Source organism: Manis pentadactyla, chromosome 3 (assembly GCF_030020395.1).
Source record: "Manis pentadactyla isolate mManPen7 chromosome 3, mManPen7.hap1, whole genome shotgun sequence".
Lineage (NCBI taxonomy): Eukaryota > Metazoa > Chordata > Mammalia > Pholidota > Manidae > Manis > Manis pentadactyla.
The window spans coordinates 127,475,862-127,619,595 of NC_080021.1; the positions used below are offsets into that span (position 1 = coordinate 127,475,862).

The following is a 143,734-nucleotide window of genomic DNA, read 5'->3' on the forward strand; positions in this document are numbered from 1 at the left end:
GCCCAGCTCTTGGTGTGTCATGAGTTGGGCCACCTGTCTGTGTGGCTTTTGCAGTGGTCTAAGCCTGGGCAGGCAGTCTGCTTTGGCTGCTCCTTTGTGATCAGCTCAGGAGTCTCTGTGGAGCTTGCTGTGGGAGGGGCCGCCCTCTGCCTGGCCTGCAGCAACAGCGCGGCTGCAGGGTTATGGGCTGGAAAGGCTGATGTGCTGCCCCAGCCTGATGCAGAGCACCAGGTAGGGACACCCACGGGGAGGAAGAAGCACTTGGGGCTGGCTCCCACAGGCACCTCCCTGGTTGGGCTGAAATGTATCCAGGCAAATTGGGAGAGTCTCCCTCTGCCTGCCAGGCAGCAAAGTCTGATGCTGCCACTGGGCCACGTGGGTTGGCTCCCAGTAGTGCATTCAGGTAGGAGCCTCAAGGCGAGGGGGATGGAGCGTCTAGTGCTCCTGAGATTTCCCGATCTATTGGGCCAAGAAGGGCTGGGGAGATATGGTCTACCTGCCCTTTCTCCTGAGGAGAGAGCTCCGTCCAAACCTCGCCCCTCTGGCACCCCTCCCACTGCTAGCAAGTCCTTCAAACTGCCGTCTCTGCTCTGGCTCTCGGAACTGGCAGCGTGTGCCTGTGCTCCACACCGGCTGGAGCCTCAGCCTCCCAGAGCGTGCTGCCTGTCCCTGGTGTCCACCCCGCTACTCACCAGAAACCAATATAATGCGGGCCCGTGATCCCAGGAAGATCCCCAGGACCAGGTGTGCAGCGCTCCCGGGCTCCTGCTCCCTCCCCGCTGCGTTTCTCTTTCTCCTCCTGGTAGTTTGCGGTCGGGGAGGGCTCGGGTCCCGCCCAATCTCGGCTTTGTCATCTCACCCTTTTCTGTGTGGTCTTCTCTTCTTCCTCAGGTGCAGGGGGTCTGTTCTTTAGTCTTCAGGTTATCAGGTTTAGTTGCATTTGCTGTATTTTCTTCTTTTATGTGTTTTTGAGAGGAGGTTTCTGCTTTGCCTTCCTATTCCACCATCTTTAATCCTTGAGCTGTATAACTTACTCAGATTTTTTCTTCTTTTTTTCCTAAAGTTTTACACTTAGAGGTTTTATATTTGGGACTATGATCCATTCTGACTTGATTTTCACATAATAGTAAAGTATGAATCAGAGTTTATGTTTTACACAACTGACCCAGCAGCATTTGGTGATAAGTGATCCTTTCCACACAGAATTGCCTTTTGCTTTTGTTGAAATCAGGTGTTCATGTATATGTAGGTCTGTTTCTGAATTCCTTACTCTTTTCCCTTGGTTTATTAATCTGTCTTGGTGCCATTAGCCCACAACTGTGATCACTATAGTTCCACAATATGATTTAAAATCAGGTAGTGTTAGTCCTATGGCTTCACTCTTTTTCAAAGTTACTTTGGGTGTTCTAGGTCTTTTGTGTTCCCACATGAATTTTAGAATCAGCTTGTCAATTTCCACAAAACATACCAGCTCAGAGTTAGGCTGGCATTGCACTGAATCTTTGATCAATTTGGAAAACTGACATTTTTAACTTTAAACCATCGAACTCAGCATATTTCCCCATTTATTGGAGTCTCTGCTTTTTCTCAGCTTCATATAGGTGCTATAGGTCTCTCACAGCTTTGGTCAGATTTATCTCTAAGTATTGCATAGTTTTTGGCATTATTATATTAGTGTTAATGTTATACTGATTAATTTTTGAAAGTTGAACTATTCATGAATTCCTGGGACAAATTCTACTTAGTCATATATTGCTGCATTCAATTGGTTAATATTATGTTGAGAATTTTGGTAGGATATTGTTCTGTCAGTTTTGTGGGGGAGGCATGTTCTTTTGTCATAGAATGAGAGCAGAATTATCTAGAAGAGTTGGTGTAGAATTGGCATTTTTTCTATCTTAAATATACGTAAGAGTTCATCAATGACACCATCTGTGCCTGGAGTTTTTTTGTGTGTGTGGGGTTGGGGGGGAGTTTATTAACTACAAATTTATGTCAAAGATATAGGGCTATTCAGGTTATCTGTCTTCTTAAGTAAGCATTGGGGATTTGTGTCTTTCAAGTAATTTGCTTATTTCATCTAAATTGTCAAATTAATTTGCATAAAAATGTCCATAAAAACCTTTATAATCCTTTTAATACTATGGAATAAAGCTTTGTCCCCTCTTATTTGTGATATTGGCAATGGTGTCTTCTTTTCTTGATCAGTCTAGCTAGTGAGTTTTCAGTTCTATTGGCTGTCTCATGTATCAGCTTTTGGTTACTTGATATTCTCGATTTTCCTGTTTTCTATTTTGTTGATTTTCATTACTCAATTTCTTAATGCTTACTTTGGACTTTATTTCTTCTTTTGCTGGTTTGCTAAGGTGGGAGATGAGGCTCTGATGCGATCTTCTTCCCCAGTGTAGGCTGGGTCCTGTCGGTTTCCTCCTGAGTGATGCTCACACAGTATGCCTCCAGTTTTGCCATGTTGTGCTTGCATTTTTATTGTTTATGTTTTTCTAATTTCTCCTCTGATTTCCTCTTCAATACATGGACTATTTAGAAGTGTGTTATCTCACTCCCAGATATTTGGCTGTTTTCCAGAGATCTGTTCTTGAGTTACAACTTAAATCCATTTCAGCCAGAGAACCCCATTTGTATGACTTGAATCTTTTATTGTCACTTGTTTTTATAGCCAGAATGTGGCCTACTTTGGTACATGGACTATGTACACATAAAAAGAATATGTGTTCTGCCATGGGTGGGCCATTTTAGAAATGTCAGCAGGCCATGCCTGTTGAGCATGGTGCTCGTCTTCTGTCCTTAGTGATTATTGGGGTCACTGCAGAAATAGGAGGGATCTCCACCCAAAAATTGGTTCAGATATTGAGACTGATGATGCTCATACACACACACACACAAGTTGAAAAGGTTTGCACTCACACAACGGGGCTTTCGGATCCAAAATGGATTGAGGGAGCAGGGGAGGGAGCCTGGCTTGGGGTTTTGATGGTGATTGGGAGTAGTGTCAGGACGAAGCTTCCACTTACGGCGTGGGTTTCCCACAGGCCAAGGAGCCAAGAGCTTCTTAGCGTGCCCAGGTAAGGACAGAGGGGATGAGGGGTAGGGAGGCTTCTGTAGCAGTCAGTCAATAGTCAGACACCAAAAACGGAATCAGATTCTATTATGGCAGTTTCTGGTCCACTTGTCCTGTCAGTCATTGAAGTACCCATCAAACATCCAAATATCCAACTACAGTTGTGAACTGGCCTGCTTCTCTTTGCTTTCTGGGTGCACTCTGAAGCTCTGTTACTGTGAGTGTTTAGAATTGTATATTCTCCTGATAGGTGGGCCTCTTTCCATTACGTATGCTCGTATGCTCGCCTGTGCCTCACAGTCAGCCTCACTCTGGAATCTGCATTGAGATCGAGAGTCATTCTGGCCCCCTTCCGATGCTCAGAGGGCTCACCTGCCCACCCTGGCTCTGTGTGTCTTCACATGTAAAATTTGACTGTATGCATCACTGGGTCTGTCCTCGCATCCCATCTATTTATTTTACCCAAAGTGGTCAGACCTCCTGAACTATTACAAAATGTGTCTATGGATATGAAGTCTATCACCTGACAATTTGGTTTTTGTCTGTTTCCCTTTCTCTCTTTTTTCTGTCTGTGCACACTTGAGTTCTGAGCCAAGCACTCTGCATCCATGCACTGACCAGCACAACACAGCTAGCCCGGCATGTTCACTCCTGGCCACCACCTGCAGGGCATGATGCTCATGCTTTAGGGTGGGAAGGGGGGCTCAGCGCATCCCCCGTGAGCTCATGTGGGGCCCAGCCAAGAGAGCAAAGGGTAATTCCTTTCAGTTTTCTGCCACAAGTTTGTCTCGACCCTTGCCCATTCCTCCTTCTCTTTCTTTGTATCTATATATTTGGTACTCAATATTTTAGTTTTAAAATATGTGTGTGCAAGTAGACACAAGTATAGATAATTTTTACCTTACAAATGGATGGTGTACCCAAATTATTTAATAAGTCCTGTGATATGGATCAAATGTTTGTGCTTCCCCCAAATTTATATACTGAAGCCCTAATCCCCAGTATCTGGTGATAGGGCCTTTAAGGAGGCAATTAAAGGCAAATGCAGTCGTAGGGGTGGGGCCCTGATCTGATAGGATTAGTGTCCTCATGAGAGGAAGAGAGCAGAGCCCACCCACTCTCCACATACACATGAATGCCATGTGACCACACAGCAAGCTGGTGGCCATGGGAAGGGGCCTCAAAATGAAGCCCATTTACTGGCCCCTTGCTCCTGGACCCCCAGTCTCCAGAGCTCTGAGAACAAATGTGTATTGCTGAGCTGCCTGGTCTGTGGTATTCTGTTACAGAGGCCACAAATGACGTGTGTTTGAGTTTCCCAAAGAAACAACAGAGTGATCAAGGCTGGGCTCCCTGACTAGATACACTCAGTGACATGGAAGTGTGGAGCTAGACTGGCAGGAGCAGGTATGTGGAGCCCTGGGCAGATTTGCTGTTGTTTCCAGGTTTCTCCAGTCACAGAGAGTCAGCCACCTCTTTACTAGGACACACAGGTCAGGGTTGCTGCTGTTCAACCAGAGCAGCTGGGGGGGCTGAGCGCCTGGAATGAGAGCCAGAGGAATGGGCGCATCTGGTGAAGCTGCCCTCCTGCCCCGGGGATACCAGGCAGAAGCTGCTGTGGCGAAGGAACCTGGCACAGGTGTGCCCTTCCCACCCCACCAGCAGCAGGGAGAGCTGCCCAGGCTCCCAAAGGGAGCTTGTCTGCCGTGGCTCATCCTGCAGCAGCTGAGCAAGGTGACCACTGTCCTTGAAGGTGTGGGATTCAAAAGATGCCCTTAAGTTCTGCCTTTGGGAGGTTGAAAACCAAGTGTGATACTCTTGTGCACAAGCGAGTCCCCTGGGGGTCTGGTGAGAGGTTCCCACAGACCCTGCCACAGAACTCAGCAGAGAGGACATTCAAGGAAGCTGGGAGGGCCAGGGGGCAGGGGAACAGCAGCACAGAGGTAAGGGGCCAGTCGTGGACATATCTGCCAGGGAGGCTGGCCACAAAGAGCCTTGGACTCTAAGATGGGGATAGGGGCTTGTCCTGGGGGCTCGAGACAGCCACTGGGCATTTCTGAGTAGGAATGAGGCTGGGTGTGCAGGACGCCTCACCCCAACCTCACGGTGGCTTCACCGTCACCGTCAATGGATACTCCCCCACTGTGCTGATCAGCACACCAGTCCAGATCTGCTCCCAGACAGCATCCCCTTCAAGAAGGACCTGGCAGCACCCCGAGTGGGGGCAGACTCTATTTGGGGTCCTGGGAGGTATGGGGTGCTGACTGGCTCCCACTCTGGAACATGTTGAGGAAATGGTAAGCTTCATCCCAACTCCCCCTTCCCCTGCAAACCTACCCCTAGGAAAGAATCTTGGTGCTGCCTACACAGAAATTTGGAGGAGCCCCTGGCCCTGGGCCCTCGTGACCAGAGGCTGCCAGGACCGCCTGTGTGCACACTGGGCTTTCAGACTTCGGCATCTGTCCTTGTCACGCTCACCGTGGCTCGTGCACTATTTTTACCATCTTACTGCAGGTCACAACTACCTTACCACCAAGTTTTCACCGTTAGCACCTGCACTGTTGCTTAATTGGATGGGGTGAATAAATTTGCTCTCTGAAAAGGTGCATTACCACTGCCAACAGTGTCAGCTGCAGGAGCACAAACAAGACGGAAACACAGGCTGTCCTTGTGCCCAGTGCACGCTTGACTGCCTCCCCCACATCACAGGAGAGTGGGGCCTCGGCCCAGGCACACGAGGGCTCTGTCCCCCAAGGGCTGTGGCACCAAGAGCTGGTGAGCGGGGTGGGCACCCCAAGGAAGTGGGGTAGGGCACACCCTAACTGTGCCTGCATGCCCCCAGGAAGCCCCATTGCTGGTCTTCTGTCAGCCAGGTGGACAGGACTTAATCTTCAGGGCTGGTAGTTTGCTGGGATGAACACAAATGACATCTGGGGACCGCTGGGGCAATGGCAGTCACACGCAGCACTGGGGGCTTCAGCAGCAGCCCTGCCCCACACTCGTCACCAGACGTAATGCCAAATTGCACTCAGAGGTTAAGGAAAACAAAGATGCAATTTCCCACCTGACATGAGCCCTGAGCTCTACCCAACCCCACTGGCCAGGCCATGTGGCACCCCTGGGAGGCCCCAGCAGGTCCTCCTTCTCCCATTCTGCACCATAGCGTGCAGTCTTGCCAGGGCCTGCGGCCTGTCCCACCAAGGCCAGAGGTCTCAGACCCTGGGAGGGCCCCTCTGGGTGGTGCACATCGACTCTGGAAGCCAGGCGGTTTCTGGCTGCTGTGGGAGCCACCTTGTGCCTGGGGCTGGGGTAACAGAGCAGGGGAGCCCAAGGGCTGGCATAATGAATGGCAGAGTCTATGCAGGTTGGGGTCAGCAGCCTAGACAGACACCACCACTTGGCCTCCCGAGACCAAGGCCACAGGGACCCACAGAGAACAGGGCCTGATGCGGCATGATGGGCGACCACCTGAGAACAGCCAGGCACCCACAACCAACAGCTTCGACTGCTTCCATGCAATGGGGGACCTCATGGCCCGGCCACCCTGTCTGGCTGCCGTCCTGCCCAAGGACCTGGGCTTACAGGTGCTGTAAAGCCCTGTATACACACACACAACCATCCCCACAGCAGGAGCCCCTCGCCAGGGCACCCCCACCCCTCACTTGCTCACCACTGTCCCAGGCCACTGGAAAGAAGAATTTGAAACACCAAAGTCCTTTTTCCCCCAAAATATTTTTTATTCTTGCATTACATTTGTTTCCAGTTGTGAATAAAAAATGCTTAGAAAGTGGTTACAAAACAGCATGAACTGGACACGGGGTGCAGCTCTCCCTCTCCTTGCATGAGGACATAGGGCCTGGAGTGGGGTGGCCGCCTGTGGGGTTCAGTCGAACTTCTCACTCTCAGAATCTAGAAAACAAAACCACCACAACTCATTACTGGCCTAGCGTGGCCATACCAGGCCCTGGGCAGCAGATTGGCGCTGCCCAAGCTGCCGCGCCCCTCGGGGGGCCATGCAGGCCCCATGCCCACACTGTGTGGACCCCAACAGCCACTGCCGCCTGGCCCCCTTCAGCACTGAGCAGCTGCCCAGCCAGACAGGGCCTCTCAGCACCTGCACGCCCACGGCACCAGGCTCTGGGCTCTTCCAGGGAAGCAGCCGCCAGAGGGCACTGGCCCCTGCCCAGGGCCAGCGCAGGATGAGCACCAAACTGGCTGGTGACCCCTCCTTCAGGGCAGGAGGCCAATGAGGGCAGGCTGCACAGCACTAGCTGAGCCCACGGGGCCCCTCCCTAAGGCTCTGTGCCTACAGGTCAGCAGAGCCCCTCACGTGACCCTGGCCAAGTGCCCTTCACAGGTCTGTGAGCCCAAAGATGACCCAGGGAAGGAGCTCTGCTGCCCCAGCTCTGTCCCCAGTGAGTCATGCACACTGGCTTTCTGCAGTCAGCCAGTGTGGACAGGGCTCCATTGACCACAAGATGCATGCCCTCCCACCCTCCCCAGGGCAGATGCATGCCTAAACGCAGCTCGATCTCAGAGTGGTTGGAAGCCAGTGAACAGGCTGACCAGGACCAGAGCCAGAGAGCCTGGAGTCCTTGGGTCCCAGACCACACCTGGAGGGCACCATGCGCAGAAGACAGGGTCCTACCTGCCACTCCACAGTCATCCCCCAAGCTGGGTGAGCTCAGTGCCAGCACACCTGGCTCCTGCCCGCCCAAAATTCCACCCCAGGCCTCTCATAGCTGCCCACCGCTAGGCAAGTATCCACAGGGGCGCCGAACTGGGCACCAAGCCCACCCACCTGGCTGCCTGCTCCTGTCCCCACATTCAGCCAGTCCGCTGTTTTCACATGGACAGAGGGTAACAAAAGATCTTGTCCCACACCGTTTTCAAGCAAAGATGTTTATTTTTCTCCTTAACATATACAATTTCTTGGGGATGCTGTGCACTGACTGCCCAGATACAAGGCCAGGACTCCCACCTCACATCCGGGACAGTGGGGCAAGCCTGAGGGGTTGGCTTCCTCCGCCCTCAGGAACCAGGCACATGAGATTCCCAACCAAGGGGTCTGGGGTCATGCCAAAGAGAGCAGAAATTTCTCACTACAGCATCATGTCCCACTGAGACTCTGCAGTCACCTAGAAGATTTAATTCTAAAAGAATTGATGGAATACTATATTTAGACCAAAATGACTTGGCCAGTCCTAGTGAAGCCCCAAGTACAGTACAGCTGTACAACTCCAGGGGCCAGCTGCCTCAGCAGGAAGCGGGCGTCTGAGCCGGGGAGGAGCAGGCCTTCACCTCCCACCGGGCGCTGCGTGGCACCTGGCTGGGGTGCATCTGTCTGAAATCTCCAGGAGAGGAATACCACCACCCAGAGGGGCAGCCTTGGTGCCTGGAGAGCAGCCTGGGCACCAGCGCACAGCAGAGCCCAGGATGGGCAAGGGAGGAAGGCCGCAGGAGGGTGGGTCTCTGCTGTGCTCCCAACCCTCCCACACACCCACCCCCATTCTCACAGCAGCCCCACCTGCGATGGGGCAGGTGGTGTGTTTGGTGACCACTCCCATCCCCTACTCAGCTCACCTAGCATTTTCTGCAGGCTCCACAGAGCCAAACACGGGTGCTGGCTGTTACTACTCTGACTTTTTTTTTTAAGGCATTTACAACAGAAAATTAAATGTCAGACTTTAGCTTCCGATTTGTAAACCACTCATATCTCTGCAACTTAAAATGGGGAATAAAGAACATCAACACCAAAAGGAAGTACACCTTTTACAGTGTGATTTTTTACATCTTCCATCATAGAAAGAAAAGCAGGAATTCAAGGCACTCTGCTTTGCAGATACTACAATACTCTAACCATCAATCCAAAGACAGGAGAGGGTGCAAGGCTGCGGGAACACCACAGGAACCTAAAAGGGAGCAGGTCTGCAGCAATAAAGGAAGCAACGATTGCACGTCACTGGGCACTCACAGCAGGTGAGGCAGGACCAGGAGGCCAAAGCGTGACCCCGCTCCTCCAGGCTGTTCAGTCCAGCACGTTCCATCGGCAAGTGTTAGGACAGAAAGCTACATGATTCGCAGCCTAGGGCTAGGCGAGCTGGCTGCAGGTGGCCGCAAGAACACAGGGAGCGCAGGCGTGCCCACTGAGCCCAAGTCTGGCCCCAGGACAGGGCTCCAGCCATCCACCTGGGCTGCCCAGGGCTCCCAGGACACTGGAGCTTGGAGCAGGCTTCTGTACTGGCCCAGAGGCAGTGCACAGGGCGGGGCTAGGAGGCCAGAGAGGGCAGTACCTGGTAAGGGCCCGAGCAAGGCCGGGGCAGCTCCAGGAATGGCCGAGGTGTGGGGAGGACCAGGCACTGGGACCAGACACGACATCCCCACTGTTGTTCGAGGCACATTCATCTACAACATAGAAAAGGAAAGCACACTGGCTGCAATCAACTGGCCTCCCCCAGTGGCTCCAGGGCCACCATAGTCTCTCCATGCTCAGGAGACTGTGGTCCCAGGGCCTGCCATGGAGTGTCTTCTAACAGCTGACAACAGTGACAGTGTGGGGCAGGGGAGCATCCACCTGCTCTCCTTCACTCCCCAGAGCTGCACTCCAGCCACTTCTAGGGCTACACACCCAGGTGTCCATGGGCCAGGGTGGGCTTTAGAGCAGATCCTGCGGGCCTGGCTCCCAAGGGCAGTAACCTCACACCCCACCCAAAGGCCGGCTACCTGACTGGTCAGGGTCATTACAGAAGGACTGGAGCAGCTGAGAGGTGCAAGGGCGTGTGTCCAAAGCCTGGGTATCTGTGGCAGGGCAGGCCCTGCTCTCCACACCAGAAGAGGGGCACTACAAAGACAGGGGTGTGAATGGTGATGCTTCTGAGAAGAGGACGACCATGATGTGGAAGCCTGCTGAGGCCATGTCAGGACAGGACCACAGACCTCAACCCTAGACACCAATGTCAGCAGACCTAGACCAACAATTACAAAAAGACAGCACATCATGCCAAGGAGTGTTGACCCCAGGAAGGCGAGGCTGCTGTCCCTGGGGAAACAGCTGCCCCTCGGCTCAGTCACACCGGAGGGGGAGAACCAGGTGGTGCTCTCCACAGGGGGAGGACAGTGTCTGGGGAGCCCCACAGTCTTGCATGGGAAGCACAGCATTGAAACAAAGCTCGTATTACTCAAATTAGGTTGTTGGAAGTTTAGGGTGTTACTTATAATCCCCAAGGTAACTCATAATAAAATAACTAAAATACACAGCAAAGAGGAAGGGAATCAGAAGTGTACACTATAAAAAAACAACTAAACTTTTTTAACAGCAATAATGGAGGAATAATAACTTTTAAGACATACAGAAATCAAATAGTTGAATGTCAGAACTTGTTCCCTATCCATAATTACTTTAAATATAAATGGACTACACTCTCCAATTAATAGGCAGAGATTGGCAGCACAGATAATAAAACATGGCTGCTATACATGCTATCCATGAGAGACTCACTTCAGATTCAGAGACACAGAGGTTGAAAGTAAATGGAGGGAAAAAAGAGAGCTGGGGTGGCTATTTTATCGTAAGACAAAATAGATTTTAAGTCAAAAATGTTTACATTAGACAAAAAAGGATTTTATATACCAATAAAAGTTTTGGTCCATCAAGATATAACAATTATAAACATCTATGAACCTAACAACAAAGGCCCACATTGAACACTGCAAACCAAAAACTGACGGGATAGCCAGTTCTATACCAATTCTATACCAATAATTGTAGACTTCAATATTTTGTTTTTATAAAGCAATAGAACAACCAGACAAATAAAAGCGAGAACACCAGAACATCACCTTAAGCCCATTGCCCCTCCCCCTCACTCAGGGACAGAATACACATTCTTCTCAAGTGCACACTGAACAGGCAGCCAGCCCTCTTGAGTAGGCCACATTAGCCCATAAAACAAGTCTTAATAAATCTCAAAAGATTGTCATAATAAAAAGTATCTTTTCAAACACAACAAATGAAATTAGAAATCAATGACAAAAAGAAAACTAGAAAACTGACTCATACACATAGAAATTAAACAACATACTCTTAAACAACCAAAGGATCAAATAAATAATCACAAGGGAAATTAGAAAATACCTGGGGAAAAATGAAAAGGAAAACACATCAAAATCTATCAACTTTTATCAAAGAAAAGAAGAGTTAGAGTGAAACTTGTAGTTGCAAATCCTTATATTAAACAAGATCTTAAATCAACAACCTAACTATACAGCATAATAAACAAAATAGAGAACAGAAAAACAATAAAGAGAAATCAATGAATCCAAAAGTTGTTTCTTTGAAAAGATGACCAAATAGAAAAAGATTTAGTTACCAAACAGATAACTTACACGTAACTGAAGAATTCCTAGAAACACACCAATTACCAAAACTGGCTCAAGAAGAAACAGAAAATCAGAATAACTAGCAATGAGACTGAATTAGTAAGCAAAAACCTCTCAACAAAGAAAAGGCTAGGACCAGATGGCATCCCTGGTGAATTATACCAAACAAATAAGAATTAAAATTGATCTTTTCAAACTCTTCCAAAAAGCTAAAAAGGTGGGAACACTTCCTTAGCCCATTCTATATGGCCAGCACTATCCTGGTACCAAAGCCAGATAAATACAATGCAAGAAAAGAAAATTACAGACTAAAACCTCTGCTGAATACTAATGTAAAAATCCCCAATAAAATATTAGCAAACTGAATTCAGTAGCATATTAAAATCAGTATACACCATGCCAGGTGGGATTTATCCCAGGCATGCAGGGGTGGTTTAACATAGGAAAATCAATATAATGCACCATTAATAAGATGAGAGAAAAAATACATGATCATCTCAACTGCGAAAAGGAATGTGACAAAATCCAACACTCTTTCATAATAAAAGTACTCAACAAACTAGAAACAGAATGTAACTAGCTCAATATGATAGAGGCCATATATGAAAAAAAACAGAGCTAACATCATATCTATGGTAAACTTTTCCTCTAAGATCAGGAGCAAGAAAACAATGCCTGCTTTTGCCACTTCTATTCAATATAATATTAGAAGTTCTGGCCAGAGAAATTAGGCAAGAAAAAAAAAAGAGCATCCAAATTGGAAAGGAAGACAGACATGTTTAGAGATGACATGATCTTATGTACATACCCTAAAGAATACACACACACACATGTGCACACACACACACACTCTTACAGCTAATTCACAAGTTCAGCAAAGTTGCGGGGTACAAAACCAACACACCAAAATCAGTTCATATTCTATTTCTACAAACAATGAAAAATTTGAAAAGGAGATTAAGAAAACAGTTACATTTTACAACATTAAAAAGAATAAAATACTTAGGAATAAATTGAAGGAGTTGAAAGACTTATACATTGAAAACTACAAGAAGTTGCCAAAAGAAAGTAAGAGGTAAATAAGTGGAAAGACACTCTGTGTTCAGGGACTGGAAGACTTAATATTGCTACTGTGTCAATACTACCCAAGGTGATACATATTCAATGCAATCACTATTAAGTCTCAATGGCATTTTTTCAAAACAGGGAAAAACACATCCTAAAATTCAAACAAGTTCTCAAGTGACCCCCAATAACCAAAACAATCTTGAAAACAAAGTTGGAGGAGTCACAATTTCTGATTTCAAAACTCACTGCAGAGCTATAGAAATCACAACAATGTGGCACTGGCACAAGGACAAATGTATAGACCAATGGATCAATAGAGGCCAGAATAGACATTTGTATATATGGTCAATTGATTTTCTACAATGGTGCCAAGACCATTCAGTGAGGAAAAGACAGTCTTTACTCCTTTTTAATCGATACAGTTGATAAACAATTGGTTTCAGGTGTACAACACAGTCATTCAACAACTACCTTACTAAATGCTCACCATAAGTGTAGTTCCATCTGTCACCATACAAATATATTATGACATTATTGACTATATTCCCTATGCTGTGCTTTCATCTCCGTGACTAATTTATAATTGGAGCTTGTATCTCTTTATCCCCTTCACCCATTTCATCCAATCCCCATCTCTATATCAACCACCAGTTTGTTCTCTGTATCTAAGAGTATATGTCTGTTTTGTTTCATTATTTTTTTATACTCCACATACAAATGAAATGATGTTGAATTTGTTTTTCTCTGACTTGCTTCATGTAATACCCTCTAGGTCAATCCATGTTTTGCAAATGGTAAGATTTCACTCTTTTTCAAGGCTGAATAATATTCCACTGCATACATGTACCACATCTTTATCCATACATCTAGCAATAATCATTTGGTTTTCTTCCATATCTTGGCTATTGTAAATAATGCTGCAATAAACAGAGTACATATATCTTCAAATTGGTGATTTTGTTTTCTTTAGGTAAACACCCAGAAGTGGAGTTACCAGATCATATGTATTTCTATTTATAATTTTTTGAGAAACCTCCATACTACTTTCCACGATGGCTGCACCATTTTACATCCCCACCAACTGTACACAAGGGTGCCCTTTTCTCCACATCCTCACCAACACTCATTATTCCTTGTTTTGTTTTATTTTCCTACTAGCCATTCTGACTGGTGTGAGGTGGAATTTCACTGTGGCTTTTGATTTGCATTTTCTTGGTGATTAGTGATTTTGAGCATCTTTTCATGTGTTTGGTGGCCACCTTTATCTTCTTTGGGAAAAAAATCTAGGTAGGTACTTTGCCTATTTTTTAATCAGATTGTTTTCTGGTGCTATGCGAGTACTTTACATATTTTGGGTATTAACCTCTTCATTTGCAAATACATTCTCCCATTCAGTAAAGCTGCCTTTTCATTTGTTGGTTTCCTGCTGAAGCTTTTTTAGTTTGATATTGTTCCACTTATTTTTTACTTTGTTTCCTTTGTTTGGGGAAATATATCCAGAAGAAAATTACTAATGCCAGTGTTTGTTTACTGTCTGTTTCATGGTTTCAGTTCTTATATTTAGAACTTTAATCCATTTTGAGTTTTTGTGTATGGCATGACAGGAATCCAGTTTCATTCTTTTGCATGTGCTGTCCAGTTTTCCCAATACCATATATTGAAGATAAGGTCTCTTCCCTATTCTATATTCTTTCTTCCTATGTAATATAGTAATTGACCATATAAGTGTGGGTTTATTTCTGGGCTCTTTATTCTGTTCTATATAACTATTTCAAGCTAATTTGAAACCAGGAAGCATGTTACCCCCAGATTTGTTCTTTCTCAAGATTGCTTTGGCTATTCTGGATATTTTGTAGTTCCATACAAATTTTAAGATTAATCACTCTAGTTCTGTGAAATATGCCATTGGCATTTTGATGCAGATTGAATCAAGTCTGTAGATTACTTTGGGCAGTATGGCCATTTTAAACAATATTAATTCTTCCTATCCATGAGCATGGAGTATCTTTCCATTTATTTGTGTTGTTTTCAGTTTCTTTCATCAATGTCTTAGGCTTTCAGACTACAAGTATTTCACCTCCTTGGTTAGATTTATTCCTAATTAATTTTTTTTCATGGAATTTTAAATGAGATTGTTTTCTTAATTTCTCTACCAATTCATTATTTGCATATAGAAACACAGTCTGTTTATGTATATTGATTTTGTATCCTGCAACTTTACTGAATTCATTTATTAATTCTAATATTTTTTTGGTGGAGTCTTTAAGGTTTTCTACATATAGCATCAGGTCATCTGCAAGTAGTGACAATTTTACATCTTCCTTACTAATTTGGATGCCTTTTATTTCTTGTCTGGTTGTTCTTTGTTGACTATGCTGACTTCTCACCATTGAGTATTATGTTGAGGGTGGGTTTGTCATATATGACCTTTATCATGTTGATATATATTCCTTCTATATAAACTTTGTTGGGTTTTTATTATGAATAGATGTTGAATTTTGTCAAATGTTTTTTCAGCATCTATTGAGATGATCATATGATTTTATCCTTCTTTTGTTGATATGGTATATCACATTGATTGATTTGCAGATATTGAACATCCTTGTATCCCTGGAATAAAATCCACTTGGTTAACAATCCTTTCAGTGTATTTTTTGAGTTTGGTTGGCTAACATACTGTTGAGGATTTCTTCATCTATGTTCTTCAAGGATATTGGTTTGTAATTTCCTTTTCTGGAGCATTTTTGTATTGTTTTGGTAGTTTTGATATTAAGGTGATTTTGGCCTTGTAAAATGGATTTGGATGTTTTCCTTCCTCTTCAATTTTGTGGAACAGTTTGAGAAACCTTGGTATTAAAGATGGTCCTGGATTTTTGTTTATTGGCAGTTTTTTGATTCTTGATTCAGTCTTATTACTCATAATCAGTCTGTTCAGATTTTCTATTTCTTCCTGGTTCAATCTTGGGAGATAGCATGTTTCTAGGAATTCACCCATTTTTTCCAAGTAGTCCAATTTGGTGGCATGTAATTTTTCATAGTAATCTCTTATAATCCCTTTGTATTTCAGTGGTGCCAGTTGTAAGTTCTCCTCCAGTTCTGATTTTATGAGTCCTCTCCTTTTTTCTTAATGAGTTTAGCTACAAGTTTAGTAATTTTATCTTTTCAAGGAACTAGTTTTTAGTTTCATTGATTTTCTTTTTTTGGTCTCTATGTCATTTCTGCTCTGATCTTTAGTATTTCCATCCTACCAACTTTAGGTTTTGTTTGTTCTTTTTCTGTTTCCTGTAGGTGTAGAGTTAGACTGTTTATTTATTTCCTATTTCTTCAGATAGGCCTGAATCACTACAAGCTTCCTTCTTAGAACTGATTCTGCTGTGTCCCAAAGATTGTGAACTGCTGTTTTTATTTTTATTATTAGCCAAGTACTTTTTTATTTCCTCTTTGATTTCTTATCTCTTATAATAGCTTTGGTTTTAAAGTTCATTTTGTATGATACAAGTTCTGCTACTGCAGATCTTCCTTCTGTTCAGTTTCAGTCTGTGTATGTCTTTAGGTCTGAAAGAGTCTCTTGCAGATGTGTATAGATGAACCTTGTTTTTTACCCATTCAGTACCCCTATGTCTTTTGATTGGAGAATTTAGTCCATTCACGTTTAAAGCAATCACTGATAGTTATACTTATAACCATTTTAAAAAATTGCTGGGGAGCCAAGATGGCGGCATGAGTAGAGGAGCGGAAATCTCCTCCCAAAAAATACATATATTTTTGAAAATACAACTATTCCTATAAGAGAGACCAGAAGACACAGGACAACAGCCAGACTACATCTACACCTGAGAGAACCCAGCGCATCACGAAGGGGGTAAGATACAAGCCGCAGCCCGGCGGGACCCGAGCGCCCCTCACCCCAGCTCCCAGCGGGAGGAGAGGAGTCGGAGCGGGGAGGGAGAGGGAGCCCAGGACTGCTAAACACACAGCCCTAGCCATCTGCACCAGAGCGCAGACACAGTGCATGCGTGGGGTGCTGGATACTAGGGAAATGGGACAGTAAGACCTGTGAGCGGGTCCCTGCAGCCGGCGCCCCTGGGACAAAGAAAAACGAGTGCTTTTTGAAAGTCTTAAAGGGACAGGGACACCACAGCTGGACGGAAGCGTCCCAGGACACTTAGCACAGCAGCTGGGAATCCCAGGGAACTACAGGTACCCTAACCCCCTGGGCAGCAGCGCAGCTCGGAGGCCCCTCAGGGAGATGAACAGCCTCCCGTGGGTTTCCCCTCAGATACCGCTCTGCCATGGCAGCAGAGGCAACAACCAAAGTAACTGGGCAAAGCTTCTTCCACAGCGGCCGGGCAAGAATTAGAAACTCCTTCTGTGTGCAGCTGCCCAGCACAAGTTTCCAGGGGTCACCATTCTCCCAGGAGAGGAAGGCCACAAACCAGTAAGAAGGGACATTCTCCCAGCCAACAGACGTGCCAACTACGTGCCAACTCCCCACAACTACCTCTATCGCCATGAAAAGGCAGATGAATTTGATACAGACCAGACTAACCCAGATATCTTCCCCTGACAAGGAATCTTGGGAGATAGACCTAACCAATCTCCCTGAAAAAGAATTCAAAACAAAGGTCATAACCATGCAGATGGAGCTGCAGAGAAATATGCAAGAGCTAAGGGATGACGTATGGAAGGAGATTACAGAAATGAAACAATCTCTGGAAGGATTTATAAGCAGAATGGATAAGATGCAAGAGGCCATTGATGGAATACAAAACAAAGAACAGGAACGCATTGAAGCTGACGAAGAGAGGGATAAAAAGATCTCCAGGAATGAAACAATATTAAGAGAACTGTGTGACCAATCCAAAGGGAACAATATCCGCAGTATAGGGGTACCAGAAGAAGAAGAGAGAGGAAAAGGGATAGAAAGTGTATTTGAAGAAATAATTGCTGAAAACATTCCCCAACTGGGGGAGAAAATAATTGTTCAGACCACGGAAGTGCACAGAACTCCCAACAGAAGGGACCCAAGGAGGACAACACCAACACACATAATAATTAAAATGGCAAAGATCAAGGACAAGGACAGAGTTTTAAAGGCAGCTAGAGAGAGGAAAAAGGTCACCTACAAAGGAAACCCATCAGGCTATCATCAGACTTCTCAACAGAAATCTTATAGGCCAGAAGAGAATGGCGTGATATATTTAATGCAATGAAACAGAAGGGCCTTGAACCAAGAATACTGTATCCAGCACGATTATCATTTAAATATGAAGGAGGGATTACACAATTCTCAGAGAAGCAAAAGTTGAGGGAATTTGCCTCCCACAAACCACCTCTACAGGCTATTTTAGAGGGACTGCTCTAGATGGGAGCACTCCTAAGGCTAAACAGATGTCACCAGAGAAAATAAAATCACAGAAAAGAAAGCAGACCAACCAAATACTAACTAAAGACAAAAAATAAAATCAACTACCCACAAAAGCAGTTAAAGGAAACACAAAAGAGCACAGAATAAAACACCCAACATATAAAGAATGGAGGAGGAGGAATAAGAAGGGAGAGAAATAAAGAATCACCAGACAGTGTCTATAATAGCTCAATAAGCGAGTTAAGTTAGGCAGTAAGATAATAAAGAAGCTAACCTTGAACCTTTGGTAACCACAAATCTAAAGCCTGCAAAGGCAATAAGTACATATCTTTCAATAATCACCCTAAGTGTAAACGGAATGAATGCACCAATCAAAAGACACAGAGTAAAAGAATGGATAAAAAAGCAAGACCCATCTATATGCTGCTTACAAGAGACCCACCTCAAACCCAAAGACATGCACAGACTAAAAGTCAAGGGATGGAAAAAGATATTCCATGCAAACAACAGGGAGAAAAAAGCAAGTGTTGCAGTACTAGTATCAGACAAAACAGACTTCAAAACAAAGAAAGTAGCAAGAGATATAGAAGGACATTACATAATGATAAACAGGGCAGTCCAACAAGAGGATATAACCATTATAAATATATATGCACCCAACACAGGAGCACCAGCATATGTGAAACAAATACTAACAGAACTAAAGGAGGAAATAGAAGGCAATGCATTCATTTTAGGAGACTTCAACACACCATTCACTCCAAAGGAAAGATCCACCAGACAGAAAATAAGTAAGGACACAGAGGCACCGAACAACACACTAGAACAGATGGACCTAATAGACATCTATAGAACTCTACACCCAAAAGCAACAGGATACACATTCTTCTCAAGTGCACATGGAACACTCTCCAGAATAGACCACATACTAGGCTACAGAAAGAGCCTCAGTAAATTCAAAAGGATTGAAATTCTACCAACCAACTTTTCAGACCACAAAGGAATACAACTAGAACTAAATTTTACAAGAAAGCAAAAAGGCCCACAAACACATGGACGCTTAACAACATGCTCCTAAATAATGGATCAACGACCAAATTAAAATGGAGATCAAGCAATATATGGAAACAAATGACAACAACAACACAAAGCCCCAACTTCTGTGGGACGCAGCAAAAGCAGTCTTAAAGAGGAAAGTATATAGCAATCCAGGCATATTTAAAGAAGGAAGAACAATCCCAAATGAATAGCCTAATGTCACAATTATCAAAATTGGAAAAAGAACAAATGAGGCCTAAAGTCAGCAGAAGGAGGGACATAATAAAGATCAGAGAAGAAATAAACAAAATTGAGAAGAACAAAACAATAGAAAAAAATCAATGAAACCAAGAGCTGGTTCTTCGAGAAAATAAACAAAATAGATAAGCCTCTAGCCAGACTTATTAAGAGAAAAAGAGAGTCAACACACATCAACATAATTAGAAACAAGAAAGGAAACATCACGACGGACCCAACAGAAATACAAAGAATTATTAGAGACTACTATGAAAACCTATATGCTAAAAAGCTGGAAAACCTAGAAGAAATGGACAACTTCCTAGAAAAATACAACCTTCCAAGAATGACCAAGGAAGAAACACAACATCTAAACAAACCAATTACCATCAAAGATATTGAAGTGGTTATCAAAAAACTACCCAGGAACAAAACCCCCGGGCCAGATGGATTTACCTCGGAATTTTATCACACATACAGAGAAGACATAATACCCATTCTCCTTAAAGTTTTCCAAAAATAGAAGAGGAGGGAATACTCCCAAACTCATTCTATGAAGCCAACATCACCTAATACCAAAACCAGGCAAAGACCCCACCAAAAAAGAAAATTACAGACCAATATCCCTGATGAACATAGATGCAAAAATACTCAACACAATATTAGCAAACCAAATTCAAAAATACATCAAAAGGATCATACACCATGACCAAGTGGGATTCATCCCAGGGATGCAAGATGGTACAACATTCGAAAATCCATCAATATCATCCACCACATAAACAAAAAGAAAGACAAAAACCACATGATCATCTCAATAAACGCTGAAAAAGCATTCAACAAAATTCAACATCCATTCATTATAAAAACTCTCAGCAAAATGGGTATACATGGCAAGTACCTCAACATAATAAAGGCCATATATGATAAGCCCACAGCCAACATCATACTGAACAGCGAGAAGCTGAAAGCTTTTCCTCTAAGATCGGGAACAAGACAGGGATGCCCACTCTCCCCACCGTTATTCAACATAGTACTGGAGGTCCTAGCCACGGCAATCAGACAAAACAAAGAAATACAAGGAATCCAGACTGGTAAAGAAGAAGTTAAACTGTCACTATTTGCAGATGACATGATATTGTACATAAAAAACCCTAAAGATTCCACTCCAAAACTATTAGAACTGATATCAGAATACAGCAAAGTTGCAGGATACAAAATTAACACACAGAAATCTGTGGCTTTCCTATACACTAACAATATACCAATAGAAAGAGAAATCAGGAAAACAATTCCATTCACAATTGCATCAAAAAGAATAAAATACCTAGGAATAAACCTAACCAAAGAAGTGAAAGACCTATACCCTGAAAACTACAAGACACTCTTAAGAGAAATTAAAGAGGACACAAGCAAATGGAAACTCATCCCATGCTCTTGGCTAGCAAGAATTAATATCGTCAAAATGGCCATCCTGCCCAAAGCAATATACAGATTTGATGTAATCCCTATCAAATTACCAAGAACATTCTTCAACGAACTGGAACAAATAGTTCAAAAATTCATATGGAAACACCAAAGACCCCAAATAGCCAAAGCAATCCTGAGAAGGAAGAATAAAGTGGGGGGGATTTTGCTCCCCAACTTCAAGCTCTACTACAAAGCAACAGTAATCAAGACAATTTGGTACTGGCACAAGAACAGAGCCACAGACTAGTGGAACAGATTAGAGACTCTAGACATTAACCCAAACATATATGGTCACTTAATATTCGATAAAGGAGCCATGGACATACAATGGGGAAATATCAGCCTCTTCAACAGCTGGTGTTGGCAAAACTGGACAGCTACATGTAAGAGAATGAAACTGGATCACTGTCTAACCCCATACACAAAAGTAAATTCAAAATGGATCAAAGACCTGAATGTAAGTCATGAAACCATAAAACTCTTAGAAAAAAAATAGGCAAAAATCTCTTGGACATAAACATGAGTGACTTCTTCATGAACATATCTCCCCAGGCAAGGGAAACAAAAGCAAAAATGAACAAGTGGGACTGTATCAAGCTGAAAAGCTTCTGTACAGCAAAGGACCCATCAACAGAACAAAAAGGCATCCTACAGTATGGGAGAATATATTAATAAATGACAGATCTGATAAAGGGTTGACATCCAAAATATATAGAGAGCTCATGCACCTCAACAAACAAAAAGCAAATAATCCAATTAAAAATGGGCAGAGGAGCTGAACAGACAGTTCTCCAAAGAAGAAATTCAGATGGCCAACAGACACATGAAAAGATGCTCCACATCACTAATCATCAGGGAAATGCAAATTAAAACCACAATGAGATATCACCTCATACCAGTAAGGATTGCCATCATGGAGAAGGCAAACAACAACAAATGTTGGCGAGGTTGTGGAGAAAGGGGAACCCTCCTACACTGCTGGTGGGAATGTAAATTAGTTCAACCACTATGGAAAGCAGTACGGAGGTTCCTCAAAAAGCTCAAAATAGACATACCATTTGACCCAGGAATTTCACTCCTAGGAATTTACCCTAAGAATGCAGCAGCCCAGTTTGAAAAAGACAGATGCACCCCAATGTTTAATGCAGCACTATTCACAATAGCCAAGAAATGGAAGCAACCTAAGTGTCCATAAGTATATGAATGGATAAAGAAGATGTGGTACATATACACAATGGAATATTATTCAGCCATAAGAAGAAAACAAATCCTACCATTTGCAACAACATGGATGCAGGTAGAGGGTATTATGCTCGGTGCAATAAGCCAGGTGGAGAAAGACAAGTATCAAATTATTTCACTCATATGTGGAGTATAAGAACAAAGAAAAACTGAAGGAACAAAACAGCAGCAGAATCACAGAACCCAAGAATGGACTAACAGTTACCAAAGGAAAGGGACTGGGGAGGATGGGTGGGAAGAGAGGGATAAGGGTGCGGAAAAAGAAAGGGGGCATTATGATTAGCATGTATAATGTAAGGGGGGCATGGGGAGGGCTGTGCAACACAGTGAAGAGAAATAGTGATACTACAGCATCTTACTATGCTGATGCAACTGTAACGGGGTGTGGGGGGGACTTGGAAAAGGGGGGAACCTTTTCTAAGTAAACATGTTCTTCATGTAATTGTAGATTTATGATAACAAAGTAAAAAAATTGCTTACCTGTTTCTGTGATTCTTTCTTCTTCTCTTGCTTCCTTCCCTGTGCATGATGACTTTTAGTGTATAGGTTAGGTTCCTTTCTCTTTATTTTTCATGTATCTATTGCAGGTGTTTGGTCTGTGGTTACATGGGGTTCATGTATCACATCCTACATACATATAGCAGTCTGTTAAGTTGCTGATCCCTTAAGTTCAAATGCATTCTAACAGCACTACATTACTCCCCTCATTTTATGTATATGTATACATTATGTATATGATGTCATACCTTTTCATATAATGATTCTCTTAATTTTTAGATGTAATTGATTTTACTACTTTTGTCCTTTAACCTTCATACTGGCTTTTAGGTGGTTGATCTACTGCCTTTATTATATGTTTGCTTTTAACTATTTATATATTTTTTCCTTTCATAAATTTTGTTGCTTCTAGTTATGATCTCTTCCTCTTTAAGAAGTTCCTTTAACATATCTTGTAAGGTTGGTTTAGTGATGGTGAACTCCTTATGTTTATCTGAGAAACTTTTATCTCTCCTTCCGTTCTGAATGATAACCCTGTTGGGTGGAGAATTCTTGGTTGTAGGTTTTTTGTTTTCAGCACTTTGAATATATCATGTCACTCCCTTATTGCCTATAGCATTTCTCCTGAAAAATCAGCTAATAACCTAACAGGGTTTCCCTTGTACATGACTTGTTTCTTCTCTCTTGCTGCTTTTAAGATTCTCTGTCTTCGATCTTTGATATTTTAATTATTAATGCCTTGGTGTGAACCTCCTTAGGTTCATCTTGTTTGGAGCCCTCTGTACCTTCCCTGGGTCCGGTAGACTGTTTCCTTCCCCAGCTTAGAGAAGTTTTCAGCTATTATTTCTCCACGTAAGTTTTGGCTACTTTCTCTCTTCTCCTTTTGACACTCCTAGGATATGAATGTTAGGATATCGTGATGTTGTCCCAGAGTTCCCTTAACCTACCTATTCCCATTTAAAATTTTTTTTCTTTTTCTACTGTTTAGCTTGAGTGCCTTCTATAACTCTATCTTCCAAATTGCCAATCTATTCTGCATCCTCTAATTTGCTGTTGATTCCCTTTAGTGTATTTTTCATTTTATTGTATTCAACTCTGATTTGTTATTTAAATTTTCTCTTTACTGAAGTCCTCTCTGAGCTCATCCATTCTTCTCTCAAGTCCAAAAAGCCACTTTATAACCATTAGTTTGAACTTTTCATCAGGTAGACTGGTTGTTTCATTTAGTTCTTTTTCAGAAGTTTTGCCTTGTTCTTTGGAGCTTATTCATGTCTCATTTGGTTTAACTTTTTGGTCTTTACTTCTATGAATTATAGGTAAAACAGCTACCTTCCCTAGTCTTGAAAGAGTGGCCTTGTGCAGGAATATCCCCTGGAGAGACTGTGTGTATCTGGAGTTTTGGCTGACTGGCTGGAGCCAGGTGGCCATGGGCCCAGGCTGTCCCAGTGCTGGGACTCCCAGGTGGGTGTCGGGCTGGGGGCGAGTTGGCTGCAGTCTGGGGGACTTCTGGGTGGACCTCAGTAGAACTGCTGGATTTCCAGAAGGTGCATTTAGATGTGGGTGGGGACTGGAAGGCTACCTGGGTTTCATTTGGATCTAATGTGTGTGCCCTGATGGTGCTGCCATCTGGACAATCAATGTGCAGGGGGAATGTAAACAAAGGCACTTGCCAGCACCTCTGACCCTGGAGAGATTTCTACAGTTTAGGTGCTTTAGTTCTGAGAATTAGCTTCCTTCACTTACAGTGTAGTTCCCCTTTAAATGTGTTTTTTTTTTCCTGTGCCCCAAGGAGGCCAGTCTGCCTCCCAACCTCTCAGTGTCCCTCCACTGCAGGACTGTGTTGAAACGGGGTCACCACCATTGCCTGTCTCTGCCTCTCCAGCCATTTTCCATGAGATCTCTGTAGTCTTAGCTGTGCAGAAGGTGTTTGCTCAGGTCTCAGTTATTCCTCAGGATGAACTGCTCTGCATGTAGGTTAGATTTGATGTGTGCATGGGAGGAGGTGGGCTCAGATTCTTTCTACGAGCCATCTTAAGGACAGTTTTTCAATAAACATGGGAAAACTGGATATCCACATGCAAAAGAATAAAGATGAACCCTTACCTAACACCCCATACAAAAATTAATTAAAAATTGATAAAAAGCATAAACATAAGAACTAAAAGTATTAATCTCTTAGAAGGATACATGAGGAAAAAACTTTGACATTGGATTTGGCAATTTCTAGGTAAATGAACACAAAGACATACAAAGGAAAAAACACATTGGTCTCCATGAAAAGTAAAAACTTTTGTGCATCAAAGGACACTACCCACAGAGTGAAAAAGCAACCTGCAGAATGGGAGAAAATATCTGCAAATCATATATCTGATAAGGGACTAATATACAGAATATATAAAGAACTCCCACAACTCAACAACATAAAAACCATAAACAACCTAATTCAAAAACAGGCAAAGGACTTGAATTGTTACTTCTCCGAAGAAGATATACAAGTGGCCAAGAAGCTCAAGAAAAGAAGCTTAACATCTCTAATCATTAGGGAAATGCAAATCAGAACTCCAATGAGATACTGCCTCGTACTAATTAGAATGGCTGCTATTAAAAAAATGATAAAGTACTGGAAAGGATGTGGAGAAATTGGAACACTTGTAACTGTTGGTGGGAATGTAAAATGCAGCCACTGTGAAAAGGTTTGGTGAGTCCTCAAAAAGTTAAAATAGATTACCATATGATCCTGTGATTCTACTTCTGGCTATATACCCAAAAGAACTGAAAGCAGATATTTGAACACTCATGTTCATGGCAGCATTCTTTACAAAAGTTAAAAAAGAAGCAACCCAAGTATGCATCAACAGATGGATGGATGAACAAAATGTGGTCCATCCACACAATGGAATATTATTCAGCCTTACCCAGGGAGGAAATGCTGACACCTGCTCCAACTTGGATGAACCTTGAGGATGTTAATGATAAATGTAATAAGGCAGTTATAAAAAGGCAAATACATTCTACCTACAGGAGGCCTCTGGAGTAGTCAAATTCATAGATAGAAAGCAGAACAGTGGATGCCAGGGGTTGGGGAAGTAGGGGGGGAATGTGAGTTATTTTTCAATGAATATGTTTTGGTGTTGCAAAATGAAAATTTCTGGAGATGGATGATGATGATAGTGATAGCTGAACAATATGAATGTATTTAATGCCATTGAACTGGCACTTTAAGATGGTTAAGATGGCAAACTTTATGTTATGTGTGTTTTATCACAATAAAAATAATTGGAAAAATAAAGAATGACATTCTGACACAGGCTACAACATGGATGGACCTCAAAAATATTATGCTCAGTGAAAAAACCCAGAGAGGAAAGGGCAAATGCTGTGTGACTCCACTCATATGAGGGACATAGAGTCGCCAAATTCATAGCAATAGAAAGCAGAATAAAAGTTAAATAACCAGATGTACCACAGGGGACATTGGAGTTATTTCTTAATGAGTAGTTTCTACTTGGAATGATGAAAAAGTTCTACCGTCTGGTAGTTACACAACATGTATGCACTTACTGCTACTGAATTATACACATAAAAACAGTTAGAATAGTAATGTTATATAGATTTACCCTAATAAAAAGAATAGACAAATTAAAAACCTGAGTAAGAATCCCAGCCCTTTGAATCACAGGATACATACTGTTGACTGGCAGAGCAAGGCCCAGCACGGGCTGGCATCTGAGCAGAGCCTGGCCTGCCTGCCCAGAGCCCAGGGTGCATATGCCACAGGGCCTTGGGCTGTGTTAAGGATTCTCAACTTTGCCAAAGGAAAATGGATAATGGATTTGAGGATTTGGGCTGCCTGCAGCATCAGGAGGGTGTAGCAGTCAGAGGGGAAATCTGGGAGGGTCAGACTGAGGGTGTGGATGTGGGAGGGAAAGAATGGGGTGACCTCATCATGGGTGGGGCAGTGAGCAAGACTGACAACCCAGACCAAAAGTCACAGAACTGAAAGCACAGTTTGTTCTCCTACCGTAGTGCAATCAAGCTAAAGTGATGCAATGAAAAGATTGTGAGAAAATTAACAACTATATTACTTCAAGTCACAGTGAAAATTACAAAATATTTTGAACAGAAGTTTAAAGAAAATGCTGCATACCAAGGCCCTTGGACACATGTAGAGAAAATAAAGGTTCCTGTGGCCAGGATTCTCACCTGGCCCCAGCTGGCTTGCTCACTGCACACGAGTGGGCAATATATTGCTATTGACTCTATATAAAGAGCTCCACCCAGTGCTCTGGGCGACATGGTGGCACGGCTGCAGCAAGGCTGGAGGAGAGCAGAGGCTAGAGTGGTGGCAGCGCCTGGGACAGAGCCTGAGACGGCTGCAGGGGCAGAGGGTCCCAGAGGCAGAGCCCGGCTTGCTGCGTGCAGACTCGCTCTAGTGGTCGGGATTCTAGCGCTTGACCTCGCACCGTGGAAACAGAGTATTAAACCCTTTCACCCCAAGAATGTTCCCTTTTTCGGTCTCAGCAAATCAAGAATGAACTTGCCCGGGGCTGAAACCTTCAGGCAAGACAATTGGTGACGTCAGCAGGATTCGCTGTAGACCGAAAGAAGAGGCTGCCCTCATGGGAGAAGTGTATTAGGGGCTGCCCCTGTGGATGGGGAGACTTTCAGTGTCCACCAGTGGGCAGGTGGTCTGAGGTGGCTTGCCTCCTAGAGGGCTGGGGCCCTCCGCTAGGCTGGGGACAGGTGGAGGTGACACTTAAGGCAGTAAAGTTGGCCCGGCCCTCAGCAAAATAGGGAATTCCTTAAAGAAACAGTGCCCATGAGGCTGCAGGAACGGTGGGATGGCTTTTTCTCACAGTGTTAAGAAAGGCAATAAGGGAGAAAGATGTCCTCCTACAGGAAGCACTAGAAGAGGCAGCACCAGAACGTGAGCTGTGAGGTGCCACAGAGGAGGTAAAACATTTGTTGGTGACTGAAATGGCATCACTGCGAGGTGCTGTGGAGATGGTAAAGGATGTCACGGTAGCAGGAGAGAATGCAGCATGAGAATGCGGGCTGCGAGGTGCTGTGGGACAAGTGAAGGGGGTAGGGGAGCTGTCAGCCCCAGAAATGGAGGAGGAGCCGAGGTTTGACGAACAGGTTGGGGGTGGAGGCTGTGCTGGTGCCGGAGGCATCAGCCCCTTCTTTGTTGAAAGCCCGCTGGGTTGAAAACTGTCTGAAAGCCTGCCCAGCGGTAGTAAAGAAAATAAAGACACAGCAACAGTGGGTTCCTCCAGAAGAGGTGCAGCCCCCCTCCCCACTAGATGGCGGAGCGCCTTCCGCCCCTGTACTCAGGCTGAGCTGGTGGATTTGGGCTCCTGCTTTCAGCAGAAGCCCTTGGAGTCAGTATCAGCTTGGCTCCTGCATCTGTGGGACATAGGTGTTGATAGAATTATTCTGTACAGTTTAGAAATGTTTACAAAACTAGCTTCCCTGAAAACTCACCCTGCCCTGAGGCAGAGACTGCAAAATGCACATCAGACACCAGAAAATCACTCTCTCCTCGATTGGATTATGGCCACTCTGGGATGTGTGGCCCAATCAGGATGATTTACCATCCTCCCCTGCTAGATGGCAGATGTATGCTGAGCTCCAACAGGTGTTACAGGACCTAGGCATGAAAAATGCCATTTATACTCCAGAGAATTTTGGCCCAGATGAGATTTTTACTGCAGGGATGAGAAATGTGTGCTTCAAATGGCTCCCCTGTCCCTCTTTGGGCCCCTAGTGGCCAGTTGTGCCCCTCACTTATGACAACCCATAAATGAGGTTACCCATATGGTAGAAGACTTGGGAGAGGCTGAAGCAATGACAGCACGGAAATAAGTATGGTCCACTACTCAGAGGAAGAATTTAAAGGGCCCTGTGAAGGTCAAGAGGACCCAGATGTGGGTTGATTTGATAAAGGCAGGGGCAGAGAGAAACTGGATTGGAAGTCAAACAGATTTGTACTGGAGCTATGGCAACAGCCGAAACCACAGCAGCAGTTCCAGCCATTGAGGACAAAGCAGCAGAGGCCAGAGACAGAGCCACAAGTCTGTCCTGTGTGTCTGTAAGACTTCCTGCTGGAGAGGCTAGAGAAGCCCTCCAGGGCTGGAGAAGGTGGGTTTTGTAGGGCCCACCTGTGGTCCCTTTGGTTAACTCATCTGAGTAGAAATGGTTTGAATACAACTGGGATGACCACTTGGAGGCAATGGATCTCCTCAGGCTTGAGGGTTATTATAATTTGTAATCTGTACCATAATTTTTGTTTTCTGTATATTGTTATAACTTCTGCTCTAACTGTGGAATTTGGTTACAATGTTCCAGCTTTCTCGAATAGGGACAATTATGGAAGATTGAAGGCACATAGATGGAGAGGTGAGAATCCTGGAGGGTTGAAATGTAGAGAAAATGAAAGTTCCTGTGGCCAGGATTCTTACCTGGCCCCAGTTGGCTTGCTCACTGCACACGTGTGGGCAATATGTTGCTATTGACTCTAAGTGCTCTGGGCTGCACAGCTGCAGGAGAGCAGAGGCTGGAGTGATGGCAGTGCCGAGGACAGACTGAGACGGCTGCGGGGGTGGGGAGGCCCAGAGGCAGAGACCGGCTTGCTGCCTGCAGACTCGCTCTGAGGTGTATAGAATTCTAGCACTTGACCTGCCACCGTGGGAGTAAAGTTGGGTATAAACCCTTTCTCCCAAGAACATTCCACTGTCATTTCTCGGTCTCACCAAATCAAGAGTGAACTTGCCCAGAGTTGAAACCTCAGGCAAGACAATGCAGCTAAAATCATTTGTGATTTTTATAGCCAAATGCTGGTATTATAAACAAAGAAAGGGTAGAAACTGACAAACCACACATCTCAAGAAACTTTCTAGAACAAAAAAAGCAACCCAAAGGTAGAAGGGGAGAAATAATAAAAAGAAATTAATGAAACATACAATAAAGAATATCATCATTAAAGCCAAAATGAATTCTTGGAAAAGACTAATAAAATTTGTAAACCCCTAAGGAGACCACATAAGGAGAAAGAAAGAGAGGAGAGAGAGAGAGACACAGGGAGACAGAAAAAACCAGAAAGAAGAAACAGTATTCAAGTGGTCCTGGAATCATAAAAGAAATTATATCCGTAAGGAAAACCTGACCCTCAAGGGATGGGGAGATGTGTGCTAAACACATCAAGGAGTCAGCCCCAGTGTGCGGAGAGGGGCACGTGGAAGCGTGGTGCAGGACCTTCAGCTCTTCCGCATGACTGAAGTTTTTCATGCAACTCTGGGCTCAGATGGCTTCATCAGTGACCTCAGTTAAACTTTTCCAAAAGAGAGAACTCAGTGTGGCCCAAGTTCTTCCAGAGACTGCAAAAGAGATGGTTGGCCCTCCTCCAAGCAGGTGTGAGGCCAGCAGTCTGGCGCAAGGTCGCCATCACACCACAAACCCAGCACCAAACTGGCCAAAGCCCACCAAGGGGTGGCCCCAGTGTGGCATGCAGACCCACCCACTGGGCCAGCCCAGGGTCAGAGGGAGGCCGCAGCACCCGCCAGCTCTGGGCGGGGCTGGTGGCTCTGCTGGGGTCTGGAGCTGCGGCCCTGCCCTGCCACCTCTCCCGCCCCAGGCAAGCCCACACCCTGCACCCCACTTACAGCCTGTGCCTCGCTGGTGGCTGGGGGCCAGCCCGGGGCCCCCACACCATGCTTCAGCTGGTCGAGGGAGGGCTTCAGCTGCGTAGCCACAGCCGTCCTGCAGGCCCAGTCATCCACCAGCTTGTGCAGGTCGTCCGTGAAAGGGCCCCTCTTGTTGTTGCTGTTATTTGCCTGTGCCTGCATGTGCAGGGTGGGCGGGGGACCCGGCTCAGGGCCTGGGGCCAGGCTGCTGGTGGAGGACCCTGGGGAGACACACAGGCCAGGGTTGGTGGACCTGTGGCAGCACCACTAACCAGCTGGCCACTCACACAATGGTGTCGCTTAGGCCAGGCAACACCTTGCTTCAGGAGATGGTCTGCACTCGGGGGCCCACGAGCCAGGGTGGGATGTGGTGGGGCTTCCACAAGTTGTGCTAGGATACCAGGCAAATGCCACCCATCTCTTCAGCTGGGCTGGGGCAGGACCCCAGCAGCCGGCAGCCCTGCCCAGGACCACCAGTCTCCCGTGCAAGGGAGCTCAGAAAACTCCCATCGCAGCAGACAAAGCAGGGCAAGTTCCTTGGGCCTCAGCACTCTGATCACAACATGAGGACTCAGAGGGCATGCCATTGTGCTTTGAGCAGAGTGCTGAGCATCTGCCTCTGTCCTTCCAGCGAAGGCACTCGTGGTGTGGAATTTAAGACAAAGAAATGTGCCTCTACCTACCAGAGCATGGAGGTGCAGGCTCGGCACATGGGCTGATGCCACGGAGGGAAGATGGTGAGGCCAGAGACCAGAAGGCCTGAGGCTGTGGTTCAGGGAGAGCTGGCACACATGGTACCCTAGGCCATGTCACCGGAAGATTTAAGTAACCAAAATGGGACTTTCAGAAGTTTTTTTAATTATGTCCCCTTCATCCCTCCCAACACATAATTTCTGCTTGACCCCTTTCAATTTAGAATAAGCCATTTCTAAATTCAAATTCTCTGCATTAAAAAGATAACCTAATGACCATCTCTTCAAGCAATCTGTTGCAAAATGTAGTTTACTTTAGTGGCTAGCAATGAAGCACAGACACAGTTAAACATTAGTGATGAGATTTTATATACATGGAGCTACTTCTACATGAACATTTCAGCCAGAAAAGAAAAAATGAAAAAAAGGAGAGGCAAGAGATGCAAGCAGCAGCCCAAGCGAACTGATGCCCGTTTCGTCCCAGCATCTCCCCTCTGGGGGCACTCATCTTTAGCACCTCAGGGAAATACTCATTCCTACGGTTTTTGAAAAGGAGCCAATTAATGATTGGTACTGGGGGCGCTCCAGAGGAGAGCCTGAACTGGCAAGGAGGCACAAATTCTAGGAACCAGGAGACGCCAGATGGAGGCGAAGGGGCGCTCCCGGAGGGTGGGTGCAGAGTAGGCCCACACCGCCCATCTGCCAACCCCTCGGCTCTGGCTTGGCCACAGAAACCCTGACGTGCACCAGCCACAGTGAAGCCCATGCAGTGAAGAGCAGACAAGGGGTAAAAACCCAATAATTACGACTGCTGTGCTCTTTGCCCAGACAGAGACGCTTCAGGGCAGACCCTGCAAGGGAAGAAGAAATGACACAGGACCACAGGGTTAGGCAGGACAGCACACACAGGGGACAGGCCACCACTCTAGGCAGAAGTCATCAGTGTGCACGGAGGAGCAAGGCTAGCAGCTTAGGCAGAGGGGCCAGAGCTGGGCTAGCAGGGTGGCCCCGAGTCAGTGCCTAGGGTGGAGGTGAGGGCCCAGCCCCAGCCTCAGGTACAAGTGTGTGTGTCTCTAGAAGCATATTCCCAAAAAAAAAGGAAAGAAGAAGAAAAGCAAAACCAAACAAGGCAAAGCACACTGCTTGGCTTCTAAACATAGGGGCTTTTGGGAGCCCCACTGGCTGATGCGGGAAACCCAGTAAAAGTCAGCCAGGAGGGCTCTCAGTGGAGGGTGAGGCTCTGCAAAGCCCATGGGGGGGTTTTCCAAGTGCAAAAAGATACATTGTTTTGCAGGTCTGAGGCCAGTTCCAGATTCCGGATGGCTGCCCTGACCAGCCCAGTGGTGGACATCAAGGGGGAAGGGACAGTGGTCCTGTCTAGCGGGTGGGAGGCAGGGCTGGCCTGCTTCCCTGCAATGCTGCTGCCTCGGCTGCTGTCCCATCTGCAGGGGGGCCTCCCTGCCATTGGAGCCCCACTGAGATGCTGGACAGGCACGCCCCAGAGGCTGTCTGTGCCAGGATAGTTAGCAATGCGCTGACTTCAGAGTCTGCCAGGACCTGATGGCCAGTGCCCTTTGGGAGGGCAGAGGAGCTGGCCTTTCAGGAAGCCGGGCAGGCAGAGGTGTGAGGCAGGAAGGCTCAGGCATCCCCAAGGTCACTCAGCAAGGCCACATGGCATGGGAGTCTGTCTACACTTCCGCCCACAGCTCTGACCATGAGCACGCCACCTGCACACGCTATGCTCTGCCCAGGCACCCGCTGCAACGCCATCCCCAGCATGCTGGCAGGCAAGGCAAGATGCAACCTCCTGCATTTGGGGAGGGGGTAAAGGTGAGCCTAGGCTCCTGGGAAAGAGCTACATGCATGCTATTTGGAAACGTAGCTCCAACTGAATTGTTCTTATTTCAGCTCATGTGGCATGTTCTCTGCAGCTGACTTGGGGAAAGGGAGGTGATGAACTGTCGGGGTCACTACTGTGCCAATTAAAACAGAGGCCAGGTGGGGTCCAGACTTCAGTGCTCAGTGGGAGCTTTGAAGGGCCCCTGTGCATTTGTCCTGAGATGGAGCCTTGTGGGGGGCTTGGGGCCCACAGGGGCTCTTAGGCTTTAGGGGCAGGGTCCCAGTTCTGGGACTGCTGAGCATGGAGCGAGCCCAGAGCCCCTGCAGTATCCCTATGGCTGTAGCATCCTCTGGACTGCAGCAGTCCCTACAGATGCCCTGAGGACCAGGGGCCAACTATCCTGCTAGGTTCCCACAGGCAAACAGGAGCGGACTTCCTAACATGGTCTGTGCCTGCAGGCAACTCCCAGTATGGCTGAGCCCCACGTTCAGACTGATGCCTGTGTTCAGACTGATGTCTCCCTAGCAAGAACGCTTAGCACATGAGTGCAGCCTGCCTGTAGTCACCAGAAGGAACCTGGGCCTGCAGTCAGAACTCTGAATTTTCTTCTGGGAACCTAGCATCAGGGCCATCAGCTGCCCCAGGAGGCAACACCCAGAGCTGAACACAGGCTCTGAGGACCAGGGCACAGGCAGCTGCCACTCTTCAAGGTGGACCTATAAACACAAACCAACCAGACTGGGCCCCTCCGCACCGAGGTCATGCTGCCCAGCTAAATACAGAGCAGCAGCCAAGGGGCCACTACATGGCCGGTGCCCGGCCCATGCTCGCCAGAGCCTTGTCCATCCTTGGGTGGCCCCTTGGGTCTCCTCCCCAGTGTCTGTGCCTGGCCTCGGTCTTGCTTTTGATGCCCATCGTGCAGGTGGACAAAGCCCCACCCAGCCACACTCACGATGATCCACGTTGGTGTATACACCCTCTGGGCTCTGGCAACAGCGTCACCTTCTACAAGGCAATACTGCATGGGTGCAAGGGCTCACAGGCCACACAGGGCCTGTGGGATGCCCCACATGATCCCCACACAGGACCCCCATAGAGCACGATGGCTTGGACCAGCCCACCCTGGTTCCCGTGGACAGTGGAAGTCTCCCCTGTAGGACTTTGTCCTTAAACAGGTCTTGGGAAGAGCTGGCCTCAAGGCCCCAGAATTACTTGGGGAAGCTTCCAGAGGGCAGCCTGGAGGTGGAGAGCCATGCAGCTTGTGAAAGGGCAGCACACAGAACAGCCTGGTACCCCATCCTTGTACAGCACCCATCTGCAAGGGACCCGCATGGCCAGGCCAGGCCTGCGTGCCATAGGACTCCTGCCCAGCCACCCACATGCACTCTGGCATGGAAACAGGGGCCGCCCCCGGTGTGGACAGACAGCCTTGCAGGGTACCCACCCCACACAGCCCAGAGGCTGGCTGCTAGGAGCACGCCTCCCATCCAAGGGAATTCGATGAGGCTGGACTGTATGTCAAGGAGCCAGGCCTGAGGGGGCTCCACAAGGACAAAGCTCACCAGGAGCTCTGGGGCAGCTGGGGCCCGGGACCTCCCACTAGACCATGACAGCAGGCACACCTCCACGGGTTGGCTCCCCTAACAGTGACATCAGACACTGGCAACAAATGACCCTGCAGCGCCAGAACGCCATTCGGGCCGTCTCCACGTGGAGCCACCAGGTTCTCCAGCTGAGGAAGATGGCAGAACAGAAGCAGCCCACCAGGCAGGCTTTGCAGGGGTGTCCTCCCTGGAAGCCCTGCCAAGGGCTCTCTGCCACACTGCTGCAGTGGGTCCCCGCAGGAGAGGCTGAGCATGCTGGGTGAGGGCAGGCCCTGGGGGCTGCACGGCAGTACTGGGGGTCCCAGAGACAAACTTGCCACAGCATAGGCAAGAGGCTGCTGACACGCATGAGGAGGACACACAGCAGACCCCACGATCCACGTGTGGTGCGGCCCAGAGTCTGGGCACCTGCTCTGCGCAGATGAGGGCCCAAGGCAGGCGAAGCCCATGGGCCTGAGCTCTGACCGGCAGGACAGCAGGATGGCAGGACACCAGGACAGATGACTTCCACAACCTGTCCACCCCCCCAGCCGCTGCAGCAATGGTCCAGGTCCCCAGGGAGGGCTCTGTGCTCAGACCTGAACCCGTGCCCATCTGCTCCAGGGCACAGCCTTCCCCGGGGCCTGACCCTGCTGCTAACGGCAGGCCTGTCCCAGCACCCACCCCTAGGAGGCAAGGAGGCGTCACGCCCTACCCCATGCTCTCTGGCCTCTACCAGTCTCTCCCACACAGGCGACCTCCCGGCCTGTAGCTGCCTGCGGCTTGACCAGGAGCCCTGCCAATCTCAGGCCTGGCCTGGCCTGGCGCCCGCCCTAAGATCACAGAAGCCCGGCCTTCTTTCTCTGTCTCTGTTCAGTCTATGGCAACAGTCACAACACCTTCTCTAGTCCGGTCTCTGCTCTGGCTGGGCAGTGCCCTGTTCACAGTGGCGGCACTCAGCCGCTCCCCTCACTGCCCTGGACCCCAGGCCCCTCCTCGGAGTGCCTTCTCCTGCACATGCCTGCACACTTCCACAGACACAAGCACAGCCTCCCTTGAGGCCTCAGAGTCCCTGGTCACCCAGGGACCAGCAGATAGATGGCGGTTCCAGAAGGGGCCTGGAATACCGGGCGTGCACTGGGGCACTGGAGCACCAGGACGGGAGGGGTCCCGGCACCTTCCGCCTTTAGTGCAGGTTGTTGGGTGTGGAGGTGAATCTCAGCTGAGTCTTCACACGTCCCCGTTCAAGTGGCCAGGGGCAGAGGGCTCAAGGCAGGAAGCCTCACACACTCCCCTGCCTAGTAACTGCGCCATAAGGGACTCTACTCTGCTGGGAGTGAGAGGGTGGGTGGCTCACAACCCAGAGCCTAGGCTGCGGGCACCACCTCAACTAGCTGGTCTGGGGCCCACCTGCCCAGCCGTGCCTCACACGTCCCTTCCTCCTGCCACAGGGGCAGACTCAAGACCTCAGCCCTTTGTCCTGTGGAGCCCCTAGCTCTTTAATCTTACAACAATTAGTGAAACAAATGAAAACCCTTAAAAAGGGAAAACAAAGCCAGGTGGGTCCACAGGTGAGTAGGGGTGGCCTCAGAGGGGGCAGGTGCTGATCGCTCACACACCTTTACCCTGGGCCCCAGGAAAGCACACAACGCCAACCTGCCTCCCATGCCCAGCCCACAGCCTTCCTGGCAAGGGCGCAGTCACCCTCTGGGGACCCAGGTGCCGCTACGCTGCAGTTCCCAAGGGAGCAGCACACACTGGGTCAGAAGGGGGCCAGAGAGCGACGGGGAGGTGAGCTGGGAGCCGGGCACACGCAAACCTCCCCAGTCCCGCTCCCACTTGGTGGCTAACCAGCAGCTCATGCAGGGCACCTGCTAGTAGACGGGTAGGGCTGGGCAGTCCCTGGGCGGGTCTGTGTGGCCCTGTACCTCCTGGAGGACCCTGATGGGGATGGACACCCACTGTGGACATGATCTTGGGTCCCAACAAACACAATGTATCTTTATTGTACCAGCAAAAAGCCACATGCCCCAAACAAGCATGTCTAATCCAATTGGTAAGCTTAATTTTTATGTTAAAAAATGAAAACCTGAAAAACCCAAGGCTTTTGATTTATTTGCCAATTGTGCTGAGATAAAAATGATTTTGGATGGCCCCTTCAGGATCACCATCCCTGGACACAAGTCCCTGGGAACCAGCAGGGCATCCCAGGGGCTCTGAGGATGACTGGACTGAGTTTGGGCTTATCAGAGGAATGGTGTCTCTGGCCTCATCTCTGCAATTGAGAAAAGTGGGAAACACAGCAAGTAAAGTGCTCCATCCAGAGAGGAGGCTGGGAGGGCCGGGCTGGAGGAGGCAGAGAAGAGGCTGGGAGGGCCGGGTTCAGGGGAGGCAGAGAGGAGGCCAGGAGGGCCAGGCTGGGGGGAGGCAGAGAGGAGGCCGGGAGGGCTGGGCTGGAGGAGGCGGAGAGAAGGCCAGGAGGACCGGGTCCAGGGGAGGCAGAAAGGAGGCCGGGAGGGCCAGGCTGCAGGGAGGCAGAGAGCCAGGAGGGCCAGGCTGGAGGAGGCAGAGAGGAGGCTGGGAGGTCCAGGCTGGAGGAGGTGGAGAGGAGGCCAGGAAGGCCGGGTTCTGGGGAGGCAGAGAGGAGGTTGGGAGGGCCGGGTTCTGGGGGGGCGGAGAGGAGGGTAGGAGTGCTGGGCTGGGAGGAGTCAGAGTGAGGCCGGAGGGCCAGGCTGGGAGGAGGTGGAGAAGAAGCCCGGAGTGCTGGGCTTGGGGGAGTCAGAGTGGAGGCCGGCAGGGCTGGGCTGGGGGAAGGCAGAGAGGAGGCCAGGAGAGCTGTGTAGGGAGAACCTGGCAAGACCAGGGAACTCCCAGGAACCAGGATGAACCCAAGGGGACCAGAGGGAAAAGGGCAGGGGGATCCCAGCTGGAGCACGTTCTCAGCATTTCCACGTGCAGGGGTGGGACGGGTTAAGAGCACTGACATGGCCTTCATACAGTAACACCCTCCAGTGACTGCAGAACTGTCCCAGCTTGCTACATGCATGTCTTCAAAGTCCAGACACCAAGCCTCTAGGGAAGGCGGGGCTGCCTTTGTTGTTGCTGTAACTGTGGACAGTGGACGTGTATATTTGCCACAATTGCAACAGAAATAAAATCACATCCAACATAAGAAAAAATTAAACTAAGGCCAAGAGAAACAGAGAGCACCGTGGGGCATGAGGGCAGAGCGGGCAAGGCTCAGGTGGGCGAGCACTGCACATGCTTTTGGAGCCCGGGCCCCAAGCCGAGAGCATGCACTGGCTGGCGCTTTCTGGGGCCAGGAGGGCAGGTGCAGACAGGGTCCCGTTTCTGACATAAACAGGTAACTTCAGTGGGGTAAGGGAGGCTTCCTACAAAACGTGTGGAAGGAAATGAAGATAGGGAAGGGTAGGGGAGAAACCAAGGGCCAGGAGATGATAAAATACAAACAAATACAGACAGATGGACACAGACACGGGTCCACTGAGGAATCGAGCGCGAGGTTTGCTACTAGACTTATACGTCAGCCTCTCAGACGTTGGGTGGTAAACCGTCCAGCCTGCAAATGAATATAGAGGGAAGAAAACAGAGAGAGAGGCATCAAGTACAGTGTCTGGGATTCCTGCTACACACCACCAGCCGCATCAGCCTCGTCACTTAGCATCCGCAGCTTCACGTGGCCCAGCCTGGAGGACCGTGGCCACTGACCGCGTGATGGGAGGCAGCGTTGCAGTGGAACAGACATGGACCCTGGGACAGCGTGCAGGGTGGGGGGCAGGGGCGGACGCTGTCAGCGGTCCCTGAGACTGCTCTGGACAGAGCAGCAGGGTACAGCACCTCATCGCAGCAGCTGCACCCACGGCAGTGGTGATAGGCACTTCCTCCTCAAGGCCCAACTCCCAGCTCAGAGCTGTGCCCTCGTCCCCCCAGCCAGCCTTCCTGACGGAGGACCCATGTTCTGCAGGCCACATGGCCAGATGTCTAGGGCCTGGCAACTGGCACAGAACACACATCTGACCTCTTCACGGTCGTGGCGTGGCGCGTTCCCCAGGCTGGCGCTACAAGGCACACCTCCCTGAGAGCGGCTTACAGCCTTACAGCAAGATTCGTGGTGGGTGGGCCATCCACTCTTCATTCAGAGGCTATGTCTACCACGTTTCTTTAAGAAGCTGTCAGCAGCCCCTGCTGCCACTCACGTCCCCTCTACACCACAGGGGCCCTGCTTGCTAGCACATGCTCCAGACGGGCAAGCCGGGAATCACCTTGGCCATGCGCTCCGCCTCCATCAGCGGCTAAGCCGGGGCAGATGTCCGCACACAGAGAGGCCCGCACGGAGCAAGGCTGCTGGGTCTGTATTGCCTTCCCACTGGGGTCTGAAGCTGCTGTGGGCCCCGCCCCAGCTTGGGCAGGGTCCTTAGCAGAAGGGGCTCTGCTGCAGTCTGACAAGTGACCTGGGGGCAGAAGGTGACAGGCACGCTGAGGCACTGCAGGACAACCCAGCCAGCACAGGGCGAAACCTGACCTCCTGCCCTTTTCTGGGTGACCTTGGGGAAGTCAAGTCCTTGCAGGAAATGGGCGTGTGGCCGAACACCCATGTGGGGGTGTCAGGAAGGTTAAAGAAAATGACCACAGTCTCTACCAACTGCCAAGGCGATGCCACTGTGGTGGAAGTCGCACAGCATGTATCGGGAGGCCCACTTGGGCCCAAGTGGGCAGTGCACTTCCTCACACTGATCAGGCTCCCATTAGCTTTAGGAAATAGCATTGTGTAATTTATGTAATTCTTGCAATTCATGGACTTGGACCCTGCAGGTCACCCACTGAGAGGGGTGCTCATGGTCAGCTCACTCCTGGCCCACGCAGGGGTTTCAGCCTGCTGGATCTCAGCCTGAGTGCAGGGGCTCAGGGCCATGGCTAACAGGCCTAGGAGTCCAAACCATCCTCCCCTTCCCCTGAAGGCAGCCACTCGATATCCCCCTCCACAGGTGACACTCACCTGAGAATCGGGGCCCCAAGAAGAAGCCCCTGGCCCAGGAAGCACCCTGGGAGGAGAAGGTGGGTGAAAGGGCCCCCCAGCAGGCCTGCCCCACCAGCCTTCCCTCTGGGCAGAGGCCCTGGCCTTCCACACCTGCCGGCTCCCCCTCCAGTGAAGGCAAATTCCAGAAGCCTCTTCCAGGGCTGGGTGTCTGCCCCCGCATGCCCTGCTCCTGCCCCAGCCCCCCCCGCCAAGAAGGAGCCAGCCAACCTGTGCTGGAGGCCACAGCCTTGAGCTGCTGTACCAGTGGGGTCAGCAGCTTGCCGGCCTTCAGCTTGCTCCTGCTGCTCTTCCTCCGACGTCCGACGGGGGGCGCTGTGCGGAAGAGGCCCAGGTCTGGCGGCAGCGGCTTGCCCAGGCGGCGGTACAGGGCCTCCACCTCCTGCTTCTGCTGGCTCTGCAGCTCAGAGATCTCCCTCAGGTGCCTGAGGGAGGGGAGAGGGGAACAGGTGGGCATCCCAGGCGTTTCCAGCACGCGGCTACTCCAGGAGGGCGGTGGTGGGTTGGGCTTGAGGGGTGGGGAGCACCTGCAGCCCAGCCTGGGGAGATGGGCCACTTGCAGGAACACAGAGACACTTAACTGTCGCTTTGTTTTCCCCTAAGCCAAGCGGGGGCTACGGCCATGAACACACCCAGTGACAGAACTGCATGCAGGCTGGCCTGGGAACAGTGAGTTACTGGGCATCGAGACTCACAACACTGCTGTGCTGGGAGTTGGGGGGACAACTACACCCATCCACACTACAACACAAACCCTATGATAGACACAACGGAGGAGACGCAGTCATAGCCCAGCCTGAAGGCTGCCAGAAGTGTTCCTTCCAGGGAGGGGACACTGCTGAGGAGCAAGTGAACAAGGTACTAGCTGCCAGCCAGGGCCTGGGGCACCACCTGGCAGCCGCCAAGACCCTGGGCGTGGAATGGAGGCTGACAGGTGGACTCGCTGGCTGTGGGCAAGGGAAGTTTCTAGAACAAGCCAGGGAAGGGCTTCCTGGTCCCTGTCGGCCCCCTGTGGAGACTCGGCTGATGCTCCCCTGCCTGCCAACCCTCCTGCCACTGCCTGGCCAACAGCCGATGCCAGGCCCTCAGCCGACTCTGGTGGGTCCTGGTCACCTGGGCCAGAGGCTCATGCCCTCTGCCTCCCCCACAGGGGCAGCCTGTCCCACCATGCCCAGGTAGGAAATGTGTTTTTAAGGTTGGACAAGGCAGCAGGTCCTAATTATACCTCTTGCATCTTCAACAGCTGCTACCTTTGTTTTAGAAAAATAACTCTCAACAGTAAACCGCTGATGCATGAGATCAGCCCTGACTGGCTGTGACATTCTGAGGTGCAATGGTGGAAGGGATGCATCCCACTCAGGAGGGTATGGGGGAGACCACTCTCCCACTCCCACCCCAAAGCCCAGCCTAGTGCTGCCCCTTGGCTGACTTGGGCATCACCAAGCCAAGGCCCGGGGGCTCTGAGAGCCACAAAGGCTCAGGGCGGCCCTTGGGTGCCCACATGGTGCCCAAGGGGTGTGATACAAGCCACAGCCCTCCTATCCAGCAGGACCAAGTCCCTCATTTCAGGACCAAATCTCCCCACCCCCTTCTAAACTGCCCCTTTCCCACTTTGCTCACCTCCTTCCCACCACTGGACATCGCCTAGACTCACTCCTTTCCCTCCTCCTGGCCCTTGCCCCAGGTCCGCAGGTCCCCAGACTACAGGCCCCGCCCCTTCCAGCCTGCAGGCACTGCCAGGCCAATGCGTCGCCCTGCAGGCCCCCTGGAACCACAGCAGCCTCCGTGGGTTCTCTAGTACCCAGACCCCTCCTGGTCCCTGCATGGCTCCCCTCCCTGTGCAGGGCAGCAGTGCCTGTGCCCCCGTGCCTCTGTGTTCCTGTTGACTGCAGGCCCCCAGGGTATCCCCCAAGGGACAGTGGACAGACCAGTCCCACTACCCCGGAAGGGCCCCTCTCATGCTACCAGTGGCCCTTCCCCACCCAGCCCTGTGCTGTCCGGGTACCAGGAGGAGGGGGCTACAAAGATCCTGCAAGTCCCCAGCGAGGGGGCACCATGTGGGTCCCCAGGCCGTACCAACAGCCCCATGGAGGGACCAGAGGGAGGAAGGGCACCAGTCCTTGCTCTGCACCTGCCATCTCTGGGCCAGTCTGGCCAGCTCCCAGCTAGAGGTCACTCCTTTCCAAGAACACCAGCCTCTCCTCCTCAGTACCTACACTGTGTGCCCATCCTGAAGATTTCCGTGGGCAGCTGCATCTTGGTGTCCCCAACCACAGTTGGGCAAGTGATATTTGCTGGGGAGAGTGCCAGGGTGAGGAAGGTGGGGACTGTCCTGCTCAGAGCCACAGATGGGACCAGGGACCCAGCCAATAGGTGGCAGGGACATGGCCTCTGTCCTGTCACCCAGCCCAAGCAGATCCACATGGACATGGTGGGAATGGGCCTGAGCTGCCCACACTTCTGGACTCATGGCCTGGACCCCACAGCCCGCCTGCTGGTCATGTGGACGTGGCGGGAATGGGCCTGAGCTGTCCACGCTCCCCGACACTGGCCAGTCCTACAGAACCTACTTCTCTCGCAGGCTCTGCAGCTCCTTCCTGATGTCAGCATCCTCCATCTCTGAGTCATTGTCACTGCTGATGTAGGACGACTGGGAGTGGAATGAGGTCACACTGATGGTGGGGACCTTCACACCTGTCCTGCTAGGCGACTCTGGGCCAGGGGAGCATGTCCCTGCGGACCTGTGCAGGAAGGCTCCGGCCTTCTTCATGAAGTCGCTGGCCACACCACCACCGCTGCTGGGCAGGGAGGTGTGCTTCTGCATGGGAGGCCTCCTGCGTGGGCGCTCATCCCCGGAGTCGCTGGACACGGGCTCACCCACACCGACCTCAATGGAGGAGGCCGTCTGTGCCCGCCGCACAGCTAGCTGCATATCAGGACTATGGGGGGCCTCATCCAGGTACACATCAGGTGGGGCCGAGTACCGTAGGCTGTGGGGGGAGGCCAGGGTCCACTCATCCTGGGTGCTGACCACCGAGAACCGGCCCACAGTTTTGGCTGGCGAGCTGCTGCCCTGCTGCCCTGGCTGAGGGGACCCCAAGGCCAGAGCACCCTGCAGCCGAGGGTGACCGGACTGGCTGCCCTCAGTCAGTGTCCCCAGGAAGCTCTGCATTGGCTCAGCTGAGGTTTCCCCAGGGACCCTGCCGCTCCAGACTGTGGGCTCCAGATGTGCAGGGACGGCAGAGGCGGTGGTGGCCTTGGGAAACAGTGGAAAGGAAAAGATTCCACAAGAACACCAGCAGAGAGCAAACCCCTACTGGCCAAGTGTTCCATCGGAGAAAACTCCTTACCTGGGGGGCGCTGGGTGCCGCACGTGAATGGGAGGCCACTTGTCCTCCATCAGAGCCCAGCGTGTGGCTCAAAGACAATGCTGCTGTAGGAACATCAGAATCGTCGTTACTTGGGCGGCTGCAGGGACCAAGGCAGGGATGGCGGGAGGCCCAGCTGATGGCAGTGGGAGAGCAGTCAGCGGGAGGGAGAGGCAGCTGGCAGTGAGGACCCGAGTGTGTGCCCGTAGCAGGTAGGAAAACTAAAAACACCCCTTTCCATCCTAACCCCACCATTTCACAAGAGGCACCCCATGACCCAGGGATGGGAGGTGTTAGCCTGACACCACTTGGGTCCCTGCAGGCACCTGCTCCAGACCCTCAGAGGTCCTCTACACACCTGATGGCATCCTGACGGCATCACCTGTCTCACCTGCATCTCTACACACAGAAGAGTATCACTCTGTCTCACCTGCCATCCCTATTGGCTGATGACCATCACCTGTCTCAGTTGCCATCTCTGCTCACCTGATGGCATCACCCTGTACTGTCATCTCTGCTCACCTGATGGCGTCACCCTGTACTGTCATCTCTGCACACCTGATGATGTCACCCTATATTGTCATCTTTACATACCTGTCTCTCCCTGACATCTGATAATAAAGGCTCTATGACGTCCTGATCAGTAGGGCTGGTCCCTAACCCTGCTTCTCCAGTGTCTAGGAAGGGTCCCTGTCATCTGAGGTTGCCTCAGTCTCACATCCCACAATGGGGACACATGGTGATATTTCTGACCTGCTTTCCCAGGACTGCTTTTGTGTGGGAGGCTGGCCTGAGCTGAGTCCCACGCGTGACAAAAGCAAGCTGTGGGCAGGCCAGGGCTGTATCAGTCCCAAGGTGGGCAGACAAGCCACAGCAGGGAGCCAACAGGCCTCAGCAAGGTCATAGGGCTGCCCCTTGCAGCTCCTAGGGACACCCAGAGCCATCAGCATGCACCCCCAAGTCCATGGGCAATGCCTGGTGCCCCTCCTCACAGGCTGCAGGGTGTCATCCAACTTGTCATTTCCACCTGCAAGAACCAGCCACACTCCCAACAGTACTCCGTTTTGGGAATACTCTACCAGAGAAGTTTACCTTTTCAGACTAGAACCCACTTCCTTACAGCCACCCAGGAGGTCTGCACTGGGAGGAGGAGACCCCGGGGGATCCAGGCTTGCAGGCCTTGATGCTGCCCACAGTGCACACTCACCCAAGGGCAGAGGGGCCGAGGCAGGCACCTCCTCCCACACGGCCTTGCCTCCTCCCTCCCGCAGCGTGCTCCTGCTGCACCGGGACCCTCACCTTCCCCAGGCAGACACCAGGGGCCACAGCACCCAACCCCACCCCTCCAGGTGCAGCGTCTACAATGACTGCAGCGCCCTGGGTCCAGCCAGAGTCCAGTGGGCTCTGCAAGCTGGGGGTCATGCCTGCTGCCACCACACACCCAGGGTCCTGCTGCAATGGCAGCTGAATCCTTACCTTGCTAATCCCCCAAGAAACTCCTGCACCTTAGGAGGTCAGACCAACTCTCTTAGGCTGAGACACTGGTATTCAGGTGGTCAGATGTGCACCAGAGCAGGAGCTCACCCAGAATGGCACAATACTCAGGTGCACAGAGGAAGTCCCCTCTCAGGACCTTCACAGATGACCCCAACCCTGCACTCTGTGCAAAGTTAACTGCAAGCATCATGTACCTTCTAAAGAAATGCAGGGCTGGGGAATGCCTACCAGAGAGCATTAAGAGCACTGGGGGGTTTGAATGAGCCTGACTCCCACTTGCAAGACAGAGGACTTCTTGGGCTATGCATATGTGGTTTGGGCTAGACCTCATTGGGCTTTAAGTAAGGCATCATGATGGGCTCTGGCCACATCAGGTCCACCTAAGATGGTGCAGGGGTGAAGGGTGGAGATGCAGAATGTTCTGGAACAAGGGAGGCTGGCGACACCTCAAGAGCAACAGGGACGGGGACCTGGGGCTCATTACCTGTCACTGGTGAGGATGTGGCCTGCATCAAATTGGCCCCTAACTCATGGGCTGTTTCTGACTTTTCCAACTGGAGGAAGACACAGAAGGGAAAGAGCCATGAGCCTCACATTGACATCTCTGTGGCTAAACTGGGCTTCTCCCCAGGCCACTCCACACAGGGCCCAATCCTGGGCTCCATACATGCTGGTCCACCCAGCTGGGTCCTGCCCCTGCACACACATGCCCCAAGTTCCCAAACAAATCACTTGTTGCAAACACATGTATGCAGGTGGGGCGCAGGGCTGAGGCCAGACATCCTGCAACACTGGGACACCTGCCTACCTGGGCTTGCCCCGAACAGAGCCTGTGGGCAAGGATGGCACTCACCGAGGGCTGGGGCAGCAGGGCCTGGTCCCCGACAGAGGGTTCCATGTGGGGCTGTTCCCCTCTCTGGGTCTCCAAGGCCAAGTCGCGGTCGCCTGCCTCCATGGGGGTCCCAGCCAAGGCTGAGGACATGGGCACATGCTCCTGGTAGAGCAGAGTCCGCAGCTTCTCATCCAGGCTTTTGATGGTGCTGTCCACAAAGCCCACCCTGGGGGGCAGCCCTTCCCCATCCGACTCCAAAGCCGAGGGAGGCTGGGGCAGGGCAGTGGGCCCCAGTGGGGGACTGGGGAGCTGGGGGACAGCCAGGCTGATAGCTCCCACTGCAGCGGGAAGCGGGGGGAGGGGCTGGCCCAGGGCAAGCTGAGCGGCTGGAGCTGGCAGGAGGACCCCCTGGGTGCTGGCCTCCCTGGCTGAGGCAGGCTCCCCGAGTCCTGTGGGGTGGGGGGAGACCTCCAGAGGTGGGGCACAAGGTCTTCGCTCCACACCCAGGGATGGGGTGGCACGCTGGGTGTCCTGAGTCTCTGCCAGTGGCTGGGGGGTCTCGTGTTCACTGGCCATTGCCTGAGGGGTCCTCAGGACCCCTGCCTGCACACCCATTGCTGGCTCTGGCTTGCGGCTGGCAGCTGGTGTAGCCACGTCCTGAGGCAGAGCAGTCACAGGAGGGGGGGATGGCACGGAAGGGGCTGGTGCATCACCAGGGGGGTCCCTGGGGCCCGGCTGGCTCGTTAGCTGTGGACCGGTGGGGAAGACAGGTTTTTCGCTCAAGGACAGCTGGTCTTTACAGGGCACCGTATCTAGAAGAAATAGGGAAGATGTCTCTGCACCAGCCGACTCTAGTCCTATTTAGCTGGCTATCCACCAGCCAAAAAAGTGACCTCTCGGAGCTGGCAACATCCCGCACACCAGCCTCCCCAGACATCTCCGTGGTCTTGAGGCCACCAGCTTCCCGCGTCTGGCCACCGGCCCCTCCCACTGCCCTGGCTCACTCACTCCTCCCTCTGCTCTTCCCTCAGCTCCTGGATCTGGACACCAGGTGGGAGGTGGCAGGCGGCACTTCCCAAGTGGCTGGGCCTTAGAGCCCACCTCTCTTTACATAAAAAGGCAAAAATAAAAAACCTTTCTGTTTTTGAAAACACAAACACATATAGCAAAGAAAAGCTTACAAAAGGATAAGATTAAAAGGAAAGTGCCAGCCCCTCAACCCCAAGCCCTGCACACTTGCAATGGCTGCTTTCTGCACAGCAGGCCCTGCACTACATGGCCTGGCTAAGCTCTGCCTAATTTGAGCGCTCGCCACTGGACTCTTTCCTGCCTGGCTTCTCTGAAACCCTGTCTAGGACATGTCCACGTGGTGCATCTGTAAATGGCTCTGCCCCACAACTCTCCCACCACCGCACCATGGGGCTGAGCACCTGGCTTGCTGCCAGCTGCGCTCTGAGCGATACCAATGCAGTGTGTGTGCACTGGCTGGGTGTAGCCAGGACTGGGGGTTCTGGTCAGCAGGTCCTCACCTTCAGGAGTAGACACCAGCCAGCTACCCAAAGCAAGGTGCCAGTTCCTCCCAATGCAGCCTCTGAGCACTCTGGGCTTGCTGCCCTCCCCAAGGCATCCTGGGGCTGCTACCAGATCTTAGTGTGATTTTGTTTTTTTGTTTTGTTATACCAAGAACACACAACATGCTCTAAAGAGCTGCCCTCTTGAAATTGTAGGTGCACAACCCCATACTGTCACCTAGAGGTGTAATGTCGGACAGCCAGCCTCTAAAACTCATTCACCCTGTTGGAACCCGACACTGGGAACAGCTCCCCAACCCCCACCCTGGACCCGCCCTTTACTCTCTGCTTCTGCATCTGACACCTCCAGGGACCTCATATAAGTGGAGTGGCAAGTATTTTGTCTTTTTGTGACTGACTTATTTCACTGAGCATAGAGTCCTCCAGGTCCATCCATGTTGTCACAAATGGTAATAATTCCTTCTTTTTAAAGGCTGAATAATATTCCACTCTGAGTAGAAATCATACCTTCTTTATCCACTCATTTGTCGATGGGCACAGGTTGTTTCCCTGTCTTGGTTACTGTGAATGACACATGGGGGTGCAGCTACCTCTTCAAGATCATGACTTCATTTCCTTTGGATAAATACCCAGAATGGGATGCTAGATGATATGGTATTTCTACTTTAAATTTTTTGAGCAACCTCCATATTGTTTTCCATGGTGGTCATACCATTTTACATTCCCACCAACAGAGCACAAGAGTTCCCTTTTCTCCATATCCTCACCAGCAATTGACTTTTTTTTTGATACTAGCCATCCTGACAGGTATGAGGAGATATCTCATTGGGTTCTGATTTGCATTTCCCTGATTGGTGATGCTGAGTACCTTTTCATTACCTATTGGCCATCTGTATGTCTTCTTTGGAAACATGTCTATTCATTTATTTGATTACTTGGAGGTGTGGTTTTTGTTTGTTTGTTTGTTTGCTATTGAGCTGTATGAGTTCCTTAACATATTTTAGTTATTAACTCCTTATCAGACATATGATTTACAAATATTTTCTCCCATTCTGTAGGATGCCTTTTTATTTTGTTGTTTCTGTTGCTGTGCAGAAGTTTTTGGTTTGATACTTACAATTTTTGCTTTTGTTCCTTCCGTTTTTAGTGCCATATCCAAAAAATCATTGCCAAGATCAACCTCAAGGAGATTTTCCCCCCATGTTTTTCTCTATGAGTTTTATGGCACCGAGTCTTATGTTGAAGTTGGTAGTCCATTTTGAGTTGATATTTGTGAGTGGCATGAGATAGGGGTCCAATTTCATTCTTCTACCTGTGGATGTCCAGTTTTCCCAGAACCATTTTATGAAGAGACTTTCACCATGGCATCATGTACTTGGCATTCTATGGTTAGTTGACCATCGAAGCATAGGTATATTTCTGAGCTTTGTTCCATTTGTCTGTGTCCGGTTTTTAGGCTAATACCATCCTGTTGTGATTACTACAGCTTTGTAATGTAGTTTGAAATCAGGAAATTATATGCCCCCAACTGTTCTTTCTCAAGATTACTTTAGCTATTTGGGGTCTTTTGTGATTCCATATGAATATTAGGATTTCTATGAGAAACGGCATTGGAATTTTGATACGGATGACACTGAAGCTTTAGATTGCTCTGAGTAGTATGGCCAGTTTAATGATATTAATTCTTCCCATCCATGAACATGAAATACTATCCCATTTATTTCAATGTCTTTCGTCAATGTCTCATAGCTTTCAGGTCTTTCATCTCCCTGGTGGAATTTACTCCGAAGTGTGTTATTGTTTTTCTTGCTATTGTAAACTTACCTTTCATTTTCTTGTTAGTATACAGAAATGCAGCTTATTACTGCATGTTGTTTCTGTATCTGGCAACATCACTGAGTTCATTTATTAGTTGTAACAATTTTTTGGTGGAGTCTTTAAGGTTTTCAGTGCATTAGATTAAGTCATCTGCAGAGACAATTTTACTTATTCCTTTCCAATTTAGATGTCTTTTATTTCTTTTTCTTGCCTAACTGCTGTGGCCAGGACTTCCAAGATTATGTTGAATAGAAGTGATGAGGGTGGACATCCTTCTCTTGGTCTAAATCTAAGAGAAAATGCTTTCAAATTTTCACTCTTGAGTATGACATTACCTGTGGGATTGTCAAATCTAGCCTTTATTATGTTAGAATACATTCCCTTTATATCTTATTTGTTGCAGGTCTTTTTATCATGAGATGATGAACTTTGCCAAGTGTTTTCTCTGCATCTATTGACATGATGAATATGGTTTTATCCTTCACTGCTAATGTGGTGTACCCCATTTATTGATTTGCCAGGATGAACCAACTTACATCTCAGGAATAAATCCCACATGATCATGGTGTATGATTCTTTTAATATGCTGCTGAATTGGATTTGCTAATATTTTGGTGAGAATTTTTGCATCTTTATCTATCAAGGATACTGGCCCATCATTTTCTGTTCTTGTAGTATCCTTGTCTGTCTCTGATATCAGGGTAATGCTAGCCAGGTAAAAAAAAGTTTGGAAGTATTCCCTCCTCAATTTTTTTGGAAGAGTCTGAGAAGGACTGGAATGTATTCTTCTTTAAATGTTTAACCAAAGGATTAAAGATGGTGGCATGAGAAGAGAGACAGAGGCTTCCTCCTAAAACTGGATATAATTAGAAAATTCAATTGGCGCAACTAATCCTGAGAGGGCACCAGGAAAGAGGACGGCGCAGGCTGCACACACCTGGAGAAAAGAGCAGACCTCAGTGAACGGGGTAACATACCAGAGCTGTGGCTCCGCGGGACCCGAGCCCCTCCCCCACCTCAGCTCACCAGCCGGAGGAAGAGAAATGGAGCAGTGAGGGAGTGGAAGGCTTGGAACTGCTGAATACCTAGCTCCGGAGATCTGCTCTGGGAGCACAAACCTACATTTCATGGTGCTTTCATGAGACTCACATGACTACCGGGTAGGAAAGTTAATACAGGCAGAGTTCCTGGGGAGACTGGGATTTCGGCTGCTTATGGAAAGCAGGGACCCATATCTGGCTGCTCTGGGACAAAAACTTATACCTGTGTGCCTGGCCCACTGGCTCAGGCAGTGGGCACAGGCACAGCAGCCGGGAAGCAGGGAACAGCTCTTTCCTACCCCCAGGCACCAGTACCGCTCCCCTGAGACACCTGACATTGCTTCAGGGGCTCAGCAGCTCCAGAATAGAGCTTCTGGACACTCGAGGGCGCCATATACAAACATGAAACACCAAAGGAACCTTGTACAGAGTAAAATTGTTAATACAACTCCCAAGAAAGATTTAAATGATATGGACCTCGTGACTCTTCCTGAAAGGGAGTTCAAAATAAAAATCATCAACATTCTAATGGAGGTATGGAAAGACATCCAAGAACTCAGGAATGAATTCAGGTCGGAGATCCAGTCACTGAAGAGCACGATGGAGGGTATTAAAAGCAGGTTGGATATGGTGGAGGAGACTATAAATCAAATAGAAACTAGAGTAGAGGAATACAAAGAAGCTGAGGCACAGAGAGAAAAAAGGATCTCTAAAAATGAAAGAATATTGAGAGAACTGTGTGACCAATCCAAGTGGAACAATATTCGCATTATAGGGATACCAGAAGAAGAAGAGAAAGAGATTGGGATAGAAAGTGTCTTTGAGGAGGTAGTTGCTGAAAACTTCCCCAATCTGGGGAAGGAGATAGTCTCTCAGGCCTTGGAGATCCACAGATCTCCCAACACAAGGGACCCAAGGAAGACAACACCAAGACACATAGTAATTAAAATGGGAAAGATCAAGGATAGGGACAGACTGTTAAAAGCAGCCAGAGACAGAAATAAGATCACATACAAAGGAAAGCCCATCAGGCTAACATCAGACTTCTCAGCAGAAACCTTACAAGCCAGAAGGGAGTGGCATGATGTATTTAATACCATGAAGCAGAAGGGCCCCAAACCAAGATTACTTTATCTGGCAAGATTATCATTTAAATTTGAAGGAGGAACTAAACAATTTCAAGATAAGCAAAAGCTGAGAGAGTTTACCTCCCACAAACCATCTCTGCAGTCTATTTTGGAGGGACTACTACAGATGGAAGTGTTCCTAGGGTTGGATAGCTGTCACCAGAGGTAGTAAAATCATGGTAGGGAGGGTGGAGCAGCTGATTGCAAGGCAAATGTAAAATTAAATTGACTATCCCCAAAGCCAATCAAGGGATAGAGAAAAAGTATAGAATCTGATACCCAATATATAAAGAATGAAGGAGGAAGAAAAAGGAGGAGAAATAGAAAAGAACCTTTAGATTGTGTTTGTAACAGCATACTAAGTGAGTTAAGTTAGACTCTTAGATAGTAAGGGAAGTAACCTGGAACCTTTGGTAACCATGAATCTAAAGCCTGAAATGGCAATAAGTACAAACCTATCAATAATCACCCTAAATGTAAATGGACTAAATGCACCAATCAAAAGACATAGAGTCACTGAATGGATAAAAAAAACAAGACCCATCTATATGCTGCTTACAAGAGACTCACCTCAAACCCAAAGACATGCACAGACTAAAAGTCAAGGGATGGAAAAAGATATTTCACGCAAACAACAGGGAGAAAAAAAGCAGGTGTTGCAGTACTAGTATCAGACAAAATAGACTTCAAAACAAAGAAAGTAACAAGAGATAAAGGAGGACATTATATAATGATAATGGGCTCAGTCCAACAAGAGGATATAACCATTCTAAATATATATGCACCCAACACAGGAGCACCGGCATATGTGAAACAAATACTAACAGAACTAAAGGAGGAAATAGAACACAATGCATTCATTTTAGGAGACTTCAACACACCATTCACTCTAAAGGACAGATCCACCAGACAGAAAATAAGTAAGGACACAGAGGCACTGAACAACACACTAGAACAGATGGACCTAATAGACATCTATAGAACTCTACACCCAAAAGCAACAGGATATACATTCTTCTCAAGTGCACATGGAACATTCTCCAGAATAGACCACATACTAGGCCACAAAAAGAGCCTCAGTAAATTTAAAAAGATTGAAATTCTACCAACCAACTTTTCAGACCACAAAGTATAAAACTAGAAATAAATTGTACAAAGAAAGCAAAAAGGCTCACAAACACATGGAGGCTTAACAACACGCTTCTAAATAGTCAATGGATCAACAACCAAATTAAAATGGAGATCCAGCAATATATGGAAATAAATGACAACAACAACACAAAGCCCCAACTTCTGTGGGATGCAGCGAAAGCAGTCTGAAGAGGAAAGTATATAGCAATCCAGGCATATTTAAAGAAGGAAGAACAAACCCAAATGAATAGTCTAACATCACAATTATGAAAATTGGAAAAAGAAGAACAAATGAGGCCTAAAGTCAGCAGAAGGAGGCACATAATAAAGATCAGAGAAGAAATAAATAAAATTGAGAAAATAAAACAATAGAAAAAATCAATGAAACCAGGAGCTGGTTCTTTGAGAAAATAAACAAAATAGATAAGCCTCTAGCCAAACTTATTAAGAGAAAAAGAGAATCCACACACATCAACAGAATCAGAAATGAGAAAGGAAACATTACAAAGGACCCAAAAGAAATACAAAGAATTATTAGAGACTACTATGAAAACCTATATGCTAAGAAACTGGAAAACCTAGAAGAAATGGACAACTTCCTAGAAAAATACAACCTTCCAAGACTGACCAAGGAAGAAACACAAAATCTAAACAAACCAATTACCAGCAAAGATATTGAAGCAGTAATCAAAAAACTACCCAAGAAAAAAAACCCTGGGCCAGATGGATTTACTTCGGAATTTTATCAGACATACAGAGAAGACATTATACCCATTCTCCTTAAAGTTTTCCAAAAAATAGAAGAGGAGGGAATACTCCCAAACTCATTCTATGAAGCCAACATCACCCTAATACCAAAACCAAGTAAAGACCCCACCAGAAAAGAAAATTACAGACCAATATCCCTGAGGAACATAGATGCAAAAATACTTAACAAAATATTAGCAAACCAAATTCAAAAATACATCAAAAGTATCACACACCATGACCAAGTGGAATTCATCCCAGGGATGCAAGGATGGTACAACATCCAAAAATCCGTCAACATCATCCACCACATCAACAAAAAGAAGGACAAAAACCACATGATCATCTCCATAGATGCTGAAAAAGCATTTGACAAAATTCAACATCCATTCATGATAAAAACTCTCAACAAAATGGGTATAGAGGGCAGGTACCTCAACATAATAAAGGCCATATATGATAAACCCACGGCCAACATCATACTGAACAGTGAAAAGCTGAAGGCTTTTCCTCCAAGATCGGGAACAAGACAGGCATGCCCACTCTCCCCACTGTTCTTCAGCATAGTACTGGAGGTCCTAGCCACGGCAATTAGACAAAACAAAGAAATACAAGGAAACCAAATTGGTAAAGAAGAAGTTAAACTGTCACTATTTGCAGATGACATGATATTGTACATAAAAAACCCTAAAGACTCCACTCCAAAACTACTAGAACTGCTATCGGAATACAGCAAAGTAGCAGCCACAAGAACAGAGCCACAGACCAGTGGAACAGAATAGAGACCCCAGATATTAACCCAAACATATATGGTCAATTAATATATGATAAAGGAGCCATGGACATATAATGGGGAAATGACAGTCTCTTCAACAGATGGTGCTGGCAAAACTGGACAGCTACATGTAAGAGAATGAAATTGGATCACTGTCTAACCCCATACACAAAAGTAAACTCCAAATGGATCAAAGACCTGAATGTAACTCATGAAACCATAAAACTACTAGAAAAAAACATTGGCAAAAATCTCTTGGACATAAACATGAGCAACTTCTTCATGAACATATCTCCCTGGGCAAGGGAAACAAAAGCAAAAATGAACAAGTGGGACTATATCAAGCTGAAAAGCTTCTGTACAGCAAAGGACACCATCAATAAAACAAAAAGGTACCCTACAGTATGGGAGAATATATTCATAAATGACAGATCCAATAAAGGGTTGACATCCAAAATATATAAAGAGCTCACGCACCTCAACAAAAGAAAGTGAACAATCCAATTAAAAAATGGGCAGAGGAGCTGAACAGACAGTTCTCCAAAGAAATACAGATGGCCAACAGACACATGAAAAGATGCTCCACATTGCTTGTCATCAGAGAAATGCAAATTAAAACCACAATGAGATATCACCTCACACCAGTAAGGATGGCTGCCATCCAAAAGACAAACAACAACAAATGTTGGTGAGGTTGTGGAGAAAGGGGAACCCTCCTACACTGCTGTTGTGAATGTAGTTCAACCATTGTGGAAAGCAATATGGAGGTTCCTCAAAGAGATCAAAATAGAAATACCATTTGACCCAGGAATTCCACTCCTAGGAATTTACCCTAAGAATGCAGCAGCCCAGTTTGAAAAAGACAGATGCACACCTATGTTTATCACAGCATTATTTACAATGGCTAAGAAATGGAAGCAACCTAAGTGTCCATGAATAGTTGAATGGATAAAGAAGATGTAGTACATATACACAATGGAATATTATTCAGTCATAAGAAGAAAAGAAATCCTACCATTTGCAACAACATGGATGGAGCTAGAGGGTATTATGCTCAGTGAAATAAGCCAGGCGGAGAAAGACAAGTACCAAATGATTTCACTCATATGTGGAGTATAAGAACAAAGAGAAACTGAAGGAATAAAACAGCAGCAGAATCACAGAACCCAAGAATGGACTAACGGTTACCAAAGGGAAAGGGACTGGGCAGGAGGGTTGGGAAGGGAGGGATAAGGGTGGGGAAGAATAAAGGGGGTATTATGATTAGCATGTATAATGTGGGGGGTGGGGGAAGGGGAGGGCTGTGCAACAGAGAGAAGACAAGTAGTGAGTCTACAGCATCTTACTACGCTGATGGACAGTGACTGTAATGGGGTTTGTGGGGAGGGACTTGGTGAAGGGGGGAGTCTAGTAACCATAATGTTCTTCATGTAATTGTAGATTAATGATAATAAAATGAATAAAAATTAAATAAATAAATAAATAAATGTTTAACCAGTGAAAGCCACCAGGTCCTGGACTCTTCTTTGCTGAGAGTCTTTTGATTACCAATTTAATCTCCTTGCTAGTTATAGGCCCATTCAGTATTTTATTTCTTCATGATTCAGTCTTGGTAGTCTGTATATCTCTAGAAATTTATCCGTTTCGTCTTAGGTTATCCAATATAACGGCATGTAATTTTTAAGTATAATTGACATAAAATATACTATTATTTTCAGTTGTACGTCATGATTCATTATTTTTATACATTTTGAAATAATCAACATAACTCTAGTTACCATCTGTGACCATAAAGTGTTATTACAATATTATTGACTATATTCTGTATGCTGTACATTATATCCCTGTGACTTGTAACTGTAAGTTTGTACATCTTGATCCCCTTCACCTACTTTACCTGCCCCCCTAGCCCCTCCCACATCTGATAAACAACACTTTGTTTCCTGTATCTATAGTTTTGTTTATTTGCCTTCGTTTTTAGATTCCACATGTAAGTAACATCATAAAGCTTTTGTGTATCTCTGACTTATTTTATTTAGCACAATACTCTTCAGTCCTTTTCGTGTTCTAAAAAATGGCCGTATTTCATTTTTTATGGCTGAGTTATACTCCACTGTCTGTATGTACTTTATCCTCTTTATCCATTCACCTATATCAGTGATTGCTTCCATATATCTTTGCTATTATAATAATGCTGCAATAAACATAGGAGTACATGTATCTTTTGAATTAGTGATTTTGTTTTCTTTCAGGTAAATTCACATAAGTGCAATTACTGGGTAGTATGGTATTTCTGTTTTTAATTTTTTGAGGCACCTCCATACTGTTTTGCATAGTGGCTGGACCAATTACATTCCCACCAACAGTGCATGAGGGTTCCCTTTTCACCACAGCCTCATCAACATTTGTTTCTTATCTTTTGGATAATGGCCATTCTGACTGGTGTGAGGTGATTTCTCACTGTGGTTTTGACTTGCATTTCCCTGATTAGTGATGTTGAGCATCTTTTCATATGTCTGCTGGTCATCTGTATGCCTTCTTTGTAAAAATGACTATTCAGGTCCTCTGACCATTTTTGTTGTTCTTGTCTGTGGGATTTTTTGGTGTTGAGTTATATGAGTTTACAATATATTTTGGATATTAACTCCTTAATGGATATGATTTGCAAATACATTCTTCCACTCAGTAGATTGGCTTTTCATTTTGTTGATGGTTTCCTTTGTTGTGCAGAAATTTTTTAGTTTGATGTAGTCCCACTTATTTTTGCTTTTGTCTCCCTTGCCTAGGGAGATGCATCCAGAAAAAAACTGCTAAGACTGATGTTAAACTGCTTACTGTTTCCTTCTAGGAATTTTATTGTTTCATGTCTTACATTTAAGTCTTGGTCCACTATGAATTTATTTTTGTATTTGGGATAAAATATTGGTCCAGTTTCATTCTCTCGCATGTAGCTGTCCAATTTTACCAACACAATTTATTGAAGAGACTGTAATTTCCCTATTGTGTATTCTAGGATCATATCTCATATTAATTGACCAAATGTAAGCATAGGCTTATTACTGGGCTCTATTCTCTTCACTCATCTGTGTCTATTTTAATACCAGTACCACACTGTTTTGATCACTGTAGCTTTGTAGTATAGTTTGAAAGCAGGAAGTGTGATACCTTCAGCTTTGTTCTTTCTCAAGAGTGCTTTCGCTATTAGGAGTCTTTAGGGGTTCCATACATATTTTTGGATTCTTTGTCCTATGTCTGTGAAAAATGCCATTGCTATTTTGATGGAGACTTGCACTGAATCTTTAGATTGTTCTGGGCAGGATGACCATTTTAACAATACTAATTCTTCCTATCCATGAGCATGGAGTATCTTTCCATTTATTTGTGTCTTCTTCTATTTCTTTCATCAGTGTCTTACAGTTTCCAGAGTACAGATTTTTCACTTCCTGGGTTAGATTTATTCCTAGGTATTTATTCTTTTTGATACAATTATAAAGATGCAACTATTTACTCAATTTCCCTTTCTGATTGCTCATTATTAGTATATGGAAATGCAACTGATTTTTATATGTTAATTTTGTATCCTGCAGTTTTATGGAATTTATTTATTAGTTCTATTTTTATTTATTTATTTATTTTTTGGTGAAGTCTTTAGGGTTTTCTCTCTATTGTATCATGCCATCCACAAATAATGATGATTTTACTATTTTACAATTTGGATGCCTTTAATTTCTTTTTCTTGCCTAATTGCTGTGACTAGGACTTCCAATACTATGATGAATAAAACTGGTGAGAGTGGGCATCCTTGTCTTGTTCCTGATCTTAGAGGAAAAGCTTTCAGCTTTTCGCCACTGAGTATGATGTTAGCTGTGAGTTTGTCATATATAGCCCTTATTATGTTGAGGTATGTTCCTTCTATATCCACTTTGTTGAGATTTTTATCATGAGTGGATGCTGAGTTTTTTCAAATGCTTTTTTCTGCATCTATTGAAATGATTCTTTTTATCCCCTTTTGTAAATGTGGCATATCACGTTGACTGATTTGTAGATGCTGAGACATCCTCACATCCCTGGAGTAAATCCCACTTGATCATGATGGATAACCTTTTTGATGTATTTTTGAATTCAGTTTGCTAATATTTTGTTGAGTATTTTTGCATCTTTGTTCATTAGGTATATTGGTCTGTAGTTTTCTTTTTTTGTGGTGTATTTGCCTGCTTTTGGTATTAGAGTGATGCTGGTCTCACAGAATGAGTTTGGAAGTATTCCCTCCTCTTCTATTTTTTGGAAAACTTTAAGAAGGATTGGTATTAGGTCTTCACTAAATGTTTGATAAAATTCAGCAGTGAAGCCATCTGGTTCTGGAGTTTCGTTCTTAGGTAGTTTTTTTTTATTACCAACTCATTTTCATTGCTGGTAATTGGTCTGTTCATATTTTCTGTTTCTTCCAGGGTCAGTCTTGAAAGGTTGTATTTTTCTAGAAAGTTGTCCATTTCTTCTAGGTTATTCAATTTGTTAGCATATACTTTTTCATAGTATTCACTAATAATTCTTTGTATTTGTGGTGTCTGTACTGGTTTTTTCTTTCTCATTTCTGATTTGGTTTATGTGTGTACACTCTCTTTTTCTTGATTAAGTCTGGCTAGGGGTTTATCTGTTTGTTTTCTCAAAGAACCAGCTCCTGGTTTCACTGATTCTATTGTTTTATTCTTCTCAATTTTATTTATTTCTGCTCTGATCTTTATTATGTCCCTCCTTCTATGGACTTTGGGCCTCATTTGTTCTTCTTTTTCTAGTTTCATTAATTGTGAGTTTAGACTGTTCATTTGGGGTTGTTCTTCTTTCTTGAGATGGGCCTGTATTGCTATATACTTTCCTCTTAGAACTGCCTTTGCTGCATACCACAGAAGTTGGGGTCTTGAGTTATTGTTTTTAATTGTCTCCATATACTGCCTGATCTCTGTTTTTATTTGGTCATTGATCCATTGATTATTCAGGAGCATGTTGTTAAGCCTCCATGTGTTTGTGGGCTTTTTTGTTTTCTTTGCATAATTTATTTCTAGTTTCATACCTCTGTGGTCTGAGAAGCTGGTTGGTACAATTTACTTGGATGTGGTATATGATCCTCCTAATATGTTGTTGAATTTGGTTTGCTGATAGCTTGATGAGGATTTCTGCAGCTATGTTCATCATGAATATTAGTCTATTTGTGTGTGTGTGTGTGTGTGTGTGTGTGTATGAAGCCTTTGTCTATTTTTGGTACCAGGATAATGCTGGCTTTGTAAAATAAGTTTGGAAGTGTACATTCCTCCTCAGTTTTTTGTAATAAGTTAAGAAGGACAGAACTAACTCTTCTTTAAATATTTGGTAGAATTCACCTGTGAAGTCATCTGATTCTGGATTTTTGTTTTTTGGGAGTTTTCAAATTATTGATTCAGTTTCATTACTCACAATCAGTCAATTCAGATTTTCTAATTCTCCATGATTGAGTCTTGGGAGGCTATTTATCAGTTTCTCCTAGGTTGTAATGTTTCTTTTTATTCCTGGTAATTTTATTTGCTCTGAAGTCTGTTTCGTATGATATTGTAAAGCCATTCCAGGGGTCCTTTGATTAGTGTTTGCATGGTATACCTTCTACCATGTTTTTCTTTTAATTTATCTGTATATCATTAAACTTGATGTTTCTTGTAGATACCAAAAGTTAGGTCAAGTTACTTTTTAAAAATCCATTCATACTATCTCTGTCTTTTAAGTAATGTGCTAAGATCACTTATAATACTTCAATTATTGGTATGCTTATATGTTGGTCTATGATTTGTTTCCTGGGTTTTGTATCCCCTTTTAAAAAATTCCCGTTTCTCCTTGTTTTCCTTTTTGGGGAATTATTTGAATTTTTGTTCATATTCTGTCTTAATTTATCCATTATGATTTTGACCATATTTCTTTGCACAATTTTCTTAGTGGTTGCCCTAGGAATTATAAAATACACACTAAAACTTTTCAGTCTACTTGGAATTAGTATTTTATTACTTCAAGTGGAATGCACAAGTATTATAACATACAGGTCACTTTATTGCCTCCTACCATAGTTGTGTCATCACATCTACATATATTCCAAGTCCCATCAAATGAAGTAATTTATTTCAAATGTCCGGCATGTTTTAAAGAACTCAAGAGGAGAAGAATAGTATATTATATGCACCCAGATATTTACCATTTCTATTCCTCTTCTTTCAGCCCTGATATTCCAGACTTCCTTCTGGTATCATTTGCCTCTGTGTGAAGATCTTTAACAACTATTTTAGAGCAGGTATACTGGCTATAAATTCTCTTACCTAAGAATGGCTTTATTTCAGTTTCATGCCTGAAGAATATTTTCTCTGAATACGGAGGTCTGGGTTGACAGTTATTTTTAAAATGCCACGTTGTTTCCTTCTGGCCTCCATGGTTTCTGGAGAGAAGTGGGCAATCATTGAACCACTGTTGCTCTCTAGGTAATGCACTATTTTTCTTTGACTGCTTTCACAATTTTTTTTTGTCTTTAGTTGTCAGCAATTTAAGATTTGTCTATGTATGGATTTCTTTCGGTTCATCCTATTTGGTATTTGTTTAGCTTCTTGAATCTGTAGGTTTATGTCTTTCCCCGCATTTGGCAAATTTTCTATATTATTTTTTCAAATATTTTTCCAGCAGTACACTCTCTTCTCCTGGGACTCATGCCACAAACGTTAGTCCTTTGCTATTGTCCCACAGTCCTTGAGCCTCTGTTCACTTTTTAAAATATTTTTCTCTATGTTCTGACTGGATAGTTTCAGATATTTTAGTTTTCAACTTTAAAATTTCCATTTTTCTCTTCTTTGTACCAACTTTTTTGTTTTACATTTTAACATTTTTTTCAAGAACGTTTGTGATTGCACGTTCAAGTATTTTTAAGTAGTTGCTTAAAGTCTGTCAGATTGTCAGATTATTACAACATCTAAGTTATCTTGTCAGTGTCATGTGTTGGTTGCTTTTTACCAATGCAAGTATATATTTTTATGGTTCTTCATTTGATGAACAACTTTGGATTGCATTGGTTGGATTGGATTAGAATGGGTTTTGAATAATATTATGAGATCCTAAAACCTATCATAAATGCTGATAGTTTTGCTTCAGCTGATGATTGACCTGATTAGTTTCAAGTTTCAAGTTACAACCTGCCTTCTATGAGCTGTAGCTACAACGTCAGTCTAGTTTTCAATGTCTTTGCAGTACTAATCTGATCAGAAATGTGTGTGTACCACTTAGGGGCCAGTCAGTAACCTGGATAGGAGTCTATCCATTAGCTCAGTTCTCCAAGTTTGTTATATGCTAATTAGGATCAGACCCATGCATGCACAGGTTGGGGGTGAGTTCATAAACAACCTTGTGGGGTTGCTTTCCAAAGCTTCTCCCTTTCTGTGATCTCTCTGGTACTTCCTGGTTCCCAGGGGTCCCCTTTCTGAGGCTGTGGCTCAACAGTTGTGAGAAGCAGGGCGAAGAGGCAGGACAGAAAGAGAAAAATATGTAATGAGTTTTGGTCCTGCACTCTGAGCCCCAGCCCCACCCAACAGAAAGGGAAGCTCTTCCCTCTCACAGTTCTGGCTCCTGTTCCCTGCTGCTGTCCCTCAGAAGCATCTGGAGGCTGGGGCACAAGAGAAGGGGAAAATGAAAAACAGAGAGACCTGCCCCCAACTCTCTAAGCTATAGGACTTCCTTTCCTTGCTCTTTGAGCCAAAATGAGATGGTGTCTCCTGGAGTTTCTCTGTCTACACCCAGCACTCACTTTGTCTTCACACCGCCCTTATCTCAAGCCAGGACGCACCAGAGGGAAAATGCTCAGGTTATCACCAGCTCACAGGTCCTTGGAATTCTGGTGTTTCTCCATCCTCTAGCTGCTACTTACTTCCCAAGTCCTCAAAGAGCTGTGCGGCCAACTGTATGGCTAGGTTCAGCAGAGAAGAGCCAGTTGTGTGTGCCCACTCCATCTTTCCCAGAAACAGAACTCTCTGCCTAGTTATTTTTCATTATGTGCCAAGCATTGTGTTCACAAAATTGTTTGTACAAGTACTGTGAGGGCCAGAACAGTGTTCCATTCCTGCAGGGAAGACCTATGTAGTTCTGGCTGAGCACATGACACTCCAAGATCACCTTCATGGGGCCACTGTGCTCTGAGGTGGCTCCTCTCTGCCTGGCCTGCCTATTTCCCAGAGGCTTCTCCTTCTCCAGCACAGCCCTGGAGCAGGGCCACCTGCTCGGCCTGGGGGCTCTGAGCACCTTTTCTCTACCCTGTTGAACTTTCAAAGCTTCAGTGTTCCACCTCTTAACTACCCTACAGGAATGGGAAATGCCCCCAGGGGAACAGGGCCAACATTGAACTCACCCACTTCCTGGGTCTCCATCCACCCTAGACCCTGGCCTGATAATTCTCCACTGTCTTCACATTTCACAGATACCATCAAGCCAATGATCTTTAAAACTTTTTGGTCATCCTCAGTGAATGGTTAAACCCACATTAACAGATCTGCTGTCCCTGCACATGGCTGCCTCCTTTCTCCTTTACAGATAAAGAAACTGGCTATGAAAGGTTTCCTGAGGTCAGCACATAGATGAGGAAACCAGGGTTTGACTCTAGGTGTGTCTTCTTAACCACTGCACCATACTGAAAATTAGCTTTATTTTTATGAGGGCTTTTCTCCCCCCAGTTGTCTGTGTGTGCTAAAATCAAGACATAATATATAAGCATATTCTTACTTAAAGTGGAGCCACTGCAGACAAAGCAGCTTCTCTCTGACCCCTTAGTCCAGGCTGGGCTAGGGGATTTACCAGAGGCTACCAGGTCTGTTTATGGCTCTACTGTGGGTTTTGTTATTAGGCTGACCTATTTCCCATGAAACCATCTCCAAAAGTATAACAGAGGTCACTGGAGACACAATATGAAATTAAATCTGATTTACAGGTATTTCTCATGAATATACCATAAAGTTAGCTCAAGTTATATAAGTGGCAACTTTTTTCTGCTAGCTTACAGGAAATTAAATCTTAAATCTGTTCAAGTAACTATTTTCAGATTCCTAAGGGACCACAAAACCGGGATTTAACTAACAGCTCCAAGGGCAAGTTTGCTGGCATCTGTTCACACAGGTGCAAATCACTATACAAGTGCTGGTTTTCCGTGGGGACAATTTAAAATCAGTCACAGCCCTGAAGGGACAATCCCACCCCACCCATGAAACAAGTAGAACAAGCAGGGGTGTGTCCCTGCAGGTGGGTGGGCAGAGGGAAAGGGCGGGGACTTCAGGAGCCACTTGGGGTCAGAGGCCTGTCAATGCCCACCTGTGCGGCCTGCACAGTGAAGGTGAGGGCGGGCCCAAACCCTTGACTTACCTCATTCACTGGGAACCAGTCTGCAGGCTGCTCTGAGCTGTGAGGCAACAGTGCAGGCTGAGCCAGCAAAACATGAGCACAGATAAAGCCAGGATAGGGACCAACAAGGTGATGCCAGGAGGAGGCATGCCAAGGTACCAGTGTGGGGGCTGCAGGTTCTGGCTGCTCCTACCTTGGCTGGCTTCTGGCTGCAGGGAGCTCAGAGGAAGCTGGGGGGAGGATTCGGGGGCCTCTGATGCTGGGTGCTCAGCCACTGGACAGATGATAAACCATCGCTTCCCAGTGTGCAGGACTACGGGCAGGACAGAACAGCAGATGAGCACACCAGTGAGTCCTCCCACCTCCAGCGGGGCCCCTCATTGCCTGTACCCAACCTGAGTGACAAAACCTACCATGGAAGGCTTAGGGGACATGCAGCTTCTCAGGAGACCTCCCTGGCAGCCACTGCCTCACCCAGGTACCCCCGGCACAGCTTGGTACCGGGATGCCCATGGTGCTGTTAGTGAAGGGGTAATGCCGCCCGCGGCACCAGCAGGTGGTGGGATCCACACCACGCTCAGTCCCCACCAGGGCCAGATGTGGCTCCCCAGATGGGGGATGCTCACCACACACTCCAACAACACCCCTGTGTGACAGCCAGACCCCCCACAATATGCTCAGTGGGGCTCTTATCAAATGCCTCCCAGAAGACAGGGCGGGCAATGACGGAGCCGCACCCCTAGGCTTGTCAGGTTCAGGGGGCCGGGAAGCAGACGCACCATTCTGCTGGTACACAGGGGCGTGTGCTCGTGACTGGCGACTCTCCTGCAGGTGGAGACTGGAATCAGCAGACTGCAGGGATGAGAGCGACTCATGCTCTCAAACACAGAGACGCCTCCCTCCTGGCCACCTCACCCAGCACCACAGACCCACTGGGGCTGGGACACACCTCCCTGGCACCCAGGCTACAGGTGCTAAGGGGCGGTGGGCTCGTCCCCGGGTCTGAGCCATGGTCCATGTCTGTGTCTTCGCTGAGCATGTCCTCCGCCTTATCCATGATGTCCTTCATCTGCTCGATGAAGGTCTCGCGCTCGGCCTGCAGGATGAAGTCGTGCTCCACCTGCAACAGCACACAGCCCCGCTGCGCCACCCCCAGTGCTGACCCCTCAGGGCCCCACTGGCTGAGTGGCCCGGGTTCTGCTGGGCACTAAGCCAGGAAGAGGTGACGAGGCCAGGGACCGGACCCCGCCTAGGGGCTGCATGGCTCAGCAGAAGATACGGTTGGACCAGCCCCTCTCAGGCGCAGAGCAGGCAGCCACCTGCAGAGGCCGAGGGCAGGCAAGGCTGACAACCAGCTGCCCCCTGGCAGGGCTGGCAGGCACATGCTCAAGCGACCTGGAGGAGAGGGACTTGTGTCTGGCACGTGCCGCTGACTGCGCAGACTGGACAGGACACCCAGCCTCACCATGTAGGTGGCGATCTCGTCGGGTGCATCCCCATCCAGGTCGAACTTGAAGGTGACCATCTTGTGGTTGTGGGTTTCCAGCTGGCACTCCACCATCTTGTCACCCGTGTTGCACACCTGCAGGACCCTCAAGGGTGAGACCAGGCCAGAGACCGCGCCCAGTGAGCCCTGTGCCCACAGGCCTGCCCGCCCAGCTACTCACGTTCAGGATGGTGAGCCGGGGCCGGCTGGCCCTCTCCTGGCGAGAGCGCGCACGCGTGGACCTACGGTGGTGCTTCCGGGCGGCCTTGCCTTCCAGCCTTCCCCCACCAAACACGCCATCACAGCTGTCGCTCATCTCCCTTCCAGAGGCGATGTCAGCACCTCCATAACTGCAGAAGAACCAAGAACGTCCCAGTGCCCACGAGAGCAACTTGCGAGCCAGCCTCATGCAGGGAGCTTGGCTTTTCAGTAGACAGCCAGAAGCGCCAGCATCTGTGTGTGCTCAGCCAGAGAACTGGGGATTCTGAAACCAGCCATGACAGGCAGAGACCCCGCGCCCACCAGCAGGGCCGCAGCCCCTCCTGCTGCTGTCCTGGGCGGCACTGACCCACTCGAGGCACCCAGAGACAAGGTGTGGGCTGGACTCTCTGCCTTCCCTGCAGCCTCCCGAGCCAGCCAACCCTCTGCCCACAGCCTCTCCCTCCTGGAACATCCTCAGCACCAGAGCCTGGTGCCAGGGCCAAGGACCCAGAACACAGCCAAGAGCACCACAAGACCAAATTTCAACAGTGCCAACAGCCCTGCAAGGAGCCCTGACGCTCTACCAGGTCAAGCTGAAGACAGTGGCCTTGCAGGAATGGGGCATGAGGGCCAGCCCACACCACCCACCCAACCAGGAGGCTGGGCTGTTACCTCTCACCGCTCTGCAGGAGGCCAGGCTGCTTGTCCTGCAAGGCCTGCTCCTGGAATGAAACCACAAAAAGGAGGACAGCTTACATCCACTGTCCCTGGCTGGCCATCCCGCCTGCTGACCCCTACCTCTGGCCCAGCTTCTGCCCACTCCCCTCCGGCAGCAAGCCCACCACACAGGGCAGTGCCTGGGGATTTTATCCTGTCAAATGCTTGGAGCCAAGCAATTCCTAAAAGCTGGGCCATCCCCTCCCCAATCACGCTGACCTCTCTGGCCGTCCCTGTGAGGGAGCACACAGCCCAGGAAGGCTTGTTGGAGGCCTTCCATCACCTCCGAGGTAACACGTCTAAATCCAAGGGACAATGACACTCTCCCCCAAGGAGCTAAAGGGAGGTGTGGCCCCCAATCCCAGGACAGCGGAGCAGGTAAGAACAGTGCCCGGGCTGTTCTGGAAGGTGGGGCGCTGCCACGATGCGGGGTTGGGGCCAGGACGGCATGCTGGGCCCTGGTTTGTGGGGTGGGCACACACCTCCAGAACGGGCCCCGCCGCCAGCTGGACGGGAGAGCGGGGGCCTGTGATTCCAGGTCCCCGGGGCAGCGGCAGGGCAGCAGGAGGCGGGAGAGCAGCAGTCGGGACAGGCAGGCTCTGAGCGGCCGCCAGCACCACGGAGGCCAGGGAGCCGGGCAGCCGAGGCAGCACATCAGGGGCGGCGGGAGGCAGCACTTCTGGCAGGGGTGGGGAGAGGACAGCAGTGGGCGCAGGCACTGCAGGCATCTGGGTGGTGACGTCCATGACAAACGGAGGCGGGTGGCCAAGCAGGATCTGGGGGCACAGGAGACAGGGACACAAATCGGGGGGGTGGCTTTCGCTAAGGGTACCTGGGGTTCAGGCATGGGGGCACACAAGACGTAGGTGATGCCGACGTCCATGCCCACGCCCCACTGGCAGGTCCTGGCCTTGGGCTCGTCAAGTTAGATTTAACAGAAACAACAAGAATAGGCACTCAAATCTAAAACCATTTATGAACCCTTAGCCAAGCACCTGAGAAGCTGCGGGGTGGCGAACACTTACACCATGTGGGCCTTCCCATGCGGAGACCCTGACCGCCACACTGCCCCCTTCCCAGCCCCTTCAGGCCTGAGCCTGCACCCGTCCCCGCCACACATGGACGGCCCTGACCCAGGCCTTCTTTGGGTGGCTCTGGGCCTACCATCCCTTCTAACAGCTCTAGGGGTGGAGGGAGGGCCTGGCCTGAAGGGGCAGGAGCCCCCAGCTGCCCCTGCTCGGGGTTGAGGCCCAGAATGGCAAGGACCTGAGGCCGGCCTGCTGGCATGAAGCCTGTCAGCGCCCGCGTGGGGTCAGACACTGAGGCTGCAGCTGTGAGCCTTTCTCTCCCGGAAGGAAGCCTGCTGCTGCATTCAGCGGGGTCTCTGCCCTCAGCACAAGAAGGCCTGTGGGGCAGCCAGCCCAGCCCACCAACAAAGCCCAGGCCCCCTCCAGCCAGGTAGTGGGGCGGCCACCAGGCCTGGCCGGAGACCTCTGCGAGCGCAGCACCTCCCAGGGCCCACGGTGTGCAGGCCAGCACTGGCAGCAAGGTGCTGGGCCAGCCCTGACCACAGACAGGCCCCCTTGGGTTTCCCCAAGCAGCCCTGCCCTGTGAGTCATGCTACGGAGTGATACGCAAGCAGGCGCCCGCTCACACAGCACACTGGGCTGCTGACCTCCTCGCACACCAACAGCATCCTGCCGGGCGACAAAAACCTCCCCTCCCTTCTCCATGTACAAACCCTTCTGGAAGCCAGACTAAGAAACAAGGTCTAGGAGAACTAACACGCTCAGGACATGGGTCCTTACTGCAGACTGGAGTGGGTGCACAAGCCAGGGGGCCAGGCACTGCTAGAGGCTCGGGATGGGGCTTCACAGCAGATCAAATGGGGGCCGCCAGCCTGCCTTACAGGGGGGCAGTCCAAGCTCCCAGGGCAAGGGGCACACCCAAGGATCGCAGCCGCCAAGGCTGGCAGGGCAAGGCCAGGAGGGCGCCCCCATGCTGGCTCCTTTCCTCACTCAGGATAGGACGGCAGCCCTGCAGTTCTGAAACACACGTGGGCTGCACAGGTGTGTGGAGCCGCGAGAGGCCCACCCACCCAGTGACACGGCCTGTGTCCCATCACCGTCAGTGTGGAAGGCTGCCTCAGCACCCCACCTGACTCTGGGACACCGTCCTTGCCCACCATGACCACCTCGGAACCCACAGCCCCTGTGCCTGACACAGCCCGGTCCACTTCCCCTCAGGACCCTGTGTGACTCATTTCCTGGCTGCCGAGAGTGGGGTTACCACAGCCTTGCTCTGACAGGTGACAAGACGGGCAGTGTGAGCCTCCCAGGCGCCCAGAGAGGGGCTGATGCAGGCACCCCTTCAAGGAGGCTGCCAGACCCTGCCCAGTAAGGCAGCCGCCTCAATACCTGCTCGGTCCGACACTCACATCCCAGGAGCTGCTGGCCCTTGGAAAGGGCCACTAGCAGGACCTTCAGCCACCCATTCCTGTGCCTCCTGGCCTGCGCTGGGCAGCAGGACACAGCGTATGCCCCCAGGTTGAGGATCCACAGTGAGGGACAGCACTACTGTGCACCTGTCCCCACGTGACCCCAGGCCAAGGAGCTGAGCAGGAGCATAGGCCTGGGAGCCCTCACCCTGGGTGCTCAAAGGGTTCCCAGTAGCTGGAGGATGGGTGCCAACCAGTAGGCTGGATTACCTGGCTCCCTGCCGCAGCAGCCTGCTCTGAGAGGCAGGTGACACTTGGCTGGTGCAGCTGTGGCAGCGTGGGGGGCACCGGCTGTGGAGGGGTGGCCCGCACGCTCTGCACCACATGGAGGGGAGAAGGTGGCACATCGCCGGGCACCACCTGTGGGAAGGTCACTGGGTACACAGGCTGGGCTGGGATCTGGGCCACAGCAGGGTGAACAGACAGGGCAGCCACGCCCTGTGGGGCCACAGCCAACAGAGGGATGGCAGTGGCTGCCACATTTGGCACAATGGTCCGGCACGGCATGGCCAAAGGCGCCCCAGCAGGATGGGGCAGCTTGACCGCCTGCAGTGACATGGCTGGCGACGTCGGCAAGGAGGCGGCATTGAGTGGGAGGCTGGGCAGGAGGACAGTGGGGGGGAAGTACTGAGGCGGGGCAGGCATGGTGGGCCCGCTGGCGGCCAGCTGGTCGGGAGGCGCTGCCGGGATACTGTTGACGGTGGCCAGTGGTGCGATGGGGGGTACGCCAGGGAGTGGGGGCACCTGGAAGAAACAGAGTGCTTCAGCCCCCCAGGGTGTGGCTGCCCGAGAGCTAACCCCAGGTTCTGTCCCAGCACACAGCTGCGCAAGAGCCACTGGGCAGAACCAGGCATACGACTCACACAGAAGGCAGGCAGGACGCCTGGTGGGGCGTGGGGTACGCAGCCCTGGGAGCACCCCCAGGGCACCATGGCAGGAGGGCCCTTGCTGGCTGCTCCATGACCACCATGAAGCGCCACTGACATGAGCTTGGCAGGCTCGGCGTGCTCCCACTGAAGGCCAGTCTGTCAGAGCCACCACTGGCCCAACCACTGGAAATCACTTTGCCCGGTTCCCCCAGTCTGTGCAAATTCACTGAGACCAGACCCTTCAGCAGGGTGGCGTCCTGCTGCTGGGCTGGGGGAGCGCAGTGTCTCCCCCGGCAGAGCCCCGGAACCTCCCGTGTCTGGTCTTCCGCCCTCAGCACACCAGGACCTGACCTTGTAGATTTAGCACTTGTAACATTCACAAACTTCAAAAGAGGCCTTTCTTTAATACAAAGCTTTTCTGGTGAGGGCACATGAGCAGCCCACAGCACATCTGTGAGTGATGCAAGGGCAGCAATGACATGTGAGTCAACCTCCTATGCGTCGGAAAGACACCGAATGCCATTAGCACCGATGAGCAGGACGGCAATTTAACCAGATGGTGAAAGGGACCCAATGGGCATGACAAGGACAAGGCTGGCTGACAGGCGGTAGCTGCCAGAATCTGCCGTGGGTGCCCCTAACATGCAGGGACACCCGGCCTGCAGCATGAGACAGCACTTCCCAGCCAGCCCTGAGGACACTGATGGACCCAGGAGCTGAAAGCCGTCCCACATGACCACCGATGGAGTTGGTCAACTGATGGTGCCCAGCCACGTGCTGCCCAGCATCACCGGTCATGCAGTGCTCCTCAGACCCCAAGGAACACCAGCACGTGGATGTACCAGGGACAGGCACTGAGGGAAGTGGGCACAGGCCACCCAGCCACCCCATCAGTAGGAGTATTCCCACCCCACACCCAAGACTGGCAGCCAGGCTGGGCAGAGGGCAGCGGAGGAGAGGTACCTGAGCAGAGACTTGGGCAAGTGGCTGCAGGGGTGCCGGTGGCTTCTGGAGGGGCTTCAGCTGGGCAGGGGCCACCACCTGGGAAGTTGGAGCCAGGTACGGAGGCAGGTGGGGGGGCACCGGCTGGAGCGGGCCCATGGGCAGCGGGGCCAGGACCGGAGGCAGGGGTCCCGGCTGGGTCAGAAGAGGAGGCTGCAGGGAGGAATGCACTTAGACCAGCGCCTGCAGAGATGCCCCCATGCTCTGACAGGACAGAAGCCAACTCACACAATGCCTTGAGCCGGAACTCACAGATGAATGAACTCCACAGCTACAAGACCCACCAAGACCCAGGGAACCAGTCCGAGGAAAAATGCAGGGGCCCAAGCCTGCCAGGGGGCTCACAGACCCAGGCCCCGGCCTCAGGCCAGCTGAGCTGAAGCCTGCAGACAGGGCCAGGCAGCTTGCCAGGGAGACCAAGGCTGATGGTGGCCAGAGGGCCAACCTGCACTCACCTGGTGGCAAGGGGGTGCAGGGGCACTGGGCGGTGGCAATACAGGGGCGAAGCTCAAGGCCAGCTCAGGGAAATGCGGCTGGGGGTGCGGAGGGTGAGAGGGGATGGGGCCGGAGCCCATGGACAGGACAGGCTGCAGAGGACAGAAGGCCATGCTCAGCCGCTGCCCTAAGGACCCCACCCAGGCTGCCACTTGGCAGGCACAGGGACCCTCCTTCACTCCCAGCGCCTGCCGTCCTGCTAGAGCACTTTCCTGCAAAGGATTCGGCACAAGAAGGATATGCTGGCTCCTAAACCCAGAAGAGCCTCAAATCCTAAGCAGGGAGTATTTGGACATCAGCACTGTGACTATTACACAGCTGTGAGATGAGATCAGCATGAGATTGTTGGAGAACCGTGGAGAAACACTTGTCACAACATTTAGTGAGGGGACATGTGCTTCTTAACTACTGGACTATATAAAATGCATATGTGCAGATTCGTTCACAGGTGGAAGACAGAAACATGGGGACAAACTGCAGGACAGAGCTGGAGTGGTGAGGACTCCAGTGACTTGGCCCCCAGGAGAGAAGCGGCCACATGCATGCGCCCTGACATACACTGCTGAACGGACCCGGTTGGGGAGTCAGAAATCTGAGGACTGGCTGTTGGATGCTATTAAGGAACAGCAGCTGACTCAGCTTTTAGGTGTAATAACTGTTGGGTTTTGTTTTCAAGAGCCCTGATCCTACAGATACAGACTATGATGTTTATGGCCAATCATCTTTCTAGGATTTACTTTAAAATACTGGGGATGTGAGAAGATGTGCTACAGGGGGACAGGTTTCACCAGAGTGGGCCTCTGAGCTGACGTGCAGTTCTGCACGTCAACAGAGGAAATTCTCTGGATTTCTGGATGAAATGGGTGACAGTGATTTCCAACACCATCACTGGTCTTGTCTTTCACAGTAAATGCTTTATGCAGAGCTGCTTGGCTGGCACAGAACTGCTCTTCTCTACCTGGAACCATGGAACAGAATGAGCTACCGGGCACCTGTTCCCGGAGCCCCAGCCCCTGGCCCAGCGGGAGGGGCTCTGTCAGCCTGGAGGCCACCACCCTCCTGTGCTGTCTCTTCCCCTTCACGGGTCCCAGGGAGGCAGGAGGGCAGCATACCTCCCCAGCAGCCCATGGCACACCCGGGGCCCCCAGGGCCCACCCTTTCCTCCAAGTTCTGCGTAACATGGGCAACAGCTCTAGCCGGCCCTGCCCAGGGTGTGTCCAGGCCGAGCCTTTGCCTCCCCCACCACCCACCCCGTGCTCGGGCATCTCAGACAGCACTGCAGGGCCCGGGCAACAATGCATGGCATGGCGAGGGCAAACCTAGCCCTGCCTAGGAAGAAAGGGAGCCGGCGGAATGTTCCAGCTGTCCCTGCTTGGAGCCCCAGAGCCGAGAGCTCTGAAGCTGCACCTGCTTTTCCTAAATGAGCTCTTCAGCCTTTAACCCACATTTCCCTTCATCTCGAGAAATGAGCAAAACTGCAAATGCAGACTGCATGAGTCCTGGGCTCCAGTCGGCTGAGCCACAGGCTTGACCTGCTTTCCTGAAGGGCGTTGAGTCCCCCAAGTGGCAGAAGGGGTGGGATGAGAGAAGGCTGCCCAAGGCTGTGCGCCCAGGAGGCACCCAGGGCACTGGGAGTTTGAGGGATAGCAGGCGGGCAGCTCCCTGGGGTGGGGGTGCCTTGACTGACCCACATCCAGGCCTGAGGCCTATTTCCCTGGGACCCCCTCCATTGCCTGGATCAAGGCCAGCTGCTCTGCGGCCAGCCACTCGTGACTTTAAAGCAAGGGACTGTTTTGCTTTCTTTGGCATTAAATCATAATTCAAACCAAAAAACAAAGATCAAATGCAACTCCTCACCCAGCAATTTCCACACCACCTACCTCTTTCCCTCTCACAAGTTTTCCCACTGGCATAAGCACCAGTCCCTTCAACCCTGCTTCTCAGCCATCGCTCTTGCCTCTAACTAACAGCTGCATAAAACCCAGTGGGGAAATGCCAGGAGACACTCCACCGTCCCTCAGCGAAGCTGCACACTGAGCCATAAGCCAAGGTCTAATTTCTACAGATGAGGCCCTTCTGTGACCTTTGCAACAGTCCGGGGTAACTGCAAGCCCAGCCGGGCCACAGAGTGGGACCCTGCCAGCACTACTGCAGCTGTGCAAACACAGGGCTGTCTTCTGTTTTCCCATCTGGTGGGCCTTCCAGGGTCTGACCCAAGCTGCTCCAGCCTGCAGCCCCACAGTGACCTGCGAGGATGGAGCCCCATGAGCGGCTTCTGCACAGCCAGGAACTGACCACAGGCCAGTCACAGACTCCAGGCAGTGGAGACAGGGGCTCTGGCCCAAGGGGATGGGCTGACTCACCGTGGTGGGCTGCTGGTAGGACCCCACCGAGGGCAGGCTGCACGGCAAGACGGACCCATCCCCCAGGCTCACAGGGGGGCTGCATATGCACTGGGCCGCAGATGGCGTGGCATCTGCCAGGGAGCCCAGCACCACGCTCTGCTGGCTGCTCTGTGAGTCCGAGTACACGGTGGAGCCCTGGCCGCTGTCGAATGTGCTGTCCGCTGCAGAGGACAAAGGCGTGGCTCAGAGTAGCCCAGGGGCCACCCCAGTGGCAGACCACTCACATCTCAGGGAAGCAAGCATGAGCTCAGATTGAAGTGCTAAGGTAGCCCATGTTTTCTTCCACAAAACAGAGACCTGGTCACGCTTCCAGATCATGTGAAGTGACACACGCATGTTGTGTCAGACAAGCAACTACAGGACGTGTGGAGCACTGCCCAGCAGCCTCCCCCATATTGCCTGCAGTCTGAGGGTGCTCACCCCAGGCTGCCGTGCGTCCCAGTTGGGCCCCATGCACAGCCCTCTTTGGGCAGCACAGCCATGTCCACCCAGCTGGCCTCAGAGCTGGCCTGGGAGGTGGGCATTCACTTGGCTCTTCAGAGCACAAGGGGCCTCGGGAGGCTGGTGGAACATCCAAATCAGGAGAAGTGATGTTGCCTTTTGGGCAGGCATTTCATGGGAGGATCCTCAGGACTCTGACCACCTTCACTCACCATGACCAAGAGCGCAAGGGGAAGACGTGATGCAAATACGGTCCCTCGCATCATGGGCCTGGCCCTAAGCTGGCCGTGATGGGGGCCCCGGAGGCTCTGTGGCCCAGGATAGCTCGGCCAACCTGGAAGGAGCTGCCTGTACATGGGGCACAGACAGGACCTCACTCGCAGGCGCAGGGCACCAAGGCGCACCTGGAAGGTGCATCACTGTGTGGCCATGCCAGAGAAAAGCAAAAAGCAAAGCCCTGTTTGAAATGGCATTTTCCATTTAATGCTTCCAGAGTCTGAAAGCTACACATACAATTTCCCACCTACAACCACCTAGCTATCTCTGTGGGGGCCACTTTTCATAGTGCCTGTCTGTTGTAATTTAAACAAATACAGTAAAGGGGGAGGGCTGCTAGCTTTGCATCAAAATAATTTGTCCTGGGGCTGATCAGAACTTTTTTTAACCTCAGAAGACATAAGGATGCTGGGGTCTCATTGTACAAAGCCAGCTGGACAAATGGGTCTGATTTGTAATGAGGTGGCATGTAGTCATTTCCACTTATAAAGAGAAAAAGTCAGAGATGGAGAAAAAAGACAGAGACAGAGATGGAGAGGGAGAAACAGAGACAGATAGGCAGGAGAGAGACTGGGAATGTGCACAGACCTGACAAATTTCACACGAAGCACCTCTAACCATGTATGTGACATTTTGAGTTTTTAAAGTGAATGTGTTCACTATTTGTATAATTAAAAGTTATGTTTAAGGTTACTAACAGATTATACTCTGGAAGGGCTGGGCACTGGCCCAAGCCCTCTGCTGAGCTTGATCCGACTACAGCTGGAGCTTCAGAAAATGTACTGGATGGAGGGTCATAAAGTGGTCGCAGGCTGCACCTGCCCACACACAGAGTATGTTTGCCCATCTTGGTGCCTGAGACAAGGGCCCCTTCTCTAGTGACACATGTGCCGCCTGGCATCCCCATCGATCCACCTTTATGAAGCCCAGCACGGTCCAGGCACCCTTGAGCACCATGGCCTAGGAGACCACCAGCCACGGGCTCTGACCACAGCCAGGCACAGAAGCATGCGTGCCAGCTGCTGGATTGTGGAACAGAGGGAGACATGGATGTTTGCATGGACGTGTGCCACACACATATGCATATCTATATGCCTGGTGCCCTTGCACATGTGCATGATCACGTGTTGACTCTCAAAGTCACATTTAAAGAGGTAACATCAGTGACCTCTGGGGAGGAAAATTAACTGATTTTGCTGTACACCCTCTGGGCTTTTTGAATTGTAAATTAAACAAACAGGTAAAAATGTGTTTGAGAAGTGTGGCCACAGTGTGAAGCACACAGATTTGTTCTAGTTGGACAGGACGGAACTGTGTACAGAGGGCATGTCTGAGCCTCAGGAGTCAGTCCTCATGACGACTCCAACCACAGTGAGCATGTTCTAAATCTGAGGTTGTTTCTCTTCAAAGTGCAACAAAAAGAGGTTTCTTAATTCCTTCCCAGAAACTGTTCAACCAACAACCAAGATCTTTAACTGTAAGAATGTCCGATGTGGAGAGCTTTCTCCTGCAGAAAGTGTGCACTCCTTAAGTAATTTTTTGGTTCATCGTAAAAGGGAGCTGTGATGGAGTGATTTCATTCTCCAAAGCAAACCTGAGTGGGCCAGGGGGAAGTAAATGCTAACAGCCAGCTGATGGTTTGAATTCAAACAGCCTCCCCGGAAGAATGCTTAGCTTGATTTTTCATGATAAATGGAGGATGTGCCTATTAAATAAACTAAACAGGCTATTTCAGTCTTTCCACACCAACACCCAAAATAGCAGGCTCAGCAGGTGAGCGGGCTCTGCAATTCTACTCTGCCTTTACTCACAGGACAGAGAGCTGCATTTTCTGGATGCAGAGGACAGACGTGCGGAAATACCAGGCTCTCATCCAGGTGCAAAGTGATTCCCAGCGAGTCCTGGGTGGCACCCCCAGGAAGCACACTGAGGGCCTCAGAGGGCTGGCACTAGAGGGAGGTAATCTGGGGACGGATGATCTTGGTAGCTGAGGTCACAGCACTGAGTCCCCTCCCTGGAAGGCCATGCCTGCCTAGGGCCCACACAATGAGGGCAGAGAAGGGGGCGTGGAGGGCGGCACTCACAGGCCAGGGAGGTGGCACTGGCTGGCAGTGCAGGGGGCAGGTGCTGGTCAGCCTCGGGCTCCTCAGGCTCCGGTGGCCTGACCTGGGGGTGGTAGGTCACCTGCGCCTGCAGGGGCACGGCTGGGCCCCTGGCCTTGTCAGGGCTGCTGGGGTCCTGCTGTTCCTGGGGTTGCAGCGCCGGCCAGATCCTCTCCCGCCGCCACTGGATCAAGGCCACACGGTCACGGATGGACTTGGCTACAATTTTCATGTCACTCTCGTGGAAGAATCCCGACTCAATCTGCAAAGGGAGCCGCCTCCTGGTTACTGGGGCCAGGGCCCCCCGCCATCTGCACCACTGCCTCCTGTCTGTGGGGTCTGCACCCCAGGTCCCCTCCTCTGCCCCTCCATCTCACTGGATGGCACGCTGCATCAGAGCAAGGACATCCTCGGGGAGTGACGGGGGTGTGCAGGCCGGCATGGGTGCCAGGCTTCCCGCAGCGGACGTGGGACATTCTGAGCGTCCACACACACGCACACAGTAACCCCCCGGCTGCTGGAGGGGGGCGCCCACAAGGGACGCATGAGAGGGCCACCCACGTGGCCCCCACCTCTCCTGGCGCCTGTCGGTCTGTCTCTCCCTCTCTTTTCCTTTCTACCTCCCCTTTCCTCTCTGCCTGTCTCTCTCCCTCTTCTCTGTATGTTTCTGTCTCTTCCTGTCTCTGTCTCTCTCTTTCTGTCTGTCTGTCTCTGCCTCTCTCCCCCTTTCTAGCTCTCTGCGGTCTCTGTCTCCCTCCTCTCTCTTCCTACCTCTTCTGTCTCTCCCTTCCTGTCTCTGTCTCTGCCTCTCTCCCCCCCTTTCCAGCTCTCTGCGGTCTCTGTCTCCCTCCTCTCTCTTTCTATCTCTTCTGTCTCTCCCTTTCTGTCTCTGTCTCTGTCCAAGCCTCCCTCCCATGGATCACGTTTTCCCACAAAGTTGTCATGAGTGACCCTATGAAACAACTCTCCAGGCTGGAAACTGTGGCCAACTGCCAGGTGAGCACATGTGGACCCCAACCTGGCCCTGGCAGCCCAAGCTGACACCCCCAGCCACACCTCACAAGGGGCCCCAAGTGGCAGCACCCCAAGATGCTCCCAGGTCCGACCTCAGAGACTAACAGGCCGCGAGTGCCTGGCGTGGCATTCAGAGTGACCTGTTCCATGACAGCAGGTGACAGCACTGCAGCACAGGGCCCGCTCAGTCTGCAGGCAAACAGTGGAGAGCAGGGTATTTACACAGCCTCAGGCAGGTCCCACCGACCAGACACTGATCGTAGCACGCAGAGCCCCAGGCAGACAGATGCCCTCGAGACCATCATCACTGCGCCCTCAGGAAGGGCCTGCCTGGGAGAGGGCACAGCCTGACCAACCACCCCTACAGACACGCTGGCGTGAGGGAAAGAGGGGAGGGAAGGAGGGAAGGCAGCGGGGTGGTGGCGCAGCAGCAGGCAGGGCCTGCCCGGGCTCTTACCCTGCAGGCATCGTGGAGCAGTGGGGCCGCGGGCAGGGCTGAGCTTGTTCAGCTGACGGCCGGGCAGCCGTGGGGACAGGCCCTATTGGTGCATTTGGGTGATAGGCCAGGGCCTCATCTCAACAGCCTATGTATGAGTTGGTGACTGTCCAAAGCTCACTTCAGAGGACAGCTCCTCTTGGCAAAATGAGCCGAGATGGGTCTGCCACAGGGCCTGCACAAGGCCTGTTCCCCACGCCCTCCGGGCCCAGCTGGAGGCAGGGACGTGAGGAGGTCTGCAGGCGGCCAGGACTGAGCAGATCCGTGGAGGCGGCGGGGCCCCGAGGCCCACCTGACCAGTCATCCAGCAGACGCACCGCTGCCACTTCTATTTTCTGCCCATGACCCACTTCTCTCATTTCCTCTCCGCGATCACCCCCACCCTCCTCTCCAAGGGCTTCTTCCATCTTTCCCCAAACAAGAGGATTAATCCACATTCTGTGCCACACCAGATGGCCCCATGTGAAGGCCAGAGGGAGGGCTGGCACTGCGGACCCGAGACCCTCCAGCTGGGCAACCAGCCCCCGACCCTCCCTCCCTGGGGCTCCCCACCAAGGCTCACTGCCAGATCAAAGCCAGCCAGGTGCCCAGAGAACTGGCTCTTTATCAGCCCCCAGGGTCCTGCAACGATTCAGGTCCACACGTGATCCCCAGAACCCCCACCCCCAGAACCGGGCAGGCAGTGATTTCAGGGGCTGAAGAGAAAGCTGTTCATGGCCTCCCTCCCACCCTCGGGCAGCCTCCTCTGGTTCTAGAACATCTTCAACATCCATCACTCGCTAATCTCTGGAGTTGACAGGAAGGCAGCCCAGCCCCAAAGGGACAGGGGGCTAGGAGAGGTGGGGCATCCATGCTTCTGCTTCTTCACTTTGTAAAATAACATCCTTTGAGGGTGACCCCAGCATTTCCTTGTGGGCCTCGTCTCTGAGTGTTCTATGTTTTGAAGAAGTAGGTGTGTTGGTATAGTTATCAGTAGGGGGACAGAAGCCTGAAACGCTGCCTCACAGGGCCCCCCGGTCGGCCTGGCCCAGGATAGGAGGCAGCCTCCGCCTGGGGGCTCTTGCACAGCTTGGGGGAGGGGCAGGGGCTACTGCCTGGCCCAGGGCCCAGCAGCAACCCAGTGGCCCTCCCTGGAACTGGGAGCAGCAGCCAGGTGGGACCAAGGCATGCGTGGGGTTCCCACAAGGGCACAGGCCTGCAGCGGGCTCACTACAGGCCTGGGTGTCCTGCTCCCACAGAGCGCATGTTTTCTAACTGGACAGCAATGAGCCTTCTGCTCAGAAGACATTTCCCATGAACAGCTTTTAAAGGGGGTGGCGCTTGGCCCAGGGCCTCTGCTGTGAGCTTGTTGAGATGCTGCACTGAGAACCCAGTCCATGCCGGGGACTTGGAGAGGATGGCCAGGCCTGCAGGTGCTACACACAAGGGCCTGGGCAGGAGGCTGTGCTGTGTCCAGGCAGAGAAGGAAGGAGGAGTCCTGCTGCCACTGTGGGCAGGCAGCCCCAGGCACCACTGCAGTCTCACAGACAAGGAGCACACGGAACAGACAGGGAACCCATAGGGCTGGCCCCATGCATCATGTCCTCAATGTGCCGCCTTGTGGAGTCTGCTATCCTCATCGCACTGCCGGCCACCACCCAAATCCCGTCTTGGGCAGGAGGCTTTCCTCTGGTGCACATACCAGGCACCGTGCTCAAGGAGACAGACTGCAGCTTGCCACGTGTGCTGTCTAGGTGTCCTTGCCTGCAGACCTCAGCGCCACGTGAACATGCCTTCAGGCAGCCCAGGGAACCCACCTGTCTGCAGGCAGATATTCCCCCCACTCCTCTGCCACCTGGATGGCATGGGTTGCACTGGGTCCCCCAGTCCCTGCCATCCCTCCAGGATGGTCTCAGCACTCAGCCCACACCCCAACCTAATGTGACCACAGTGAACACAGGGCACACTTCACACAGCCACCTCATTTTTCCCTGCTGAGCAGGGCCCCACACCTCCACCAGCCCATCAGGGCTGCACCTGCTTCTCAGCCCAGGGAGAGTAGCCAGGAGGAACCCTCAGGCACACCTGGTGACTCATGTGCCAGGAGCAGTGATATGCTCACGTAGCATGGGGAGAGAAGGCACCTCTGGAGTTGTGGGTTCTGGCCAGTGGTCACACTCTCGCTCTCCTGGGATACACACACTCACTTTCCCTCTCACTCCCTTTTGCCCGTAAAATCAGTGTCTGGCTTCTCACATTCACCTCCTCCCCTCTGGACACTGAGCATCTGTGCAGCCTCACTCCGACCAGGCTGCCCAACCTCAGCGCCTCTCAAACACATGGAGATTAAACTCACAGACCCATGATTATGCAAGGCCAGCAAGAACCTGGTCAAAGTGCGGCCCCTCCTCATACACCACTGACCTGTCCACCCCCCCATGGATCCCTTCACACCACCTCAGGACTGACATCCTGTGTCCACGGCAGGGACACGATCTATGTGGACCTCCACAGCCACCGGCGGGGACCCTGGCTCCAAGAACTACCAGCTCACCTGGGACCATGCTCCTTTCCTGATCATCCTAATCTTTTCTTTGTTCTCACATGGATTTGCCAAGGCCCACCCACCGCCTGCTGCAGTGCGCCAGCACCACGTTACCATCTCCTGTGCCACGTCATCAGGTGTCTCTCTCTCCAAGTCAAAGGTGAACTCGATGGCCCCATTGTCCTTAGGCTTGCCCTTCAGTTTCTTGGGGTCCTCAACCCAGAGCCGCAGGGCAATGGTGGACTTCCTGCCGTGGTCCTCCTCCGCCAGCTCCACCCTCACGCCAGTGTCCTCTGCGAAGAAGGCGTGGCTGAGTAGGTCCTTGATCTCATACCTGGAGTTGGGGGAAAGGAAGTGACAGGCATGGGACCCCCGGACAGGAGTGTTGGACCATGCCCCACCCAGCTCCCTCTAGAAAGCTCCCTGGCTAGACTTCCCAGTGGGCAGGTGCTGCCTTCAGGAAAAGAACACAACAGTTTACATCTGCATTCTCTAACTCCCAGGGACAAACACTACATGTGAATTCATCTCACTGTCTAGCATTTAAGACCTTTATTTCTCTCATAACAAGTAAATATTCCCATTGTGTAAGATTCAGAAAAGGACTTTTAAACCAGGCTGTGCACTGCAGACACAAGTGCTGGTAAGCTCCCAGGTGTCACAAAGACACCTACCTGCAGGTAAGTCTGAGCTGGACTGGAGGAGACAGATCCCCCACTTCCCACAGCCCTGAGGGATCCTGGCCTCCTGGAAGCAGGGATGGTGAGGTAGGGGGGTTCAGAGGCTCCTCAGGATGGGGCTGGGGCAGCTGCCAGTGTGGCCTTGGTAACCACTTCGCCACTCGACCTTAAACATTAGCTCAGTCTGGTCTCCACCGGGAACAGGCAGTGAGCTCCGCGTCCTGGCTTCCTCCAGGTCCTGTGGTCGCCACAGACTGCCAGCTCCCTGACTGCTGCTGAGGCTCCAAAGCCCATGCACAGGCACCATCCGTGAAAGGGGATGGCCAGTAAGCAGCAACAGATGCCAGTGGGACCTCTGGGGGCTCTGTCCTGGTCTGGGGGTGACCTCGCAGGGCCAGTGCTCCCTAGGCACTGCATGGGTGGTCATTTCTGAACTTTTCTGATATGTTACATTTTGCAACTTTTTAGCATTTTGTATTAAAGAACAAAACATGATAACCTGCAGGAGGCAAGAGAGAAGGTCCGGGGCCAGGCCAGGGCTTGTGTGAGACAAGACGGGAGTGGAAAAGGTCAGTGACCAGAGCTGGGTGTGCAGGGCGGGGATGGCACAGAAGGGGCAAGGATGGGGATAGGGCTCAAAACACTTGCTCAGCTTCCTGGCTGCCTAGCTGAGACTGGGGTGGCCTGAAGTTGAGCAGGGAGGGAGCAGGGCATAGGGGTGCCCTGCAGGCCAGAATGGAGAGACCCACCAGGGACAACAGGGAAAAGCAGGGGCCCCCGCACTCCAGTTTGGGTGGGTGGGCAGCAGCCAGCAAGGGGCCCAGGATGGTCCCCAAACCAGGATGCTGCTCCAGGTGGCAGAGGGCTGTGGCCGGCCCCCCCAACTCCCAGGCCTGTCTAGGGAGGCCCTACAAGCCAGGGTGCCACTCTTCCGTAGGGAGCAGTCCCAGACCCAGCACCACCTGCCCAGGACCTCACCTTTCCTCCTTGTTTTTGCAGATGCACTCCCCAATGATCTCCTTGATTTCGGGGTCATGCACTTTCTCAAAGCTGGCTGGCTTGATGCCCTGAAGACAAGCAGAGTCACCTGTCACCAGCTGCTCCCAGGGTTCTGCTTCCAGGGCATCACTTGAACCCCAGCAGAAGAGAAGGCACTGCTATTGCTGCCCCACAGGCACTTTCACTCCAAGTCCCTCCAGGAGCTGTCTGGAGCACTCAAGTCTGGGGGGACGCCTCTCACACACACGTCACAGCTGCCCATGCCCAGGGAAGGGGGGCAGGCAGGTGCCTGGACCAGGACCCGCCCTCAGAGCAGGCCTTTCCCATGCATGCTCCTTGAGAATATGTAAGCATATATGGTCACTGCCACTTGCCACATCGTGGCCACCATGGGCTGCTTCCAAGGCCTGGTGGCTCGACGCTTTGCAAGCATCCGTGCCATGGGGTTCCATGGCCAGAAGCCAGGCCAGATGACTTTCCAGGCTGAGCGCGTCAGTAAGCAGCTGCTGCTAGGTGGCAGGCAGGGAGCAGAGTGCAAACCCCACAGGTACACAGGATTCCAGGAGAAGCAGGGACCAGACCCAGGGTCTATTTGCAATCTGCTGGGGGAGGGGCTTGGGGGACGGGCAATGAATTTTTTAACATTTTAAACATGTTGAGGGCTCAACCATCACATTTCTCCTTCAGCAAGACTCTGGCTTCTGCATCCCCACTCTGGCCTTTGTGCCCATGCCCCGCTCGCAGGCTGTGTGTAGCACAGCGCACTCACACAGGTGACCTTGCGGTAGATCTGGGCAGCATTCTGGCACTCCGAGTAGGGGTACTCGGACGTGGCCATCTCCAGCATGCACATCCCAAAGGCGTACACGTCCACAGACTCGTCATAGTGCTCCTCGTACATCTCAGGGGCCATGAACTCGGGGGTCCCTGTGCCCAGGAGCAACGGACACAGGGTCAGTGGTCCCCTCTCCTCGCCACAAGCCTCCCCACACCGCCCACAGGCTGGCCCTGCCCTGTGCTCCCCACCAGTCCTAGAACCTGGGATGCAAACAGGAGTACTTTGAAATTCCCCCAGACCCTTCTGATTCCAGGGCAGGTTGGTTCACAGGGATGGGAACCCCACAAACTCCCAGCCGCCACAGTGCTAGGACACTACTGCCAGGGATCAGGTCTGACTGAAGCCTGGGATGCCTCTCACCCACGAGCAGGACTGAGTACACGCCTCCTGCCACGGGCCTGACAACTGGGGCAGACAGAACTTGCAGTCACCAGAGTCGCTTAGACTGTAAAGCCCAGAAAGGCCCCGAATGTCCCCAGACTGGAGCACCCCACACAGGGCGCCAGCAGCCCCATGACCTTCTTCCTGAGGACAGCCGCCTGCAGGCAGGCCCCAGAGAAGTGTCAGGGTGGGGGCTGCATGGCCACTCTAAGCACAAGAGGTTTTGAAATGATGTTCACTCTGAATTTTTACAGATGTGGAAGACCTACAACAGCCTGGTCTCTCCCCATCCTAACAGGCTGAGCACATGCCAGGATGACCCACCCAGCGGGACAACAACTGGTTTTCCTTAGTCACACAGATCTAGGCTTTTTAATTTTCCTGTAACAAACCTCTGGTTTAAAAATCACAAAAAGCTTTTATTACAATAGGTTCAACTGAGTATGTGTCAAACTGAATGCAAAAAACGACACCATAAACTTCTCTCATTGTTGATTTTAGAAAAGACTTCAAAATGTTGTTTTAAAAAGCAGATGCAAAACAGCCCAAACTCACTATTGTGTTAAGAACACACAGGAGGCAGGGGCTGGGGGGTCATACAATCTGCTTGGCTTCTCTGAGATGCAGGTAGATTTCAGGTGATTTTAATTTTTTCCTGCTTCCCTGTAATTTCAATTTAACATATATACGTTCAACAAAAAAGTTAACATTTTGGATAAGAAACAGGGAAAACAATCTGTGTTTAGATTTTCATATGTACATAAAGAATTCTGGAAGATTCCATCAGAAATAACAAGAAGTGGGTAGAGAAAGAACAGGAGTCTGAGACCTTACACCAGGAGTTTTTCATTCTTTTGAGTTTTTGAACCACTGATGGCACTGAAAGTGTTTTGTGTTGGCCACATCCATCCTCAGGAAGAAGGAAGGAGGGGAGCCCAGGACTGCTGGCGGGAAGCCTGGAGCTCAGCCAGCATGAGGGACCCCACCCACCCACCCACCCAGGGAACCACCACCACCCAGCTCGGCCTCTTCTGAGACCCTTATGAACCAGGAAGGCTGCTCTGCAAGAAACCCCCCAAGGCCCAGACAGTTCTGGGGCACAGGGGTGGGGGGGGCCCTGATCCCTGCTTCCATACATGTGCTTGGGCCACAGACATGCTGGAACCTTCTCCGCTCCTCACACTGTCGCTACTTAAACCTGAATGTTAAGAACATGTGTCCAGGGCCCTCTGGTAGATGCACCTCCCTGAACCCATGGCCCCACATTCCCTGCACCCACCATACCTCTAGCTGCAGGGCCCCGGCCAACACAAACACAAGAGCCTGCTGCATCAGCGTGAGGCCCGGGTGGCCCTCAGGGACAAACCCAACAAAGGGCTTGTACCCCACAGCTCTGTGCATACCCGTGTCCGGGGCCAAGGCCACGGCTCCATGAGGGCACTGCCCGGGCCCTGGGCACCTTCCTATGCCATCCATCTACCTCCACCCCCATTGCCTGTCAGCTAACACAAGCCCCCAGGGCCTCACCAAGCCCCTCGGAGCAGGGGGCAGCACAGCAGGGGCCACAGCCACCAGGAATCCCAAGTGGGCCACATCTAAAGTACAAATCAAAATACCTACACAAAACCCCCAAGAGCCATGCTCAGGAATGGGTCCATGGCATCAACTGCCCCCTGACCCAGAGAACCCTGGACACAACACCTCCACCTGACACTCGGCTACTGCCCAGACATGTTCATCAGCCTCCTGGGCTTCAGCTGAGCAAAGCTGGGCGACCGGCAGCCCTGCAGAGCTGGGCACCCAGTGTGGGCTCTGGGCCCCCCGGTGCCTGCTGGAAATAGCCAGCCCACAGCTAACCCTACCATACCACCTGGCCCATGCTCAGCAACCTGAAACCCTGTTTCTGAGAGAGAAACGGCTGCCAGCCAGAGAAACCCCAGTGGACTCTACCAGGTGCCCCCATTTCCAAGGCCAAATCGGCAAAACCTGCCCAAAACCATGGGCAGCTCAGAAGCCTAGAGGTGCCCTGTTGCCAGGCCCTCAGCCTGGGGAGACTGAGGCCTGGGTCAGGCCCTGCCCCATCACTCTGCTCCCCCGGGGCTGCCCCAGGCTCCACAGGGCACCCCCAGGCAGCCGCCCTGTCCCAGATGTCCCATTCCAAACCCACCACCCCGCCAGAGAAGTTTCCAGGTTCTCAGCAGTTTCATTTTCCATAAATGAGCCAAGTTCTGTCCCCAAACACACAGTAAAAACATACACTTGCAAAGCCCCGAGATCACCCTCTTGTCCTGCTTGTGTGGAGCCTCAGTTCACAAGGGAGCCTCTCCTGGCCCCATGCCATCCATCTGATCTGATCAGGGCTTCTGGAGCTGCACCCTGGAGCCACTGGCCCTGCAACACCTCAGCCCCACCTGGGCCCAAGGATGGTCCCACCTACCCAGGCCATGGACTTCTCCCACCCTCTGTGCACCTGGCCCAACCCAAGCCCGTGGATGGTCCCACCCACTGTGTGCCAGGATCCGACCTGGCCAGAAAGGCCCAAGGGGTGGGGGCTTCTCAGAAACAGAAAAGCCAGCAGCTACACTGTCTCCCTAGCCGCATGTCCCACATGTTCACTTCTGCCCGAAAACCCCATGCGCTCCCTTCCATAGCCCTCCTGGCCTGGAGCTCCTGTCTTCCTGTCTTCCTGCCCAATGACACCAGCTTTGGCCTCAGTGGCCACACAGTCCCTGTGGGGCCTCCTTTCCCTCCCAAGTGCCAACAGCCCATAGCCCCAGGGGCACCACTGGGCTCACCCCCCGACCCACACCACCAGGGACTCGCAGGCCGTTCAGGGCCGCAGCCTGAAGCACGGGGGCACAGGGGCTCACCTATCACGCTCTTAGCAAAGGATGCTCTCTTGAGGGTGGCCAGGCCCAAGTCGCCAATCTTTACGGAGCCAGTGGGCCCAGTGATGAAGATGTTGTCGCACTTGAGGTCGCGGTGGATGATGGGGGGCGTGCGGGTGTGCAGGAACAGCAGGCCCTTGAGGATCTGCCGGCACCAGCTGCGCAGAACCTTGGGCTTCATCACCTTGAACCGCTTCAGGTACCTGCAGGGGCCGCTCATGGGGAGGCGCTCTCGCGCATGTGTCACCCAGGCAGGGGTACCCCATAGGGGGCTCCCACCAGCCAAGAACCTGCACACCAGCCCCACAGCCCCTGCACCCGGCCAAGCCCACCACGAGGCCCCAGCGGCTGTGCTCACGTCTTCAGTGTCCCCGAGGTCATCAGCTCAGTCACTAGCACGATGCACCGCTTGCCCCTGGCACTGGACTCCCAGAAGTCATAGAAGCGCACGATGTTGGGGTGCTGCAGGCCCTTCAGCATCTCCGCCTCCTCCTTGAACCGCTGTCGCTCCAGCTTACTGAGCTTGCGGTCCTGTGAGAGCACATGGCTGAGGTGCCGCCTCACCGCAGAGCCCACCCACGAAGCCGGATCTACAGTGGCACCTGGACAGCAAGGCGGCCAGTGCCAGCCACACGGCCCCAACATCCATGACAGACAACCCTGCTGCCACTGAGCCCTGCATGGGGAGCTCCGTGGAAAGACGTGTGGGCTGGAGACCTCAGAAACCCAGCCCACGCCCACACACTTCCTCCCAAGCACCCTGGCCAGCTCCCAGCGCCCCGCACTGCTCAAGGAAGCAGCACCCTCTGCCTCTATGGTACACATGAAAGGGTGCACTGGCCACCTGCTCCCACGCCCCCACCCCACCAACAGCTGCCCCCGTCCCACCCCTGCAGCTTGGCCCTTCCCTCCTGAAGCCCTGGGGCATCCTCAGCACAGAGCACTCTCAAATCTTCACCTCACCTCCGGGGAGCCCATACAGCTTTCTCCCCTACGCCAGGTCCAATGCACCCACAGAGCCCACACCTACACCCTCCCACCAGGAAGGGGATGTAAACGAGGAACGGTGAGTGTGAGGTGTTCCAGGAAGACAGGAGCAGGTGGATTGGGGCAGACAGAAGGAGAAATCACACCTGAGGGGAAGCATGAGCCGAGACCCCTCAGTTCTTCCCAAAGACCCCAAGGATGTCAGGCTCAACTCCAGCCAGTCCAGACAAGCAGGGCCCAGGGCAACGATGGGGCCTCCTGGCTAAGGAGTTCTACCCCACGTACAGCAGTGCCCCTCAGGCCTTTTTCCTTCTGCCAGCCCCAGCCACAACCCTCATCAGCCTCTTCCTGCTCCACCAGGGCAAAGACCAGGGGGGATCATAGGCACCCCTGGTCCCAGGAAAGAAACTCAGGGACAAAAGCAACTTCAGAAAGATCTGGTTCACATCCTCTTAAGGACCCAAGAGGCTGACACACGAAGAAGAGCAAGCTTCCGCTTAAGGGAACAACCCAGGAGAGCAGCTGCAGATTAAGTCTCCATGTCTCGAAACAGGATGGCCTGAAATCCAAGGACACATATTGTACAAGAGAATCAACATTTTATCTAGATAATAACATGGAAACATGCTCTGCCCATCAAAAATGATGGTTTATACAACAAAATAAAATCACCAACTGACAGAAACCATCCTCAGTAACACGTTTGACACAGACCCGCATCCAGAGCACAGACAGAGCTCCCGCAACAACATGGAAACACACCACACCGGAAGATGCAGAGACAGCCAAGAAGCATGTGAAAAGGTGCCTAGCATCATGAGTCACCAGGAAAATGCCAGTTACAACCATAAGACACCACTTCACACCCACCAGCAGGCTAACATATAGGACCATTCCAACCACCCAGACAAGCTGAGCCCTCCGGGCACACAGCTGCTGGAAGTGTGAGGTGGTGCCAGTCCACCACTGGGCAGAGATACCCCCGGCAGGGTTCAGACCTGCTCCAGCCCACTTCCCTCTGGTGCCCGCCCAAGACGAGGAAGACATATCCACACAGGTGGGAACACAGGATTCAGAGCAGCTCCATGCAGGGAAGCCCCAGCTGCACACACACACAACTAATGTGAGGCTGACACCCAATGGCCCAGGAGATGGTCCCTGTTGTCACAAAGGACGTGGCATTTGTCAGAGGTCAACAACCTCTTGCACCACAGATCTGTTCTGTTCTATGTAAGAAGTCCTGAGTGCATGGAACAGGAGCTCCAGGAGGAGAGAACAGAAATCAGAAAGAAGGAGAAGGTGGGCAGCAGCATGTCCCTGAGCAGACTGGGGACCACCCGGCACGAAGCAGGTGCCATGGCCAGGTTAGAGCACATTGGTGCATGTCACCTTCCAGTGCCACTCAGACCCTGAGGACGAGCCATGTCTTCAAAGTGCTGACTCCCACCTGGAGTCCTACATGCAGCCGAACAGGCCCTGAACCATGCAGTCCACACACACACTCAGGCACATGAGGCACTTCCGGGCCCCCAAGTGAGACAGCCACAAGAAGAAACATTTCCACAAGACAGCATGATGGGGTGAAGGGTAGGCGGCACACTGGCCCACTGAGTCTGGCGGGGATAGGCACCAGTTTTGGGGGACAACACCTGGTTCCCTTCCAACAACCTGCCAGGGCCTCTGCGCAAACTCAGACCCCCCGAGGGTTCTGGAGTGTATGTGCTTCCACCAGGATTTCAGCACTGACCCACAGAAGTGAAAGATTTCCCTGTGGCTTCTGAGCAGGATGCTCAGGCCTAAGTGACACAACCAGCCAACCCAGGACTGAGGTAGAGAACTCCTGGCCAGCCAGCACCTCCACTCCCGCGCTAGCTGCAGGTGACAGACCCACACTCAGCTCCCCTCGGAGCTCAGCCGGGCTCTCGGATGGAAGGGGACCTCTCACAGTCTAAGCCACCTGGTTACTTTTAACCCGGTGACACACACTGTTCAATAATTTAAAAGGTCGGCTGGTGTGTCCCCAGAGTCCTGCCCAGAGTCACCTGCAGTCCGCGGCCCTCAGAGGACTGGCCCAAAGCTCTCACCACCACTCCGACCACTGGTGGCCCATCAGGTCGGCAGCTCTGTGGAGGCAGAGCCCCCCATGCATCTGGCACACTGGCACTCTCGTGGGATGCGTGCCTAACCAATGTGCTGGGTGACCAGAGGTCACCAGCCGGGGCAGCACACCTGCGAGGCCCCAAGTCTGGCCAGAGCCACTTTGCTCTGGAGATTTGGTGTTGAGATGGGTGGGTTCCCTGCTTACACAGGGACAGGGTGGGCCCCAGATGGGGTCTGGGGACACAGTGGGCCTGGAATTGGGGGTCACTGGCCCCCTCCCAGCATCTTTGCACACCTTAGCCTCTGGTGGATGTGACCCAGGCCCAGCCCTGACTGTGGGGCCAGCACATCACCCAGTGCCCTTCCATCCTAAAGCAGAACAAAGGTGCTGGGCCCAGGGCCCAGGGCCCTGGGATGTCTCCAGGGTGGTGAGTACACAGGGTGGAGATGCGTGGGCAGGGCACTGCCATGGCCAAGCTCCTGCTCCTGGTGCTGTCCATGCACCTCACACAGCCAAAACACAGCTGCTGAGGATCAGAGTGCACAGGAGACAGATGTGGGCCGCCTGGGCCAGTGGGGACCCCATGACCTTGGAAGACGGTTACCTGCAGGCCAGGCATCTTGGGACAGAGGGTCCTGTGTGCAAGGATGAGGCCCCAGGGACAGGGGGTCCCGAGTGGTCTGCAGGCAGCACTGGGCCCTGCCTTGGGGCTGGCGGCTTGGTAGGGCTGTCCCGAACCCTTGGCTGAGCTTCCACAGGGTGACAGAGGTGATGTCGCCACACTTCTGCTGTGAGCTGCCACTGCCCCATGTGACTGCAGCTGAAATCTCCTTAACCCCACTCCACTCCGCGATAAAGGATGCGACAGTGCAGGTGGCCAGCGTGTGCTTTTCCTAATTCACATTTCATATAAAGTTATCAAAATGTCAAGTCCTTCTGCCACTGCCACGTTAAGACATGCCCACATTTTGGGAAGCACAGACCCCACTCAAAAGGTCCGCAGAGTCACAGAAAAAGGAAGGTCCCTATAAAGGCCACCAGGGCCCCTGCCTGTCCCACAAGAAGCAAAGCCACCCACAGGCAGCCTGCGAGCACTACAGAAAGGCTGTGGGAAAGCAGGCTGCCACGTGCGAACCAGCATCTCAGTCACATCATCAAGGTTTCAGTGGCTGGAAAGGACGGCATCTCCAGCACTTGGTAGTGGGGACATGTTTAATGTTCTTTGAAAGGCTCCCAAGGAATCTGACCATCTTCCGGCCATTTTACAAGCATGTGAATGAAAGTGTCTCTAGCCCCAGCGGGGTCTTCCACTCCCACAGGCCTAACAATACAGCTCTTCCTGGAAATCTTCCTGCCCACATCTCTCTACCATGCTGTGAGGTGCTGCAGAATTTGGGATTTTGTTTCCTCTGATCTTTCAGCTCTGAGGCTACACGTCCTTGTGGATCGCCTTACTGGACAGCAGGGCACAGCTGACCAGAGGCAGGTGTCTGGGCACCACTTCTGGCCAAGCGGGGAGCCCTGGTCCATTCCACACCCTCATCCTGGGCGAGCCCCAGCTGCCACTGAGGTCAGGCCACATTGGTTCTGTTCAGCTCTGGCTCAGGACAGCAAGCAGACAGGGGGGTCCAGTTTTGGCCACATCACAGAGCAGCCCATTAGGACTAGATGGCAGCCCCATCAGGGCCTCCTCCAGGTCCAGGACAGACAGTGGTGTCTGTCGCCACCCCCCAAGGTGGCCCCCACCCCTCAGCCCTCACTGGGGTCTGTGTCACTTTGTTCTGGGTGAATATGATTGTGTACCCCCAAACCCCATCAGTGTCCCCATCCCCAGCATGAGCATGGAGGGTCAGTTTGGGACAAGCCCTCTGTGCTGGGTGCCTACTGGGGCTCTGGGTCACAGGTAGGGACCCCACCCACCCCAGATCCACCCACTACCTTTTTCACAGGCACAGACAGGGCCATAGGTGGAAGCCAGTGAGCAGGGCGGGACAATGCCTGCTTGGGCACACAGCCTCGGGCTGCCAGCATCCCCACATGCAGGAGCCCACTCCGCAGGCCCTCCATCCCACAAAACCCCTCCTGGGATCTCAGGCCTCACAAGGGCCACAGAAAGTCCCAGAAGGTGGGCAGATAGCCATGGCCAGGACGGGCTTCCTCTGGTACACCCCAAGCCTACCTACCTGGCAAGGCCAGGACAGTCAGCCCTCCACTGTCCAGCCAGCCACGGGGTCTTGCCTCCATGTCTGGGCTCACTGGCCTCATCCCCTCCACACAACAGGAAAGGACTCAGGGCTCTCCCGGAAGAAGGGGAAAGCGAGGCAGCAGGGTGCTGGGAAGTGGGGTCCACGAGGCCAGGGCAGCAGACCCACAGAGGGCAGCCGCTGAGGACGGCTTCGCTTCTCTCAGGGAAAGGCCGGCACCCCAGGCCTGAGCTGGTCATCAGAGGGTGAGATGCAAACAATCCAGTAAGGCAGCAAGGGAGGCCCACCCAGCACTCCTTCCTCAGGCTCCCCAGAGGACGCCTGGACTCCCGCCTGACCGGCAGGGTCAGCACTCCCCTGAGCCGACCCCCAGGCTCAGCAGGCAGAGGCTGGGAAGCGGCCACCCCTGCACCTGGTCACACCACAAGTCTGGTTTCTAGGAAGGACCCCCACCCCCAGGTCACTACCCCTAGAGGACACCTGAAGACAGATGGGGACACACCTGGATACAGACCAGCCACGACGAACACCTCAAGGCAGCAGAACAGGACAAAACAACACGTATAAGATATGCTCCAAAGTTTTCCAAAACTGAAGCAAGACATCCAGACTCAGATACAAGCTGTGCCATAAACCCTGAGCAGTTTAAATACAAAGAAAACCATACTCAGCGGCACACTGCCATAAAATAAAATGAAACGGAACGAAAATCTCAGAAGCAACATCACAAAAGGCAGGCCAGGTGGGTAGATAGAGTTCAACACTCAAGGCCCTCGCATTGCTTGGAAGGTGGCAGAAGTGCCAGTTCTTGGCAAACGTTAATAACTCAGGGGTAGGTGTTGTAATCCTAGCAGAACCACTGAAAAACAGAAGAATGCAGAACAAACTCCGAACTGCCAAAGCCACAGCTCAGGCACAGTTCATCCAGTCGGGGGCAGACGCAGCTGAGGCCAACCTCAGCTGTCACACCAGCTGCTTATGTGGACATGCAGGTATGTCATGAAACAATGACCCTGTGAAATGAAGTAAAACAAAGTGACAGGAAATAAGCATGCCACCCATCACCCTGCTCCCTGTCGCCCTCCACACTCCTCGTTGGTGGCCCAGCCTGCAGCCAGGGTCTCCCAGAAGTGGAACCACCCATGCTGCCCCAATCACATGTAGGAAGACCACACCTGTCCTTCCCAAGCTTGGGCTGGAATTCTGGAGGCACTGAGAGCCGGTGTTCAGTGGGGTTCCTGAAGGCAGGTTCCTCCACAGGTGATGTGAAGCCACCTCCCCACATCACCTTCAAAAGACTGGCCCCTTCAGAAGCTGAGTCTGGCACCCCCAGGGGCTTCTCCGCATCCACCTGTGATGTCTCATCTCCAGCAGGTGGGAGCACTCAGTGAAACCCTGCGGTCTGGCCCTGAGCAGAGGGCTGGGAGGGCCGCGTGCGTCTCCTTGGCACACACATCCTGACGGGGGGAGCCCCACCTCCTCCACATCCCCCCCTTCTCCCTTTAGCTTTCACCGTCGGCCACAACCTGCTGCACAGCCATGTGCGAGCCCACAAAAGTGACTTGGATACAAGCCCTCTGCCCACAGGACTCGCTCTGAACCACGCAGGCCGACGCTGCCCCCTTGGGTGGAGGGGCCCAGTACCTTGGCCAGTGGCCAGTCAGTGCGAGACCCACTGGCTGGGCGCTGCTGCTCCAGAAGCATGCCATGGCCATAGGTACCACAGGGCCTGGTCTCCAGCCCTGGGACCAGGGCCCAGCAGGTTCCCCAGATGGGCTGGGGGTGCCCTCACATGCTGAGGCCCCTGGAGGTGAGCCACCCAGGGCACAGCCCATACTTGGCTCAACCTCAGTGCTGGCACTGCCAAACCCAGAGCAGCCCAGGAAGAAAGGGGGCATATCCTGTTCTATAGGGAGATCTCCAAAGAGCCTGGGGGTGCCCCACGATGATGGACACATGAGCAATGTGCAGGTCAGAGGGAAACATCAGGCGTAAGTGAGCAACTGCAGGACAGAGGAGCAGAGAAGGCTGAGAAAGGAAGCAACGCCAGCACACACTTGGGCCACACAGCGGGACACAGGCCACACAGCGGGACATGGGCTGCACAGCAGACACGGGCCACACAGCGGGACACGGGCCACACAGCGGGACATGGGCTGCACAGCAGACACGGGCCACACAGCGGGACACGGGCCGCACAGCATACACGGGACACACAACGGGACACAGGCCACACAGCACACAGTGGGTCATGTCACACAGGCCACGAGGCACACAGGTCATGTCCCATAGCAGGTCTCCTGTCACATCATGTCATGGCCCCCTCTCCCTGTAGGGTGGGGTGGTTTTACTCTTGCCCATCTGCATCTTGCAAACATCCCATTCTAAACTGTACAAAGGCCAGCGACCTCTGGGCACTCCCTCCAATACCAGAGCCAACACTCACCTCCCAAATGGGGATGCACAGCCAAGCCTACCTGGGGCAATGACTACCCCGTCCCCTGTGACCGGCCCCCAGGAGCTTCCCGTCCCACTGCTCAAGCACCTGTGTGTCCCTGAGCCTGGACCCCAGGAAGGCAGGCCGCATCAACCTATCCCCCAAAGCCTGGACAGAGAGGGACCACAGTGGTGTGCTGGGCTCTGCCAGGGGACCCCCTACCTGGGTGTGCGGTCTACCCCTGCCCTCCACTTAGCACCCCCAAGATGAAGGACCCCCAGGTGGAGGGCCTGCTCTCTCATCCCCTCTCTTCCGACTCAGCTGCCCAGGAATGTGGACCTGAGTCCAGGCTGCGGCTCTGCAGATGTGGTGGGTGCAGGGGAAGCCCAGCTGTTGACAGCAGCTGGAGCACACAGAGCTCTGGGTGGACAGGGGGTACTGTGAGGGGCCCAGGGCCCACGCAGGGCAGGGTGTGGTCCGACAGTCACCCCCAGCTCACCCCCGCAAGGCCTCTGTGCAGACAGCCAGGTGCTCCACCCAAGCAGGGCTTGCAGGGTCCCTGGTCACCAGCGCAGGCCTGGGAGTCTGTAGCACCTGGCCTTCACACACCTGCCCAGCCGCATTCACCTGGCACCTCTCCCGAGACAAACAGCTCTGCCACCCCCACACCACATGGGCCTCCCAGGTCCACACACAGATTCAGCGAGGCCTGGGGGTGGCACTCAGGGGAATGGAGACACCAGGCCAGTGGCACTGTACATACAGCGGTAAATGGACCAGCCACCCCCATGGGGCCCACCCACCCCCAGGGCCCTGACTACCATCCTCACAGCACAACCCATTCCCCACAGCACAGCACCAGTGCTCAGCAGCATCCCTCCAGCCACAGCTGGCCACAGGTGGGCTCCCCCAACCATGGTGACCCCATGACTCTCCAGGCCAGGGCCACGGCTCAGCCATCTATGTCCCACAAAATGCTCCTGTGGGCTTCCTCACCTATGACATGGGGATTCTTCTTACAGGGGTCCTGAGACAGGGCCACTCGCCCAAAGGGCAGGACTCGCTGTGCTCATGGACTCCTCTTGTTGGGTCCCTGTAATTTTCTGCAAAGCAGACACACAGAGCAGCCCCCAGCCCTGGAAGGAACCTCGAAGCACCACACAGCCACCGGGTGGCCACACAGCAGGGCCACGCCAAACAACAGGCCACAAATTACACACCAGTTCACGTGGCATGCCACACCATGGGCCACATGTCACACCACCCTCACTGGGCCACACAAGCCAGACGCCTGCTCCTGCCATTTGGCCTGCACCCCCCTTGTCCTCAGACAGGCCCTGAAGCCCCCCAGAGCCCAGGCCGGCTGTGCACCCCTTGGGAGACACAAAGATCGTGGCACAGAACTGTACCCACCCAGTCTCCATGTGCCTTTCCATCGGGCACTGCGGTGGGAAGGCCACGAGCTCAGCATGGCACCAGCCCTCTGCTCCCCACAGGAAAGCCATCCAGAGCCGAAACACCTGCCTATGCATCTGGAGGTCTTCACTGCGAGGTTATTTATAGCTGTGGACATCACTGGACATCCCCAGGTGGCCTGCTGGTGGTGATGAAGGCCACGTGGTCCTTGGGCCATGGGGAGCCCCGGCTGCTAGGGAAGCAGGAGCCAGGTGAGCCTGCATGTGGCTGCACGGCTTCCCCGTCCCCCGCATCTCCATCCTCTGCAATCCCCTGAGTGTCTGAGCCTGAGGGCCTCTGGGCGCTTGCCAGGTGTGTCACAGCAGGCTGCGTACACCCCAGCGGGGCCACCACGGTGCCTGTCTCCTCAGCACTCCCTTTGCTGTCTTATCAATGGCCTCAGGTTTGCACCAAACACACTCACCAGACAGAATGCCTGATTCTGTAAAACCCACAAACCCTGAGCGCTCCTCCCTGGTGGATGGCGGGCCCCGAGGGAGAGGTGCCGGCCATCTGGCCCTGAGCGTGACCACGTGCCATGGTGGGGCCTCCCTGCTGGATGGGGAAGGACAAGGTTCCCTCAGAAACCTGGGCAGGTCTGCATGTGGGCGTGTGCTGGGACTAAGCAAGGAAGACACAGAGCAGGAGCTCTGACAGGACTGGGCAAGGCAGCGGGAAGGACCCTCAGTCCTTTATGCCTCCGGCCTATGGGGACTTGCATGATGGCAAGTCAGGGTTACAGTGTTGGGGTCTGGCCCTCAGGAGGCAGCCGGCTGGCCTTGCCCCTGATTTGGACACATCTGGACACCCAGTTGGGGCGACCTAGCCAGGAGCAGGCATTGTGGGTGACCCCACACTCCCCTGCAAGTTGCTATCACCCCCACTCACCAGATGAAGAGACAGAGGGTCAGAAAGCTACTCTCAAGACACCAGGGTCTGCAGACCCAGCCGCCCCCAAAGCACCCTCCCCGGGACACCAGGAAAAGGAGTGGGTGAGCCTCAGAGAGGCTGCACCAGGCTGGACTCACTTGCCAAGGGGGCATGGCTCTCTCCCTGATGGCAGGCCTTGTCCACAGGACCCCTCTGGGAAGGCCCTGTATGCACAGGACCCAGGTAGCCCTCAGGCATGGTGCCCCAGAGCAGAGGTTCCTTGAACACTGCCCAGCTCTGTCTGTGTGGTTCTCACTGAAACCGTAAAAGTCAACACCAAAGATAAAATAAAATAAAGTCTCTCCACAGCGCCAAAAATACCTCCCCACGGGATGAGGGAGCTGATGCCAGCTTCCACAGCAGCAACTGTTGCCATAGATACAGGGCTCCAGCCAGCGTGGGAAGTGGGGGAGGCAGGGGAGGGGACAGAGATGAGGGAGGAGAACCGAGGGGGTGGGTACAGTGGTGGGGGCAGATATAGGGAGAGGCACAGGGACTGGGGAGGTGGGCAGAGGTGGGGGACAAGGGACAGAAGCGGAAGTTGGGAACAGAGAGAGACAGGGATGGCAGGCAGGATGAGCCACTGTGGTCGGAAGGGACAGAGAAGACGTCCCCTCCACACCCCCAGCCCCATCAGGCCCGAGTGGGCAGGTGTGCACAGAACACCGGAGGGGGCTGGCAGGACTCCCGCACCAGGGGGAAATAGGAGAGCAGCGACTGTTTCCGGCTGGAGCACAGCAGGTGGACGCGTCCCGAGAGCCCCTTTCACCATCCTGACCCCCACTGATGCCCCACACCTGGGCCTGGGGCCCGCCCTCCCTGCACTCTCCCTCCTTGCCAGGCAGACCCCAGCTGTGGGCACTGCGGGCTCTGAGATGGGGATTGAGCTGTGATGGGGGCTGAGCACAGTGCCCCCCAGAGCCAGGCCTGGTGCAGGAGCTTTCCAGATGGAGCCCTGAGTCCTCCTGCCCCGGCCATCCTCTGCCTGGGCTGCTCCAGCACTGCACATGCAGCCACCAGGCTTTGTCCCTGAGCCCTGTTTCCACATCACCCCCAAAAGCCTTCCATAGTCCCTCACGTCCACTGACCAGGCAAGATGGCAGACAGGCCCCCAGCATGCCCTCATGGCCTGAGCTCCTCCACTCTAGCCCACTCCAGACACACCCCCATGAGTGCTGGCCTGGACCCACTAAGGCCCTAGCCCCACTCAGAGCGAGCCCTGCCCACAAGCCCTGACAGCCCTCCACTGGGCCTGGCCCTCAGCTGCGCTCCATCCACGTCCCAGGGAGGCAGGGTGGCTCCCTGTGGCTGTCCTTGCAAAGCCCCTCTTCTGCTGCCCGAACAGCATTCAGGGCCAAAGGGAGGGGGCTGCCTTATGGTTGAGGTGCTGCTCACAGGGCTGCTTTCTTCTGGCACCGCGTGACCCCTCTTGTCAGCTTCTAGGGCCATAGCGCTCCTTGGCCCAAGGCCCTCTCCAGCACCTTCTGTGGCATGTCTCTCTGGAACTCTCTGCCCTCCTTATCAAGGTCCACTGGTGACCTTGGCCTCCCCATCTCCCGTCCTGGGTCCTCAACTCAGTGCATCTGACAAGCACCCAGCCCCACCAGGGAGCATATTCAGTCGGAGTGTGAGGCTGTGGACGCCTCCAGCCTCCCTCCCCCAACCCGCCCGACTCCAGGCCGGGCCCCAGGGGCCACCCCCTTCCAACATTTCCTGGGGCAGCACCACCATCTCTTAACTTGCTCTTCCTTCTCTAAACAAAGGAGGAAACCCACGTAGGCCATCTTCAACTGCATCTCCTCCACTGCTCCCAACAGGGCCCCTCTGTCCACAAGCCACATCTGTGTCCTCTCCTGGCCACGTGTTCCCAGGGCCACACACCATTGCTGGCTGGTGTCATCGCTCTAGCTCCATTCAGGGGCTTCAGCAGAGTGCACTCAAGGCTTCTGATGGTGCCTGTCCCCAGGCCTGACAACCAGCCACCCTCAGAGCCCTCCCAGGCCCAGGTGGTGGGCTCCCGCGGGACCCCGAGCAGAGGCACTGCTACAGGGACTCTCTAGCCAACAGAAGTGCAAAGCAGCTGTGGGCAGTGGAGGCCACCTCCAGGACAGCTTCTGTGGGCCCCAGTCCCCCAGGACAAGCCAGCAGCCTGGCTGCCGCAGGACTCGAAGAGGGGACGCTGGCCAGTCTGCCCAGCGTCAGAGCACCTCCAGGGGACCATGCTGGCTGTTATCACACGTTAGTAGTTACACTCAGAGGCAAAGGCCTTTCTAAACCCTCCAACAGGCCACGCCTGTGCCAGCCCCACCTACGGCATTTGTCTTTCCCAAAGAGAATACATGACAGACAGCCTCTGTGGAAAGGCCATCAGCCACAGAGCTCCCGCCCTCCCAGAGCACAGCCCCCAGGCCAGGCTACCACAAAGGGCTCCCCATTCCCATGGAAGCACCTGCGGGCAAGCAGGTCTCTTCCCTGGCATACAAACCCAAGACGACACAGTCACAGAGGCCAGCAAGGCCTGACAGGGCATCTTCACTGCACATGTGGCCCGCATACAGCAACCAGCTGATGGGGGGCCGGGCTCAGATACCACTGCTGCCACACACAGGCCACAGGGCCCCGGACACAGGAGCAGGGCAAGGAGCAGGGCCAAGGGCAGGATAGTGACAGCAGGAACACAGAAGCAAGCCCATGGAGCACAGTGAAGGAGCTGGACCATGGGAGGAAGGCCAAGTGGCAGGACCACGGGAGGAGGGCCACAGCATCAGGACCACAGGGACAGAGTCGGAGGGCAGGACCACAGGGACAAGCATGCGACATGCCTGTGGCTGCCATGCCGAGAACACCAGGGCCCAATGGTGCTGGGTGGGCACAGACCACATGCTGTACTATTGGGCACCTATGCCAAATCCCAGTCCCCTGGGCTCCTCTGAGCCCCTCCCCAGGGCCTGGGGCCAAGGGTTTGTCTTACCCCAAGCTACATCTGAAGGGCAAGACACAACTGTGACCTCCAGACAGCTGGCAGGCAGCCTGGTTCCAAGTGGAAAGCTGGCAACACTGCCTTCATCCCGCCTTGCCAGGCTGCCAAGGGCCTGCCCCACCCACGGACATAAAGGGCCTGCCTCAAAACACATCCATAACCACTCCAGGAAGCAGCCAGCAGGGCCAGAACTTGTCAGCGTCACCTTCCTGTTCCCTTCTGAGAACAAAGCAGGCCTTTGTGTGTTGCCATCATCATCATCCAATATTTACAGAGGCTGACAGACCTTTCCAGGCAGGCAGGTGTGAGCCCAACGGCCGGTGGCCCAGGGCATGAGGAGGCACTGGTGAGCAGGCAGGGGCTGGACGTCTGGACCCAGGGCTGGCTGCCACAGGGGCAGAGGGGCTGGCCCTCCACGCTTGGGCCTTCCAGCAAGCTGAGAGGGACTGTGAGACTGCAGCCACCCAGGGCAGGCGGGGCCTCATGCTGCCGAGGACCAGGGAGAGAGCAGCCCCGGGCCCCACCCACCTCAGCCTCCAGCCTCCAGCCTTCAGCCTCCAGCCTGTAACTGTCCAAATGGGAAACCACCCATGTGTCAGGAAGTGATGGACAGACTGACAGACTGCAGACGCCCACATGTGGGAAAGCAGCCAACCACTGATCCATGTGGCTGGGGCCCACTCTCTAGTGCACTGTCAAGCACACACCGCTGCTGTCACACAGGCCACGGGGGCAGGCACAGAAGACTGGACACACTGCGTGACCCACACGCAGGAGTTCTGGCACAAGCAGGCAGTCCACAGGACAGGGAGCAGCATGCTGTCCGAGCAGGGCCTACGGGGTGGAGGCCTCCTGGGTGGGCCCACAGCGCACTTGGCTGCCTGCCCTGGGTTCCCTCAGGCCTGCCCTCTCTGAGGGACAGCCAGCTGAGCACACTCAGCTCCCAACAAAGGCAGTGTGTGCACACTCCCCCCAATATAGAGTGGGTCTGCAGCCTCAGCAGCTTACAGAGGCCCCAGAACACATGCCATGCAGGCTCCTCATGGCCCAGGGGGTGCCATCCAGTGGATGTTAACCTCCAACTTGCAGAGGCAGCTAAGCAAGGCAGTAGAGACCCCTGCGGCTGGGCTCAAACCCAGGAGATAGTGGGGGTGAAGTAGATGGGTCCACTGGTGTTGAAAGGCCGGGAACCCTACCCACAGCCAACACCACTGAGGCCAGAGACCGCAGTACAGAGCCAGGGATGCCCCGCCTCACACCCACCCCCACCCCAAGTGACTCCAAATGACCCGCACTGATAGAAAAGCTGCGGTGTTCTCCATCAACCCATGGTGAAACCAGAAATCCCCCAGTGGCCCAGCCCAGCCCACCAGAGGCAGCAGGAGCCAGTGGCCCAGCCTGGCCCTCCCCAGGCAATGGCCCTTTTCCCCTGCCAGCTCCTCCAAGCAGGATCACCCCCACCCCCACGTGTCAGCTCCAGTTCAGGTCTCCCGGGAGCCTGCACAGAGCGGCTCCTGCCCTGGCCCCGTGTCCTGGCCCAGAGCCCTCAAATGCCAACTTGGGGGTGGCTGTCTTGGGGAAAAACCACTCCCACTAGGATGCCCCAGGACATTTCTGGAAGCCTGCCTCAGAAGGATGGCCCCACAGAGGGCAACTTTATCCCCAGGAACACAACAGTCCTGGTGACAGGCTGTCTCGCCAGTGGGTTTCAGCCCCAGACAAGCTCACTATGGGTTCAATGTGACCAAAGAAATGACAGTAGAATGTTATTGGGGTGAAAGGGTTTATACCCAACTTTATTCCCATGGTGGCAGGTCAGTCACTAGAATCCCGTCCACTTAGAGTAAGTGTGCATGCAGCAAGCCGGTCTCTGCCTCTGGGCCTCTCTGCCTGTGCAGCCATCTCAGGCTCTGTCCTTGGCGCTGCCACCACTCCAGCCTCTGCTCTGCTCTCCTGCAGCTTTGAAGCCATGCCACCATGTCGCCCAGAGCACTGGGTGGAGCTCTTTATATAGAGTCAATAACGACATATTGCCCACATGTGTGCAGTGAGCTAGAGGGCCAGGTGAGAATCCTGGCCACAGGAACCTTCATTTACTCCACACCTGCACCCCCTCCAGGATTCTCTCCTCTTAATCTACGTACCCTCAATTCTCTGCAATCGTACCTGTGCAAGAAAGCCAGAACATTGTAACCAAATTCCACAATCACAACAGAAGCTACAACAATATACAAATAACAAAAACGATAAATTATAATAACCCTCCAGCCTGAGGAGATGCATTGCCAGCAAGTGGTCATCCTGGCTGTATTCAAACCAATTCTAACAAATGAGTTAACCAAAAGGACCATGCATGGGCCTTGCACAATGCCCACCTTCTCCAGCCTTTCCAGCAGAAAGTCTTGCAGACACACAGGCCGATCCTGTTGATTTATCTCTGCCTTCTGCTTTGTCCTCAGTGGTCGGAACCGCTGCTCCAGTCTCAGTTGTTGCCACAGCTCAGTATTCTATTAGAGTTTCAATCCAATTTCTCTCTGTCTGCTCCTGCCTTTATCAATCAACCCACATCTGGGTCCTCATGACCAACACTGGGCCCTTTAATTTCTTCAGGAAGTAGACTGTATTTTTTTCTGTTCTCCCATTGCTTGAGCCTGAGCATAGGAGCAGAGCACGGAGTGCTCCACAGCTTGGGAAGGGGGCTGCACTCCCCTAAAAGAACCTGCGGTTGCCAAGCCTTTAGTTTCTTTCCGGCATTCCACCAGCTTTCAGCCAGGTGGGGTTTCAACTGAGGAGGGGCTGATGCCTCCAGCACCAGTGAGACAGGGACCGTGAGTGTAGAGTGGGGTGAGGGCCTTCGGAAAAAGCAAGGCAGGATACGTACAGTCAGAGCAATGTAGCTGCATGCAAGGAAACCCCCTACTAAATCTCTGTGTTAAACACTAAGCTCTAGAGTCATTCTTCAGTGAGATCAGTTAATACTCCCCAGATAAAGAAAAGTAGCCCATGGTTTTATTATGCTAACCATTTGTAATCATGTGTAAGATTCACTTCAGCATGCTAAAAGGCCCAGGTCTATGTGCTGTCTTTCCTCCTTCAGATCTGATGAAGTGATCTGCAAACTGGGCAACTAATATAGCAGGCAGGCCCAGCTGTAAACAACATAATAAAAGGCAGGAAGGATTCCATCTTAAAGATAAGATTGCATTTTAATACCCAGGAAGTTAAGAACATTATTAACTTACTCTTTAGCAAACAGACAATATACCTCAGCCCACCTTGGGGGCTGGGCAGGCGGTCTTGTTTGATATCCTTCCACACCAAGACGCTAGTATCTCAGGGAACAATCAGAGCAGTAAATTTCTTGTGTTAAGTTAATTTTAAATATTCAGGGAGGGACCACTTAAGTCCACACCCCTAAGCCCTTTATCACATTCCCAACTGCCTATAAAACCCCTAGACAACCACCACTACTGACTCTCCTGTCCCCTCCTGGCCTACCTCTACATAAAAGCCTCTCCCTGCCTCTCCTACCTTGAGTGTTTGCTAAGTTCATTCTTTGACTCCCCGAACAAGAACCCCGGCATCACCAGCAGGGCCTCCACCAACACCTGTTTGTCAAACGTCCACTCCTCCTCCATTTCTGGGGCTGACAGCTCCACTACATCCTTCGCCTGCCCCACAGCACCTGGCGGCCTGCGTTGTTCGGCTTCCTCTCGGACTACCCTGACATCCTTTACCATCTCCACAGCACCTCGCAGTGATGCCATTTCAGTCACCAACAAATGTTTTATCTCAATGGCTCCTCGCAGCTCACGTTCTCGTGCTGTCTCTTCTCGTGCTTCCTGCAGGAGGACGCCTTTCTTCCTTATGGCCTTTCTCAATATTGTGAGAAAAAAACACCCCACAGTTCCCACAGCCTCATGGGTACTGTTTCTTTAAGGAATTCCCTATTTTGTTGAGGGCCAACTTTACTGACTCAGGTGTCACCTCCACCCCTTCCCAGTCTTGGGTGGGGCCCAGTCCTCTAGGAGGCAAGCCACATCAGACCACACATCCACTGGGGGACACTCTAAGGTCTTCCCACTCATATGGGCAGCCCACTGAAGCACCCCTCTGTTAGGCAAGAAAATAGATATGAGCAGGATGGAAAGAGAATAAGGCCAGGAAAAAGCCCCCTAAAAAAGACCCAGAGTTAATCAGTTAAAGCTCAAAAAGCCAGGAGCAACTTGGCCTGGAATGTTTGAATATTCCCCAGATAAAGGAGGGTACCTCAGCATAGCCCATGTCTTTATTGTATTAATCATGCAGCCCAGCTTATTTTTTAACGTTACCTACATGCTATTTTTCTTCTCCTTGAGCCTTAATCAAGTAGTTTGCAACCGAGGCAACTAATTTAGCACACAGGCCCAGCTATATATAACATAGTAAAAGGAAGGAAAGTTAAGAAGATTCTTAACTTACTCTTTAGCAAACAGACTTAACTCAGCCCACCTTGGGGGCTGGGCAGGCAGTCTTGTTTGATATGTTCCCAGACCAAGACACCGGTATCCCAGGGAGATATCAGAGCAGGATGTTTCTTGTGTTAATTTTAAATATTTAAAGACCACTTAACAAGTCTGCACCCCCAGCTCATGGTCACATTCCTAAAAAATCCTTAAAAGGGGGAACCCCCAACCTTTCAGGGCACTTCTCTCTCTGAGATAACCTGCACCTTCTACGTGTGTAACCTTTTAACTTTAAACTTTCTCTCTCCAACCTTTCAGGGCACCTCTCCTCACTGAGGCAGCCTGTACTTTTTCTCTCTTTAAATAACTTTAAATAATAAACCTTTACTTTGCTACACTACCATGTCTCTGCCCTTCAATTATCTGTCACAGAGTGAACAAGGACCAAGGAAAATACACAATGCTCCGCCAACACCTCCAATGAGGGCACCCTGTTCTGTTCCTCAGTCAATGATGAATCCTGCCAACTATGCCAATTGTCTTGCCAGTGGGTTTCAGCCCCAAACAAGTTCACTATGGATTCAATGTGACCAAAAATATGACAGTGGAACATTCTTGGTGTGAAAGGGTTTATACCCAACTTTTTTCCCACAGTGGCAGGTCAATCACTAGAATCCTGTCCACTCGGAGCAAGTCTGCATGCAGCAAGCTGGTCTCTGCCTCTGGGCGTCTCTGTCCCTGCAGCCATCTCAGTCTGTGTCCTCGAAGCTGCCACCACTCCAGCCTCTGCTCTCCTGCAGCTGTGCAGCCCAGGGCACTGGGCGGAGCTTTTTGAGTCAGTAATAACGTACTGCGTACATGTATGTAGTGAGTAAGCCAACCAGGGCCAGGTAAGAATCCTTCACTTGCTCCACAAAGGCCAATCTTGCATAATGTTAGAGGGGCAAACCATCCCAAAATAAATGCCAGTGTGGCACTCATTCCATGTGCAGCCAGGGAAGGCGGGAGCTGCCTGGGTCCCCAGGGCCTGAGCCAATCCCAGCATGGACACTGCCAGGGCCCAGAAGAGGCCCTGTGCTCCTGTGGCCACAGCCATCCAGACCCAGACCTCTGGACACCCGCCCCAGTTGGGAATTCAGGACACCCTGACACCCTCGGGATCATGCTACGATCCTCTCCTCCAGTGGCCTTCCGACAGCAGAAGGGCTCCTTGCACTGCCAGGACCCATGACCCTGTGGTCCCCTCATGTCAGGCATTGGTATGGTGCCAAAAGGCTGCAGAATGACAGTTTTCCCACGTCTAAGCACACAGGGCCCCCTTCCCACCCAGGGAGGTGCTGGTGACTGCACCCCTGTCTGCTCCCCATCCTCTCTCCTCTGCCCTTCCAGTGTGCAATGCTTCTTCCAAATTCACTCTCCTGCTAGAACCTCTTTATTAAAGATTAGTAATTCCTTGGAACCTGCCCAGGCAGGTATCAGTGGATTGCTACTGGCCAACTAACTCAGCAGGTGACTTCCGGGCTTTGAGACAGAGCAGGAGGCCACCTTCCTTCTGGATGTCCCTGGGGTGGGATGGGGAATCAGCCTGGCTAAGAAGATGCACGCACAGGGCACAGGGGTGGGGAGGCGGCCCCACATGTCAGGCCCCAGCCCCAAGGTGAGAGGGTGTTTGGAAAACTGTGCCCAGCTACAGGCAGGGCTGGGGCTGAGCCCACCATGAAATAAGCGCCAGGCTGGGGAGGCTGGTGGCCCTGACCCTGGTGGCAAGTGGAGCTGCAGGCTGTGCTGTGGCTCCCCACCACTGCACACAGTAGCACAGCCCACAATCATGATTCTGCAAAAACACCCTGAACAGGAAAAAGAAACAAGAAGGGTGCTTCCCCAGGCAGAAACTGCAGTGTCAGAGGAAGGGGGCTGGTGCAGCTTTCCTTCTCCCAGGCTTCAGTGTCTGCCCCCTCTGCCACTGTCCCAGGAGCTGATGTAGCTGTCAACACCCTCACATTGGCCTGCCCTCCACTGCTACCCCCTCCATCCTCACAGTCCCTCTCACTGCAGGGCCCAGGGTAAATGGGGAGACACGGGGTGAACAGGGGCCAGATACAACCCAGACCAGATGGAGCATCTTGCTGGCAGTGGGCCCCATGATAGGGCCTCCTCCTACAGGAGTCCATGCAGCTCACTGCCCAGGACTCCCCGTCCAGGCAGACGGGGGGGCCATTCCCACTCAGGCGCTTGGGTAGGGAGGCAGGAGGCCACAGCCCCGAGCCGGCAGCATGCCACACCCAGCCTCCTGGCAGCAACCCCCACCCCGCCCAGGCAGCCCACTTCACATCTGGCCCCGCTGCTCACTGCCCACTGGAAGGGGACCAACAGGATCAGATTTAGTTTTCCTGGGTGATTCCAACAGGATCATCTGGCCTCTGTGGCCTCAGGTCAAAGTTCTTAGGGGCAGCAGAGTGACCCCTTGGAGAGCCCCTTCACCACCACACATGTACACACCCCAGACAGGAGACCCCAGTTGGAGTGCTCATGGGAGGCTGACCTGACCTGCATCTACAACCTACACCAGTGCCACCCATGCCAGAACCGCAGCCCACATGTGTTCCAACAGAGCCCCACATCCCAGCTTGCGGACTCTCTCAGAGAAAAAGGCAATGCCCCAAAGACTCAAAACAATGACAAAAAAAGGTGGGGGGACTGTTCTAGGTTAAAGCAGACATGACTACCAGATCAACACACGACTCTTGCCTGGATCCTAAATCCAAATAGGAAAACTAAGGAGCACAAGTGGGAGGCACAGTCCATGTCAGATGTGTGGCTGAGCAGCCAGATGAAGTGTGAGAGTGACGTCAAGCTGTGGTTCTGTAGGAAAACATCCTCACTGTCCCAGCAGGTGTGTGCTCAAGTGTTCAGGGCACATGGAGAGCATGTGCCTTACAGTGATGCAGCAGGTGTGGTAAAGTGTCGGCAGCTGGAAACTCCTACGTCCCTAAGTTCCCCAAATAAAAATGGAGAAATGAAGACCAGTCACTGGCAGAGGGGTGGAGGCTCAGAGGAGGGAAGGGAAGAGAGTTGGTGGCAGGCAGGGGGCCAGGTGGCCTCCCCCAGAGGGTCAGGGAGGGGAGGGGAGGAAGTCCCTGCTCCAGACACAGATGCCCAAGGAGGGAGGGGCAGGGCAGGGAGAAGCACGGGACTCTGCAGGCACCCACAAACAGGGGAGTGTGGGTTGGTTCTGCTTGAGAGGCAGGCCCAGGCAGAGGGCCTCATTGTACATGGGCACCAACAAAAGCTTCTGTGGAGGGCTGAGGTAACCAAGACAGACACACGCAGGGGTCCCCCACCTAGAGGGTACCACCCCCTCCTACCAACAAAACATATTGTGCCCAGCCCCAGGGAACAGATCATAACTCATCTACACCATCAAGCCTTTCCTAGATGCCATTGCAGCTAAGGGAAGCCACACAATCCCATTCTAACCAGAGAAACCAAAGAAGCCTATGGGTAAACATTTTTCTTCACAGATTAAAATATGGACACCTAACCAACTCTCCACATAACCACCAATTTTGCTTCCTGCCTTCAAACGTGGTTGTGATGCCTGGTGCTGTGGCAGCCTCTTTGCAGTTATAAGGCAAAAAGACTAGGCACAAATCCAACATGGCTGAGAGTAAAAGAAAAAGCAAGCAAGCACCGTTATCCCTGCTGATACTTCTGAGCCACTTGGGCCCTTGGCTGGCCATCCCCAGGTTTCAGATTCTGGGGACAAAGGTCTGCATTGCTTAGGCACACTTGGCTCACAGCTGGGAACTTTCACAGCTCACCTGCTCCTGAGCAAGAGCTAGGAAAGCAGGGGGGCCTGGGAGGAAGAGTGGACATCAGAGTGGGAACAGGCCCCTCCAGGGGGCTTCTCACCTGAGACAGGTAGGGAGTTGAGGGCAGGGCAGGCTTTCCATCTAACTCCAAGCCTGCCAAGAGCACCACTAATGAATGGGACAGGAGCCCCCACAGTGTTTGCAGTGGAACCAACACATGCCGTGGGAACACCTGCGCCTCTACTAACAGTTGACCAACACGCTACTCCCCAGAGCCCATCCTGTTCCCAGGAGGGGATGGGAAAGTGAAAGAAAACAGGGAAGGAGAGATTCAGATCACAGCAGGCATCCTAAAGGCTCTGAGAAGTCCTGCAACAGCGATACCTGCCTGACCCAGCACTCCCCCAGCCCCCTTTCTGCACCAATCCACTGGACACATGTACAAGATGTCGATCCAGGGGAGAGGCCTGGCAGTGCCACCAGCCCATATCACTGAGCTTGGGTGTGAACCACCTCCCTGGACCTCCTGTTCATCTGCGCAGAGTCCTGAGACTTCTCAAGGTGGTTCTGAGGCCTGATGAGCTCATACATGGTCTAGGGGTCCAAGAAGGTCCACACCACGCCACAGCTTCCTCTCTGCCCTGCCCTCCTGCTCCCAGTCTATAGCCAGCTGACAGCCAGGCCTGGACCTCCCTTCTGAGAAGGCCCCCCAAGCCAAGCCAGAACGGGCCTGCACAAAGCACCAGGACCCGGGGCACCGAGCCTCAGTCAGCAGCCCCCTGACCCTGCTGGCTCCTCTGCCCAGGGCTCCCACCATGATGTCTTTCACTTCTGGAGAGAGATCACTCCCAAACACTCTGGGAGACGCGCCCAGCCCGAGGGAAGGTGGGCGCGAGGGGGACTGCCTGCCTGGGCCTCCCAGCAACAGGCCGCTGAAAGCAGACACTCAGGGAGCCCGTAACCGTGGCCACCACTCTGTGGCTCATGAGGCTCTGCCCAGCTCCCTGGCTCCCCCAAAGCACAGCTAAACAGAACTTTCTAGAAAAGCTCTCATATGGTCCAGAATATCAAGCACAAGCACAGGGATAAACCCTGACCACACACAGCCTCTCCTCAAACACCCACAAAACCAAAAGATACTCTAGCAACAAATAAAAAGACTTGAAAAGCTGTGACAGGAGCTATAATTGTAAAAGATGTGTCCATGAAGGAGAACTTGAAAGTAATACACAAAAGTAAAAGTAGTTGTATTCACTTGTATTAGGAGTGATTTTTCCATTTGCAAATTTCTTTAGCAAAGCTGTGACACTTTTTTTTAAATTAACAGACTATTTTTTAGAGAAGTTGTAGGTTTATGGAAAGAACAGAAAGTACAGAGTTCCCAAGTGCTCCCCTTTAGCAGTCTCCCCTACTGCTAACATCTGGCATTGCTGTGCTGCAGTTACTGTGACTGATGAGCCAAAACTGATACATGGAAGTCCATGGCTCCCCTCGGAGTCCCCTCAGAGTGTTGGACATTCTCTGAGTTTGGACAAGGACATGTACCCACCATTAGTGTCACACTCTAAAAAAAGCAGCTTCACTCCCTAAAAGTCCTCTGGGCTCCACCTGTTCACCCCTCCTCCCCCGGGCCCCTGGCGGCCACTGATCTCCTGCGTCTTGCCTTTTCCAGAATGTCACAGAGTTGGAATCATGCAGTATGGAGCCTTTTCAGACTGGCCTCTCTCAGAGATATGCACTTAGGTTTCCTCCATATCATTTCATGGCTTCATAGCTCATTTTTTTAAGGCTGAGTAATATGCCCTTGTCTAGATGGACCACAGTTTATTTAACCAGTCACCTACTGACGGGCATCTTGATTACTTCTATGTTTTGGCAGTTATGAATAAAGCTGCCATTAACACCCCTGTGTAGCTTTTTGTGTAGACTTTAAGTTTTGAGCTCATATGGTGCATTTGCTGGGTCGTATGGGAAGAGTTAAGCCATTCAGTTGTGCAAGAAATGTCAACTGCCTTCCAGAGTGGCTGCTCCATCTGCATTCCCACCAGCAGTGAGCTCTTGATGGTCCACATCCCCGCCAGCATGTGGTGTTGTCAGTGTTCTGGATTTTGGACATTCTAATAGGTATGTAGTGGTTTCACTGTTGTTTTAACTTGCATTTCCCTGATGACATATGAGGTGAAGCATCTTTTCATGTGCTTATTTGCCATCTCTGTATCATCTTTGGTGAAGCGTCTGTTAAGATCTTGGCCCATTTTTTAATCAGGTTGGTTGTTTTCTTATTGCTGAGGGTTAAGAGTTCTTTGCATATTCTGGGTAACATTCCTATATCACATGTATGTTTGGCAAAGATTTCCCCCCAGTTTGCATCCTTTCTTTCTATCCTCATATACTGCCTTTGCAGAACAGATGATCTCATTTTAATGAAGTTTATATTAAGAAGTTTTTCTTCCACAGATTGTCACATTGGTGCTATACCTAAAATGTCATTGTCAAACCCGAGGAGTCTTATGGTTTTGCACTTTACATCCCAGCCCACGACCCATTTGGAGTGGACGGAGTAAGGCCTTCTCGGCAGGGAGGTCCAGGCCTGGTGTCAGCTGGCCTCTTTTGCACAGGGACGCCCAGTTGTTCCAATGCCCCTTGTTGAAGAGCTGACCTTTGCTCATTGTGCTGCCTTTGCTCCTGTGTCAGAGAGAGGTGCATGACTATTTATGTGGGTCTATTTCTGGGCTCTCTGTTCTGTTCCATTGAACTATTTGTGTATTCACCAGCACTGCAAGGCCTTGATCTCTTTTCTTTTATTATTTTCTAAAAAGTTAACATATATTTAAAGAAAGTTGACTTAATTTAAAGGTAGTAATCAAGTTTTCTGGGAAATTTTAGAATTCAGCCCTTCAGATCAGAACAGGATTTGAACCCTGTCTGAACAGAGAAAGGCTGCAGCCAACCTTGCACAGGCTTCTTTCTGGCTCTGAACCATCCTTGCCCAGGACCCTTCACTCAAAACACAGCCCCTGTACTGCCTGGTTAGAGGCAGATCCAAACCTGCTTTTCAGAGATCCCAGCTGCTGTGTTCACACTGTTTCCTTATCAGCAGCACAGATGATAAGGAGGTGGCAGCCAGGTGCTTCCAGAGCCAGGCCCTCAGCCTGCTTGCAGGCACTGCCCTCCAGGCTCGGCCTACTCTCCACCCCACTAGTCTTTCCAGAGCTGTTTGCAGGGGGAGCAAGCATGGAGCAAGAAGGGGCTTCACTCTGAGTGCCTGCTATGTCCTCAGTGTCATGACTCAGTCCCCATGGCTCACTGAGGGACGGCTAGCACTATTCCCACTGCACAAACGGGCAAACAAAGGCTCACACAGGCAGGTGCCTTCCCCCGGGCTTCCTCACTGGGGCCCCTGCTCTCGGGGGCATTTCTGTGCAGCCTGGCTGGAAAGGCTGCCCCACCCCACCACTGCAGGCTGACACCAGTTTCCACCTCACCACTCGTCCAAGCAGACCACAGAGGAGACCCAAGCACCCAGCCCAAACCTCTGCAGGACCCGGGGAAGTTCTCTTCCATCAAACTAGTGACCTGGAGCTCAGTGTCCTGACCTTGGGTGTTGTCCAACTCCAGCCTAAGCAGCCCAAGCCACAGGCCCCAGTAGATGTCTAAGGCCACGCACATAGCCCCAAGTCTCTGCAGTTCTGGAAGGTGAGTGGCAGTGGGGGGCCAGCCCAGGCCTGCAGGACAGCCTCTGCCCACACTCACCCCCTAACCCCACGCCTCCTGAGGACCTGCTCCCCCGTTGTGATGTGCTCTGTCCTGCTTACTGTGTACCCTGGGCTGAAACTGGGCACATGCTCAACAAATGTGGGCTGAGCCAATGAACCAAACCAGCCTGCCCTGCTTCCCACCCCCCACCCCCACCCCGACATGGACACAGAACCTTCTGGAACAGCCACTCCCTCTCCTCCACGTCATGATTTTTTCCCACCACTATCATGTTCTGGCTAACAGCCCACTAGCAAAGCTTGCCCACCTCGGAGTAAGCCCCCAACTTTCACCTGGAAGTGGCTCCATTGGTGGGGAGACACCACTAGCCCTCCAAGCCAGTTAGACAGTTGGGGGGTTCTCACTCTGGGGCCCACATCACTGATTTGGGCCTAATCAGGTTCATCCCAGCACCCCACATGCCAGGGCCTCCAAGGACTCCCTGAAAGGCACCCACTTGGCCACGGGAACACCTGCTTCCAACAGGGAATGAGCCATAACATGCCCACAGCAGTGACCTGGAGCCCAGGGGCACATCCATCACCGGTGACTACATGCACTGCCACGTAGGAACAAAGCCTCTGGAGTTGGGCGTCCCATTCTGCACTGGAGGGCAGAGGGAAAGCCCTGCCTTCACAGGCCTCTTGTGCAGCTGGCGCCAACCTTTCTCACCAAGCAAACTAGAACCATGGGCCGCGTGGCACACAAAACAGCCCTCAGGCAAGCACACTCAGGGTTGGCATTCGAACTGACTTCAAATTACAGCTCTCCCAACAAATTAAGCTCTTGGGAGATTAAAAAACTAAATATTAAAAAGCAGGGTGACCACCAGCCAAACCATGCTCAACATCGTGCTCCAGCGAGCAAACACTATCCCCTCTGCACACCCTCCCAGCACCCGGGGAAGCAGGGTGGCTATGGGGGCTGCCCAACATCACAGGGCATGTGCCTGGCTGGTGCACGAAAGGCAATGGCACAACCTGTGCCTGCAGAGGTGTGCCAGCTCAGTGCCCAGCACAGGTAGAGCCCCCACAGCCACAGGAGGGACTGGGCCACACAGATGGCAGGCAGCCCCAGCTATACTCCAAGGACAGTGAGAGTCCAGCGGGCTCGGCGTGGCCACACACAGCTAGTCCTCATGAGCACCATCCCATCCCTGGGCCTAGGCAGGTGAGCAGGACACACATGTCTGACTGTGGCAGGCGAATCAGGAACACATGGTGCCTCCTTGGCCGCACAGAGAGGATGCGGGCATGTCACACCATCTGGTCCAGTGGTACCCATGTCTGCCAGCCCCTCCTGGCCCGCAGCCCAGGCCATCACCATCCTACAGGGCCCAGCTGCCCCCAGGCAGCACAGAGAAGCATGACAGCACCTGGCGGATGCAGGCTCCTGTCCCTGCCTGGTGAGGACTCAGCCCCCAGGGGTTCTCTGTAGGACCCACATGACCCTGTGAGGTCCCTGCAAGTGCTCTGGGCAGAGCCTCAAGGACCAAAAGCCCCATGAAGCAGAATGAAACGCATGCTGGGCAAGGCCCAGATGTCAGCATGGGAAACTCAGGCTCCAGGGTGCCCCGGGAGGCAGTGCCTGGTCCTACAGCAGCCATTGAGGACCTTCCACGGAGGACCTGAGATCTGTCTCCTCTAAAGGCAGGGGGCCACTTGTGGAATGGGGCTGAAAACCAACGCTCTCTCCAAGATCCCAAGGAAAACAGGAGAAGCAAGTGGACTAGGAGAGGCCAACAGGCCACCTCTGGTGAGGTTTCCAGACACAAGTGGTCTGGGTTGGCGGTGATTTCCCTCCTGGAGACCCTCGCCAGCTCAGAGGTGGCAGCAGGTAAGAGGGTGTCCAAGCTGCGCGGGACAGCACTGGTGGTCCAAACCTGTCCCCCAGGCAGCCCAGAGCCAACGAGGAGCCCCCAGCTACCCCAGCACTGGTGACAAGACAGGGTCTGGCAGGACCAGAGCTGGCCCGACATGCCACAGGGACATGGGAAACACGACCCAGAGCAGAGCAGCAGTCCAGGCATGACTGTGCTTCCCCCACCACTCCTGTGCCGTGTGCTGGTGCCAGGGACAAACGTTCATTCAAAAGAAGACAGACAGGAAGAGATACTTTAAAATGGCCTCCCAAAAAGCAGCATCGGCTTTGGCCGCCTGGATAAGTCAGGAGGTGGCAGGTCTGGGTGCCCTTTGCTGTAAGGCCAATGCATAATCCCACCAAAGCCCCCTCAATACTAATTTATGGAAGGAAATTGGTAGCCACAGGATCTGACGTCCTCCAAGCCAGGGCCAGAAGTGAGGCCTTTCCTCCCTAGGGGACTCTGGAAAAGGCAAGCGGGTGATGCTGTCTCAGTTCAAGGGGAGGGGGGCAGTGCCAAGCCCCAAGTGTCCCAAGGGTGAGAGAAGAAAACAGTCTGCAGGGTCAGTTTCCGGGAATTCCAAAGCTGCCAGGCAGGCACTTCTCGGGGTAAGGAAGGCAGTGGCAGGGTGGGAGGAATCCTGCAAATCTCCCCATTGAAGGCAATGCTCCCAGAACCCGGAGAGCCCTGGGGACCTCTGGAGGGTGACCGTCTCCATGCCATGCAACAAGAAAGCCCTGCACCAGGCACAAAACCAGCACCCACCCATAACCCTCCCCAGTGCATGGCAGTCTGCGAGGCCGACCAGGCACCCTGCCCTCCACACTCATCTCCTCTCCTGAGTGGACGGCCACACCAGACTGGTGGTCTCCCATGAGGCTGAGACCCACCTCTGCCATCTGTGTCCTCAACAGTGACCTTGGGAGGTGCTCGACAATAAAACAGGGTAAACAGCTTTCTGGTTGGGGAGCAGGCAGCTAACACAGCAGGTTCTGGCTACTGTCCTCAGCTGGTCAAGGCCCCCTCAGACCCACCAGCAGGAGGCAGCTGACCCTAAATGCTGCACAGTAGCCTGGAACAAATGTTAACACTGCCCTCTTGTTGGGGGACACATAGGGACGGTATCCCTGCTGGTGGGAGAGCTCCCAGTATCTCCTGCTCAAGAACTGTCACCAGACAGACTAGGAAGCCATCTCCAGCCCTCCCACCATCACCCTGCAGCACCCAGGAGTAAAGGCTCCTGAACAGTGGCCAGGCTCCACCCCAGCATAGCTCCACTCTGCTCAGGGACCTGAGGCAGAGCCGCCTGCCTTGCCTTAAAGGGAATGGGACTCAATGACCTCCCAGGCCCAAGTTTCCTGCAATGCCTCAACAAGCTCAGCAAGGCTCTGCCGAGAGCCACGGCAGCCCTTCTCCTGCCCCCAGTCCGCAGAGGCCACTCCAGGCAGAGCAGCAGCCGCTGCTCAGAACACCATTCCAGGTCACTTGGCAAGAGTGAAACAGTGGGGAGGGGAGGCACAGGGCCACGCTCCAGAATGCGGAATCCTCCCTTATACTCACACAGCAGGGATGCCCAGCTCACTCTCATGCCATCCCCAGGGTCCCCACAGCCCCCAGGGGCCACCCCTCAGCAAGGCCCAGAACCTAGGCTGTGAGGGCCGGGAGTTGAGTTCCTCCTGAAGGAGGCCAGAGGATGCCACCAGCCCTGCCATTAAAAGCCCACATTTCCATGGCAGGACCATGGGCCTGCAGAGAGGAGTGGCCCCTGGGGCTTTTTGTCTCTGGAGCCAGCTCAAAATGGGTGAAGACCCAAGGAATCAGCCCACTCACATGTGTCCATGCACACACACAGGTCACCCTGTAGGGCCCTGGAGGGAAGAACCAAATCCCATTTCTGGGCCAAAAGACAGGCAATCTGCAACAAGGCAGGCAAGCCTGGCAGCTCTGGCTAACTTTACAGGGCACTAGGGTAGGTTTACACCATGAGGCCAGCTCTCACACAGGCCAGCCTCGTGCTGACAGCTGCCCCCCCCCTCTGCCACAGGAGGGAGGGCTATGAACACCCACTGGCCCAGGGCAGCTCGAGTTACCATTTATACAATCTTCCAGGACTGGGACTGACACACCAACATGAGCATAAGAGGATAAAAAATGCATGTCTGGAGCCTCTGCACCCAAAAAAACCCCACCACATCTGCATTCTTCATGACTTGGTTTAAGGCCTCTCACCACCCACCTTGTTGTAACCAACAGGCCCCAGGAGCCCCGAGAGACCGCTACCAGCCCTTCAGGCCCTGACCATCAGGCCCCACCCCTGACAGAGGAGAGAGGATCAGAAGAAGCCACTTAGGCTTCCACCCTGCTAAGGGCACCTCCACCTTTTAAGACATGGGAGGTGCTCACCTGCAAGCAGCTCCCTGTCCCCCAGCCCCTGCGGGCTGCCTGGACACACTGCTTCTGCAAAGGCACGACGTGCAGACAGCTTGGGTCGGTTCGGCGGAGCCAAGAGTCAGAAGCAGAACACCAACCCAACCCCCAGGGGCCCACGCTCTGCCACGTTAAAACCGCACACCGGGCGGTCCGACACGCAGCGCCCAGCGCCCAACGCGCGCCGCACACACTGCCCACAGCCGGCCGCCCGGGGGCCCTTCGGCCAGGTGGGGCCGCGGGCCAGAGCAGGGCGCGCGGCGGGACGCACACGCACTCGCCCCCCACCCCCGCACCCGCAGCCCCTCACCTGCAGCTCGCACCAGGCCACCTCTACCCAGGTCTCCGTGTCTAGCCCCTTGTAGACCGTCTTGAAGGAGCCGCGACCCAGCTCGATGTCGAACTTGAGAAAGCGGCCGTCCAGGGAGGTGGCCACGGCCTTGAGGTCGTCCTCGTCGTCCTGCTCCTCCTCGGGCTCATCTCGGCGTGCGCGCCCCGGCTCGGGCCTCGCCTCGGGCGCCCCCGCGTCCCCCTGCCTGGGCGCTACCGCTTCCGGCTCCTGGGGGCCGCCGGCGGGCGTGGGCGCGGGATCCGGCCCGGGCTCCGGCGCGCCCGCGGGCTCAGGGCCGGGGTCGACGGGGACGCCGGGCGGCGCGGCGGGCGCGGGGGCGGCAGCGGGGCGGCTGCGGGCGCGCTCGGCGATGAGGCGGCGCGTCTTGCAGAGCAGCTGCACCCGGCGCTGCAGCGGCTGCGGGGGCTGCGCGCCCAGCGCCTCGGCTACCTCCAGGCTCGGCGGCTCCTCCTGGTCCGAATCCACCACGCTGCGCCGCAGGAAACGCTGAGGCCCAGGCCGCGCAGCCCGCGTCCGCGGCACTGCCGGCGGCTCCATGCCCGTGGGCCCCGCGCCGCGCCCGGCCTCCCTCAGCGCGCCGGGGCCGCCATCGCCTTCCATCTCTGCGGCAAGGACACCAGGCCTCGTGAGCGCCAGCCCGCCGCACCTGCCCGGGCCGCAGATGAGACAGCGCCGCGGGCCCGCCCCCGCCCGCCCCGCCACCGACGGCCCCGCCACGCAGCCCTGAGGAGGGGGCTGTAGAGGGGCCGGGAGGTCTGGTGGGGGGCGGCACCCGGGGTCCCGGAGGAGGGGCACTTGCGCCCTGCCCAGACCCCAGGAAGGCGACCGGTAGGTCGCAGGGGTGGGAGGCACCAGCCAGGCGGCGGCTCCACAAAGGACAAGGCCTGGGGCTCTGGAGGGGCGCGCGAGGAGGGGGCTGCGGCCGCACGGCGCGCACACAAAGGCGGCGGGCGGGCGTGCTCGGCACTCACAGGGCAAGCGGGCGCCGTCCATTCCCGCAGCCCCGCAGCCCGAGGCAGGCGAGGTGCACGAAGCGGATCTCCGGGCCGGGGTCCGCGCTCGGGGCCGGGTAGCTCGGAGCCCGGGTCGGCGCTCGGGGCCGCGGTGCTCCCTCGGGCGGGCTGCTGTGGAACCGCGCTCCCGCGTGCTGCTCCTGCTCGGCGCGGCTCCGCTCCGGCACCGGCTGCGACCCGACGCGTGGGGAGGGCGGAGCTTCGGCTGCCCGCCCCGGCCGGCGCGGTGGGGCGGGGCCTGGCACGCCCACCTGGCCCCGGCGCGCGCGGCCACCTGCGGACGGGCTCCGGCCCCGCCCGCGCGCCGGGACCTTGCAGCGCTCTGGGCCCCCAGGTCCTAGCGAACGCTCCGTAGAGCTGCTGGCCGGAGGGCCCCCGCGCGCTGCTGAGAAGAGGCGCAGGCGCACGCCTCACCTAGTCCTCCAGGCTCCCCAGACCTCGCAGGCCCACGCCAAACAGAATGGGCAGGCTAGAAGGTGGAGGCTGGGGCAGTGGTCCCCCACGCTCAGAAGAGCCATGAGCCTCCTTGAAACCCCAGCCTGGGCTAAGCCTGGTCGGCAGTGGGAGTGTCCTTTCCTCTTCCCACTTAGATAAGACCTATCAGGGCCTCACCACCAGAAGTGCGAGTGCCATAATGCCCATTTTGCAGTTAAACAAACCGAGGCCCTCAGACAGAAGTATCTACCCGGAATCCCAGAGCTCCTAAGGCAGAAGCTGAGCTAGATGCCAGTGGACAGGGGCTTGGCCCACAGCTTTCTTCCCACATGGCTGCCAAATGCCAGCCACCCCACCAGCCTTCCCTGTAGCCCTCCCACCCCCTTCCTCCTCCAGACACCCAGACAAGTCCCTCTGGGCTGCTTGAGTCTTATTGCAGGGAAGTGGCCTATGGCAAAGACCTCACTGCTGGTCTCTGAGTCCCACTCCATGCAAGGCGCTGAACTCTCATCTCTCAGCAGTCCTCAGTGACCTTGTGACATGCAAACATTGGCGCACTCTACATGAGGAAACGGAGGCACTGGGAGGCCACTGTCCCAGGGGAGATGTCAGGCTGTTCTCACCTTGGTCCAGCTCCCCTGCACATGAATACTATCAAACTCAAGGGGAGCCCCTGGGCTCCAAGCCACTGGCACAAAGTAGCTCATGCAACATCAAGCCCTCACAATTAGAGAAGGTGTGCCAAGCTGACTGCTACCCAGAGCAGCAGGACTTTGGAGCAAGTCCTGCAGGATACTGGCATTGGGTGCAGGATCCAGCTGAGGCTGGTATCTCTTCCCACCTGTTCAGTGCCGCCCAGCAATGCTCACAGAATTTACACCATGGAAATGGGCAGATGCCACAGACCAGGGCTTCTCCCCACAGTGAGTGGCTCCACTGCATACTGGCACCAGGCTGGGCATTTGGCACATGCTGGCTAAATATATTCTTCAGTGCTCATATCTACCTTGGGGAACGTGTCCATCATATAGCTCAGTCCAGGAAGAGACAACAGATGCTGGCTCTGTCAGCCTGAGGCCCCTGCGAGGTGGGGATCTGAGTGGGACTTCCCAGGGTGGGGCATTCCAGGCAGAAGTGGGGTAAGGGAGGCTCTTTCTGTCTTCCCTGTGGAGGCAGAGACCCCAGCCTTGTATGGCCTTGGGCGAGTCCCCTGGCCAAGCCACAGTGTCCCCTGCAGAAACAACCTGACCAACCTGTTTGTCCACCTCAAAAGGCTGCCAATTTCTCCAAGACTCAGCCAGTCCTGGAGGGCACCCAGAGTCCCAAGCCTCTCCATGCTGGCAGCACCCAGGCCTTCCAAGGGAAAATCGGGAAACGGTGGAGCTGAATGTGCCTGGACAGACACATGGAAGTCTGGCCTCTCCACTCCTGGGCCATGCTGGCAGCCTGTGGGCACCACACACCTGGTGATGGAAGAGCTGGCTGCCCTCTACCCCATCACCAACTGGCTGCTGCCCACCCCCAGCTGGTAGATGCACACACTATGACAGCAGTGTCCCCTCACACTGAAGCCAGGGTTTGGGAAGGGAAGAACGTCTTCATGTGCTCCGTGAGCCCTCAGCAATGGTTTCAGGCAGCCCTGCTTACATGTCTTCCATGACAGGGAGTTTATTCCCTCTGATGACCATGACCATTGGAGTCCACAGCTGAGCATCTAGCAGACAGGTCATAGTCCCTTTTGCAAGGACCCTTGGGCTGGGCTCAAAAGCAGGTCCTGGGATCCGGGAAGAGGGAGCCTGACAGACTTTGGTTCCAGGGTTTTGCCAGGGTCACTGTGTCCTTACCCAAATCACTTGACATCTCTGAGCCTCCATCTCCCTGGGACAGTGACCACTGCCCACCTGCTGTGCTGGCCTTCTTGAAGCCCACACAGCCAGGATTGTGGAAGGACACCCCACAAGCCGCAGGCCCCAGGCTGGTGGTTAAAGCTTCTCTTTGCTACCTGGAGCAGCCTTCTCTGCAGCTGTCTTCCAAGTGGGCCCAATGAGGGCTAGCACAGAAATGTTTCCACTTTAAGTAGCTTGCTCATGACCATGGACCTGGGACCAGCATCCCCCACACCCCCCACATCTGTCCCCTCAGCTCCCTAGGACTTCAGTACCAAGGAGCCCCAAGCAAGTCAATCTGCCCTGGAGTCTCAGCCTGGTCAGGGCGGCGGACCCCTGTGGGCTCACACTTGCCCTGCACTTCTGGGGCCATGCCACCACCTAGTTTATTTGTGAGCTGGATGCAGTGGTGGTGACCAAGGGGCAGGGAGGGCAGACAGGGCCTGCCTCTGCCTGTGTCCAGCCTGGCTCACTGGTGGGAGGATGGGGTCTGCCCTTGCCCCGAGGGGGCCCACCACAGGTACTTTTGGGGTGGGTCTGCCTCTGGCTGGTCTCTGGCTGCCTGGGCCTGTGGCCAGTCTGGTGGTCAGACCCCGCACAACAGGGCCACCTCCTGGAGGGTCCCGCACAGGCCACTGCACGGGGAGGCAGGCCCTCACTGCAAGGAGCCTCTCAGCATACACTGGTCCCTTGTGGGGGCGCAGGTGGGGGAGGGGTCTGGGAGAGCAAGGGCAGGGAGCGAGGGGCAGCTAGGATGTCCTGGGGAGACCTTCGGAGGGTGCTGGGGCCAGCAGGTGGGGGTTGTGGCCTCTGAAGCTGGGGCTGCTGCTCCCTACAAGGCACGTGCTGCAAGGGTAAATGATGTACCTGGGGCAATCCACCACACTGCTCACTTTTCTCAGGTGGTGTAGCATTCCCTCTACCCTAAAATTTAAAAACAGGTGTTTATTTTTTAAATAACAGCTTCACTGGGATAAAATTCACTCTTTCAAAGTGTGCGATCCATCAGCTTTGAGTGTATTCACAGAGGTGTGTGTGGTCACCACTAACTCCAGGATGTTTCCTCCACCTGGGAAGAACAGGCATGGGAAGGTGCCCGCCTTGCCAGCCCAGGCCCCAGCCAGCACGTACTGCTGCAGTCTGTCTGCTCAGGACTCCCCGCTCCGTGGGATCCACGCACCGTGACCCTGTGCGCCAGGCTTCTCACAGTGTGGTGTTTCCACATCACCCGTGCTGTGCCTCACTCCTTTTCACAGCCAGACAACATGCCATTGAAAGGACACACATACTGATTTTTTATGAGTACATACTCATTATAGAAAATTTAAAACAGAAACAGTGGAAATAAACAGTTTTTTTAAGTTGTCTGTGTGTCACTACCCGAGTAAGTGGGACTCCCACAGTGTCCTCCTGGCAGGCACAGGCCTGCTAGTGCACAGCTGTCCACACGGAAGATGCTCAGAGCTGGCATCAAAAAGCAAACTGGATTTGAACCTTTTTCTCCTTTGCATGGAGTCCTTTTTATCACATTTCACTCAGGCTCACACAAATACTAGGTTGGATGTCCTGGTTTGGGCCAGAGCACAAGGCTGTAGCCCTCAGATATCCTGGGACACACAGGTGCTTAGAATCCTCCAGCCAGTTGAGGACCACTCCCGCACGGTGCCACTCAGCTCCTGGCCCTGGGGCTTTTCTAATGGACACACTTTTCCAATGGTCTGTTTCCATTTTCTGTTTAAGAGCCTGAGGGAGAACAGTGAGTTAGACTCACTGGTCAGTCCTGCCTGTACATCAGCCTGAGCGGTGGGGATCTCAGTGCAAAACTGCTAGTCAGCTTCAGAGGAGCCAGCGAGGTGTTGGGGCAGAGGTAGAGTGGGTAGCTGCAGTGTGTCACCCTGACCAGTCCCGTTGGGGGCAGCCTGCCCTCCATCCCAGCCCCTTCAGGACACACCACGGAGTGCACATGGGAGGCACTGCCGCAGACTCCCGTCACCCGCTGTCAAGCCCCGTTAAGTGTCTCAGAGCAGGACCTAAGCTGGTGTGCAGACAGAAGGGCCACATGACCGACAGGCTTGCAGAGGTCACAAAACTTGGGGGTAGGCAGAAAAACCCTGGCTGCTTTCCACACTCCATCTCCCCTTAAATCCAGGAATTTGGCCTGGGGATCTTAAAAAGCTCTCAGCGTCCAGAAGGGGGCAGGTCACTGAGCGTGGGTGGTGGTGCCCCAAGGAATCATGCTGCTAAAAGGACAATAGTGGTGACATGACCAGCACTCCCGCGCATAGCCATGTGGGCTATGCCAAGCACTGGGCCGTCTTTGCAGGAAACCTGCTTGCCCAGTGCCATCCTCAGGTGGTCCAGTTCCAGCTTGGAAGCTGCAGAGGCTCAGCAGAGAGCCGGGAAGGGCCCCCACCCTGAGCTGCTCTAGTCTTGACAGCTCAAGGGGAAGGCTCTTGCCCCCTGGTGTGAGTCCCACAGCCTCCTCTCTCCACGTGGCCCCTGTATCTCCAACTCTACTGGCTCTGCCCCCCCACTACCCAAGCCCCCAGCCCACCTCAAGCCCCCATCTATACCCACTAGGCAGGGGACAGAGGTCTCCCCACCAGGCTTCTCCTGCCAGAGGCTGCACACCTGCATACACCTCCCCTACCCTCTGAGAGAGCAGCCCACATGCCCTCCATGCCTGGGGCTGAGCCCCACCAGAGGTGGCAGGCCCACTGGGCAACCCAGCTTCCTCTGTCCCCAGCCCAGGTATGAGGTGCTGCCTGGGTCCCTGCAGAGCCCCATTTGGGTAGAACCGAATCCCTTCTGCTGAAAGCACCTCCCAGGGGCCCCAGTCTCAGCCCAGGCTCTCTACTCCAACTCCAAACTCCTTTCTCTCACAGGCGCCACCCTAATGGACCAGCCATGCAGTCAGGACCCTCCCTAAGTTACAGCGTGACCTCAGGCCTAACCACATCTGTGCACTGCCCTCCAGAGTGGCCACCGCCCAGCGAGGCCTTGAATTCTGGGTCATGTTCTCCTGTGGCCTGGGGTCCCCCTGCCCCAGTGGACCCCCTGGGGAGACTGGCTCAGGCTCCCTGAAAAGCCATTTGTGGCTGGACCAAGAGCCTTAACACCGTGGATACCCTTTGAAGCAGCAATTCTTCATGGAAGTTTCCTCAAATCCAGTGACCAGCCATGCGGGTAGCCCTGCACAGAGACCTCCAAGAGAACTCTAAGCATAAACAGAGGAAATGCTTAGCCACTGGGAATGTTTGAGGAAAACGTGTTATTCCTCATAAGCAATACGATGAAGCCATTAAGTGCTTGTCCCAGAGTACAATATTTCACAGGAAGGGATCAGAGAGAAAGCTGTGTGCCTGGGAGGACCAGGTGGAAACACAATGAAATATGGCCACCGGGGCTGTGGCCCTGGTGCCCTTCTCTGCACCCTGCCTAGGGCGGCTCTGCCAGCGACTGCCTAGCTCTGGGGAAGGGCGTGCACTGCCAGGGTAGACCCACGGAGGGTCAGCCAAGCACTCATCTGGGGGCACAGCCAGTTCACATCCTGGCATCACCTACTGGTTGTGACCCTTGACCCCTTGGCTAATTCCTCTGGACTTCAGTTCAGAGTTGTGGCTGGTAGAGACATGCTCCTCCCGGGGATATGGGTGAATTGCAGAGGGAGTCTGGGGGCCCCACACTGGGGGACTGAAACCAGTGGCTGCCCTCTCCCCGACCCTGCTGCCCTGCCCTGCAGTTCTCCTTGTAGATGGGACCTGCCTACAGAGAGTGGAGCAGTTCCATCTCCACAGGGGGCGTGGGGGCTTGGGGGTGCAGGCCACGGGCTCATGCAGACGGAGCAGAGGGGAAAGCATGAAGAGCCAGGCAGTCACAGACTCTGGCTCCCGCCTGTTAGGCATGGCTGCGGCCCTCGGGCTAGAGCCCTGGTCACTGTCCAGAGCAGGTGCTGGCCAGTGGCCAAGGTGGGCTGTTCTGCCAGCAGGGGCAGCTGACACAGGCTCTGAGCTGACAGGGGCCTCTCCTGCCCATGCTGCCCCTGTGAGAGTCTGGTGGGGGCTGCACACCACTCTGCATCATGTGGAAAAGGCTTATGCCACTGGGCAGGAGCTTGGCCTGCCTGCTTTGGGCTTTTCCAGCAGACTCAGTCAGAACTGGGGCCTGCTCCTTTAGGAGTACCTGCTCCTTCAGACTAGAGAGGTGCCCAGGTGACAGACCCCATCATCAAACACCCACTGGCCTGTGCATACCAGGCTTACATGCTCATGTGAGAGGCAAAGCTGCCCAGGCAGAGGGAAAGGTGTGGGGGGAAGAGGAAAGGGAGGCAGAAGATGAAACGTGTCATTTTCTCCATGAGGGAAGACACACATCCCAAAGCTGGGTCTGTTGTGTATACAGTGGATGCTCACTACACACAGCTGCCTGTGTTTTGTGACATCACTGCAAACACTGGTTCGTTGAACATTGAACCACAGGCCCTGGGGAGTAGGGATGGGACCCACAAGCCTGGGGCACATTTTCATCAATGCACCAATGCATATGTGGCTATGTGTGCTCTGTTTCATGATGCCCTATTCATTATGTGCTGTCGCTCATTGAAACCCTCAGTCAACAAAACGAGACTCACTGGAACGAAGCTGGTCTAAAAAGTGCCATGCTGTCTCCGGAGGCCCTCTTGCACTCAGGAACATGAGATGGCACTTCAGCACTGTGCTTGGGCCATTTTAAACAGCGAAATCACCATCAAAAGGCACAAAAAGGCAGAAAACACAATGCAAAGATTGTGGACAAGACGCTTGTTTGCATAAAGGCTTGTCCTCCACACCAACCAGGCTTCATCACTCAGCCTGTCCACAGGCGAACTTGGGAGGACAAGTATTGATCATGGGGTCACAAATTTTAGCAAGCAGGTAAATTCCCAAGTATGGAATCCACAAGGAATGAGCATCAGCTGGGTTCACACCTGCAGAAAAGACACATGAATTATTTACGTAAGACTCTGCCTGCCATAAGGTAGAAAGACAAAGAACACACTTATTCATACAGTTCCCACAAATCAGCAAGTAAGGACCAGCAACCCAACAGAAGAGCAGGCAAGCTGTGGAAGTTGAGAAGTAACAGAAAAGGAATAACATTGCCTCATAAATAGAAAGGCTGTGGATGCACAAAACCAGTTCGGTCTCCCCAGAACAATCAGAAGGCAGATGAGATTGAAGGGCAGTTCCTGCGGGGCCAGGCGGTCCTCATTTCCATAGTGAGGCCCATGGCCAGAGAGTGCGCAGACAGGCAGCCCTTAGGAAAGCAGTCTGGCTGCCATGCTTGTTCCTAACTGGAGACAAGCAGAGATTTAGGCCTAGACTTTATGTTTATCTCAGAGTCACTAACAATACCAAGAGGCTGGAAACCAGCAGGAGGGCCTAGCAAACTTATTAATTAAGCTACAGGGTTTGAGATCACTTGTCACTGCAGCAAACACTGTCAGATATGCTCAATGCTGGGTTCCTGGCACCACAAAAGAATGGTGGAAGCTCAAGGAACAATCATTAAAACAGCAAATGACAAAAAGTACTGTGAGAAGACACACCAGATATATTGGTGGAATTCTCTTTCTTTTCTCTGATGTTTTCAAATGAAAGTTGCAGCAGGCCCACTGCCAGGCCAGCCCTGAGTCAGCTGCCGGATCAGAAGCTTTTCTATCATGGTAGGTTTTGCCCAATCACCCTCGGGATCTACACTCCCACCAGCCACGTGGCCTTGCCCACAGAGCACTAACTGACTTGCATCAGGAGGAGAGGAGAACCCTGGTGGCAGTTTAATTTCTGTGTGTCCTATGATGTGGGGCTCAGCCTTTGCTCTCGGGTCCAGGGCTGCTGGACCAGCCAAACGTCTTTTCTATTACCTGCCTGCTGTCATTGCCCTGCCCCACCTCCAGCCCCAAACAACTTCCCTCAGTTCCTTAGGGGTCAAGTCTCCTGGGTCAGCCCTGGCCTGTAAGTCACCTTGCAGAGAGATGGACCCCTGCACGCTGTGCAGCCCTGGTAAAATTGCCCTCATGATGCCCCGTGCAGGGTGCCTGCCCCCACTGGCTCCAAATGCCAGGCTTCCAGGTGTGCCCAAGCTGATGGAGGCAAATCATGCTTGGTGAGTGAGCCCAGCATGCTCCTCCCGGGCCCTGCCACCTCAGGCCACACCCTAGTCTGGGGCACTGCCACAACCTCACCCCTTGGGCCTCAGTTTCCCATCTGTCCATGGCGTCATGGTGTCACTGATCCCCAAGGTCACTGTTAGGGTGACAGGATATGTTCAGTGCTTTGCACAGGCAGCCTAGGCCAGGGCATACAAGGGTCGGTCACTGCAGCTAAGACCCCGGGCTCCAAAGCCCCCAGCCTCCCCCAGATCATGCTGGGCCTGGGTGAGCACCCCAGTCCCAGGCCCCACAGCTAGCCTGTACTATGGTGGGGGTGGGGGCTGCTGTATTGGCCACTTAGCCCACACCTGGTCTCTGCTGGCCAGAGCCCACCCCATTGGACACCAGGCACCAATGAGGCCAGTCTCCAGGCAGGGTCAGTAGGGGACCCCAGGCAGCTGCCTCCACTGCTCCCAGGTTCCCAGGCTGCCTGCAGCCCATACCAGGAACCAGGGGTAGAGCCAGGGTCCCCCACGCCACCTGCACTGATGGCTGTGGGTGCTCTTGGGTGGCACCTGGGGAGAGACCAACACCAGCTCCACTCATGGGTTCCAAGGTAACCACTTCAGGAACTTCCAGGGTTTCCCCAGGAAAGGTCAGGCCCTGACAGCACCCTGCTGGGGTTTGATCTCCTATGGTCAGTTGTGTGGTGCAACCAGCTCAGGACTTCCTCACAGCAGCATTTAACCCACCCTTTCCCACAGAGACATGGTGGTGGCATGTAGCTTCTGGGCGGCCAGGGCCTCTCCCTCCCCTGCCCAGCCCGGCCCCCACAGCCACAGGAAGGTCAGCAGCTATGTGTGCAGGGCTATTTTCTCCACAGAGGTCCTTTTGCCCTGGGTTTACCAGGTGGGTGGGTCAGTCCTTAGCCCTTTACTGATTTATCTGTTTCTATGGTGACCCCTTTCAACTGCACATACTACACACCAGGAAAGGGTGACACCAGAGAGTCACCTCCAGGCATGCTCACAGGACACCCTGGTCCCGGCACCCCTGAGGTGGCCCCGTCCTGCCCTCATGGCAGTCACAGCCCAGATGTAGTGGCCAGTTTCCTGCGGTTTGGCCGCCCAGTGAGCCCCCATGCCCTGTGACCAACTTGCCCAGGACCGGCCACGCAGGGAGGCCCGGGGACCTTTCTTAGGGTGTGAACGCTCTGTCTGGAAGGCACAAGGGGCTTCAGCAAGGCCCTGCCCAGTGTGTGGGTGCACACAGCCTGGGAACTGTGGCCACAGGCTCCCCGCACTGGTGACATCGATGTGATGGCGCGTCTCAGGGAGGCCGCTTGGCACACCGTGGTCCAAGCCTCTCCTGGGCCGGGCGCTTTCAGGAACTTGTCCTGTGTGCACTCTGGGGACTACGCCACTGGGCGTGCTTGCACGAGCTCCCACTGTGCTGGGCTTTCCTGGGCTGCACCTACGTGGCCTCACCCTAACCTCGCTGCAGGTGGTCTCCAAAATGCCTAGAGGTCAGATGGTGAGGCAGGCAGATCTTTTGGCAGTTCTGAGGCAGGGCCGGTTGTAAAACTGTTTGTTGTTTAATTACTTAAATTAATCTACTCTGAGCTCCTGCTTGTCCCCTACTTTGGACCTGGAATTGACCCTAGTGAAGTTGGGCTTTAGGACACGGGTCTGCGATCTCCTCGGCCTGCTGCCTTTCCTGGCCTGGGGTGCGGCGAGTAGCGTAGCCAGGACTCAGTGACACAACTGGCTCTCAGGCCCCACACTGCACTGAGCAGCAGCCTTTGAGGTTGAGGCATAACTCACTCACCGTGATGTTCCCCTATGACAGCACGCAATGAAGCGCTTGCCACTGCATCAGATAGGTGCGGCAGCCACCCTGCCACAGCCAGAAGGCCCTCCCTCCTTACCCCCCTGGGTGGCCTGGCTCTCATGCCCCAGCCCAGGGAACACACCAGAACCACACTGGCTCCAAGGAACCGGCCACCCCCACTGCACCCACCACTTCAAAGCAGAGAGGAAAGGGGTTTTGAAACTGTAGTTCAGCCTAAAGACCACGAAACCAGATGCTCCAAGACCGCAGACAGGAGTGTGGGAGCCACGGCAGCCACTCCAAAAGTTTGAACGTGTCCCAGCTGCTCACTGTCCTTTTGAGATTCAGAGTTGGTCAGACTTGAATGTGGAGAGAGGGACCTGGCACCTTCAGCACGGAGGCAGCCACATGTGGCTGCCCATGCAGAACCTGCAGGTGAGTGCCACTCGGAGGCTGCTGCCCTGGTACCAGTGTCCCCTGGTCAGCCCGCGAGCCCACCAGGCAGGTCTCCAGGCCGCTGCTACTGGTAGGAGCCCTGACTCCGCGCAAAGCCCGAGCCTGCCTGCGGGTGAACCAGCACACTGGCTCTGCACACTCAGCCCTGATGGCCGCAGGCATGTTGCTGGCCACAGATGCAGAGCCCATGGCGGATGTTCCCCAGTCCAGCTTCCCACCTGCTGAATGCACCCTGCCCTGTGTCAGGAAATAAAACATCTCTTTCTTGTTCTAGAAAGGAACCCAGAATACTGACAGTGTTCCAGAGAGCTGCCATCACTGTGGTTTCTTCTGTGAAACTGAGAAAGTGGGGAAAAAGTCACAGCAGCCAGACAAAAGACACACACACGCCCCTCGCCTCCCTACCCCGCCGCCCCCTGCTCACTCCTCCCCTCCCTTCCCACCCCCTCCCCACTCCTTTCCTCCCCAGCCCCTGACCACCACGAAACCACTTTCTGCCTCTGGACCTGCCTGTTCTGTTCTGCGCATCTCGTATAAACAGAATCACACACCGTGTGCCTTCTGCGTCTGGCCTCCTTTGCTCCGTGGATCTTCCTGGGGGCCCACCGCGGCACAGTGAGGGCCAGGACTTCACTCCTCCTGTGGCTGACTGATGTCCCGTTGTGCAGGTGGACCCCCTTCCATGATCCATCACCTAAAGATGGACATTTGGGCTATTTCTACTTAGGGCTGCTGTGAACACCTGGGGCATGCATTTGGGTGTCCCTAAGTGGGGTTTCTGGGTTAACCCATGAGGCCCCCCAAGCAGTCTCAGCAGTGACAGTGCCCAATTCCACCGCGGGGTCCTGGGCGCCGGTTTATCCACACCCTTGCCAGCACCCACTCTCCACCTCTGCAGTTCTAGCCACCCTGCTGGGGGTGAGGCGTGTCCCGCCCATGGTCCCCACTGTGTTTCCCTGACAGATAGTGGTTGATTTGTAGGGGTTTTCTGCATACTTTGGACACCAGACCCTGGTCAGACCCTGCCCACTCTGTGGGTGTCTTCCATTCTTTTGGCATGGTCCTTTGATTCACAGATGTTTGATTTTGAGGAAGTTTGTCTGTCTTCCCTTGGCTGCCTGGCCAACAACCTTCGCCTGAGTTCTCCCCTCTAGCCTGCCGAGTCCCTGTCCCCAGGGCCATGGACGCAGGCGCCCTGCGCCCCCTGCTGGCGCTCGGCCATGCACACATGCGAATGGGGCGCGCCCTTGGCAGGCACCCAGCACAGGAAGTTGAGGAAGGTCCGAACTAGCTGAGGACATCTATGCTCAGGCACTCTTCTGAGAAGGGAAGGGGAGGTAAACCCATGTGCTCCCAGGCTATGGCCACCTGCCACTGGTCCTCCTAGGACACTGAGGTGCAGATGCCTGTCCCCACAGAGGATGAAGCTGAGACCCAACAGGTCCAGGGAGGGGCAGGTCAGAGGCCCCACAGTCCTGCTCCTGCTAGGCTGGCTGGCCCAGACAGCAGAGGTAGGGTACAGCGCAGGACCATGAGCAGGCAGCCCAGCCTCAGCCTCGCATGGGTAAACACACACCTGTGTCCGCTTCATCCCTTCCCAGCCTGGGATTTGGGAAGGAGACTGAGCACCATGGGGCAGTGGGCGCCCAGGGGATTTGCACACAGATGGCAGGCGTGGAGGCATTCTTTAAATGTTTGAGTCACTTAAATATGACCATTCAAAAATTTTTTAAAAAATGCTCACAGTGTCCTGGAATTGATTATACTGGGTGTACAGCTCTGAACAGAGTAGCTCCCATGGGGCACCCCTTTGTATGGTGAGATGGGGTGTGGATTACTTCCCATTCGGGATGAGGGGACTGGGGGACTGCCTTATGCTCTGAATGTCATTCCGTGGAACAGCAGGAGGCCAGAGTAAACAATGGGCCTCCAGGCACGGAAGTATCTGCTCTCAGACTTCAGCAGGCTCAGGACTCTGAGCCTGCGGAAACATGGATTCCTGGCCTTGCCCCGACCCTCTGCTTCAGTGGGGCTCAGGCAAAAGTCTGGGAGTCTGCACCGCTGAAAGTCCCCAGTAATGCTGGGCTGGTCCTGAGACAGCCTGAGAACCACCGGCCCGGGAGACCCCTGCTGGCACTAAGTACCTCTAGGGGCAGGAGTCGGGGGGGTTACACCGGCACATGCCCTGTGAATTTTATATTGTGGTATCATGCTATGTAACAAAAATTATATAAGCAAGATTTAAACTTCAGAAATCATTAGAACCTACGAGAATTGGGTATGTGTGGCAGAGATGGTTAAGTGCCCTACACAACCCATTCTCTTCTTCCTCAGTCACAGAAATCCTGAACTTCAGTTGGGAACATGGATGCCTAAGAAAGAAAGTACATCCCCCACTCGCTTGCATGTGCATATGGCCACATGGCTAAGTTCTGGCCATAGATGTGAGCATGTCCAGAAACTTCTAAGAAGTCTTAGAGTATAGGGCTAACCCTTCTTTCTGTCTTGCTCCTTCCCAATGTCTGGGATGCAAACATGATGGCTGGAACTCAAACAGTCAACTTAGGCCATTAGATAGAATGGCATAGCAAGAAACTAGGAGGGGCCCAGACCCCTGACAGTGTGGAACTGGCATCCTAGGCCCGTCCCACTTGCCTTGGGACATCGTCCACATAATAAGAAGAATGTCTCTTGCTTGAGCAACTGGTACTTTGGAGTTTGTGTCATTCACAGTCACACTCAGCTGTGTCAATAAGTGACATAGTATATGATGTAGCTGGCATAGCACCCGGCCCATCATAGTTGTTCCAGCTGAGGATGGATCAGTTGCACAGTCACAAAGGGATGGGGTAGGAATGAGTCAGGCCTGGGATCCTAGGTGGGGCATTGATGTAGAGAAGACCATGCCCAGCCCTGGCCCAGCAGCTGGCTGTCAGGCCTTACTCTCTGAAGGCCATCACTGCCAAACAAGATGACAGGTGTCAAGCCACATGCTCTTCTGACCACACATTCTGCCAGTTGAATTAGATTTCCCTCTGGGTGATTTGGAATAAGTCTTCATTTCCTGGCCATCTGCTGTTCGGGTGGCAGGAGCCTCCTCTGGGTACCAGAAGAGAAGCAGCCAAGGTTGAAATGTCCCACAGATGTCCCAGGGGCAGACGGGCCATGTTGGTTTTCCCAGGAAGGCCCCGATAGCCATGTCATGCACAAGGGAGTGGACATACATAAAAATAGGTGAGAGGAAGCTCAGAGTGGAGGTGTGAGCATGTGTGAGTGTATGTAGCTGTGTGACTGTGAGCATGTGTGTACATGTGAGTGATTATGTGCATGTGAGCATGTGTGTGTACATATGTGTATGCGTCTGAACATGTACTGTGTGAGTAACTCTATGTGTGAGCACATACATGTGTGTGTTTGCATGCATGTGAGCAGGTACATGGAGCCCACTTCAAGGTGTCCAGGGAGCTGCCACACACCCAGCAAATGAGCAATAAATGCACAGTGACATACAATGGGACATCATTCCGCTTTAGGAAGGATGGGAGCCCTGGACACCTGCTACAGCGTGGATGAACCTTGAGGACATAATGCTGAGTGAGAGAAGCCAGGCATAAAGAATGAGCACTGTCTGATTCCACCCCGGGGAGGTCCCTGGAGCCATCAAATTCACTGACACAGAAAGCAGCATGGGGGAGCAGGGGATGGGGAGGGGGAGGGGGCTAGTGTTTAGTGAGGACAGGTCCAGTTTGGGAGGATGAGAAAGTTCTGGAGGGGATGGTGGGGGTGGTCACACAACAACATAAATGTGCTAAGTGCCACCATGCACTTAACAGTGGTTAAGATAATTAAGAAATATTTATCTATCTACATACATATCTACCCTTATGTATCTATCTGTCTTTACAAATATTGGTAGGCATTGTGTCTCACTGGTCACCAAGCCTCTCAGAGGGACCTCTGTGACTGTACCGTCTGTGTCCAGTCAGGGGGTAAGGACCACGCAGACCTGAACAGGACACATAATACAGTAAGTCAGTGAGTGCTGAGAAGACCAAGAAAGCTCCAGGAACCCCAGGGCTGGGGGCCTCGCTTGGACAGGATGGGGTCTTGGTGGAGAAGGTGTACCTGTGACCCACTAGACATCAGGTAAGTCCTGGTCTGCACAGACCTGGCTGGTCTGTAGCTGCCACAGTGCAGGCGCTATGCCTGAAAGCCTGGCACGATGCAAGCTCAGGGTCTCAGGACAAGGGCGGAGGCCTGGGGTGCAGAACCTGCATCGAGAGGCCCTGGGAGGTAAACACCAGGCCAGGGTGGGGCTGCAAGGTGGCAAGGGAATGCCACTGGGCATGCACTGGGCGCCAGATGTCCTCACCCATGCGGTGGGCCCTCAGCTGGCAGAGCACCTTCCCCTCACCGGGGAGCCCCACATGCACTGTCACCATGGAGGAAAAATGTCACCCCAGGGCAGGCAGTTAAGGGGTTCAGAGCACAGACACACAGTGTCCTGTGGGAAGACGCCTCCTGGACAGAAAGCCAATAAGATGACCACAAAAACACATGACCATAAAATCTGATGGACTGGACTCCACATTGCAAATTTCTGCTGATCAAAACACACCATTGAGAAACCATAGATAAGACTCAGACTTGGAAAATTATTTACAATAATTGTATCTGAAAAAGGACATGTAAAAATTAATACAGGGAGACCTCACTAAAGGTGGAGTTAAGAAGCCAGAAAAGGAACACTACCATACCTCGTCAATCACAAGAAGAATTTTTAATCACAGGGAAGATCGTCAATCACAGGCCCCAACAGGGAAAGATGTATACTGTATCTCTTGTAAGAAACCGACCACCCCTGCAGCTCAACCAGTGAGAGACTCTCATCACCCTGAACTGCTTTTCTCCAGTGGGCCTGCCTTCAGAGCAGCCCCTGCCCACTCCCCCTTCTTCTCCATAAAGTATCATTCTTCTCCTTTGTTTGTGGGACTGGCCTGTGGTTTTGCAGTAGCTGCAGGTCCTGAATTGCAATTCTTTGCTGTTCCTGAATAAACCCATTTTGCTCGTAAAATAACTGACTTTTATTTTTAAGGTTAATATTACTTGGTGGCAGGAGTGGGATCCAGAGATGACCCCCAACAGCTCCAAGGCTGGTAAGCAAACAGGTGCAGGTGCCCACAGAGCCTACTGAGCTCACTGCTGTCTTGTTGCCCCTGAGTTGGAGGGTAAGTTTTCTCCTAGATTTTGAGCTCCACTCTCTTTGTATTTTTGAGCTCTCCAGGCTTTATTTGCAATCTGACTTAAGACCTGTTCTTTCTGAGGGTAGGTACTCTTTTGGCCTTTGGCCTTTATCCTTTGGGGTTTGAATTGTTCCCTTGGAACTGTGTTAGCCTTTAGTCTGATCCTTTGGGAACCAGATGTTCCTGTTGAAACTCTGCTGTCTAGGAACCTTCATTTGCTCTAGAGAAAAACCTCTAAGAAATGAGATCTCATCCAAATGCTTTAAGGTGATTCCCTTCTGCGACCCTCAGTGGTTTTATGTTTAAAAATTATGGTCCGGGATCATGGGAAGATGGCGGCTTGAGTAGTTCAGAGGAAATCTCCTCCCCAAAACATATATATTTATGAAAATACAATAAATACAACTATTCCTAAAAGAGACACCAGTGGATGCAGTACAACAGCCAGGATACATCTACATCTGCGAGAACTCAGCATCACACGAAGGGGGTAAGATACAAAACGCAGCCAGGCGGGACCCGAACGCTCCCCCACCCCAAAACCCAGCAGGAAGAAAGGAGTCAGAACAGGGAGGGAGTTAAAGCCCAGGACTGCTAAACAAGCAGCTCTAGAAATCCGCACCCGTAACGCAGACACAAGGTGCATGGGGTGCTGGATATTAGAGAAACGGAAAAGCAAAACCTGGGGGCAGGTCCCCGCAACCGGCGCCCCTGAGACAAAAGAAAAGCGAGTGCTTTCTGCAAGTCTTAAAGAGACAGGGACCCCATAGCTGGACGAAGTTGTCCCGGCAGCTGGGAGTACCGGGGAAACTTAGGCACCCTAAACGGAGGCAGTGCAGCTCTGAAGTCCCTCACAGGACTAGGCAGCCTGCCAGTCGTTCCTCCAACTGGCGCGGACCCCGACACATGGGCCCAGTAGCAGGAGAGTGGGAGCGCGTGCTGGGGGTGGAAGCGCTAGAAGGAAACGAGAGCAGATCCGTGCGCTGCAGGGCTAGCCCGCAGTGGCGCGACTGAACAGCCCGGGCGCAGCTCGCGTGCACTGGCAGCAGTGAATCCAGAGCCCGGTAGAAGCCTGCACGGAAAAGTCCCGCGCGCACCAGCAGTGGAGCCAGAGGGAGCAGGCGCGCTCCCAGGAGCTGACCAGAATCTCAGCCCAATGCACAGCTGCCTGGGCTAGACCCAAAGGCCACTGCTGTCACACAGCTGCCCGGCAGGGTCGCCGCTAGCACGGAGGAGTGCACCTGGTGTGCCAGCCACTCCCCGCAGGGCTCCGTGCTGCTCTGACGGACACCCCGCCCACAGCAGTTTAGAAGATTAACCCGGTGGCTGCTCCAGGAGTGCAGGTAGCCATCACAGGCAGCAGAGAAGGGCAAGGCATCCAGCAAGCAGGAAAGGACTTTCTTCTCCCAACTGACACACCCGCAACCTGCCTACACCCACTGCAATCACCATGAAAAGGCAAAAAAATCTGGTCCAGACCAAGATAGTTACACCTGAGAAAGGATCTGCAGAGGCAGACCTAACCAGTCTCCCTGAAAAAGAATTCAAAATAAAAATCATAAACATGCTGACAGAGCTGCAGAGAAATATGCAAGAGCTAAGGGATGAAGTCCAGAGGGAGATTACAGAGGTCCGGAGGGAGATCACAGATGTCCGGAGGGAGATTACAGAAGTGAAACAAACTCTGGAAGGATTTATAAGCAGAATGGATAAGATGCAAGAGGCCATTGATGGAATAGAAACCAGAGAACAGGAACACTTAGAAGCTGATGCAGAGAGAGATAAAAGGATCTCCAGGAATGAAACAATATTAAGAGAACTGTGTGACCAATTCAAAAGGAACAATATCCACATTATAGGGGTACCAAAGAAGAGAGAGAAAAAGGGATAGAAAGTGTCTTTGAAGAAATAATTGCTGAGAACTTCCCAAAACTGGGGGAAGAAGTAGTTGCTCAGACTACGGAGACACACAGAACTCCCAAGAGACGGGATCCAAAGAGGTCAACACCAAGACACATAATAATTAAAATGGCAAAGATCAAGGACAGGGACAGAGTTTTAAAGGCAGCCAGAGAGAGTAAAAAGGTCACCTACAAAGGAAAACCCATCAGGCTATCATCAGACTTCTCAACAGAAACCCTACAGGCCAGAAGAGAATGGCATGATATACTTAATGCAATGAAACAGAAGGGCCTTGAACCAAGGATACTGTATCCAGCACGACTATCATTTAAATATGAAGGCGGGATAAACAATTCCCAGACAAGCAAAAGTTGAGGGAATTTGCCTCCCACAAACCACCTCTACAGGGTATCTTAGAGGGACTGCCCTAGATGGGAGCACTCCTAAAAAGAGCACAGAACAAAACACCCAACATATGAAGAATGGAGGAGGAGGAAAAAGAAGGGAAAGAAATAATCATCAGACTGTGTTTATAACAGCTCAATAAGCGACTGAGGTCAGACAGTAAGGTAGTAAACAAGCTAAATTTGAACTTTTGGTAACCACAAATCTAATGCCTGCAATGGCAATAAGTACATATCTTTCAATAATCACCGTAAATGTAAATGGACTGAATGCACCAATCAAAAGACACAGAGTAATAGAATGGATAAAAAAGAAAGACCCATCTATATGCTGCTTACAAGAGACTCACCTCAAACCCAAAGACATGCACAGATTAAAAGTCAAGGGTTGGAGAAAGATATTTCATGCAAACAGCAGAGAGAAAAAAGCAGGTGTTGCAATACTAGTATCAGACAAAATAGACCTCAAAATAAAGAAAGCAACAAGAGATAAAGAAGGACATTACATAATGATAAAGGGCTCAGTCCAACAAGAGGATATAACCACTATAAACATATATGCACCCAATACAGGAGCACCAATATATGTGAAACAAATACTAACAGAATTAAAGGAGGATATAGAATGCAATGCATTCATTTTGGGAGACTTTAACACACCACTCACCCCAAAGGACAGATCCACCAGGCAGAAAATAAGTAAGGACACAGAGGCACTGAACAACACACCAGAACAGATGGACCTAATAGACATCTACAGAACTCTACATCCAAAAGCAACAGGATACACATTCTTCTCAAGTGCACATGGAACATTCTCCAGAATAGACCACATTCTAGGCCACAAAAAGATCCTCAGTAAATTCCAAAAGATTGAAATCCTACCAGCCAACTTTTCAGACCACAAAGGTATAAAACTAGAAATAAATTGTACAAAGAAAGCAAAAAGGCTCACAAACACATGGAGGCTTAACAATATGCTCCTAAATAATCAATGGATCAATGACCAAATTAAAATGGAGATCCAGCAATATATGGAAACAAATGACAACAGTAACACAAAACCCCAGGTTCTGTGGGACACAGCAAAAGCAGTCTTAAGAGGAAAGTATATAGCAACCCAGGCATATTTAAAGAAGGAAGAACAATCCCAAATGAATAGTCTAATGTCACAATTATCAAAATTGGAAAAAGAAGAACAAATGAGGCCTAAGGTCAGCAGATGGAGGGACATAATAAAGATCAGAGAAGAAATAAATAAAATTGAGAAGAATAAAACAATAGAAAAAAATCAATGAAACCAAGAGCTGGTTCTTTGAGAAAATAAACAAAATAGATAAGCCTCTAGCCAGACTTATTAAGAGAAAAACAGAGTCAACACACATCAACAGAATTAGAAACAAGAAAGGAAAAATCACGACGGACCCCACAGAAATACAAAGAATTATTAGAGAATACTATGAAAACCTGTATGCTAACAAGCTGGAAAACCTAGGAGAAATGGACAACTTCTTAGAAAAATACAACCTTCCAAGACTGACCCAGAAAGAAACAGAAAATCTAAACAGACCAATTACCAGCAATGAAATTGAACTGATAATCAAAAAACTACTTAACAATAAATCCCCTGGATGAGACTTCTTCACCACTGAATTTTATCAAACATTTAGTGAAGACCTAATATCCATCCTCCTTTAAGTTTTCCAAGGAGTAGAAGAAGAGGGAATACTTCCAAACTCATTCTCTGAGGTCAACATCACTCTAATACCAAAACCAGGCAAACACAACACAAAAAAAGAAAATTACAGACCAATATCCCTGATGAACATAGATGCAAAAATAACAAAATATTAACAAACCATATTCAAAAATACATCAAAAAGATCATCCATCATGATCAAGTAGGATTTATTCCAGGGATGCAAGAATGGTACATTTAAAAATCCATCAACATCATCAACTACATCAATAAAAAGAAGGACAAAAAACTACATGATCATCTCCATAGATGCTGGAAAAGCATTTGACAAAATTCAACATCCATTCATGATAAAAACTCTCAACAAAATGAGCATAGAGGGCAAGTACCTCAACATAATAAAGGCCATATATGATAAACCCACAGCTAACATCATACTGAACAGCGAGAGGATGAAAACTTTTCCTCTAAGATCGGGAACAAGACAGGGATGCCCACTCTCCCCACTGTTATTCAACATAGTACTGGAGGTCCTAGCCACGGCAATCAGACAAAACAAAGAAATACAAGGAATCCAGATTGGTAAAGAAGAAGTCAAACTGTCACTATTTGCAGATGACATGAAATTGTACATAAAAAACCCTAAAGACTCCACTGCAAAACTACTAGAACTAATACTGGAATTCAGCAAAGTTGCAGGATACAAAATTAACACACAGAAATCTGTAGCTTTCCTATACACTAACAATGAACTAATAGAAAGAGAAATCAGGAAAACAATTCCATTCACAATAGCATCAAAAAGAATAAAATACCTAGGAATAAACCTAGCCAAGGAAGCGAAAGACCTATACCCTGAAAACTACAAGACACTCTTAAGAGAAATTAAAGAGGTCACTAACAAATGGAAACTCATCCCATGCTCTTGGCTAGGAAGAATTAATATCGTCAAAATGGCCATCCTGCCCAAAGCAATATACAGATTCTATGCAATTCCTATCAAATTACCAACAGCATTCTTCAATGAACTGGAGCAAATAGTTCAAAAATTCTATGGAACCATCAAAGACCCCGAATAGGCAATGCAATCCTGAGAAGGAAGAATAAAGTGGGGTGGGGATCTCGCTCCCCAACTTCAAGCTCTACTACAAAGCCACAGTAACCAAGAAAATTTGGTACTGGCACAAGAATAGAGCCACAGACCAGTGGAACAGAATAGAGACTCCAGACATTAACCCAAACATATATGACCAATTAATATTTGATAAAGGAGCCATGGACATACAATGGGGAAATGACAGTCTCTTCAACAGATGGTGCTGGCAAAACTGGACAGCTACATGTAAGAGAATGAAACTGGATCACTGTCTAACCGCATACACAAAAGTAAACTCCAAATGGATCAAAGACCTGAATGTAAGTCATGAAACCATAAAACTCTTAGAAAAAAACATAGGCAAAAATCTCATGGACATAAACATGAGTGACTTCTTCATGAACATATCTCCCCGGGCAAGGGAAACAAAGGCAAAAATGAACAAGTGGGACTATATCAAGATAAAAAGCTTCTGTACAGCAAAGGACACCATCAATAGAACAAAAAGGTATCCTACAGTATGGGAGAACATATTCATAAATGACAGATCTGATAAAGGATTGACATCCAAAATATATAAAGAGCTCACACGCCTCAACAAACAAAAAGCAAATAATCCAATTAAAAAATTGGCAGAGCTGCTGAATAGACAGTTCTCTAAAGAAGAAATCCAGATGGCCAACAGGCACATGGAAAGATGCTCCACATCGCTAATCATCAGAGAAATGCAAATTAAAACCACAATGAGATATCACGTCACACCAGTAAGGATCACCATCATCGAAAAGACAAGCAATAACAAATGTTGGCGAGGTTGTGGAGAAAGGGGAACCCTCCTACACTGCTGGTGGGAATGTAAACTAGTTCAACCATTGTGGAAAGCAGTATGGAGGTTCCTCAGAATGCTCAAAATAGAAATACCACTTGACCCAGGAATTCCACTTCTAGGAATTTACCCTAAGAATGCAGCACTCACAATTTAATTAGTCGTTTAAAACCTATCCATGCTGAAGTTACTCTACAAGAAGATATGTCAAAGAAATAATCAATCTTCCCAGGTTTTCTTCTGCCTGCTACTTCTGTAGCTTTTCTTCTTCCTACCTAATCACAACCTTTAAATAGAACTCGTGCCACATGTCGAATTTACCGAGTATCATAATTCTTCCAAGTGGTAAAGACACCTCAAGACAAATGCTGGGCATAGAAGCCACAGGGCATAAATATGCAAAGAAGTAAAAAGCTAACCTTTTCAAACGATAAGGCTTCTCTCTCACTTACCAACTTAACATTTCCCTGTATGGCCCCGGAAGATGACTGGTTAGCCAGAGACGGGTAAGATTCCTCAAGGGAGGAACAACCTAAGACAGGCACAGTCGCAGGGGGCCATCTGGTGAGAAAATGGGGAGCAGCAGAGGTGAGGCTTAGAACCTCCCCCCTCATGTTCTGAGAGAAATCTTCTGCATACATGGATGTTTATTGCCCTCGTCTAGCGCGGATTAACACATAGTCTACAGGCACACACCTGATCATCTACATTTGCTCTCTTACAACACTAAACTCTGTTTTCTACCTTTATCTCGTATCTACCTACCACTTCAGCATTTTATTAAAAATAATAATAATAGAGAAATGTGGTATCCACATATAAATCAGGTTTAAAAATCAAATGAATATTCATATTTGAACTGACTGTGTATAGTTCATAATGCATTAACAAAACCGAAAGCTTCTGTGATGACTGCCCTTGCACTGTTCACCATGTAACTTATTCACTATGTAAGAATTTGTACTCCATGTAAGAATTTGTTCGTTATGCATCAGAAGACTGGAGACTGACGAAAATTGGGCTTGGGGTGGATTAATGATTGTGCATTGAGTATTGACCCCCCTATACAGAGATTTGTTGTGGTTAACAACTATTTGATCAATAAATATGAGAGATGCCCTCACTATATATATATATATATATATAAAAACACACTTCCAATTGTAAAATAAATAAGTAACCGGGATGTAATGTATAGCATAAGGAATATAGTCAAAATATTGTAACAACTTGGTATGGTGATACCTGGTACCTAGAAATATCATGTATATAAATGTTGAGTAGCTGTGTTGTACACCTGAAACTAATGTAATGCAATGCTGTTGTCAACTACCCTTCAATAAAAAAAAAAAAAAAAAAAAAAAAAAGAATGCAGCACTCCAGTTTGAAAAAGACAGATGCACCCCTATGTATATCGCTACGCTGTTTACAATAGCCAAGACACAGAAGCAACCTAAATGTCCATCAGTAGATGAATGGATAAAGAAGATGTGGTACATATACACAATGGAATATTATGCAGCCATAAGAAAAAAACAGATCCTACCATTCTCAACAACATGGATGGAGCTAGAGGGTATTATGCTCAGTGAAATAAGCCAAGCAGAGAAGGATAATTACCAAATGATTTCACTCATATGTGGAGTATAAGAACAAAGGAAAACTAAAGGAACAAAACAGCAGCAGAATCATAGAACCCAAGAATGGACTAACAGTTACCAAAGGGAAAGGGACTGGGGAGGATGAGTGGGAAGGGAGGGATAAGGGTGGGGAAAAAGAAAGAGGGCATTACGATTAGCATGTATAGTGCGTGGGGGGCATGGGGAGGGCTGAGCAACACAGAGAGGACAAGTAGTGATTTTACAGCATCTTACTATGCAGATGGACAGTGACTGTGAAGAGGTATGTGGGGGGGACTTGGTGAAGGGGGGATCCTCGTAAACATAATGTTCTTTCTGTAATTGTAGATTAATCATACCAAAATAAAAATAATAAAAAATAATTAATAAATAAATAAAATTATGGTCCATCCTCATGTGCATTTCTGACTAAATGGGCCAGTTTAACCAATGGTAATGTAGAATACCAACAGCTATTTTATGGAATATTTGATCTCCCCAGACTTGTTCTTCTCAAAATTGAATTAGAAAATTATGGCTCAAAAAGAAGAAAATTGAATGGGATGCCTGCATTGACTGGTATTTTGAAGCTTCCAGATAATTTTAGGAATCTGAAATTGCCTCTCTGAAAAACACAATGTCTAGACTGAGGCAGATAAACAACCAAATAAGCAGAAAACAGCTTCTGAGGCCTGTATATCCCTCCCCCATTTTCTCTGACGCAGGACGCCCGGTGGCCCCCTCAGGCCCAGGCCCTGGAGTCCCAGCCGTCTTCTTTCCCCGTCCACACCGCCCCACCTCCTCTCTACCTCAGTCTCCCCATCCTAACTCTGTCAACAAATTTTTTTCCTCTGTCCTCTACTGAACCTATTAAAACCCAGTGTCTAAAGTTAAGTCTTCTGAGCATCTAAATAAACCCAAGTTTCTCATGTTCCCTGTCCTAAGGGAACATTGTGAGTCATAGTTACAGAGTTTCCTGAGGTGACTCAGGACCCCCATAGGTGTTCTGAGAAATCTGACATAGGCATTCAAACTTACCAACCTGAGTTCTGAGATTTATATCAACTAATCCACATGGCTGCTGCTGATGGCCAGGCCAGGCACTGGATGAAACTGGCTAGATGGGACCATCCTGAAAGGGATTTGGAGAAAGAGACCCCTAACCTTTGGCAAAATGCTAGAACACTCGCTGGAAACCTCCACTGAGCAATTACAGTAACTTTTTCTAAGCCTGTGGGTTGGGATAAGGTTCAGGCTCGCACACAAAGCCTGAGGCACCTGTTCATGACTATTACAATCAACTTCAGATCATTTTTGAGGAAAATTCTGATCTTTCAGATGCTGAACCCATATGGGTAGCCTTTAACTCTGTTTATTAATGGGCTGAATTGGGGTCTTTCCCTTCTAGTTAAAAGGACCAGAATAGAGTGGAAAACTATGTCCACTCCAGATCTAGTCAATTTGCAAGCCAGCTTGTGTGTGCCCTAGATGAGTCACCTAGGCGAAAGACCACTAAAGTCCTTAGCTTTCAGCTCTTGGAAACGAAAGCCCCTAAACAAAAAACCAAAACCTCCTAGTGTTTGCCGTCACTGCAAAGAGCCAGGGTGCTGGGGGAAATCTGCTGCAGATTCCAGCTCTTCGGGCACCTTCAGCCCACTAGCCAGCCCTCCCAATGTCCTGATGCCCAGCAATGGGGCTCCAAGGAGCTGCAGAGGCTCTTCCCAGCCCTTCTCCTTAATTGGCTTGGAGGAACTGGTCTGGGTGGGAATGAATCTCTCTCTGTCCTTTTTGACACTGGGGCTACACTCTCTGTGCTCAACCCCACTGGTATAAACCAGCCCCCACCTCAGAATACTAAAAAATAATGCAGGTCTCAAATAAACCCTGAAAGGTTTTCCGGTGTCTGGACCTATTTCCTTTTGTTTGGAGCCTTGGGAGACACACACCCTCTTCTCCTTAGTTCCTCTGCCCTATTCATTTATTGGGCTAAGGTTTCTTAAAAATGTATGCATCATGCCAGAATTTCTTTCTCTCAAAAGGAGGAAATAATCCTAGAATTTTAGAATAGTAATCAAAATAGCCAACCAGAGGGATTAAGTGACTTTAAACCATCTTTTATTTTACACTATAGCTGAGTCTGGGGACACAGATCATTCATTCCTATTGGATCAGCTAGCATCCTCGTTGTGGGTGAAATCTCCAACTGACATTGTCAGCACTCACAGTGCACCTCCCTTCAAGATTCAAATAGATCCCTCAAAACCTCTCCCCACAGTTAATCAACATGCTGTAAGTATTGAGTATTGATACTTATTGATACCTCAATTCAAGGCATCGAGCCCATGATAGAAGATCACAGGCTCAGGGCCTCAGCCCTGCACTAGTCCCTGTGATACCCCTGCTTCACCTGCTGCCCTTCTCAAACCTCTTCCAGGAAGGGAGTATCCACCTGTTAAAACTTTTGACCTTTAAGGGGCACGAAGTCTCCCAAGGAAGATGGCAGTCTGCTCACATGCAGGTTCAATGTTTAGGGCATAGGACCACATTTGAATCCAGGTGGGCTTCGTGACACCCTGCACTTCAGAACCTAACTCTGAGCACCAGCTTCCTTGGACCAGCTGGCTCCTGCCAAAGCTGGTCCCAGACTTCTAGCTTGTGGCTCAGCCTCTGCATGCTTCACCAAAAAAATGACAAAACTGGCCCTTTTTTGAAAGATGAGGATGACATGGCTTTGGGAACTTTAAAGAAGGGCCTGATAAAGCTGTTGGAAATCTTAATTATCAACTTCCCTCTCTCCTGTCAGTAAGTGAGAGGGAACGGAGTGCCCTTGGAGTCCTCGCCCAGAAGCCTGGGGACCATCCCCAACCCACAGGGAATTACACCACAGCTAGACCCATGGCCCGGGGGTATCCCCTTGCTTCAGAGCCATTCCTGTCACTGGCCTTTACTAGGCCTATGGACAGAATGATAGCGTTCGCGAACCAGTGTTGGTGGGAAACATCAGTAGGCCACAAAAGTGCTGACCATGCTTGCACCTCCTGCACAAAGTGCAGCCCTGGGAAACCCAGGCATTTTGAACTGCCCTGTGGACCAAGCACTCAGGATTTGGCAGAGGGACTTCATATGGCTTCCCTGTCTCATGGATATAAATATACTTTAGTCATGGTTGTATGTTTTCTCACTGGACCAAAGCTTTCCCTTGTAGACAGGCCACTGCTGTTTCTGCGGCTAAAATTTCTGTTAGAAAAGATTTCCCGTAGTTGGGGAAGCCCGTTCAAACTTTGCTGTGGCGAGGGAGCCCACTTACTGGCCTGGCGCTGTGGCTAGCCCGTGCCATCAGGGCGGCTTTATGACGGTCTCTGTGGATGGACATCTTCATCAGTCTTCAGGGTTAGTTGGATGCACTTAGGGCACTACTGCCACCCAGTTGGCAAAATTTGTAGAGACCCTCCACACACCTTGGCCAAAATCACTGCCATTATTCCTAAGTCTCAGATACCCCGCTTTGGGACTCATGGACTCGTCCTTTCAGAGAGTCACAGGACATCCAGTGCATGTGGCCCTGCATCCTTTGCCCCATGGTGGATAAAACGAAGCCCCTCAATATTGTGGAGACCTAATTCCTTCTATTAAAAATAACCATGCTTTAGCAGAGCAGTCTTCTCACGGTGCACTCCCAGGAGGCAATGGCCTGAAGCCTTGCACCTAACCTGGAGATTCCGTCTGCCCGGAGAGATGTCTCCAGGCTGCAGCGCATCAGGGACTGCTAACCCATCTTTGTGCCAGCAAACTCCAGGGAATAGACTCTCGGACTCACATGGCATCTAAAGAAAGCACCAAACTGTGACTAGGCCTGCCCCTCATCTGGCGACCTGAAAATAAAGATTTCCCAGAATTGGAGCAGATGAGGTCAGGTGAGACAGCTTCCCCAAGGGGTCTGGACCAGGCCTGTTAGCAGGTTTAGCACTTACAGTCTCTCTTTTCCATCCAGGCTAGTACCTGATTCTGGATTCTTATCCAAATTCATAGTCTCTGAATTTACAGCCTTACAGGCTGTGTCGCTGATACCACGGTTGGCCCCAAACTGTTCTTTTGAGATAGCAGTACTCTTTTAAAACAGCTTTGAAGTTTTTCTGCTTTGCAAACAGGTCACCAGCTGTTTGCTTCATGTTTGTGCCCTCTCTAGGTCTGCCCGCACACGACTGGGGATCTCAGTGTGCTCCTAGAGCATGCACTATCCTGCTTCCATGGCCACTTTAAGCAGGGTTTGCCCCCTCGGAGAGACCTATTCTGTGCCAAGTTGGAGTAAGTGCCAATAAATATTTCAGTTGGCTACTTTCAGGCCTAGGGTCCTGGCTTAGGACCATCCTGCGATTTTGAATTATCATGTTACTTTTGATTCTGTACTTGCTGCCTGCACAACCTTTGTACAAGGAGATGACCTCTGGTGCGTACAGGCCTGATGGATGTGGGCTCTGGTTGGAGGTGCCCAGGAGCTCCCTCTGACCCCACTCTATGTGTATGTGCCCTCACCATGGTTCTGATCTGTACAGTTTCCCTCCAACATGGGGCAGGACTCCCAGGAAAGATTCCTCCTGGCACCATGGGACAAAAGGCCACTGAATTAAGAAAATCTGACACCTGATCAGTGATGCTT

The 143,734-nt window shown here is 51.8% G+C and overlaps 1 protein-coding gene across 15 annotated transcripts; it reads right to left on the reverse strand.

Moving 5' to 3' along the window:
* Nucleotides 1–6,798: 6,798 nt before the first annotated feature.
* Nucleotides 6,799–115,733, reverse strand: WNK2 (WNK lysine deficient protein kinase 2). Of its 15 annotated transcripts, none has more exons than XM_057498411.1 (31): nt 115,510–115,733; nt 114,497–115,140; nt 85,150–85,322; nt 84,774–84,994; nt 81,454–81,611; nt 80,664–80,752; nt 79,120–79,339; nt 74,954–75,233; nt 72,111–72,313; nt 69,708–69,839; nt 69,214–69,387; nt 67,592–68,125; nt 65,367–65,660; nt 64,840–64,889; nt 64,148–64,316; nt 63,946–64,062; nt 63,430–63,600; nt 63,260–63,305; nt 62,674–62,793; nt 44,951–45,741; nt 44,582–44,651; nt 42,959–42,997; nt 42,583–42,662; nt 41,803–42,488; nt 39,443–39,657; nt 38,460–38,648; nt 37,658–37,756; nt 31,560–31,604; nt 30,041–30,282; nt 9,373–9,484; nt 6,799–6,988 (listed from the first exon to the last, which is right to left on the reverse strand). In XM_057498411.1, the coding sequence occupies exons 2-31, from the start codon at nt 115,136–115,138 to the stop codon at nt 6,963–6,965; spliced, it is 6,387 nt and encodes a 2,128-aa protein (XP_057354394.1). In that variant the 5' UTR covers nt 115,139–115,140; nt 115,510–115,733; the 3' UTR covers nt 6,799–6,962. The 15 variants fall into 15 exon arrangements, with proteins under 15 accessions (XP_057354394.1, XP_057354393.1, XP_057354397.1 ...); XM_057498410.1 differs by having other exon boundaries at nt 69,214–69,405; XM_057498414.1 differs by lacking the exon at nt 69,708–69,839 and having other exon boundaries at nt 69,214–69,405.
* Between the last annotated feature and the right edge of the window lie 28,001 nt (nt 115,734–143,734).

What these genes read in the sequence shown, in the direction of transcription:
- WNK2 (XM_057498410.1), bottom strand. Translation starts at nt 115,138, where the DNA reads ATGGAAGGCGATGGCGGCCCCGGCGCGCTGAGGGAGGCCGGGCGCGGC. An exon ending in CTCCTGCAGAGCGGTGAGAG is followed by an intron (nt 64,317 to 64,839) that starts GTAACAGCCCAG and finishes GTTCTTCTGCAG; the next exon opens with TTATGGAGGTGCTGACATCG. An exon ending in CCCTGTGTACCAGCAGAATG is followed by an intron (nt 62,794 to 63,259) that starts GTGCGTCTGCTT and finishes TCCTGCCCGTAG; the next exon opens with TCCTGCACACTGGGAAGCGA.